Source organism: Aedes aegypti, chromosome 2, assembly GCF_002204515.2.
Source record: "Aedes aegypti strain LVP_AGWG chromosome 2, AaegL5.0 Primary Assembly, whole genome shotgun sequence".
Lineage (NCBI taxonomy): Eukaryota > Metazoa > Arthropoda > Insecta > Diptera > Culicidae > Aedes > Aedes aegypti.
The window spans coordinates 453,086,142-453,230,098 of NC_035108.1; the positions used below are offsets into that span (position 1 = coordinate 453,086,142).

General features: G+C 37.7%; 10 protein-coding genes and 3 long non-coding RNA genes across 15 annotated transcripts in view; 5 read left to right on the forward strand and 8 right to left on the reverse strand.

The window, feature by feature from the left end:
* LOC110677184 overlaps positions 1-4,832 on the reverse strand; it is a 12,529-nt gene extending 7,697 nt beyond the window's left edge. Inside the window, exon 1 of the long non-coding RNA XR_002501002.1 lies at positions 4,500-4,832. This is a non-coding gene — a long non-coding RNA (uncharacterized LOC110677184). The remainder of the gene's footprint in view (positions 1-4,499) is intronic.
* Positions 4,833-16,274: 11,442 nt separating this feature from the next.
* LOC5564939 (kynurenine formamidase) lies at positions 16,275-17,971 on the forward strand. Its single transcript, XM_001649225.2, has 3 exons — positions 16,275-16,527; positions 16,590-16,905; positions 16,966-17,971. Exons 1-3 carry the CDS (start codon positions 16,383-16,385, stop codon positions 17,420-17,422), a joined length of 918 nt encoding a protein of 305 aa, XP_001649275.2. The 5' UTR covers positions 16,275-16,382; the 3' UTR covers positions 17,423-17,971.
* A 3,170-nt stretch (positions 17,972-21,141) lies between these two features.
* Positions 21,142-23,227, forward strand: LOC5564941 (probable serine hydrolase). Its single transcript, XM_001649226.2, has 2 exons — positions 21,142-21,958; positions 22,015-23,227. Exons 1-2 carry the CDS (start codon positions 21,941-21,943, stop codon positions 22,930-22,932), a joined length of 936 nt encoding a protein of 311 aa, XP_001649276.1. The 5' UTR covers positions 21,142-21,940; the 3' UTR covers positions 22,933-23,227.
* Positions 23,228-24,893: 1,666 nt separating this feature from the next.
* On the reverse strand, positions 24,894-26,725 carry LOC5564934 (probable serine hydrolase). The gene is made up of 3 exons (XM_001649227.2): positions 26,157-26,725; positions 25,941-26,096; positions 24,894-25,846 (listed from the first exon to the last, which is right to left on the reverse strand). The coding sequence occupies exons 2-3, from the start codon at positions 26,088-26,090 to the stop codon at positions 24,932-24,934; spliced, it is 1,065 nt and encodes a 354-aa protein (XP_001649277.2). The 5' UTR covers positions 26,091-26,096; positions 26,157-26,725; the 3' UTR covers positions 24,894-24,931.
* A 3,431-nt stretch (positions 26,726-30,156) lies between these two features.
* LOC5564943 (probable serine hydrolase) lies at positions 30,157-31,524 on the forward strand. The gene is made up of 2 exons (XM_001649229.2): positions 30,157-30,369; positions 30,436-31,524. The coding sequence occupies exons 1-2, from the start codon at positions 30,274-30,276 to the stop codon at positions 31,357-31,359; spliced, it is 1,020 nt and encodes a 339-aa protein (XP_001649279.2). The 5' UTR covers positions 30,157-30,273; the 3' UTR covers positions 31,360-31,524.
* A 939-nt stretch (positions 31,525-32,463) lies between these two features.
* On the reverse strand, positions 32,464-33,817 carry LOC5564942 (probable serine hydrolase). The gene is made up of 2 exons (XM_001649231.2): positions 33,584-33,817; positions 32,464-33,508 (listed from the first exon to the last, which is right to left on the reverse strand). The coding sequence occupies exons 1-2, from the start codon at positions 33,650-33,652 to the stop codon at positions 32,588-32,590; spliced, it is 990 nt and encodes a 329-aa protein (XP_001649281.2). The 5' UTR covers positions 33,653-33,817; the 3' UTR covers positions 32,464-32,587.
* Positions 33,818-40,328: 6,511 nt separating this feature from the next.
* Positions 40,329-48,692, reverse strand: LOC5564920 (pre-rRNA-processing protein TSR1 homolog). Of its 2 annotated transcripts, none has more exons than XM_021848060.1 (4): positions 48,462-48,692; positions 48,112-48,382; positions 40,685-42,573; positions 40,329-40,624 (listed from the first exon to the last, which is right to left on the reverse strand). In XM_021848060.1, exons 1-4 carry the CDS (start codon positions 48,565-48,567, stop codon positions 40,434-40,436), a joined length of 2,457 nt encoding a protein of 818 aa, XP_021703752.1. In that variant the 5' UTR covers positions 48,568-48,692; the 3' UTR covers positions 40,329-40,433. The 2 variants fall into 2 exon arrangements, with proteins under 2 accessions (XP_021703752.1, XP_001649282.2); XM_001649232.2 differs by having other exon boundaries at positions 40,685-42,546; positions 48,462-48,691.
* A 4,274-nt stretch (positions 48,693-52,966) lies between these two features.
* LOC5564922 (stomatin-like protein 2, mitochondrial) lies at positions 52,967-55,271 on the forward strand. Its single transcript, XM_001649233.3, has 3 exons — positions 52,967-53,246; positions 53,301-53,402; positions 54,145-55,271. The coding sequence occupies exons 1-3, from the start codon at positions 53,163-53,165 to the stop codon at positions 55,078-55,080; spliced, it is 1,122 nt and encodes a 373-aa protein (XP_001649283.2). The 5' UTR covers positions 52,967-53,162; the 3' UTR covers positions 55,081-55,271.
* A 5,013-nt stretch (positions 55,272-60,284) lies between these two features.
* Positions 60,285-65,655, reverse strand: LOC110677185. The gene is made up of 6 exons (XR_002501003.1): positions 65,615-65,655; positions 65,359-65,413; positions 61,954-61,995; positions 61,687-61,742; positions 61,392-61,449; positions 60,285-61,175 (listed from the first exon to the last, which is right to left on the reverse strand). It is a non-coding gene; the product is annotated as an uncharacterized LOC110677185 (long non-coding RNA).
* A 339-nt stretch (positions 65,656-65,994) lies between these two features.
* On the reverse strand, positions 65,995-74,245 carry LOC5564921 (elongation factor 2). 2 transcript variants are annotated; one of them, XM_001649234.2, is made up of 5 exons: positions 74,093-74,245; positions 73,003-73,217; positions 68,717-70,551; positions 68,218-68,524; positions 65,995-66,926 (listed from the first exon to the last, which is right to left on the reverse strand). In XM_001649234.2, exons 1-5 carry the CDS (start codon positions 74,093-74,095, stop codon positions 66,752-66,754), a joined length of 2,535 nt encoding a protein of 844 aa, XP_001649284.1. In that variant the 5' UTR covers positions 74,096-74,245; the 3' UTR covers positions 65,995-66,751. The 2 variants fall into 2 exon arrangements, with proteins under 2 accessions (XP_001649284.1, XP_001649285.1); XM_001649235.2 differs by lacking the exon at positions 74,093-74,245 and adding an exon at positions 73,602-73,830.
* A 20,369-nt stretch (positions 74,246-94,614) lies between these two features.
* LOC110676078 lies at positions 94,615-97,527 on the reverse strand. Its single transcript, XM_021842580.1, has 2 exons — positions 97,494-97,527; positions 94,615-95,061 (listed from the first exon to the last, which is right to left on the reverse strand). The coding sequence occupies exons 1-2, from the start codon at positions 97,494-97,496 to the stop codon at positions 94,639-94,641; spliced, it is 426 nt and encodes a 141-aa protein (XP_021698272.1). The 5' UTR covers positions 97,497-97,527; the 3' UTR covers positions 94,615-94,638.
* A 6,462-nt stretch (positions 97,528-103,989) lies between these two features.
* Positions 103,990-104,552, reverse strand: LOC110676079. Its single transcript, XR_002500051.1, has 2 exons — positions 104,345-104,552; positions 103,990-104,271 (listed from the first exon to the last, which is right to left on the reverse strand). It is a non-coding gene; the product is annotated as an uncharacterized LOC110676079 (long non-coding RNA).
* Positions 104,553-110,864: 6,312 nt separating this feature from the next.
* Positions 110,865-114,016, forward strand: LOC5564918 (cyclin-dependent kinases regulatory subunit). Its single transcript, XM_001649236.2, has 2 exons — positions 110,865-111,102; positions 113,437-114,016. The coding sequence occupies exons 1-2, from the start codon at positions 111,044-111,046 to the stop codon at positions 113,606-113,608; spliced, it is 231 nt and encodes a 76-aa protein (XP_001649286.1). The 5' UTR covers positions 110,865-111,043; the 3' UTR covers positions 113,609-114,016.
* The last annotated feature ends 29,941 nt before the right edge of the window (positions 114,017-143,957 follow it).

The following is a 143,957-nucleotide window of genomic DNA, read 5'->3' on the forward strand; positions in this document are numbered from 1 at the left end:
TCCTTGTCCTATCCTTTTTCACAGTACATACTTATGATCAGCGTACCGGCCAGTGATTATCCTGTACTTTTTGTACATACAAACACGTCGGAACACTTCAGGTACATAAATGTAAGAGTTTTTTCAAAATCCGATAATCCGTTCTCAAGCCATTTCGTGACATACAAACACCATTCCATTTTTATTTATATGGATATTTCATCATTGTAGGCTGTTTCTGAAATAACAGTTCTGGACGCTATCAATATTTTATCGAGAGCCTGGGCCGTCAGCGTCAAACCACAAACTATTCGCGTCTACGAAGGTAATTGCCACAGTTGACCCTATGCGTGAAGCTCCGATTATTTTACATGGCAAAGCATAGGAAGCCAATTTTTGAATGCTTCTAAAAAATTCAAAACACTTTTAAATTAAATTCTGTTAAGTGTACGGTGTTAGACTATTGATCAACTGTAGAGTCAGCAGAATATTGAGAAAAAAATATAAAACTCAAAATTATATGCCTATAATGTAGCCCATCAAAAGTATATCAACATACACTGAAAAGATTTTAAATAACTATTGCAATTAATGTTATGTGAGCATTTGAAATGTTGCTTCCTATACCTTACCGGATAAAATTTTCGACGCTTCACGCATCGAGCAATTTTTTCCCAGATGGCAGCACCGTACCTTCGTACATTCGAATTGAAAACTGTTTCAAGAAAGCTGGAGAAGCCTCGTTGGATTTTGAAGCCTCATAATCTTTCAACGAGTATTGCGCAATATATCAAAACGTTTCCTGCGAGTTGATGACGGATGAAGATATTTTGGATAGTATTGTAGAAGTTGATGAAGCTCCGAACGAATATAATAATGAGTTGCAGATTCCGGTTGATTGAGTCGAACCTCCATTCGAAATTACACCGAAAAATCACGAATACACCTGCACCAGTCCGAAATTCCCCAATCAACTGAAAAAGTACATGATAATAAATACCATTTAATTCCACTAGAGTGTGTATCCTATGTACTAGACTCGACTTACACGATACACGTACACGACGAAAATAAGTAAATTCCCCTATTTGGAATAGGTACACATTAGACCTATTTATATTTTCAAAAATGTCGGGAAATCTGCCAGTAAACCATTATTTAGATTTTTCATATTGAAATGAACTTCTGGTCAAAATTTCAATCAATTTGGAGAAAAATTGGATGTGCTTCAAATCAATTATGTATTTTTGGGCTAATTTCAAGCTTCAAAAAATTATAACCACTGCATGAATTACCAAAAATTATTGAAAATACCTCTACACACTAGTTGATTAAATTCTACGGTGTAGTGGTTAGAACACTCGCCTCTCACGCCGAGGACCTGGAATCGAATCCCATCCCCGACATAGTCACTTATGACGTAAAAAGTTATAGTGACGACTTCCTTCGGAAGGGAAGTAAAGCCGTTGGTCCCGAGATGAACTAGCCCAGGGCTAAAAATCTCGTTAATAAAGTCAAACCAACCTAAATTCTACGAACTTTTGTCGAACACGATTTTATGATTGGAGCAAGTTTTAACATAGTTTGGTTGAGGTTTGTGCTTCGAGGTTCTTGAAAATCACTATTTTTAGGAAGTGTTCTCTCTAAAACACATACCTGTATGAAAATTTCGGGTTTTCAATTTCCAGGACATGATAACTACGCATATTTTTAAATCAATCCCGTTGTAAGTTACAAGTTATCTTGCGAAGATAAATTGTAAAAAAGAGGGAATTCTGAAGCACATATGTAAATCCGCTGTGGGGAGCAAAAAGCACCATCGTGAGCTTTGAGGAATATAAAAAATGAACACGTTAGCACTGGGCAAAGATGCCCTAACTAGAGATCAGGGAGTCGTGAGTTCGATTCTCACTGAGAAGACGTGTAACTTTTTCGCAAAACTTCACATCAATTTGTCCATTTAATCCAATTGCAAAGTATATGTAATGTTTAGCTTTTCAGTAGTTGTTAAACTTCCACTCGGCTGGTTAGCCGTAAAACCACGATTCATAATTAAAAACAAGTATTTATCGAAAAACGGACTCATGTTCCGTAACCGGTCGTTTGAGAACGTCGCGACCCATTGGAAGCCCACACAATAGAAACCTCAGCCAGCACAGTTGCTGGCTATAGTGTAGTGTGCTATTTCCATACCTAAAAAATAATGCGGTCTCGGACTAGACATTGGATATGAATAGAAAGCGTTGTGTTTGGATGGGCATCTAATTCTTTCGAAAGAGGTGCACTTTGCGAAAAAGGACGTGATTATTGAGCTGAAATCGAATTCAGGTTAACTTCTGCGTTCAAGAGTCCTCTCATAGCGTAGTGGTAACGCGCCCTAACTAGAGATCAGGGAGTCGTGAGTTCGATTCTCACTGAGAATACGTGTAACTTTTTCGCAAAACTTCACATCAATTTGTCCATTTAATCCAATTGCAAAGTATATGTAATGTTTAGCTTTACGGTAGTTGTTAATGCTAACGTGTTCAATTCAATCATTCGTCGGTACATGTGACATGCGCGATTTAACTATCATCAGGTTGCGATGCAGTGTTCGATCTTTGGGCATTTTTAATAATGTTAGCCTTTGGTAACATGTAATCTGTTAATGGTTAATGAATTTATAGCTTTACAATATTCTATTCCCTTTGACTATGCCCTGAAAAAATAATGTCAATGTGTGTTTTTTGTACCATATAAAAACTGTGATATCAGGGTACTGTGGAGAACAAATCTTGATCAATTTGATCCTATTCGTGTGTTCGACAAACTTTAACAGAATAGAATTAGCTTTCAAACAGTGGTAATAGCAAGTAGTTTTGATTTTTCAAACCTTGATATAAGCTCAGAAACACATTTTTAACTTGAAGCATATTGAAATCTTTATGAAATGAGCTGAAATTTGACGAGACATTGTTCTTAGCATGAGAATTCAGAATATTGCTTGACCGGTAGATTTCCAGACATTTTTTCAAATATGAACAAGTCTAGTACATATGCTATAGTTAGGGCCCTATTTTCTAAATGGAGTCGATCTGAGTCACATCGATTAAAACAATAAGCCTGTAAATTAGATGGAAAATCGGTCAAAGAGGTTTAAGATAACATCTTGTTATTCGATCCATAACTCATAAGATAAAAAAGTTGAGATGAAATGTAATGCCCGATGTGAAGTCATGTTATATTGGAATTTATAATTAGGAATTTTCAAGGGAATAAAAAAATCTGCGCAAGCAAGATCCTCTTAAGAATCGACAGAAGAACGATGATGAAGTGAAATTAAAATTCATCTATAATTTTGCGGTTGTCGCGCAGTATGGCACCACCAGTACCATTAAGCTTGTGTTATTATGAAAAGCGAACTTTTTCCATCAGTGTGTACAAAATACAACAGCGCGGCTACTACTGAAAACATTCTACAAGCACGATCAATGTGTTTCATATGTGAATTTCCACAAATTGTAAAACACATCAATCGATGGCGTAAAACTAATCGCTATCGGCAATAGAAATTCACATGTAAAACACGTTAATTTACAAATTTTCGAAAAGTTTGCTGTAGAATTTATTAGCGATTTCTCGATTTTATAATACCAGGCACCCATAACGGGCGCACGGTTTCCCAAAAAAATACATGTCAATAAACATGTCACGCGTGGATGGCAAATGTAAGTCCTTGTCAGGTTGGGCAAACTAGTTCTACTAGTGATAGATATCGCAATTGTAAAACACGTTGAAATTGTATGTAAAAGCCTTTGCTATCGAACCATAGTCAAACCTTAACATAATTACAAGTTTTACACGTTATTTCACCTTGCTTCACCTTTGACACGACAGATCCACGTTGAAAAGAATATGGATCAAACGTGTGGATTATTTTCAGTGTACTCAAGTGTTATAGTAACATAATAATAACAACAGACAGCCTAAGTAACGATGCACACATTTTGAAAACTCATGCAAAATTTATTCGATATGTAAACATTTATCACTGTAATGTTTGGTAAACAATGGACTTATGTGGTTTCGCAAACAAACAATTCATAAGGTGAACGCATCAATCAACAAGCAAGCACCAGCTATTATGTTCCTGAATGTGCTGAATGAAATCCTGCGCCCGCCCTCAACCCTTCAAACCCACAATTACTAAAGTTGTAATACTTTTCTTACATAATTCGGTTGATTTACGTGCACATTCGAGCCTCTATTCATTGATAGATTGTAGTTTTAGCCCGATAGATCACATTGCCCAAATGAAAAACGAAAACAACCATTAATATTAGCTGTAGCCGCAGCTCCAAGTCTGACATTTCCATTGCTCTCACTTTGCTCCGCACGCACCCACCAAAAATGACACTGGCGTTCGCCTGCAGCAGCAGCAGCAGCATCAAAGCAAGCCGAGAAGAAGTTTAAGCGCGATCATGCAAACCCACAGAAATTTATTCTTTTTCCCCCCAATCGCATTTTGCTATCTAACCTACCTCTTCGTCTGAGGAATCGAGCACGATTATCGAAGAAGGATCCATCTTGTCCAGCAAAAAATTCTCAACTCCGGAATACCAATCACATATACGCTAATACGACGCAATTCGACGACGTGTAGACATTAAAATTAACTATTTTCGAAAATCTAGCAGAATTTTTTCGGTTCTGCTTGTCTCACTAGCACAAATTTACACGATTTAAGGTGACATACACACCGCCTACTTCACCATCATCAACTAAAATTGCTGCTGCAATAATGTGTAATAACACCATAGAGAATAGCTTCCTTCCCCGTACAAAGATGCCCTGCTATATAAATGTATTTTGCTGTTTTCTTTCATTTGTATGCTGCTGAATGGATGAGTTTTGGACAGAGGCACTCACTCTGTTTTAATACGCGCTGAATAACATATACAGATAAAGAGGGAATTTTACGACAGTGACGGATTAGGCCGAGGTTAATTGCATCTGATGGGTCCACATTATATGTACGATAGTAAAGAACAAAGCAATACTTAATTCTAATTCATAAATTTACTAACCCAACCATGTCATTCAAGTCATAAATCCACGAGTCTTGTGAAAGACACGCGACATCACGATTCACGCCGTGCTATCGCCGCCGAATGGTTAGTAAACACACGGTGCCCCGCTTCACGCGTAGACGCATCGCGCGAATGATTTCCTCTCGAGTTTCTGTGCTTGCTGGGAACACTGATCGGAGAGCAAAAATGAGTGCCAAGCATTCAGAACAAAACACAAGGAAAATAGTTCTGGAACAAGTCTGCAAAAGGGCGAAAACTTAAGGTCTGTCTCAATTGCGTTGTTAAAATGAGTCCGAACTTAAATTTTACAGTTCGGAAATAATTTCCCCTCCAATTAATCAATAAACTGTCAAATTTAATTTTTGTCTGGTCCAATTCGCAATCGATGCCGATCCAGGAAACTTCAACCCCAAGTGCATGCAAGTTATTGTCGCACCGCCACCAAACCGAACTGCACACAACTCACTCACGACGCGCCTCAACTCGCCGCGCTTCGAAATATATATTTTTTTCAAGGGAGGCGCTGCATTCTTATGATTTTTATAAACACAACGCACTTATCACATATTAGTTGCGACGCTCGAACAACGGTCAGAAACAATTTTAAACATGTGTTTTCCTTGTTGTAGGAGAACGAAGATGCAAACCCGTTGACTGCATGAAAAGCGTTTTTTTTTTTGTTTTTATCATTACCTTTTTTTTCATTGTATCTCTGACCGTTGTGAAATAAACACGCCTCGGAAAACCCGGTGTTTGATTATCCTGCTTCCATTTTTTCACTGGCCTGCAACACTTGTTTCTACCGAATTCTTAATATCATCAAAATAGTTATTTGAAGTTATTTTTAGTTTTGGTTGATATTTTCACTTCTTATTCTTCTTCTTCTTGGCATTACGTGTTCACTGGGACCAGTGGCGCGGGAAGTGGGTAGGACAGGTAGGACATGTACTACGCACAAAAACACCTGGGTAGGACACTCAAAGGATTGTCCTACCCACGATTTGGCAAAAAAAAAAAAAAAAAAAACAGCAGAAAGCTTGTAAAATAAATTAAACTATGCTTCAGAGAAATTTCAGAGACTATCCAGCTTTTTACGCTAGCTATAAACCAACGGGGGGTGATTTGACTTTGACATTTCTTGCCTATCAATTTTATAGTTTAGTCTTAGTAGGCAATAATTAAAGATTGTTGATTGAAATGTCAATAGTTTTCACTGGATTTGTTTTGCTGCTGCGGGTTTTTTGTGCATATTGCAATGTCTACTCCATTTTACACAAAACTTTATTCCTTTCATTTTAGGCATCAGTAGACCACAATTTCTCATGAAAAGCGTTACTGAACCAAACAAATAGGGATGAAAAACTGAAAAGGAGAGTATTCTGTATGCCAGCATTGAACTTTTGGACAAACGCAGTGACCAATAATAACGAAACCCTGACGATTTTCAATAACCTCCCGTAACCCTTATAGAGAATGGGAAGAAATAAAAAGACATGCACATTTTCAAATATATAAAAGGTTTTCAAAGATGATCAAATATTGATCTCCGTCCAGACCTTGACGTGCATGTACAGTGAAATACACACTTTTACATGACTTTAGGCATTCTCGATCTGCGGGGTTACCGTGGAATGGGTCTAGTCACTGCATACAAAATTAACATAATATTGTACACCGTGGGATTTACAGTCCATGTGTGGGATGTAGCAAACATGACACAGGGTTGTAAAGAGTTTTTTTTTTCAAATATTATTTTACTTCCTCCGTAGTTTACTCCAACATAACAAGCAATAATGTGAAAAAGGGTCAGGAAACGAAATTATCTTCTGAAATAGTAATCACAGGCCTTTCAAGGCCTAAAGCCATCACTTTGGCATCGTCGTTTTTCTTGTAACACTCATTTGCATAGACCCAATCCCAATGATGTCTGCAAATCGTAGACCTAAAATGGCAAAACATTAGTATTGAATAGAAAATTAGGAAAATAGTTTTTTAGATTTCCATTTCCTGCAACCAAGAGATTTTATGACGTTTCTCTAAATTCAACAAGAAAAATTTTCAACATCGCAAGGTTTGCTTTGACCAAACCATAAAAATATTATAGTGTTGACAAGAAAAGTCAAAAAGGGGTGATTGAAAGTTTATAGCGAGCTAGCGTAAAAAGCTGGATAAAGGGTCCAACAGGCTCTTCATGAATTCTATCTAAGAATAGCTTCAGGAATTTTCATAGTGTTTTTATTTAGATTTTTCTAGGGTCTCTTACAGGTATCTCTTTCAAAATTGTTCTAGAGATTTATCTACTAATTTTCCCAGAAATTCTATTTTACAAAGGATGCTTAGAAGAATTTCTTCAGAATATGCTCCAGGTTTCCTTGCGACTACCTCCAGTAATTTCCTATCATTGAGTTTTCACCAGATATGTTTTTCACTATCTCTTCAACTGAGTTCTCTAGTTGTATTTCTAGGAGATCTTTCTAAGATTTCCACAGGTTTCTACAGAATTGAGGAAATCCTCAAAGGTTTTCGAATTTTTGAAAAAAAAAATCGCTGAGGGTTTTTTTGTCCAAGAAAGCCTGCAAGAAATTCTTCTGTTCATGTGGATTTCTCCAAGAATACATCCTCGATTTATCCCAGAAATCCTAAATTCGAAAAAAAAAACATTTATTTACTTAAAAATTTCTTCAGCATTTCATCCAAGTATTACTCCTGCAGTTTTTCCAAACATTTAAAAAAAAGTTTTCCCAAAAATTCTCATGCAACTTTTGAAAGTTTATTTAAGTTTTCACACCAGCTAATACTATACCAATTTTCCCAATAATTCCTCCGATCATTCCTACACAAGCTTCTATAGAGATTGTTTCCAATGTTTTTCGAGGAATTTCTTTAGAAAATCCTGCAAAGTGCTATCCCGAGACTCGATTGATTTTGTTTTTAAGTTTCTCTTAGCAAATTATCTAGGAAATCCTCTGCAACTTACTCAAGAGTTCAGGCGTTATTTCAGAGATCATTGGTGATTAATAGTGACTTTAATACTTCCACTAGTTTTATATGAGATAACTTCAAAATTTTCTTTAGAAGTTCTTCACGGATTTATTCTTCCAAAATAATTCATTGGCATTTTTCTGGAGAAAATATAAGTATGACAGGAGGAATTTCTGAAGAAACCTTAGAAGAAATCTCTGAGGGAATTGCTGAAGGTATCTTTAGAGAAATCTTATATTAACTCTCAAAGGCAGTTTTATAGGAAATCCCTAGAAAGGTTGATTAATCATTGGATAAAGTCTTAGAGGAATTGAGACTTTCTTGAAAAAATTCACAAAGAATTTCAGGAGGAATTCTGATGAGTCTCTGAAGAAATTCTGTTTCTGTGGTTTTCTTTGGGTAAATCTAGGTTGAATTCTTGAGGCATCCAAAACAAAATTACCTAGTCAAACTCTTTAGGAAATTTTCGGAGTAACATCTAAACATTTTATCTTAATAAATTGCAGATGAAATTCCTGGGTAAAATCACGTAATTCCAAAAAGATCTTGGATCTTGAAATGCCTGCTCTGATGCTATGAAGAATCAAACTCTTCAAGAAGGTACTGCCTGAACTCCTGGATTCTAATAGGTTTCGTTTTGTTTTCTTGGTTCCTGTTACGACTCTTTACAGCCTCTTTCTGAATCTTTTAAAGTCTCTTTTTTTCAGGCAATAGGTCTCTAATTTCCTATTTTAAGCCACTTGCATAGTCTGGCGTAAAAATGAGGGGGTTAGAAGCAAAGGGATGTCAGTGAAAAAAAAACTCAGTTTTGAGAAAATCTACTTCGAACTTTAACTGAAATTTTTCATTCCGTATGAGAGCCAAAAAATAAAAACAAGCCAGTTTTCTAACAATCATGTTATTTAGTCTATTGAGCGGATAAGTCACTTGAAAATATCTTTAGAACGCTTGGAAACAGAAGAATTTCCTCAACTCAAAACCGATCAAAATGTCACTTACACCCCTTTGAATTTGAGCCCTTTAAATACGGTAACTTGAAATTTCCAGTCTAGGATTCCATAGGGTTAAAATTTTTCTTAGCTTCAATGTGCACAAAATATTTTCCAACGTTTGTCCTACCCATGGTTTCGAACGTGGACGCGCCTCTGACTGGGACAGAGCTTGATTCTCAGCTTAGTGTTCTTATGAGCACTTCTACAGTTATTAACTGAGAGGCTGAGAGCTTCCTTTGCCAATGTTGCCATTTTCGCATTCGTATATCGTGTGGCAAGTACGATTATACTGTATGCCCAGAGAAGTCAAGGAAATTTCCATTATGAAAAGATGGGTTTTTCTTGAGTCGAAATGATCCATGTCAAATTGATCTATGGAAAACAACTTCTATAGAATTTCCCAATGAAATTACTGGAGAATTCATCAACAATTTTTGTTTCGAGAGGCTCCAGAAGTTATTATGGTATTATTAAAAACTTTTGAATGATTCCTAAGAGATTTTTTAAGTAATCTTTGAAGAAACCTCTGAAATTATTGAAAAAATCATCGATTCAAATTCATCATGATAAATTTCTAATGTAACTTTTGTAGTAGAATCTCCTAGAGGCATCCTTAATGTAAACTCGCGTTCAAAAGTTTAAATGTTCTGATTAAAAGCAAGTCAAATTTTCTCAGCTTTAAATCGACCAATAGCGGAATTTGGGGCAAGTGTACCACCTTGAGCAAATTGTACTCTAACTATGCCTAAAGCTTATAAAATCCAGTTAGCCTAAAGCTTATAAAATCCAGTTAGCCTCATGATGTTAGTTTCACATCTTTTCATAACCACTGTGCTATTTAAAAAGAAAATAATTTCAAAAGTATTAGTTTTGGAGCTCTCAAATACCATCCAAAATAACCAATTTTTCAACACTATGGGGCAAGCGTGCCACCCATATGGGGCAAGACGGCCACCGTATAAACATCGCATGTAATTCTACTTGTAATAAAATTTTATTTATTTCCCATTAAAATTACTTACAAAGCGATAATTTAACAAATAGTTTAAAGTTTACCGTAATAAGGGGATGCTTTAAAATAAGGTTCAAAACATGCGTAACTCCCTATTGCTCAATTCGAATAACTAAAATGATTATTTTCGTCTCCATTCAATACAATATATGTACTGCCCTTATATTACGACAAATATGTTCAAAATTAAACTAGATCAGCACTAAATAACGGTAAAATATTGATGTAGATATGTAAAACGGTACTTAATAAGCCGAGAAACATGTTATTGTTGAATATTTTGAGAAAAAATCATTTTGGGGGGGCAAAAATGTCAGTTATTCCCCTACTATACTTAAGAAACTACTACTGGTGCCTCATTTTGGTTTATTATTATGATATTGTTGATGATGTTTACATTTTTATAAATTTCACTCCAACAACTTTTGTTTACCAAATAGGTGACACTCTTGCCCCAATAAGTATACATTTCAACCAAACTGGATTTTGTATGTAAAACGAAATACTTTTTTGGTTCAAATGAAACAATAACTTACACATTTGAATAGTTCCACGATGTACAGTACGTTAGAAACATCTGTTAATAATTTACCTTTCACCATGCTATTTAGAAACAACGAAATCATATAAAAATCCACTCAAATTTGGTTGTCTTTGCACAAGTCGATGTAAATACGTGAAAAATAGAGCAATTTTCATCATATTTAATCATTGTATTATGAACTATAAGCGAACATACTGTTATGCTCAAAGAAAAAATATATATTGTAGTTTTTATAAAAAGCAGGGGTGGCACACTTGCCCCAAAGTACGCTATTTGGAATCAATGAGGCATCAGAAATTTAATCCAGAAGGGTACTTGCAAAATGTTGGAGGAAAAACCTGAAAACCACTGAAAATTAAAAAAAAAGTTATTCAAGTCATCTTGCAAATGTTTGAAGTACCCTCTATTCTTCTTCTTAGCATTTACGTCCTCACTGGGACAGAGCCTGCTTCTCAGCGTAGTGTTCTTATGAGCACTTCCACTGTTATTAACTGAGAGCTTTCTTTGCCAAAGTTGCCATTTTCGCATTCGTATATTGTGTGGCAGGTACGATGATATCCTATGTCCAGGGAAGTCAAGGATATTTTCTTTACGAAATGATCGTGGACCGACCGGGATTCGAACCCAGACACCTTCAGCATGGCTTTGCTTTGTAGCCGCGGACTCTAACCACTCGGCTAAGGAATGTCCCATATGTACCCTCTATTATTGTGTATGAAACGTAGAAAAAAAATATAAAAATAAGGGTAATGATCTTGAGAGAACAGATGAAAAACTAAAGAAGGGTTTTTCTTAGAAAATCCTGGAGAATTTTTTTTAAGGAATCCTTGCTGGAGCACCGGGAGGTATCTCTAAAGGAATATTTAAGGCAATCCTGGAAGTAATCACTGGATTGTTTCCTGAGAGTATCTCTATACGCATTTCTGTATCAATTCGTAGTCAAATTTCCATAAAAGAATTCCAAAAAGAATATTGCATAAAATCCCAGAGGTGTCGCTTGGAATATCCGAAGGTTTCCATGCTGGAACTCTGCATTTTTTTGATCAGGAGGTTCTTTAAAACTTCCTGAAGGTACCCTCCTGGAGGAAGAAATTCCAGAAATAACTCATCTAGCATTTCCAAAAATTATGCCTGAAGAAATCATGAACTTCTTCAAGAATTCCAAAAGGAACAAATTGAAAAGTTCTCAATAGAAATTTTGCAATAATTTCACTCAATTCTCACTTTTTGTGGAAATATTTAAACAAGTCCTTGGAAAATACAAAAGTGTGTTCTAGAGAAATAAAAATAAAATTGTTTGTTGATGATTTCCAGACAAATTTCCTGGAGGTATTTCAAATGTATCTTTTGGAGAAACTCCAGAAGGTAGGTTTGGCCGGAATTCACATTTTATAAACCCAAACCCTACCCGTACCCGACATATTCGTGCCTATTCTGCGCGGCGTGTGAGGTGACACGAGTCGAATGAGGTGACAATTGTCGACTCGCTCCCATTTGATTAACGTTAGTCGTCTCACGTCAATCGCGGTGAGAGCGACTCGTCTCTACTCACACGCCGCGCAGAATAAGCACGATTCTATTTTTTAAAACCCGGGTCCAACGTAAACCCGAAATAATAATTCGTTTCCAAACTCAAACCCAAAATTTTCTGTTTATAAACTCGGAAAGCAATTTTTGAGGAACTCCTTTTGAAACCCCAGTTTGAAATTACTAGTAAATTAAACTTTTCTGACATACGTTGGAGTACGCTTGAGAGTGTTTTTTTTTTCAATTCTTATTTAGCATAAAAGTTTATTGGCGATTGTTGCTCTGTTCATAATGATCACCAAAGACGACTCAAACCCGACCGAAACCTGACATTTTCCAAGTCAAACCCTGACCTAAATCTTTCAAACTCGACCCGAACCCGTCGGGTTGGAAACCCGAGATCCGACTATCTCTACCAATCCAGAAATGAATATTGGGAGATCAAGAAACTCCCAAATTATTTTTTGAAAAAACCTTCGTTGAAGTTCCTTGAATAATTCTTGAAGTCATTCCTGAAGCAATCCTAAAACGAATTACTATGTTGTTGTTTTGAGTTATCTCCAGTATAATTCCTTGTAATTTTCTTCGTGTAAAAGAGGAGATAAATTGCTTTGGCAGTCTCTATTGAATGTTCTGGAAACGCTGCTTGTGATTTTTGTGCTTATTCTGCGCGACGTGTGAGTCGAGACGAGTCGCTCTCACCGCGAGTGACGTGAGACGACTAATGTAAATCAAATGGGATCGAGTCGACAATTGTCACCTCATTCGACTCGTGTCACCTCACACGCCGCGCAGAATAGGCACGTTTGAAAGGAACCTTTACGTTTTTTCAATTGGAAAGAAAACCACTCGGTTAATAACAGTGGTAGTACTTACACTTAGCTGAGGAGCAGATTCCTGTTGTAACGTAACACTAGAAAAAAAACTCTCTGAAAAAAATATGAGGTTTATCTAGAGGAAGAAATTTTGTTTCATAGACTTTTCTAGCAAGGCACATTATGCAAAACTATGTTCTACGCGATTATAATATTCCTACACGCAAAAAAATTGTGCGGCAAAAACTACCATTTTACACACTTAGATTTCATTTCGTTGTTCGGTAAAATTTGTTACCGAAAACGAACTGTAAATGAATATTCAACTGATGTTTCGGTATTCCAAACAAGCTGTACCGAAAACACGTACACAATAAGGAAAATTCAATGAATGTTTGTTTGTTTTCGCCGAAATCGTCAATTCATTTACCGAAGAACTTGCGAACCGTTCAGAATCACCGTAGCCAGTAAAAGTTTACCGTACACTTCGGTACCTAGTGCTACAGTGCTTTACCGAACAAATGGTAATTTGAGATTTTTACACCGCCATGTTTATTTGTGCAAGCAAGAACTGCTAGAACGGAAAATGCACTGTCGGGAATCGTTCAAGGTAAAACAATCGAATAAGTGTTCCCACAGAATAATCCAAATCGTTATTTTTCTAGACGGAAGTTGACCCATCCAAGACGCAATCGGCGGCACCAACTTAGTCCACTATAATGGGCGACTAGCTGCAAACGTCCAGCTGGGATGTTTCATTAAGTGGATGTTCAATGGCGCTGAACTTGCAGCTTGCTTTTAGTTTGATGGTGGCCTCCAGTTAGTTTCACTTCATTGACATAAAAATTAAACATGTCAAACCGAATAAATAACGTTCTAGGAATAAATTAGATTATTTCATTAAACATCAGAATGAACTGTCATTCTTATTTTGTTTTTAATCATCCTATCCCATTTTGACGGCCTGCAAATATGAACAATGCGTTCGGTAATAATTTTAACAAATCGTTCGGTAACCATTCACGAACGATTTGTAATATTTTGACAGCTGCGCTTTGATTCAAATTACGGATTGTTCGGTTATTCTTAACTTTTCCGGAAGCATTACCGAGCGCTCAGCAGATTATATTTCGGTAAAAAAATTACCGGAGTCGGTGATATTTTCTAAGTGTGTAGGGGGTTAACTTAAGCGCTCGCACCGGCAATTTTCAGCAGACCAGAAATGCGCTTGATTTTACCATGTCTGTAGTTGGAATCAGATTGTTGTAAATTATTTCTGTCAAATGTACCAGTAATGCCGTTGTGGTGTACCGTAAACATAGTAAATTGGTCTGAATTTCCATGGTAGTTTCAAGAATGGACGTAGTCAGCTAAAATAGTTATTTTTACCACAGAATTTTTTCCCGTGTACATATCATATCATATGCCAGCCATAGCGGTAATTCTGCGAACCATACTGTTGATCGTGGGTTCGAATCCCGCCAATTGAAGGTCGTTTAGGGTTAGACATTTTCTCGAATTTCCACTGCATTGAGAAATTGACCTAAGACTTCACCTCGCTTGTGCTGTGTATCACGAGCGAGGTATACGAGGTTACATCACAAGTACAACATTACAACGATGCGCGTAGGGTGTGAAAAGAGGTTATCCATGAATCACGTGATTTATACAAAAACATAAAATAAAATTTGTTTGTATCGTGTTCATTGGCCACACCTCTCTTCCCCCTATATGGTTCTTCAAAAACCGACCTCTCCCCCTGTATGACTCCCTCGCCCATCTTTATGTACATCGCTTACAATATGGGTCAAGATTATTAATCCCTATATCCCACATGTAATTCAAGTATAAATGACCCATAATAGCATAATAATGCATTAAAAGTGCAACGTCATACACGAGAAATGTACAAATTGAGTTCTCGCTGCACGCGCACGCGCACCCCCCATCCGCTCTGCACCGTAGCTCAGCTACTAGTGCGAAGAATTTAAAGGGATCAGTCATAAACACACATTCGCTACTACGACAGTCATGCGGCGCAGGCATTGAATCTGTTTGCGCAACTGTTTACAAACCAAACGCCGCAGCGAAGATGACATGGCGTAAATTGCAAAGTGAACTCATTTTCCCTCCGCTTCGGCACGACCAACATCCGTCGTCACCGTCCATTTCATTCCCACGCGAAGGCAGCAATCCACGAACATACGAACGAATAGGGTAACCAGCAATTATTTGATTGATTTATTACTGTTACTTTGGCAGCTAACAAGATAATGCATATTTTGTAGAAGAACTTTTTTAAAGGAAGTTTCATTATCATATTAAATTTCATGAAAATACCTGAAAAAATGCTGATTTTTTCGTCACTTTTAGCAAACTTTTCATTATTTATGCATGTTAACCATTTCCTACAAAATTCATGTCAAAGAAGCTAAGAAAGATGAGGTCATAAGCTTTCGATTCGTGCGCAGAGATTGAATGTACGACTAATAGTTATTTAGATATGGAACGCCAAAGATGAGAAAAATGAAAAACTTTAAATTGTGATTAATTCACTTAGCAGTGACTTGCGACCCTATGTTCCTTGGGCACTTTTTCATCACTCGTGGAGATCTATCTACCCTCAAAATTCTTAAAGTCCGGAACCAAACACCCTGTATATACCATGAAGCTATCCCTTCTGTTTTTGAGTCATTTAAATTTTAAAAAAATAATTGTGAATTCACATTTGTCAAACCGTTAATGCTTTTAAGCTCGTGATTGGAAAAATCACTCAAAAAATGTTGAAATTGAAGCTATGTCTGAAGAACTGTTAAACATTCATTCAAATCGGTTCATGAATAGCCCAGATCTACCCATCGAAATCGAAAAAGTTGCAAATATTTTATCCAACACTATACCAGTTGTACTAGATTTTAACATTTTATTACTAGCAAAACGTAATAGTTGATTAGCCGCGATATTTTTAATGAAAAATATTAACATAGGTAATCATGTATTTCAGTTATGGTTATTTGTCATTTAATTTTGTTTTGTCTTTATAATTAATACCTAGATTTAGAAGATTCCAGCCTGAACAGTTGTTCAACAAATATTTTTCAGTCGTATCCGCAATTAACGAAATTTTATGTACGTTATATATAATGATAGTCACGTATTTTTGAAACACATCCTTTTGATGCCCCAAAAAACATCATATATTCTACAAGCTGATAATATGTACGGCTTCCTTCGCTGTTTTCGACAAACAACATTTGGGCCGAGGAATAGGGTAGAATTGACCATCATAAGCGCATGGACGCAACACCGGCCAACAGTCGTGTTTGTGAACCTCTCACTTCTAGTGACTAATACCTAATACCTTCATCGTTTACTAATGATAAGGTTCTGTTGGTCGCAAAGTTTCAGTGATCACTTCAAAATTGCTGCCTCCAGTGTTACACGGTCGTTCGTCAAGATTAGATGCTACTTGAAATCATAAGCGCTATGACACCAGATAGAGAACAAGTTAATCAATGGGAGAAAGCATACTCTCCGAGTGAATGGAGTACGCGATTTCCCACAGCAGTTGATGTAATTAATTACCACGTCAAATTTGTAACCGATGGTATCGTTGATACGTTCAAGTGGTGTATCGGTCCAAATTATTAATCGATCATTTTATTCCAGTGAGCGATAAAAATCGAAAGGAGCTCAAGTGCGAATTAGACGTAGAATATGGCAACGATGACAGTGAGAAATTTGATATATACGGAGGCGATCTACCGGAAGATGCCCCTTTATTCGTCTACGTGCACGGGGGCTACTGGCAAATGTTGTCCAAAAAAGAATCCGCGTATTGTGCTAAGCCCCTGGTTCAGAAAGGCTATAGAGTGATTGTTCTAGATTACGCCCTATGCCCAAAAGTAACTCTAGAAGACTTGGTTAAACAAGTGCAACGTGCTGGTGAATACATTCTTAACTATGCTGTGGAAAACCATGTCAAGTATACTGATTGGAACTTTAAAATCAATCAAAAAGCGTTAATTAACTCACTATCTTCCAGACATGTTTCATTCGCCGGGCATTCTGCTGGTGCACACCTATTAGCTGCCATGCTTGATCGGAACTTCGTTGCCACCGTGGGAGACGAAATCCACCTCATCAAGCATGTCTATCTCATATCTGGCGTGTTTCGATTGGACGAGCTGCGTTTCACCAAGGCGGTGAACGAGAACAATCTACTGTCTTTGAATGACAAAAACGTTGCGAATCTGTCGCCTCTGAATGGCGATTATCGGCACTTGTTGAGCTGCGGTATGAAGTTTCACGTGTATGTGGCGGAAAATGATAGCGCGGTATTTAAACAAATGTCCGTCGATATGCACGAGCGTTTGAAGAATGCAGGAATTGCAACCTCATTGCATATTTTATCAGATCTGGACCACTTTGATATTGTAGAGAAGCTCTCTGAAAGTAGTTATACGATTACTGAAGAAATAATTAATAATTTAAAATCATGAAAATCAAAACTGATTGAAATATCGGAGTATTTCTGGGAAATGATCTTGTTAAGATTTAACAAATAAATCCATGAAGATTTTACTTTAAAAAAAACCCTAGGAATTTCTTAAACGAAACAATTCTCTTAAAAAAACTTAAGCTGGGGCTGCAATGAAATAAGCTGTGCGGTAAAACATACTACACGTATTGGGTTAAGCACCTATTCACGGTATCTGTAAAAGTCTGCGTTAGTTATTTTATAAACATCCGTACACTTTACTCGTACCTATTAATTACATAAACACATTTTAAATTTTAAAACATTTTAAAATCTACGGTGTTGAACGCTATTTTTAGCAACCTTTCTATCAGAATTTCCATAAAAACCTCTGTCTTAACCGTTCAACATTTTTCGATTTATTCTATTACTTTTGAAAGAATCCTGGAAGAAACGTTAGACAAATTCTTAGATGTTTTCCCAGAGAAATGTATGAGGTAAGACAAAGCAGAATACCAGAGGAATATCTTAAAGAATTTCATCGGAATATAAATTCAACTAATGCAATCAGGCACTTCGTGTATTGTTCCAAATATTTTTTTCAGAAAGTCATCCAGAGTTTCTTTAATTAAAATAATGATTGTCATCAGAGATTTTCGTTTCACTAATGAAACCAGGGTGATTTCTAACAATTTTCAGGACTCAATCCTTTGAAGATTATTCGTTACATTTCTCAAGGAAGTCCTCAGTCCTCCATGAATGTATACAATGAACGATCTATGGATTTTTAGGATTACCGTAATCCGGGGGCCAATTGATCACAGGAGCGCATTTGATCAGGTCGGTTCAAAAGACATTCCCTCCTAAGGATGCTGAAGGTTTTGTTTGCACCACAGACATTCCATGTTTTCTAGTTTACAGATGTCTAATCATGATTTTGAACTATTTAATTTTTATTAGGGTCAGTTTTTCATAGCAATAATCACTTTTTTTAAGGTCTAAGCAATACGTACACACTTAATTTATTTTGCCGAGGCCGGCAAAAATAATCGCCGAGAACCCAACAGCTGAGATTTCGTCAAAAGTTCAAAGAGCCGATTGTGCTGTAAAATGTTAAATCAATCCAGCTGTCAAAATCTGACGAAGAGATCGGTAATCCATTGCCGAAATTTTCGACACACTAGTACCGAAATTCGGTAAATCATTTTTTTCTTGGTTGGAAGAAGAATAAGAAGAAGAAAAAAACTACACAAATTTCAAAAACAAAAACAAATTTATTTAACTAAATACATTATTGCATTTCAAAAAAGAAGAGCTACCGCAACTGTAAGTGTTCAATTTTTCACTGAATTTGAAAGAATATTGTGCATTTACGTTTGAAGCAAATATTAAAGCAGCACGATTATTTTTGCTTCACTTCATTGCGAGGAGTAGAAGAAGCTGTTGGGTTCTCGGCGATTATTTTTGCCGACCTCGGCAAAATAAATTAAGTGTGTAAGAGTTAGATGTTAGTCCCAAATTTCTGACGGGAAGGAGGCAACCCTCATACAATAGTCTAGGACTGTACCACCTACGAATTTGTGCGAAATTCTTAAGGTGATTATAAAACGAAGCCAGACTTTGAATTTTCAAGTGCACAAAACGAGAGAATTTGACAACAGTTCGCGTTGAAAACCAATCAAATTGCTTGCTTGCTGGTGGTGACCAATGGGATAGATTTTCAACGCGGTACGCTGTTTGGCTCTCAAGTCTTGTGCTCTTGAAAATTTGAGGTGTGACTTCGTTCTATAATCACCTTAATGCTAATGCTAATGCTTATGCTAACTCTTTAAGAAATTTCTTGAGGTTTTCAAGTAAAACCTTTAAAGGAATATCACGAAGGTTTTTTTATCGATGCTTAGAAGAGCCTCATTAGGAGTTATTCCTGGAAAACATGCTGGATGAATTTCTCCTGCATGTTTCCTTAAAGTAGGGGTTTTCAGCCATTTTGAATTTTTACACGCTTAAATTGAGTGTTGTTTGCCGTATATTTCTGTTGATTGTCTGTATCATTTTGCTGAATTTCAGCATTTTTTGCCAGCTTTCTTTGGTTTGCTGAACGCCTGAAGCGTTTTTCAGCAAAATATTGATGAATGGGTTTGTTGTGTATAATTCTACGAAAATCGTGAAGTAAAATTTATGCTGGTCAATCTAAAATTATTTTGATTTTATTTTTAAATGTAAATTCAAATTATTTGATTGGGCAAACTTTTGCAGGCATCTATATGAAACTATATTTGATTTTTTGTCAAATATTTCAAAATTCGTAGCTTGAAGTCGGCAAATTTGCTTTGATTGCGAGTTTCTGTAGCGAAATATTTTTTAAGCCTTCATTAATTTGTCTGAATGGGTTAACTACAAGTTTAACACTCTAGCATATATTCTTGATTTTGATAGAAACGCGTGAAATATTCTTAATTTTGTATCATTGTGTCAAATTTTCGTTTATTATCGAAGATTTTTTTTTCAACGAGGATAAGTATCTCCCCAACTAAACTTTCCCACCCTGAAAGTTTCAAAATATTCTGTTGGGGAAAATTCGATTTTTTTAAGCTAAGGAATTGTTTTTGCAGCTAAAACTGTCCCATACATAATGTATGGGAAAATTTTCACCGACAGAAAAATTTCACCTTCCAATGCAAAACGTTCACCATAAAAATACAGGTACATGAAATTGCAATGATCGAAATTTTGATCCCATTGGTATGAGGCTTGTAAAAATTGTGTTTCATCATGCACCATAACGTCAAAAACATCATAAGATGAAGATGAATTTAAACTACCTCAAGATCACAAATCTAGAGAACAATACAGTGCACAGTATTTCGATAGGCCAAGAAAACACCATTCCATAAAAATCACGTTTATGAGTGCTACTGTAATCACGTTTAAGAGTGCTACTGTAACATTTTGACTAGGGAAAGTTATGGTCATAGTGGTTCCTTATTTGGCCATATGTGAAATTTCGATGACTTTCACATTTTTAATCTTTTTGAATGTTTTAACATCAAGAAATATCCTATATCTTACTGCTAAAACACACAAAACTTTTCAAAATGTGGAGACATTTAAGTTATCACGTATGGCGAAATAGGGAACCACTATGTCCATAACTGGTACACCTACCCGAATTGATCAAATTTTTGGCACTGTCGATTGTTTCGTTTTTTTTTTTTTAATTTTAACTCTTGGAAATTCTAGATCTGACAATTATTTAAACTACACTTGTTTAAAAAAAAATATGGAAGGTATTATTAGGGTATGCTTAAAAAACTACTAATTGAACTTTAACACTTCACTTCACTTTTTTCAAAAAGTTTAAATATTTCAAGGCATTGGAATGTCATCAAACAATTCTTCATGCTATTTCCATTAAAAAATGACCCAAAACGTTAACCGAACCTGTTATCCCGCCCAGAGATATTGAACTTAATCGCTAAGATATCGACAAAATGATTTTCGACAAAGAAGGAAATAGATGCGCATACAAACAATCTTGATAATTCTTATTCTTCTTTCTGGATTATGTCCCAACTGGGATAGTGCCTGTTTCACAGCTTAGTGTTCTATGAGCACTTTTACAGGTATTATCTGAGAGCTATTGTTCCGATTGATCATTTTTGCATTCGTATATCGTGTGGAAAACACGAAGCTACTATATGGCTTGGGAATTCGAGAAATTTACTCTACGATGGAATTCGATGCCATGACCATCAGCTTGATCTTTCTGAATAGTTACGCGTCTACTGACGGCTATATGGGTCCTTATCCTGATAAAGAAAGGACAAATTAAAGCTGGAAGCCATAATATATTAAACACACGAATGGTGCAAGATCGGTGATTGATCAAATTTTTGTCATCTAAATCTTGGAGATTTGTTTTTTTTTTATTTTCAATGTCTGTCATCCCCGTAAATTGACAGAAGTTCCCCTAAGTGGCTTTAGTTTTTATCGAATGATTTTATTAAGCCAAGTCTGTTTAAGTTTAAGAAAATAGAGAAATTTCACACCAAATTTGCCCAATTTGAAAGGATAAAAATGACGTGTCTTATACCGATTACATGTTCACGGATCTCCGACAAAGGACAAAAATTCCAACGTTCCATAGTATTTTTGACATCAGTTTGTTTTTTCCGTACAAAACTAAAAAACAAGATTTCAACTTAATTATCACCGCACAAAATTTACGAAACACCTTCTCATTTTCACTGACTACGAAAAAGGCTGTATCAGTTGTACGATAAATTCAGCAATTAGAATCCAACTTGTAGGAAAACAATTCACAACCGAGGGTAATCAAAGTTTATGAGCAATTTTCTTCATTACGCAAAGCAGTTGAGTGCGCTGCGCTGGGAGAGACACGAATGCCAGTGAACCCTACTAGATCCGATTTCGATAATCTTTTCTCCACGGAAGTGCGCCGTGTCGTCAAATATGAATGCAACGCCATGTGAGTCAGTAGTAACATTTGAGCTTTCTGGGAGAGCTAAACTACTTGATCATGACGACCGACCGAACCGTAAGCATTTCTTATATTTACTTCAATCGAATTATTTGAGAAAAATTGTCTTACAGCAATATTATGAAGTCAACATCCCCGTTCCGTTTGGAATTATCGCTGGAAAATGGTATGGTTCTAAAGATGTGCGACCAATTCTGTTCATCCATGGATTCAACGATAATTGCGGAACCTTCGATCGCTTAATTCCTCTACTGCCATCACGTGGTAGTTACTTAGCCATTGATCTGCCAGGGTGTGGACTATCGTCTAGGACTCCTAACGGAATGATGTATCACGTGTCTGATCTGGTTCTGGTTATACTTTGGATTATGAAAACTTATCAATGGTCAAAAGTATCATTGGTAGGGCACTCCATGGGAGCTATGGCTTGCTATTGCTTCATAGGATTTTTCCCAGCAAAAGTCGATTTGTTCATTGCGATGGACGCACTGCAGCTTTCCCACTTCGAACAGATTCTAGACCAACAAGCTTACTTCTTCACTCGATCAATGCAAGCGAACGAGGATAATGTGAACAACGTTTCGACAAGTGAATACACTTACGAGCAGTTGATCGAAAAGGTCCATAACTTACCGTCCTGTACTATCCCGAAGGAGCTTTGTCCCTGTATTCTCCGGAGGAACATTAGCAAATCGAAAACGTTACCCGAGAGTTACTGTTTTCACTACGACAGCCGAACAAAGTATCCCTACATCATGGGATGGTCGAAGGAAGCAAGTGCGATGACTGCCAAACGAATCAAGTTCCCGGTGTTGATAATTAGAGCGAATGATTCCCTGTTCTACGGTGATGAAGAGGAGTTTTTCTGCTTGGTGGAAACGTTGAAGCAGAACAATACCCATACGAAGCTGGTACACACGCCAGGAGGGCATTACTTCCACCTGATAGTCGCCGAGCGGATTGCAACCGAAATCGAAATGTTCCTGGGTGAGATTGGATATTATGACAAGGCAGTTCAGAGTAAAATGTGATTTTTTTGGCGAAGTGTGAAATTTAGATATGCTGGAATTTTTATTGAAATGATCAATAAATTAACTACACCACAATATGGCCTACAATAGATCGCAAGAAATTTTTTTCAGTGTTACATTTCGTTAGGACGTGATATGTATTATGTATATCATTTATCAAAAATCCTCTTTTTATTCGAATTGGGTGCCAATTGCTACAAAGCCTGCTAGTGTTCTATGAGCTCGTTTACAGCTATGTCCATTGAGAGATTTCATTATAAAATTGGGGTTGGGGGTGTTTCCGTACAATTTCATAGTTCCAATAAAAATTTCCCTAAGAGGTTGAGTTTAAATATCTTCAGCTTTAAAGGGACACATCTTGAAATCCAAAGCCAATATTGAGCATGAGCATAGATGACCGTACAATTCGTAGTTGCTACTCCGTGATTGACCAAAGCAATCGAAGTTGCACAGAGATTTAATGAATGGGGCTTGGGATTAGCTAACCATTCTCAATGTGCACAAATCAAGAGCTCAAAATTTGAAATTCAATAAGCCAGCCACGTCCTTACGATCATCGGGGGAAGGGAAGGGATGTTAGTTAGAAAACCATTGTTACTATAGACCGAAGATCTCCACAGTTGTCATGGGGGAGGGTATTTATTGAATTTGAAGGACTGACCATCGCAAGTTTTGATAGAGGCGCAGACGAAAAATGTTTTGATTGGAAATATTATGTGTGACAATAAGAACATATTCTACAATTACTAGGGTAAAAGCACCGGTTTTGGCCAGCCTAAGAGAAAATGTCAATAAAAATTAAATGGGAAGCCGTATTTATACTACATTTATGTCAAATGTAACCTTCCAATCCATATTATGTGTGTAAAATATCAAAACTTAGCCAGTTTCGGCCAGAGATTTAACTTCGGTTCCTAAATTGGCCAATTGCATTGATTTCTCATGAGAGTGGCCAAATTAGGAGTGCCCTGGCCAAATTAGGCGTATGGGAGTTAAAATTATAAGAAAAATTAATTGTTTTTCTTATGTTTTGAAACAATTTGGACGAGTAAATGAATGTAGCTCTATCATATGAATGTGATCTAATGAACACAAGAGGTTTCATGTTGATTGGCTATGTAAAACGGTATATAATCCACTATGGCTACAACTGGCGTATGGCCAAAACCGGTGCTTCTACCCTAAACAAAAAAATCCCTGATTACGCCCGAGATTCCCTGACAATTTCAGGTTTTTTCAGCTTGAATAAAATTCCATGATAATTCCAGGTTTTACAGGTAGTAGACACCTATGCGATTTCTATGCTCATTTACCGATTTAATCGCATTATTTAGGGTCATACTGTAAACAAAAACTGTCGAGAGTTGCTCTTTAGGAGATTCTTGAGGAATTAATTTTGGTTTGGGGTCGATTAATACCTATGTTGCAAAATAATAGCATTTAAATCACAAATGTATGGATAAATCCCTAATTTCGAGGATCTAAAAGAATATCTCTTTAAATTTCAGGAGAAATTTTTGAAGGAGTTTGAATTTTTGAGAAATTCCTAAAAAGCGACACATCCTCAAAAGAACAAATAGTACTGTTTAAATGTTGTAAGTATTTTTTCACTGGACTATTAGTTTACGGATTCTTTAACATTGAAAATTAAAATTTATAAATACTGCTGATTGTGTACAGCGATTCACAAAATAAAAAATCAGTAAGAAATCATGCAAACTATGATCCGTCACCACCCCGATAATTGCGACTGGCATTATTTTTTGGAAACAAAAGTTTTTTTTCACCTCCCTAGGCTTATATGAAAAATCCTAACTACGCCAATACCAATTGTTCTTTTTTCGTATGTTATGTCGTATGGGAAAAATAGAGGTATTCCATGCTGTGGGAAGAGGGTATCAAAGGCTCTCAAATGAACGCAACATTGCATCCAAAACTATCATAATGTTAAATAACACAACTTTGAAGTTTTATTAAAAGAGATTTTTATTGAGAAAGCCTACTCCGAACCCAACGGATCGCGTTTCCAATGCTTGCACAAAAATTTCGAAATTATCGGAACAACCTTTTCCGGCTCTGTTAGGTGCATGTGATGCGTGCTGTCCACAAAGTGCAACTCAAAGAGCGGATTATTTTGCTTTACAAGCTCGACAAACTCGTCGAAATATTTCCTATCCTCGTAGTAGGACGAATGCTTCGCTTTGAGAAACAGATACGGCATCATCATCCTTTTGGCGAGCTCCAAATTCACATCCTGACCCCATCCAACTCCCACGCTGTATTTTAGTCTGCTGTCGCGGGTAAAGTAGAATTTGTCTGGATGCGTGGCGGATTTCTGTATGTTTCGGTTTAGCAGGTAAGGGGCTGCTTGCTTAGAGACAGACTTGTGTGATCCCAGATGAAGACGATTGACTAGTTCTTCGTACGGATAGCTAGGAGGTTCCGTTTTTTGACGATTCCGAATATCTGCAGTCAACATCTGTGGTATCCGTTTCTGCAAACGTGGTCCAAGCTTGTCAGGATCGCTAATGTGTGGCTTTAGGGCATCCAGACCAATGTTGAAATCTACCATATCCGGAAAAACTGACGAGAATATGAAGCTAACGAGTGATCCCATCGAGTGCGCCATAAACGAAATCTTCTTCCATTGATAATGTTGCATAACCATTTTTAGCATGTAAACGCTATCCAGCGTGTGGTAAGTCATTCCATCGGGAATTCGAGATGACAACCCATGACCGGGGAAATCCAAGGCAAGGAAGCTCATATGATGAGGCAGGAGCGGTATCAGTCTGTCGAAGGTTCCGGCATTGTCTTGCCAGCCATGCAACGAAACAATAGGACGAACGTCTTTTGGACCCCACCATTTGCCCGCAATTTCCCCATATGGTACCGGAACACGAACTTCCTCGACCTGTTATGATGATGAAATGGTATAGATATTATTTCATTGGACTTTGGACCATGACCTACAAGCAGCTCGATGTGACGTATGCATACTTACGTACCTCTCGTTTCACTATGTAACGTGATTCTTCATTGATTTTGTTATCATGCAAAAATCGCTGACTAATGATTATTCCAGCTGATCCTCGATGGGCTCTGAGCATTCGACCGAAAACGGCAACATTGGGCAGGAGAGATGAAACTTTCGTCATTTTGTTCTACGAAAGAAAATTATATACAAACGAACACTGATCTCGCGAGGAACTAACTTAACTTACCTATTATGATTCCGAAATAGTAGACGGAAGTTAGACGATAGCAGCGATTTCTTATCTTTCTTATCACTAATAAATTTCAATTACCATGTGCAAGCAGGTTGAGACTCTTTCGTGATGTGCGCACATTAATCAAATGACAAATTGTTGAATTATAACTATGCAGTTCAATGATTGGAATCGACACTTTCACAGCACTGAAATTGTCTGAGAGATATACCTACGGTCGATCTCCGTTCGGCGGTATGAGATTCGCGAAACTTTGAAAGAGCTCACAATGACGATACTCAGCGATGAGCCGTATGGTTGTATTTGACAGTTGCTCTTTAGCTCACGACGTCCAACACAATCAAAGCAAGCACGTGAATTATAAACTAGAGGCTCTTAGAAATCGTTCACGCGATGGAGTAATAGCACATTAGTGCACGACGCACCTTAAACAAAATTTATCTGTTTGTTCCAAAGTGTAATATTCGCACAAATAAAGGAAACTCACTCAAAGGGTTCAATATTAAGTTGTTTAAAATAATACGATTATTATATGAATGTATTGCGCATTTCTTTCACCACTTTTTATGCGGAAACGCTAATAAAAGTGCACAATTGCATCAATTCGGGTAGGTGTCTTCGGGGGACTTATTCTTCGTGCTCAAAGAATCAGTGCTCTAAAGACACCAACAGGATTCAATGCAATCCCGCACTTTTATTCACACTTTCGCACCTATGAGGCCGCACTTCGCAGTCCAGTAGTGAAATAAATACACAATATATTTCTTCCTCTTCTGATATTACATTCCTATTGACTTCAAAGTCTGCCTTCCAAGTGCCCTATAAACGGAACCATAACATATTGTATTATTATTATTTATCTTTGTGGAGTAAATTATACTATAAAATTTGAAAAATAAAGTACAATTTATTACATACTTACAAGATATTAGAAATCAATGCACATACCCGGCTAGCTATGAGAGACCCCTAATGGGCAAAAGAAATACGAAACAGCATGGTCGCTGAAACGTTTGTGTGTATGGGAAAATGAACTTCACATATGACTTTGACAATACGAACATGCTGAGCTGTAGTATTTATGCACATTTACAGTTGTATATGATAACAGAGACGTTATATTTATGCGATTCATGAAATACACACAGTTCGATCTCTTCATTGCTGCTTCCGAATTGAAAGAGCTGAAATAAGATTAGTTGTGGCAAATTTGCCATAAAAGATTATAGACAAGTTTTAAAAAGCAGAAAATTATACACGTTGTGTATGGCATTCCAGAAATTGATTTCCTTGAGGAACCGACGCGTGGCCATAACCCACGTAAATATCTCATGCTACAGATTTTGCCTTATGGTCGGCTACTCGCTTTTCGAAACAATACTTTGATGAGAGTCTGTTGTGAAAAACAATAAACAAATTGGTGCCACCGTTTTTAAGTTATGAGCCCTCATGTTTCTGGTACCACTCCGCTCAAAAAGTCTTGAAATCCTCAAAAACATCATATTATAGATTTGAGATTTCTTGGAACAGCTCAACCGATTTGTATGATTTTTTTCAGATCAGCTCCTTATTCCTTGACATTGCATAGCCCACATTTTTTTTTCTGATAGATTGACAGAAAACAGAATGGCGGCCAAAGAAATTTTGTATGGGATGTGTCGGTCCCCAAAGGAATATCGAAATATCTTCCAAACCAGATGACCGATGATCAATACAGATTCTGAAAATGTAAGAGTTTTTTAAGAACTGGTGTAAAAATATTAAGAAAATTATGTCACGCTTCAAGGGAGGAAGAGGGGGTCATGCCAAACGTGACAAGCCTGACAAAATGTTGAGTGTTCGCATAAAAAAAGCGTGACAAAGAGGGCAAGGGGTGAGTGGTTCAAAAAAGGTTAAATTATATGTGCACCATCCTTAAGGAACAAAAAAGGTATTCTCGATTATTTTTTTGTGATGAAGCTGCCGGTAGAGTGGTTAATCATTACTCAGAAATGTTATCGAGATGATGGATTAACGATTGATTTTAATGGGAAATCAATGTAAACCAATATTATAGGAACAGAAGTTAGCAAACACCACTATTACTAAAACATGTTCCAGTACTGGAGGAACGGTTTTTTTTTAAGATTAAGTGATTTCCGTTAACCATGGCCGTGCGGTTGGTGTTACCAAGCATTTAGCCACATCGAGTGCAGGAGTATGACTAGACGTTGCATGCTAGTCCGTTGTCTAATGTGGTGCTTCCTTCAAAGGACATAATCGTACGCTGTTGTTGACGATTTTTGATTCCCTAACTCTTTACTATTGCCTCTAACACTGGCACAGACGCCCTATCACGATGATTTATCCATTAAAATGGAAATATTTTACATTCATAGAAAAACTGATTGAAATAATCTTCAATCAATTAGTTTACTACAGTGCCTGTTCGTTGGTCCATTACAGTTGGAACGGCTTGTTTTTGGCATAAAAATGTCAAAGCTGCACAGAAAAAATATATTTAATTTTCAATGTGATGTAAACTGAAGTCTACTGTAAAAATAAATCGAATTCGTGTGTTGTTACAGCATCATGTAAATTTAAATGAATAAACATTCAATTTTCATCTAAAAATGGTTGAATATTACATGATCGTGTGAATTTAAAGTGAATTTGATTAAAAAATAATGGATTGATCGTTGAAATTTAGGTTTATTTTGATGCTCCAAATATGTCCATGAAAATAAACTTAAATTTACAACATATTTTTAGCTGTGTGGATATCGTAAGATTAATACATACAATATTGCTATTACTTTACCGTTCGATTTTAGCACGGTTCGATTTCGGCAACTGAACCGTTCGATTTTGGCAACAGTGTGGAACAGTGTTTCTTGTAAATGCATCTACTGACATATTATGATTAGTTTATTTCATTATCGAATACTCAATACAAGTAAATTTGCTTTTTGGACCACAGAAATACGGGAGCCATATAATCGAAATGACTAACATCATTATAACAGTATCTGCTTAAGTCCTTCTATGTTGTTTAAATACAAAGAAGGACTTAAGAAGAATTTCACCTTATCTTACCAAGACATTTTACGATTTCAGTACTAGCAAGTATAACCTCTGAGAACATTTCATAAAAGTCAACTACGATTCAATATGGAAAATGCCTTAAAATTTTGCCTTGAACTTTCGGCAACAATTACATTGTTATGCTACGGCATGCATGTGGAATTATAAATCCAAATTTTAAAAAAGCTACTTGACTTAAGGTGAATATGTTTCCAAACCGTACCCCAAATCTTCAAGAGCACACATCTGGAACCCAGACAACCACTCAAGCTAAAGACCTGTTGATGACCAATCATCAAGTCCCCAGCAGCTCTCCGAACCTGCGATATGCAAAATCAAAGGAGTAGCCTTGGTTAATCTGAATTTTAACTTAAAATAACAATTCTCTCAAAGTGTGTGTATCAATTCTGAATTCTATGCACAAGTCAAACCATCACATGCTGTATAATCAATAGGCCAGGAGAAGTGGATGGTCTTGTCATTCAGTTTTCTGTCAAATCTCATACAAAATCTACTTTTTCTCTGACAGAAATTCACTCTAGGTGAACCACTTCCCCTGGCCTATTGTACCACATTCTAGACAAATGTCAATATTACGCAGAGACCCTCGCTTACGTTTCATAACATAAAACTAGCTAGGTACCGATCAAAATTCCGCTTTCTTCGAAAGATACCCAAATAGATGCTTGACAAAATCTAACAGTATTCAAGCAATTCATCCCAATTGATTCACACCACATTAATTTTGTTACGTTTTAGTGTCGTCCTAAATAGTTAATCATTCATTATTCAGGATTAAATTACTGAATAATCACAAACGCTCTGCAACATCAATACAAAATGTCCAGATATTTTTTCGAAGACCCTGAACGTTAAATCCCTACATTCAAACTTGCACAGTATGACGAATGCTTGTTCATTGCCATTGGCAATCATCATGCTTTAGTGTGAAATCAAGAGCAGAGTACGCAGCAGGAACTTACATCCGTTCCCACTCGTAGGATAAGATTTTTGAAACATTGGGTTATAGTAATCACCTTCGAGAGTAATGAGCAGTTCAACAGTCATGTCAGAGGCTGAACTTCGTACACCGGATCTCCACCCCATGATAAGATACATTGAGCTGCATGATAGAAAAAATAATGTAAGTCTATAGTTCATTCGCAGGACTGTTTCCCAATGATTATTGTTAACCTACTGAATTCCAAAGGTAACCGAGGTGGAAATTCCTATTCCTTACGGCAAAATCGCTGGCAAATGGTTTGGACCAAAGAACGTTCAGCCGATACTGTGCCTTCACGGGTGGTTGGACAACTGTGGAACTTTTGATAGGCTCATTCCATTGTTGCCAGCAGATGTGAGCTTTCTTGCGATCGATTTCCCCGGACATGGCCACTCTTCGTGGGTTCCCGATGGTATGGCATATCACCAGTTGGATAGCGTCGTTCTTATATTGCAAATCATGAAGGAATATAAGTGGGATAAAGTGGCTATAATGGCACATTCCATGGGAGCCATCATCGGGTTCATGTTCACAGCTATGTTTCCAGAAAAAGTTGAATTTCTCATAGGCATAGATGCTCTGAAGCCCCACAGTTACTACCCTGGAAAGTTCCTTATGATTGCTGCACCATTGCTATCCAAGTTCATCGAGGCTGACCAGAGGAATCGTGAAAAGTCGGAACCTCCCGCATATACCTACGAAGAGATGGTGGATAAAATGTATGATGCAACATTCGAGTCTGTGACCAAAGAAACGGCACCTTTCTTGCTACAGCGGAACATCAAGCCCTCAAAAAAGTTTCCCGGGAAGTACTACTTTGATCGCGACAACAAAGTCAAGTACAACAATATTCCCGGCTGGTCGGATGAGGTGAACTGGGATTTGGGCAAGCGAGTGAAGGTTCCACAGTTGACGATCAAGGCGAAAGATTCCCCGTACCCGGGATCCTGGCAGGGATTCAAACCAATGGTAGAAGTGCTAAAGGAGCACAATCCTCATTTTCAGCTGGAGTTCGTGAAAGCATCACACCATGTGCACTTAACAGATCCGGAGCTCATCGCTCCCATAATAACGGAATTTCTGCGAAAGTATTGGATCAAGCGTCAGGATAGCTTAGTTAGTAAACTGTGATAAGGGATATGGGGATTATTTCCATGGGGTATAACGAATTTTTAAGGAACTAGTCTCGGGTGGATGATTTGAAAATGTATAATTGTTACATTATAGGTATTAGGGTGCCGGTGCCATTAGTGGACTACCTAAGCTATAAAAAATCATAACAAAATAACGAAAAGCCTTAACAGAGATCTTTTGGCGTCAACAGAAAGATTTCAACCTCTACTATATGGGAAAAATATAAAAAGAGTGATTAAACTAATTTTTCAACATAAAATCGCTTGAGCCACTATTGGTACACGTGTTCCAGTAGTTGCGCTAGTGCTCCAGTAGTAGACGTTCGGGAATGGTACAAGGAATTTTGAACAAAATGGTAAATTTTTACATAGGTTTAACATTTTTCCCTCGGAACAGCAATTAATATCTTTCGAATGAAGCATAAAGATCATCTCTGGAACTTTTCTCCATTTGTATACATCCATTTTTAAAACTGCTTCCATCCGTTGATCCACTATTGGAACACGACGGCAACTACTGGTGCAAGGGAGCAAATTTTTTGCATAAACTTAATTATTTATATGACTTTTTGATAAAATAAAAAGCTGAAATTTGGCAAATCGACTAAACCAGAGGCGATCTATCCACCAAAAATAGCACATGTCATTTTTATCGAAAAATGTTCGTTTAATTTCATAGTCCAATCTACTGGTACATTACAACCATTGGTACCGGCACCCTACATATGCATTATAGGTATTACATAAGCACGAAAAGGTAAATAAAGTTAATTCAGATTGAGCTCAAGCGATTACGTATACATCACTATAAAATACTTCTGTGGGATAAAAATCTAGACAGATAAGAGAATAAACTGAGGAATAATTTGATAAGTATGGACATTTTCCTTAGGAAAACTGTATGTAAAATAAGGCTTGAAATAAAAATCACAGTCAATTTCTATAACTCACTTTTGAAGGGACCTCCAAACAATGAAACAAAAAACATTGCTACTGCAGCTAAATGATCCCTAGAGGTAGCCATGAAAACCAACTTTTACCACGGTTCTATAACTGGATATGGATATGTTTTTCGAAAAGCAATGTCGAATAACGCAAATGATCAATAGTTTGATCCAATATATATTTTACAGATTTAACTTTCCCAATATCCCAAATGTATAAAATCACCTCGATAAAATTCGCATAACTGTCTTACATAACTAAAAATCCACCATCCGAAAATGTCACAGCTTGCTGACAACGTCCTCGTCCTTACTCCAGTACTTGCTGAGGAATGCCGTGACGATGGGCGCCACCTGTTCCGGATTCGTCAGATGTACGTGATGCCGGCCCTCAACTACACACTGCTCGAAGTAGGGATTGTTTGCCTTCAGCAAGTCAAGCACCTGTTCGTAGTACTTTTTCTCCTCGAAATAGGGCGACTGTTTGGCTTTGATGAACAGAAAGGGCATTTTGATCTGCTTTGCCAGGTCCAGAATAACCTCGTGCGAAAAATTCATTCCCATCGAGTACTTCAGTCGGGAGTCTCGCGTGAAATAATATTTTTCGGGATATTTCAAGCTTTTCTTGATGTTTCGATGCAGCAAATAAGGACACGTTTCTCGACTAATAGAGTTGTAGGTTGCTTCGTGCAATTTGTCTACCATTTCAGAATAGGTGTAGGATGGAGGTTCAGACTTTTGCTGATTGCGAAGATCAGCCACCATGAGCTGGGGAATGGAGTTTGTCAATCGGTAGATTATATTTTCCGGCGAAGAAACTTGCGGCTTTAAGGAATCTAGGGAGATCATCAGATCCACTTTATCGGGAAAAACTGCCGCAAAAATGTACTGTAACACGGCGCCCATGGAGTGACTCAAAAATGACACCTTTTTCCAACCGTACTCGTTCATGATAGCAAGCAGTAGATTTAGTGAGTTAATCCCCTGATAGGACAGTCCATCGGGAATACGCGACGAGTACCCATGTCCGGGGAAATCGATCGCTAGAAAGCTCACATTCTTCGGCAACAGTGGTATCAGCGTATCGAAGGTTCCCGCGTTATCCTGCCAACCATGGAGGCACAAAATTGGTCGAATATTTTGAGGTCCCCACCATTTGCCGGCAATTTCACCATACGGAACCGAAATGCGAACTTCTTGAACCTTGAACCACAGAAAAATGGCAGCGTAAATTATATATCATTAGGACTTATGAATTCCAAACTGTTGCATTCTTACTCCATGATCACGGTCGTGCTGATCGACTAGATTGATCAATGATGATGGTGAAGTGGGCTGGCCACTCATTTTGACTTTTGACTTCGACGCTGGCTAAAATATCACTAAGTGAGTTAGCAAAACGACACACAGGGCTTATCGGTTTTTATCAGCAATAAAAACACTTTTGCAGATAGCTTTTCCCGAATTGTGTTGGTTCTGTTTGTTTGTTATGTTCAGTGGGTATGATGATTATACTAATACTAATTGAACTGTTTCAAAGCGTAAATTCATTCAATGAAAGAATGAACATTTTTGTCTTCATCGTATTGCCTTTTTATATTTGTAGCTGAGAGCAGGCTACAGAATCGTTCCGATAATATGGAGCCTTGTATACTGATGATCGATTTAACTATGCAAGGTCCTGTGGTGCCTTTAATAAAATTATGAAAAAAACATTATTATTATGAATTATGATCACCTTCAATGATTATGCAGTTACTCATTGAGGCAAATGTGGCAGATGGTGTCTGAATACGGTTTCCCAGCAAAACTGATGATTGATACTGATGAGTGCTGGACAGTTCGACATCAAGTGTGTAGCTTTAAAACAATGTGTTAACTTTTGTACAACTTCTTCAAAGTTTGAATAAAAACCAAGTAATTCATTCAACTGGTGCATAGATTGAATATCGAAAATCTTTGGCATCGTAACACAGTAGCCATAACTCGCATGCTTTTTCAGGGTGTCCATTCAAAATCAGTTTTCAAATTCCCGGATTTTTCCCGGATGCCCAAAAATTTAAAACCGGATGACATCATGGTCCTTGTGACTGATGACTCAGACATTTGTATAGAAGGTTGTGATATTTGTTTAGACCTTCAAAATATTTGTTTTCAAACATCAAATGCATAATATTTTTGTTTTCACTTTAAAAAAAACTTTATGCAGTTAGATCATATCAGACACCATTGCATTGGTCAATATGTAGATTGTCCAGTATATAGATTGTCGAATAATGGAGAGTTCTGTTTGATCTTTCGACCTTGACACTTGCTTTTCCCGGGGCAAGCGACGAGGGCAGGATCAAACATGTCGCGCGTCGGTCTCGTAAGTGAAAAAGTGGCGTGATCGGTGAGTTCGATTGAAGAAAGTGAAAAAGTGCCGCGATCGGTTAGTTTGATTCTTCGACCTTGACGCTTGCTCCTGGGCAGTGCGTCAAGAAAGCCCGAACAGTTTTTTTTTTATTCTTTTTGGGTCGCGCGCTTATTTTTTTTTTTCCTGAGTGCTTTTTTATAGCCGAGCAAACGAGTGAAGTCGAAAGTGGATTGTGGCTGCTCAGTCAAGGATAACGGATCAATTGGTGAGCTCGTTTCATGCTACTATTTCTAATCTATAAAATATGTATGACTGCACATTCAATCGTTAAAATGGTGGGATGTAAATATGATTTTTCAACAAACTATGGATGGTTCGTCACTGTGAGTGTCGACACAAACTCTGATTCATAATTTATTTATGTTTAACATTTTTGTTTTCAGAACACCTCTTTTTACCTTTATTTTTGTAATTAAAAAAAACTTTGAATGGTTCGACACTACAAGTGTAGACTTGCGAAAGGTTCACTTTATTCAAAAAACTTTGGATGATTCGCCACTGTAAGTGTCGGCATAAGAATAAGAGTGTTCTATGATGTCCCAACCAATCGAGGTTTTTGTTTCTTTTCAATTGAGTAGGAATGTTACATTTAGGTATTTATTCAACAAACTTTGAATGGTTCGTCACCTCTAGTGTCGGCATAATTTTCCTCTACATAGAAATTGTTCATATCAAATGAAAATATTATATTTACGTATAAGCATGTATATATCTCACAAATCATTGTTTATCATGGTCTAATCGCTTATCAAAGTGAATCCTATGACCCAACGATCCTCCCCATTAACAAACATCCCTCCCAGTAACCTTTGTGGAGATGCAGAGGCAAACACGGTCTCCAAAAAGCAAAGGTTACACACTAACATTCCTTCCCCCAATCCCACCTGACTGCAAGGACGTGGCCGGCGCCGTTATTGACCCTGTATAAATAGAGGCACTGAATTATGCACACTGAAGAAGATTATGGCCAATCCCAGTCGAACTTCTAGTTGATTCTTTGTGCATTTTCACTGACTTCGGTCAATCACGGAATAGCAACCATTGATATGTGTAGTCAGTCTAAGCTAAGCTAAGCAATATAGATTGTCGAATAATGGAAAATATTAACAAGTTCCTGAAATATTTACTATAAAAATGTAACTGCAGTTTCATAAATATTGTAACAAATAGATTAGAGGATTATGTAAACCTATTTCTCTTAGAAGGGATTTACGAATTCTCCAGCTGCTTTCTATTGGATGATAAATATTGAGTATAACGAATCGATCAAAACATTTGCAAATCTCCAATTTTTTCGTACAAACTGGTCAAATTTGGAATATTTAGGAGTTTTTTAAAGTCCTCAAAATTCTGTGGTTTGTAAACTGACAGCTTCAATTTCCAAACAGTTTTGGACAAACAGATATACTGTTGATTGAAAAATATAATAGACAAAGTAAAGATTTTTAGCAAACTTTACAGAACTGAAAATTTGTTGAAGTTCAACTTGCACCAGGTCTTAGATTTTTTAGAAAGCATCAATTAACTTTTCTTACAAAAAGATCTCTAGTATATTTAAAAAGCCTTGAAAAAAATGTTTGGCACAGTAAAAATAACCTTTCAATACTTACAGTACTTTCATTCGAAAGGGTGAAGAATACCGTGCATAAATTAAAAATCATAGGTGACATTTAAAAATAATATGAAAAAAAGTTAATTATTTCTACAAAACGACGAAATTTGACATGATCTCGTTTTTGAGTTATGGCATAACTTTAAAATGATATCATGCCATAAAAAAACTTTAATGGCTTGCTTGCTAAAAAGACGTAAATCCAAACAAGCATCTTAGCAGAAATTCATCAACGATTTTTCGAAGAATGTCGTCAAGAACAAAACAAAAATCTGCCCTTTGAATTCATACTGGATCTTGCAAGCTATTCGTTACCAAGATCAGTAAGAATTGAGTAAATCTACAGAAAACCATAAGAAATCTCGTCAGGGACCTCATAAAGACTGTAGATTAATTAAGCAATAGGATGTCCCAGAAAGTATGGGCACGACTTCACCATGCTGCCATTTCAAGACTAGTGAAAATGAAAATCTTATTGTTACACATTTGATTACTGTACCCAACAACAGTAGATTGCGATTTTTTAATGTTCAATTTATTTGTTAATGTGTTGACTTTGCAACATTTATTTCAAGTATCTTCTACCAGTCTTGCACGAATCGCGTTATTTTTGAGCGACTTACAAAATTTGTTCTATTTCAAAAATAGCGAAAAAAAAATATTTGCAACGATATGATAATTGATCGGATTATCATTTATTCAAATTGAAATTTTAAACTTAAGCATAACAAAGCCAAAAAAAATTTCAAACAAAAAATTAAGTAAAACATCCTTGAAACAATGTACTTGAAAAAACCACGGCGATAGATTTTGATAATAACATATTTTACTAGTTTTTAAAAAAACAAAATATAGGGTCTGTGCTGACCAGATAAGAATTGATTTTCTAAAATCAAAAATACAAAAACATAAAAACATTTGATTGTTTGGAAAAGTACTATGATTTTCATTATCAAAGTCGTGCCCATACATTCTGGGACACCCTATAGTAATCCAAACAAGGCTTCACCAAAAATCAGTAATAGCGTCTCTAGGAATCCACCAGGAAGTCCAGGATTTCAGTAAGAAACCACTCAGATTTCCTAATTTCTCCTAATCCTAATTTCACAAAAAAATATTTTTTTATCAACTGCTAGGAAATTTTTAAAAAAAATTTTGAAGAATTTCCAAAAAGTCTTTTATGAAATTCGCAAAATATTCGCTCCGATTTCCGTTAGGATTCTTACAAAGATATTATCATTTTTATGACCCTTAATGGAAATTTGTTAAGCATTTTCCTATGATTTCCTATGATTCAATTCAATTCAATGAATAATATTTTCAAAGCTGAACGATCACTTCGACATCGGGTGGTTAGAAGGAGAACCGTCATAAAATAGGTTGAGTTGAGAACGCACCGTGTGCAGCATAGGAAGGAGCACACATATTACACTTTTTCTCGAAATAGTTATGTTGTAGACGATCAGAGAGCATTGAAAAACATGATAAACATTTCCAAATCCTTCCAAAATGTACAGATCCGGTCAGTGCTCATGTACGATTTGTGGGATAAAATTGGAAAATTGGTGTTTGGCTACATAGGTTATAAACTTCCGGATTCGTTGTTTGTGGCTAAATTTGTTGTGAAATCATGCGTATCGCAAGAATAAAGGGTCAAAATGATTATACCAATGGAAAATAGTTTAATAATTAATTGATTATGAGTTAATTTTTGGGTCGAAAAATTTAATTTTGGACGTAAACAAACATTTTCAATGACATTTCTCTCCTTCTTACCTAGCGACCTCTATGCTGGTGGCGCATTAAATTTGCCTATTCAATGTCTTCAGCCAGAAATTCACAAAAGATCTAAAAAGGAACCGGTGAAAAATGTGAGAAAAAATTTCCCAGATATCTTCTGAAAACCAATGACTTTTTTACAGGATTTTGCTAGAAAAACTAACTCCATCAACTCACAAAAAGTCATAATGTCAGTTTTGATACAAAGTGTTAATTGTTAAGCAGTCGTGTCCCCCTTACAAAATTTTCTAGTTTCGCCCGTATTGCTTTTCCCGGTGTGTTCGACAATTTCCCGGGTATTTCCCGTATTTTTCCCGGTCATTTGGAATTCCCTGGTTTTTCCCGCTTTTCCCGGATTTCCCGGATGGATGGACACCCTGCTTTTTGCTTTATATGCAGTAATGTAACCTGTTTAGAGGAAAAATTGACAGTATTCAAGATTATTCATGTGCATATAATTTAAAACTCATAGAACATAGAGAGATGTCAGATTTGAAAATAATCTTCGATAAGGATGTAAATGATAAGAAGTCTAGGTCAGAAATTTAGCAAAAGATCTATTGACATAGTATCAAACCATGTGTAACGAAAGTCAATTTAGAAAAATATATTCAAATAAATTATTAAAATAAACTTAGTTGGAAATGTTATCAGTTTGTATTATGGAGTATCAAACCATGTGTAACGAAAGTCAATTTAGAAAAATATATTCAAATAAATTATTAAAATAAACTTAGTTGGAAATGTTATCAGTTTGTATCATGGAGAAATACTTCAAAGAGTGCAACCAAATACGAATAGACACATACCCCATCAGTGCACCAGATTCATCTCATTTAAGGGAATTTAGGTGTTCAAATGTTTATTATAAAACAACTCCAAGTATAGGTAATCAGCGGCAAAATAAAAATAATTTGAAAAACATTCATAAAAAGTATTTAATTGCATTTGTTACTGCATCTATGTGTTCGTATTTCCGCTCGCGGTAAAGACATTTCGTATTTGAAACGAATATCACATACAAACTTCGAATTGAATGCGCCATCTGGTGGAGCAACCAATTCAGTTGAAATTTTGAGAAAGCTTTTTTCTTATATTAACGGTCAGTCTTGTGTATCAGTATTCGCCATACTAAGAAAAAAAATCTTCTACATAAATCTTTTTTTTTTTATAAAAAAAAATCAAAAGATCAGGGGCTGATCAGGGGATGGAAAAAGAACTGTAGCAAACATTTACCACCTCGACATTCACATTTTTCTACACGACCATCAAAATCCAAAGCAAACCATGACCGTTCAAAACAAAAAATGTCACAGCTCTTCAAAACTGTAATCTTCTTCTTCCCAACGTTTTTTCAAACCCGAATGCAAAATGACTCGAGCACAGTGGTGACACGATTTTTCCGGTTTTCTGGGTTTTGCATTTTTGCTCGATAAAGGCAGCATGAAATTGAACTTGTTTATAGGGTTTCGTTCTACTTCGTCGTAAGAGCTACTATTCGTCGTATCAAACTTAAAATATTCCACTACGGCGGTTATTCCTTTTCCAAATGTAATTTTGTGAAAGCTTTTAAGATTCGTCTACCTGTACACCAAAAATGCAATGAAACTACTGTATTTCGATAAATAACTTCAGTTCAATTATCCACTTTACACTTTTTCACCGAAATCGCATGGACGAACACGATTTGAAAGAAATGCTTAGCGATCGACATCAGTCACACCACTTTGCAACACAAGTTTCTTCCCGCCCTCCTGTGTGACTTACATCGCCGGGCACTTATTTTCACTATGGAAAACCTTCGTACTTCTTCACTGAAGGATTTCATTCCAATCACACGTCACAGAGCGGTGCGGAGTTAAAACGATATTTTGAACCACCCCAATGACATCCGAAATCGAATAGAATTGACTTTAGTCGGCTCAAAGATTCTAGCGCTAACTCGTTCATACATTATCTATAGGAATTTCCTTGTAAATATTCCGATAGATACCAATTTTCAAAAGTGATGAGCAAAAAAAGAACCTACCGAACGAAAATCACAAAAAGGGTATCGACGGCAAATTAAAAAACTCACATTCACCACACAACCACCACACCCATTCACAACTGCCTGCATAAGACAAACAAATTATCCAAGACATTATGAAGAAGAGATGGTAGCAACTTATTCGGGATTTTCGTTCAAATTCTTGGCACACACAATACATAATATCTACTTTTGGTTATAACTCCTGTTATAGTATATAGAATGCAACAAAACTCTGCGCTTCCAATGCTACATCTCCCAACACATAACTTACCTTTACCACGTCACCACTCTACTCTTGCATTTCCTCGTCCTCCTTCAGGCTGGTTATGGAACCCGTATTACTACTGTGACCAGCAGCACACGAGACAATGCAGTCCTCGTACGTCCACTTGGGATACACTCGCTTGTACAGATACAGTAGAACCGTATCGTGTGATTTCAACTGTGTATCGAAGATGCACTTCATATGACCGTGAGTTCCTGCAGAGAAATAAAAATCATTAGAAATGGAGCTTCATTGTTCAAAACCCAAACACTTACCCAGCGATTCCTTGATATGACCCAATCGGCCCAACTTGGTGCGCAGCTTGCATGGTTTGAAATACTCGATGTCCTCCGGATTGAAGAACATATACCGAATCACGGCCGATTTGCGATGTATCTTGAACGGATGTCCGCTGATGACGGCACGCTTCAGCACCACCCTGTCCGGATTGCAGTCGATCACGCTACCCGAGGCCACCATTCCGAGAGACGTGTCTGGGTTGGTTCGGAAGCACACTACCGGCGCCGGAGGAAACTGTATAGGAGCGAAGAAAGTGGCCACCACAGTCATTCCCGGTCGGAAGTACCGCTCATACTTGTGCTTGTCGCCGTTGGTATGCTGGCTGAATATTGGGTTCACAATAAACCGCCGGAAGCCACACTGAACGATAAGACGTTCCTTGGACTTGATGGGGATGGTAGAGTTAGAAGTCCTCTTCAAACACACGTTCATGACGGACATTTGATGTTCATGAGGTAACAAGCCGTACACTACAACCTGTTCGCCATTTCCTGCCGAGAGATAAGCATTCCACGCATCTTGAGGAACGTTTTTCACGAGAATTTGGATGTACCAGCCAGGCATAACTCCATCATCCACTTCTTGAGCATCTTTGATGATCCGTCGCTTCGTGCGATCGAAATTCTTGAACTGATAGATTTTAGCGTAATCCAGTGGCAGATTTTCCTTCACATCCCAGGGAGACGTTCGGAACGATTCCAAGCCACGATATTTCCTAAACCGTTCTCTGGCAGGAATGTTTGCCGGAGTGTCGATTTCATCGGGGAAAATTTCGTCATCCTTGGCTGCTTGTAGATTCGCAAGTGTGCGTTTCTCTTCTTCCATGTCCATTTGTTTGTCGTACCTTTCAGCCGAAACAGGGCCATCCGAAACGCTCACTTCCTCATATTCTTCATCATCCTCTTCGGTTTCCTCTTGCTCTGCTGCCTTGCTTTCCGTATCTGATTCACAAGACATGTAATCTTCCTCCTCTTCGTCGTCATCGTCTTCATCATCCTCATCGTCATCGTCATTCTCGGACACTTCTTCAATATCTGGAATCCAGGCAGCTTGGTAGTCGCTCATACCTTTAGGAATCCTCTTGATCAGCTTTTTCTTGTTCTCATTTTTCGAAGCTTCAATTTCTTCCTCTGTTGGCCACGTTTGCTCAGCATCCATCTCATCAGGGATGTTCTCCTTCTGTAGGCTTGTTTGCTTCTGCTCATCGGCCTTGGCCAACAGCTTGCACTCTCCTGACGACATTTCCTCGTCTCCTTTTCGCAATTTGTACGGATCCTCAGGGGCGTAGATTTCCGACATTTGGAAGTCACCTAGACCAGGAATGTGCACCAGCTGATTGACCGACAAGGGAACTCCACGCAGAAAACCAGTAACCTTCAGAGTTCCTACACTTCCTTCGCCCATCTCCGGTACATACTCAACCTTCTCTCCGAACAAATGCGGACGATTGGCTTTATTGTGGAGGACCTTTCGTTTTTGACCACCAACTCGACGCAACAAGTTCAATCCATCGGTGTTGGAATCCAAAGTCATGATCTTTTCATCCGGCAGAACGTCGGAGATTGCCTTTTGAATTGCGCTTTTCACCTGTCCGCGCTTCTTCGGGGCAATAGATTCCATATCCATGACAAACACCATTGGCGTAGGAAGACCTTGACTAAGAGCCATGTTTAAGATTTTGGCACCATTTTTATCAATGATATCATCTTCCACTTCGGTGGCGGAGAGAAGCAAAATGGTTGAATCGCACACTTTGAGCGCATCCAGAACTGAAAGCTCATGACCGTGTCCAACCTCGGGGGTGATGAATGAGAACCTCTGACGGAATCGGGGAACGCTAAGTAATGAAGAGAGGATAGAAATACTGATTCACAAATACAGGGTTGTTACAAAAATTACAAAATTGTGTCTTCGAAAATCACGACGTTGAAAATTTGAAATCCAATAATTCAATAATGACATCGAGAAAACCTTATTCAATAATACTACTAGAAACTTTAAATTTATTTGTCATTAACTATCAAGTATAATTTTTGTAGAAAATCATGAAATTTAATATAATTTATAACTGTATAGGGTGGCTGATCCAGTGGTAGTGTGTGTACCAATAGTAGTGGTAGTGCGGTTTCAAGCGTGTTATAGGCAATTTTTATTTTTATGTGTATTTTTCTAACATGGCCCTTGTTAAATTGATATGAATGTGTATAAAATTTGTTTGGAAAATAGGAAGGAAATAGTAGAAAACAATTAAAAACCTTAACTTTTTTACTCCTTTGCACCAGTAATAGTGGGACGTTTCTATAATAGTGGGTTTCAATGGGAAATCAATGTAAACCACTATAATAGGAACAGACGTTAGAAAATACCACTATTACTGGAAAATGTTCCAGTAATGGAGGAAATGCTTTTTTGAAAGATTCAATGATTTTATCATTCTAAAATTATTTTTTACGAAAAATAGAATAGAAAAGCTTTCGTATGACGTATTCAGATATGAAAAACGAGCTTCCGTTATTTTCAGGCGATTTTTTATTCCTCAACCCGTTACTATTGTCACTATCACTGGTACAGACGCCCTACAATTGTTGTTCAATATTGCGCTTGAAGGTGTTATGCGGAGAGCCGGACTTAACAGTCGAGGCACGATTTTCACGAAATCCGGACAATTTGTTTGCTTCGCGGACGACATAATATCCATGTCGATGGGGATGAATTTGAAACGGTGGCAGATTTGTACACCCGCCTAAAACGCGAAGCAAAAAGAGTCGGGTTAATAGTGAATGCGTCGAAAACAAAGTACATGCTGGTTGGCGGAACTGAGCGCGACAGGACCCGCCTAGGAAGCAGTGTTACTATAGACGGAGATACCTTCGAGGTGGTGGACGAGTTCGTCTACCTCGGATCCTTGTTACGAAGGCGCTTCATCAGCGGAAGTCGTGCCTACTATGGGCTCCAGAAGAAACTACGGTCAAGAAAGATTCACCCCCGCACCAAATGTACGATGTACAAAACGCTCATAAGACCGGTAGTCCTCTATGGGCACGAGGCGTGGACTATGCTCGAGGAGGAATTACAAGCTCTTGGGGTTTTCGAACGCCGAATGCTAAGGACGATCTTCGGCGGCGTACAGGAGAACGGCGTGTGGCGGCGAAGGATGAACCACGAGCTCGCTACGGCAAACCCAGTATCGTGAACGTAGCTAAAGCTGGAAGGATACGCTGGGCAGGACATGTTGCAAGAATGCCGGACAACAACCCAGTAAAGATGGTGTTCGCTACGAATCCGGTCGGAACAAGAAGGCGTAGGACGCAGCGAGCTAGGTGGATTGACCAGGTGCACCAGGACCTGGAGAGCGTGGGTCACAGTTGAGGATGGAGAGAAGCGGCCATGAACCGAGTGAATTGGCGAATTATTGTTGGCGAGGCTTTATCAAGATAATTGATGTAAAGCCAAATAAGTAAGTAAGTGTATGCAATTGGAGTAGAGGCTGAGTTTGCCACTATAGTTAACGCAATTCGATATGGTATTTGTTTACGATAGGTACTACAAACCATGTCAAGTTGAATACTTCAAAATATCGTAAACAAGTTCCTTGGAGAATGCGCAAACAGAATTATCAGGAGAATAGGAGACTGTTTATTTTGTTCTTAATCGCTAACAACAACAACCTTTCGAACATTCAGTTTCTCTTACCGGCCGCCGAGCGGCGACACTGATGTTTGTATTCCACTCACTGATCGCGCTACGCTGGATTCTCAAATTTTTCAAACTTTTAACACAAGCGCATGGAAGAATGGTAGTCGGAGAACTGTCAAAACGTATGAAAAATAATAAAAAACGTAAATTGCTTACAATAAGGAAACTGGTTTAAAAAAGTAGTGATTAGAAATCAAGTGTAAAGTGAATACATAACTTTTTGTGACGGAGCCGAGCTCATTTGAAATTTTATTACAATTACGGTCTGAACGAGGATAGGGATAACATATGTTTAAGGTAAGAATGGTGAGAATTTCTCTAGAAGATCCAAAGCTAATATTTCCAGTTATTTTCCTACGTATTGCTCCAAAAATGTGTCCATGGTTTATCCCAAGAATTATTCTAGGATATCTAATTAGATCTCTTTGAGATAATTCTAAAAGATGAACAAGTACAGTGGGGATTCGCTCGTTGGAGTTCCGCTACATGGAATGACTCGGTGGTTGGATGTTCGCTGGTTGGAAAACATTCCAACTAAGAAGCACTCGAATGTCAAGAGTACACTGAGAACAGCGTTGCAGTTGAAAATACTATATTAGGGGTTTAAATTAAATACACAACGCCACTTGATTTGTGCAGACTAAATTTGCATTTATTTCAAATATTTTGTGCATTCAATTTCACCATGGTACCATTTCGACAGTAAAAATTACTATATCATGGTTAAAAACTTGCAGCAAGCCAGAATCGAACCGAGGATCTTACGATTGTCAAGCGCGAACGCTTACCGCTCGGCTATCGATGCGGTTGGATTGAGAGTGACCATAACGTAAATAAAAAGCGTTCTTGATAGCTCAATCGTGATTGGAATAGTAACTTTAAAAACTTGTTCATGGTGCTCATTACTTCAACGCTTGTTTCAGTGTAGATGTCAAACCGACTTTGACGTCTGAGCACCGTCTTATTGAAGTATTATATAGAACAAAATGTGCATGTATACAGTTGTGTTCAGAATAATAGTAGTGAAAGCCGATTTTCATACAAAATGCTCAACTTTGGCATGCTGTAACTTTGGTTCCTTATGAGCAATCGGCATGAAGTTTTGGCAGTGAACTACAAATATACTTAATTTCATTATCACAAAATTTGAAAAATTTCACACTACCGGCTGAAAAGTTAAGCACTAGGTGAAATCGCTTAAAATAATAGTAGTTTTTCTTTTGTAAATTTTTGTTCAGCAACAATTTTATAAAAAATTGGCTTGTTTATACATTTATACCTTCGGTGGAAATAGTTGAAACGATGAATAAAGAAAAATTCAAAAACTCAAAATACAGCAGATATTTAAATTATTAAAACTACTATTATTTTGAGCGATTTCACCTGGTGCTTAACTTTTTAGCCGGTAGTGTGATTTTTTTCAAATTTTGTGATAATGAAATTGAGTATATTTGTAGTTCACTGCCAAAACTTCATGCCGATTGCTCATAAGAAAACAAAGTTGAGCATTTTGTATGAAAATCGGCTTTCACTACTATTATTCTGAACACAACTGTATGTGTGAATCGTGAGGATTTGCTCTCCAGCTGCGTGAGTCTAGAGCATTTTCACTAGCTTTCAGGTTTTCCAACAAACGGGTCGGATTCGCTAGATGGAATGCAGTCGTGTTCCAACCAGCGAATCCCCGCTGTATTCCTTATTGAGTTACTCCATAAATTTCTATAAGAATTTCTCCAGCAATTCATCAAGATATTGTTATAACATGCCTCGTGTAATTTCTCGAGTAGAATAATGTCATAGATTCTTCAAAATTAAATTGAAGTTATCACTCAAGCAAATACTACAGTAATTATTCCAGTGATTCTCCAGACCATTCCTTCATGAATTTCTTTAGGGATTCTGTTGGATATTATCCAAGGATTCGATTGGTTCTTTCAATATCATAATAATATCTTTGCAAATATCCAGCAGTTCTTCATGAGATTCTTGCGGGAGATCATCGGGAATTTCTGCAGAAGTTTCATTCGAGATTACCACAAAATTTGTTTTATTTTGTTTCAGGAATTTTCGAAATAATTTCTATGAAATATCCCTAAGAATGTTCTGGAGACATCTCTGAGAAATAATCCTTGAGATCTTCCTTGGAAAGTTTCTCGAAGAATTTCTGTAGGACTTCCTGGAGAAATCTCTGGAGTTATCCCTGAAGGTATCCACTATCCCGAGATAAATTCCTGAATGACAATTTAAGAGTGAATCGTTCGAAATCAGTAGAGGCATCTGCTTGAATTCCTTAAGATGTCCCTCACAGAAATCTTGTACGAAATTTTAGCAAAACCGATTGAAGAACCACTGGATAGATTCCTGAAGGACTTTCTTGAGAAATTTGAGAAAAAATCTCTAGGGATAAGTGATTTCATGAGTTATCCTTAGAAAATGTCCAAGTTGAATTCTTGAAAATATCGTAAACAGAGTTCTTGGACAAGTTCCTTAGAGAATACGCAAACAGAAATACCACGAGAATTCCTAAAAGTAATATCTGAAGTAAGGTACCGTGGGGAAAGTGGGTAATGCAAATCGTACAGTTGAGATTCTTCAAACTTTAAAGACTTTAAATTAAAATTAATGAGGTCGTGTATATTTTTTAGCTTGATTCCCACCAAATATAAGCAGTATGCGGAAATTGATTTTTATGTAAAATAAAAGAATACAAAGCCCCACAAGTGGGGCAAGTGGAAAGTTTGTGTTGTTTTTAACAATAAATTTAAAAAATAAATATTTCTAAGACATTTTTTTAGGAAATTCCTTGTGATGTTACGACAAGTGTCATTGCTCGCAATACTGTAGGTATTTCTCATGATTTCCTCGGGGTATTTCATCGGAAATCAATTCAGGTATTTACCAAAAAATTAAGATATTACTTCGAAGACTTCTTCAAGAGTCCATTTAGTGATAATTTCTGAAGGAATTCTTTCAAGAATATCCTCAATTAATTCTTCCAAGAATTTTCACGAAGAATTCCTTTACGAATTCTGTTTTAGATAGCTCAAGAATTCAACCTTATTTTTTCCAGACCCCAGATTAAGATTTCAACTAGGATTTTTTGTAAGAATACCTTCAGGAATTACTTCAGAGACGCTTCCTAACATTTTTTTTTTTCGTCAAGGAAATTTTCCTTAATTTATTGGAGAAAGTTCTCAAGTAACCAGGAGTAATCATTGAATAAAATGCTAGAAAAGTTCCTAGAAACAAATAGACTTTATGACGAATCCCAGATCGAATTTATTGTGGAATTCTCGGAAGATTTCTCCGTAAATTTCTCATAATAACCCCTCGAGGAGTAATTGTGGATATGAAAAAGCATAGAAATTCTTGTAGTTTCTTTAAAAAAAATCTCTCATCGAATTACCTATTTTAAAACCTTTGGACTTGCAGAAATTTCTCTAGGAGTCTTTGGCAGATCTCATATGTTTTCAACTAATTGAAATCTATTAGCGCTAACAGAAAGAGCACAATCATTCCGTTGCGATACATATAAACAAGTTCAATTTTATGCCGCTTTTACCGTGCAAAAAGTCAAAACTTCGAAAACCGGAAAAATCGAAAAAAAATAGACATCAAATCTCTAAAAAGAAATTTGCTACCAACCCTGTAAACTCACGACCGTAGCACCAGCCCAGAAAATAGTGCAAATAAAACGAATCCTTACTTCATGTATCGAATCCTGTTGGAAACTCTGAACACGGTGGCCTCCTCGTCACATCCCTCCACAATGGCCAGAGCCGAATTGGGGTCCACATTGGCGTGCAACGGAAGAATACAGGTCAAAAACGGTGCCGTCGTTGCTCCTCCGATAGCTCTCTTCAGCGCAATCGCTTCCTGGCGCTTATTTTTGCGAATTTGGTTCGCTTGCCGGCGACGATCTTCCCGGCCGAGCTCTCGGTGCGACTTTTTAGTGGCGGATTTCAAGTTTGTCTTTCCTGCAATAAACGCGAAATCAAAGTCAAATCAAATCCGTTCCCACCACGATTCCTTTCGGCTGCAGAAACAATAACAAACCTTTAGCGACTCTATCGAGCGATCGCTTAGATGCATGTTTTCCATGTTTATGCGCCTTGTTGGTTTGCTTCAGCGCACCAGCCTTATGGATGGTATCTATGGCCATGATTTGCGTAGATTTCCAAGATTTTTGCTAATGATTTTCACCAGAAAAACTTCGATTTTTCACCGCACTCAGAAACTGGCCGAGCCGCACATGGCTTTTGACATGTTTACAAGACCGTGCGCGAGAAGAGTGAGGTTAGAGCAGGTGCATCATGCGTGTTTACATCTGAGGGCCCAGTGAAAAAAATAAACGAGATGCATTTTTGGTATAACACGAAAAGTTGTTTTATTCAAAAATGGTTTATTTATTATTGTCGGTTTTACTTTAACATTATTAAGGACAAGGTTGCCATAGCACAAAGATGAATATCGCAATGGCTGACTGGTTTTCAAGTTGAATTTTGAAACTTTGGGTTCTGGTACAATTTTTTTACTCTGGAATTAAAATACACACAAAAAAACGTTGCGGTCGAAATTACTATTTTAGAGGGTTAAGTTAAACGCAAAGCACCAGCAATTTTCTGCAGACTATAGAACGATTCTACAACAAACCTAAAAGTTGACGATTTTACTATATCATAATACATGCAGAAGCCGGTATTTTTGAGCTTCCATCTCAGGCACTGTCTAGAATATGCATTTTACATTAGAATTGTTTTTATTTGAGGAAATTAGTCGAGGCCATACTCACGAAATGTAAAAAAAAGCACAGAATTATCCGGATGAAAATATTGTTCTGCAAGCATTCCGGATAGTGGATTTCTTTCACAAGAGACATAGTGGGAACGTAGATTAATTTGTATAATCGTTTTAATTATACGAACACCCATCTTTTCTTCAAAATATAATGTATTAAGCCAGCACTTTGTTACACTTATCACGAATATATAAACTCAACTAAACGAGTTGCGTTTTGCTCAAAATATGATATCAACAAAATGGCGCATTGCCGTATTGAGTTGATTAAAAATTACTACGCTTATAGTAATTTCTATCGCAGAATATAGCCAGCTGAAAATTATCGGTACTACACGCTTGATTCAACCATGTACATGGTAATTATCACCGCATATGAAGTATATATTGAAAACAAAAGTGTTATATGAATAACTGCACAAAATTGTAATTTTTTCTATTGGATACTCCACTGGAGCATAGTATTTTTTACTGCTTTTTGGTTAAATTGACATTCATTTTCGTTATTTACAATATTTTAAGCCATGGTAAATTTAAGCATTGATTTATTGTGATTTGTACAACAGTATTATTTTGTGTGTATGTACTGGATACCTCTAATGCGGTATTTATAAATTACATAATGTTGTAGGAGTAAGGGGAGAATGAAGTATCAACGTTGCAGTTGAAAATACTATATTGGAGGGTTAAATTAAATACACAACGCCACTTGATGTGTGCAGATTAAATTTGCATTTATTTCAGATATTTTGTGCATTCAATTTTACCATGGTACCATTTCGACAGTGAAAATTACTATATCATGGTTAAAAACTTGCAGCAAGCCAGAATCGAACCGAGGATCTTGCGATTGTCAAGCGCGAACGCTTACCGCTCTACTATCGATGCGATTGGATTGAGAGGCACCAAAACGCAAATAAAAAGCGTTCTTGATAGCTCAATCATGATTGGAATAGTAAATTTAAAAACTTGTTCATGGTTCTCATTACTTCAACGGTTGTTTCAGTGTAGTGCAAAAGGTACCCAAGTTTGACAGATTGCAGTACACTTTTCACGGCATTCTAGATTACCTTATGAGCCATAAAATTTTGGGCAACTGCAAGGGACATGGAGGTCTTTAATGTGTCTTTGATACAACTGCCAACCCAAAATCTCTCGATATTCTTTTTACTTACACGGAGAAGCGAAATAACTCAAATTTGAGATAAAAAGTACTCAAAACTTGTCGAACACTGCCTATTTGGATATTATTTTGTACTGAGTGTTGAATGCTTTTAACTCAATCTTGAGGTACATCGAAAAATACTCAATTTTGTGTTATTTGAAAGTTGACGTTTTATTTAATATCTGTACAACTTTATAACTTTTGTTTTTCAGAGATTGGTAAAAATTCGACTCAAGTTTTGATGGGATCTCCCGAAAGAAAAAAACATCGGAACCATCAATTATTTTTGCCATGGATTGGTAAGTTTTAATCATTAAATAATTGTTTGGGCAATGAGGTGCTTCCCGACGAGTTAAAACCAGAGTTCCGAAAGGTGAGCGGAAGCACCGTTTGGAAAATCGGATACCCGATAGAGTTGTGGACATTCATCAAACGAAGGAAAATATATGTGTTTTTTTTCTGTTCGGAACATAAACCACTGCGACCAATAGTTGATCTATTGTAGTATATCCCGTGTCCTTTGTGTAGTGCATGTCGTTTTACTTTGTCACTATCGAGAAGTGATAAAGCATTCGGTTTTATTACAGTTGTAATTCCTAACTTGATCACAGGAAAGGATTCTAACTGAAAGGTTCCTACCCTTCGAAGAGTGTGGAGCATGCACTCTCCACAGGCGCGCCCCTTTATCAGGCAAAATCGGATCCCTCGATAAAGCCAAGAAATTACACCGATATTGTCCATGCATCAGAATCCTAGTCCTTACTTCTTCAAACTAGAGAACGAAATAAATAAAAGATTAGAAAACAAATTGTTGAATTCGACTCATTTTTTTTCCTTGTTTCAAGATCATTCTCGGCAACTGGGAAAACCGAGACTTGTCACTTTCAACAAGGTTTTTTAAAATGTAACAAGGACTGAAAGTGTTCCTTTGATTACTATAACATCCTGTTCTCTTCGTTTGAAGCAGTCAGGACTAGGGTTCACCAGAGTCTATGAATGGAGAGTTGCGCGAAGCGACTTCTTTGAATAGTTGTTCTTCTTCGTCTTCGAAAATAGCCCCTATCTGTTTTGCTGGTCTGCTCGATAGGTAGACGGTTTGACAGTTCGATAGGTAGATTTGGTTTCACTCTTCGCGCAACTCTCCATTCATAAACTCTGGGGTTCACTGGTAGATCTTTACCCCATAACGCACCACGAAAAGGTGATCTACCCGCGTTATGAGTTAAATGGGAAATATATGTGTTATTATCGTGTGAATAGGGTCCTAAAGCCCTGTCCCGATTTTAGTGCCAAACGCTTAAGTTTAAGCCAAAAACACAAGTTTACTCAATTTTCTAATGTTTTCCGTTGGTTTAAGTCAAAAAATCATTGTTTTAGATTTTGTCACACCCCTTGGCTTAAACTCAAATTTTGGGTGTATTTCGTTTTCCGTGTCCCTTCCGAAATGTCAGATAGGAACAACCCCAGTGTTGAAACTAAAACCCCTGTGGTGTTTTTGTCGACTAAGCGAACGTCAAACATGATCTCAAGTGTCAAGGTTCATTTATGGACCCAATTTTTAAATTAATGTTTTAATATGATATAGCCGTTATTTGAGCGGGAAAAAATGCTAAAGTAGTTGAAGTATCATGCTCTTTCGGGTTGTTAAATAAAAACAAGATTTTATTAAAAATTTTAGGACCCAATTATGTTATGCTGTTTTGTGGAATATTCGTGAGAAATAATAAAATAATTTTAATATCATGAAACTTTTGAAAACAGTTATTTTTTGAGAAATCAGCCCCAGTATAAAGCTAAGTATGCTGTTTCGCTCAAGAAAAGTAAAAAATTTCCTTGACTGAATGGGTCAAGAAATTTCCTACAGAGAGCTCCATTTGAAATGACATTTCTTCTCAATTGCTTACTGCGATCAAAGAAAAGTGATTTTCTTTATCATTTCTTGTTAGAAATTCCCCACGCATCGAAATAGGCGATTACTTTTCTTGTCAGCAGCAAATCGGCCTTAACACTCAATTTTAAGTAGTTTCAATCCAAAAGCGAATCAAAACGAAGTTTTCCAGGACTGTCTCAAAATTGAATACCTTTCAAATAACTCAATTTTGAATCATTCCACTTAGCTGTCAAGGGATCATGCACAAATTACGTCACGCTCCAAGGGGGGGGGGAGGTGGTCAAGCCAAACGTGACAAGCCTTACACAATTTTCGAAGGACTTATACAAAAAACGGTACAAAGGGGGGGAGGGGGTTGACAAATTTAGCGTGACATAATTTGTGTACCATCCCCAAGTTGAGTGAAAAATACTGAATTTTGAGTTGTTTCGCCTCTCCGTGTACCCACGAATGTTTTCAGAAAAAGACTGCATAACTGCATTTACCCAATGGGGGTACTTTGGCCTAATATAAGCCAAATTTGGGCAAATGCAACTTTTTTAAAAGAAAATTTGTAAGAACTCAAAATTGCGTTGAAACAACCCAAAATTGAGTTGAATCCCGTCTCCGTCTACACACATTTTGCCCTTAATTTTGTGAGACTTTGTTTCAACGTGCATCAAATGCACCTCTTGAAAGTGCAAGGTGCATCAGCTCGCTTCCGAACCGAAACAGCGGAAAACGTCAAAATCTGAAAGTTACACGATTGCTGCTGTGCACTCTTCTGCGATAAAAGTTGTTTCGCAAGATCGAAGTTTTCACAATAATTTTCGGAATTTCAAACGCATTTACCTTATTTAGCTGACCCGGGACCTACTCGCCCTGGTAGTGCAAAGTTTGTCTCTGAGCCGTTACTGACGAAAAAATGATCCGCGCAGTGTCTCAAACAATTCGACAGCCGCTAAGGCGATGGAGTGCCAGCACTGGCGTAACCGGTCAACATGGAGCCGTGAGTATAATGTGGAGTTTACTATTGTTTGGAATAATATATCCTTTGTTTCAGAATCTGCTGCACCAATCCTACAACGAAAGACTGTCCGAGGTTCAGGTCCGGTACAAATCGACACCTATCAATACGGTTATCATGTTTGTTCCCCAGCAAGAGGTATGTTTCCCATTTACTGCACAATGTTAAAGACCACCTTACTAAAAATTTTCTCAATCGCTGAACTGCTGTTCTACTATTCATTTTACAAATATCCTTGGCTTGAACAAAAGTTTCTGTAAACAACAAATTATCGCACAGAATGACCAACAATGAAATACAAATAAAACACTTGCAGAATTTTTTTTTTCTTTTTACATAAGTCGAGTCTAGTACACGAAACTGAAGACGGCCTTAAAGTTGAGGTCGAAACACGCGTAGCTGTCAAATAATACAAACTTTAGTGGAATTAAATGGTATAGTACCTAATTAAGTTTTTCGTTTACTTATAGGTATTTCACTAAACAGCTCGAAGATTTATTATCATTCTGATTTGAGTTTGATAAACAAAAGTAATGTAATATACATTGTAATATATGTCAACATGTAATATACATACATGTTTTTATGATGAAAAAATAAGACCCTTCATATGAATTTTGGGATCAAATTCATTAACTCATTTTGCAATAGTGGTCTTATGTTGCGCAATTTTTAAGCTATTACTATTCCTGCTAGATATTTTTGCTCTTGCTTTGTTATTAAAATGCGTTTTATATAAAATTGAATAGTCAGATGAAACTGTAAATGCATAAAAGAAATATGTTAAAAATACATAAATTCAGCGAATATGTAATATTTAATGAGGTGATCTCTAGGTCTTGTCCATCACTGTATACAAACGATAATCTTCGATTCGTAGGCATGGATTGTCGAACGGATGGGTAAATTTCACCGAATCCTGGAGCCCGGTTTAAACGTGTTACTGCCGATAGTAGACCGCGTCAAATACGTCCAAAGTTTGAAGGAAATTGCCATCGATGTTCCGAAACAGTCTGCAATTACCTCAGATAACGTAACTCTTAGTATCGACGGCGTCCTGTACTTGCGGATTCTCAATCCTTATCATGCATCGTATGGGGTTGAAGATCCCGAATTTGCCATCACTCAGCTGGCCCAGACAACGATGAGATCCGAGTTAGGCAAGATGTCCTTGGATAAAATCTTCCGGGAACGTGAATCGCTCAACATAAGCATCGTGGATTCGATCAACAAGGCCTCGGAAGCTTGGGGCATTTCCTGCCTTCGGTACGAAATTCGTGACATAAAACTGCCAAGCCGTGTCCACGAAGCTATGCAAATGCAAGTGGAAGCAGAGCGTAGGAAACGTGCTGCCATTCTAGAGTCTGAAGGTGTTAGAGCCGCCGAAATCAACGTCGCTGAGGGTAAACGCCAGTCTCGCATTCTTGCCTCTGAGGCCCAAAAGCAAGAAGAGATCAATCGCGCCAATGGTGAGGCAGCGGCGCTTATTGCTGTGGCGGACGCCCGTGCCAAGGGTCTGAGGGTAGTCGCAGAATCCTTGCTGTCCAAGCATGGCAGAGATGCGGCATCGTTGGCCGTGGCGGAAAAATATGTCAATGCATTCGAGAACCTCGCCAAGGAGAACAACACGCTTATCGTCCCGTCGAATGCAGCGGACATTTCCGCCATGGTTGGTCAGGCCATGCAAATCTATAAGAGCCTCTCGAGACCCCCGGCGAAGCAGATAGAGCCTGAAAGTGAACCTCCGATGGAAAGTACAATGTATGAAGCTGATGATGTTGCTGCTAAGAGAGATACCTCTAAATTTACAGAATAATCTCATTCGGAGACCAAGGCGAGGGTTTTGAAAAATAATATGCTTAACAGATCAAGATTTTAATTGGCGCTCTAGGAAAAGTGAAATCGTTATGATACGCAAGTTGGTTTGGCACCTGAGAGGAGACACTACAGGAGAAGTATTTTGGAAGACCCACTTAAATGGTTGATGTAAATAAAGTTTAAGGTAAACTTCTGTTTCAAATATTTATACTTCGAAATTTTCCGTTAGAATGAAGATTCAATGCAAGTCACAACTAAACTATTGTTGAAAATATGACTATTTATTGCATCAACTCTTTATTTGACTTAAATTTTGGTTCTTGCAATTTATCCTTCCGCAATTCTCATTAAGTAATAAACTCCCTGAAGTACAAGGCTGTTACAAAAACTTCAAAATCTTATCAGCGAAAACCGCGACTTATTAAACTCGACCGGCGCCAAAAACAAAATTTTTCAATGACCTAATTTAGAGTTTGCTCATTGGGTTTATTCTACGACTGGCGTAAGGACCAGATTGGTCCTCCATACCTTAGTATGGATAGCGCCACGCTTGTCAGGAGCTTGCGTTTGCTGGCAATTACAGCAGAGCTGTTAGACATCATCCTCGATAACGCCGCTATACCCGTAGATGTCCTTTTTCAAGCATATTCAACGTGGCTAACGAAACTGACAAGATGCCAAACGATCCCTTAGTCGTTTGGACTCTATGGTGCAATCACCTACCGAGATAAGCGCCTGTTGCTCTCGGACTTGCATTGACCACCACCTCCTCAGTCTTGTGACGGGCCAGTCCTAGTTTCCATGACTTCATCCATTCCTCAACTATGGAAATAGAGTGCGCTGCTGTCGACTCTTCTTCCTCCATCGATTCACCATAGACCACTAGGGTGATATCGTCTGCGAAGCCAACAGCCTTAATACCCGTCGTTGGAGCCCAGATAGCCGTAGCGGTAAACGCGCAGCTATTCAGCAAGACCATGCTGAGGGTCGTGGGTTCGAATCCCACCGGTCGAGGATCTTTTCGGGTTGGAAATTTTTTCGACTCCCCAGGGCGTAGAGTATCTTCGCACCTGCCACACGATATACGCATGCAAAAATGGTCATAGACACAGTAAGCTCTCAGTTAATAACTGTGGAAGTGCTCATAAGAACACTAAGCTGAGTAGCAGGCTCTGTCCAGTGGGGACGTAATGCCAGAAAGAAGGAGAAGAAGGGGCAGCTTCAGTACGTCATCGTACATCGCATTCCATAACAGCATGGCCCGTTGTCTAATCTGTCGACACATATTTGGCACTTAGCGATTTGCTTACAATCGCTTGCCCTATGGTCTTCGGTGCCACATGGTCTGCACATTTAAGGTGAAGATGAATCGAAGCCAAGCTTCAAATTTTCGAGAGCACGGATCTGGAGAACCAAACTTCCGTTTAAGCTGAAAACTTAATCGATTGGTCACTAGCTGGTGGTGACCAATCGATTAGGTTCTCAGCTCAAACGGATGTTTTGTTCTCCAGATCCGTGCTCTCGAAAATTTGAACTTTGGCTTCGATTCATCTTCACCTTAACTTCTGTCGGGACCATTGTAGCCCATTCACAAATTTCATAACGCTTCATAAGGGTTCATTCAAATATTACGTAACGCAAAATTAGGCAATTTTAGACCCCCTCCCTCCCCACGTAACAGCTTTTGTATGGAAAATTTTAAATTTTTGTATGGACCGTAACACTATGTGAGACCCCTTCCCTCCCCCTGTTGCGTTACGTAATATTTGAACGATCCCTAACGCGGTGGTTGAGTGTCTCTAAAATGTTACAGCTCATTCTTCTTCTTCTGTCAGGTGTGAGATCACTGCGTCCGATCTTTTGTAAATGGTATCTGCTGGGGCAGTGTCCAGTTATTAGACCGGTGTAGGTGCTGAGGTCCCTTTTGATAAGACCAATTAGTTTTTGTATTTGTTTCGAATTAATTGAGACGAATCTTTTGGGCTGATTTGCATTGGAAACTGTTTTCCAAATGGATATAATTTGACAACCAGCTGTTAAGTTTAATATTTAGTGAACAATTTGATATGCCAAAAAATGGCTCATGACCAATGAATGTATTGGCCGATCCATTCCTGGCTAGCTCATCGGCAATTTCATTACCCTCTAGACCCGTATGCCTCGGGATCCAATATAGTTTAACTCGATTGCGGATGGCTAGGGTTTTTAGAACAGGAACACATTCCCACACTAATGTTGAGTTAAAAGTGTAAGCTTTTAGAGCATGAAGAGCTGCTTGGCTGTCGGAGAAAATATATATTGTGGCATTTCTGTAATTCCTCTTTACGCTGCGCTGCGCACATTCAATGATAGTATACACTACTTCAGCCTGAAAAACTGTAGGCCACTGTCCGAGAGGGACAGAGATTTCAGTCTTGGTCCGTGCACTCCAGATTCAAGAAGGATTGTTAATTCTCGATCCATCAGTGTAGAATTTGAATGAGCCTGCACGCACGCAGCGCGTTGCATTTTGTTCAGCTTGGCTCTAGTCGTAACCTCGCTTGTTTTTGGCCACCAAACAAGGGAAGCGTAGGCTATTCTAGGCCAAACGATGGTTTTATATATCCACATAATCATATTAGATTTTAGGCCCCACTTCTTTCCACAGGTGTTTGAGCAGACCCACAGAGAATTGAGACATTTATTTACCATGTTTTGAAGATGTGTGTTCCAATTGAGTTTAGCATCAAGCGAAATGCCAAGGTATTTGACTTCATTTGAGTAAACCAATTGTGTTTGATTAAGGAAAAGAGGTTGCAGCTGTACCTTTCTGCGCTTTGTGAAAGGAACAACCGTAGTAAGGGACCGTGGGGCAAGTGGGTAATGGATTTCGCATAGGTGGGATTCTTTAAATTCTAGAGACTTCAAATTAAAACAAATGGAGCTATGTATATTTTGTAGCTTGACTCCCACCAAATATAAGCAGTATGCTGAAATTGATTTTTGTGTAAAATTGAAGAAAACAGAACAGAAAAAGTTTTGGAAAAACGTCTCTTTACTTTTCACTTGGCTCACAAGTGGGGCAAGTGAAAAGTTTATCGTTTTGAGCAATAAATTCAAAAACTAACAGTTATATTCACGATTCCTATAACCTTTAACATTTGTTAAGGCGTCCCAATAAACAATAACATAAATAACATGTAAACAAAGAACATTTTATTCTTGTGACTTGAAGTTTCTTCTGTTCACTTATGTTTGTTGAAATGGTTCGACAACATTATAACTGCAACATTTCCAATACTAGTTCTTACATCATGCTCTGTAGAATTTTCACCGCTCGTTATTTGTTTTTATGAAAATCGAATTTGGCGTCGGATAACTCTTCGGGAGAAATCAATTCCGTTTCTCCAATAAAGTATTTCGAAACTTATACCCCAATTCTTATGTTGTGAACTAGCTTTACATAGACATTCCACGAGATTTCCGTGCGTTCTTTTATATTGGAACTTTTCAATCAACGTCTTCCTTTTAATCGGCTGTCCGAAGTACACATATTCACCCTCATTCTTGTTTACGGCGGATCCAACTTTCGATCGAATCCATGGCCCATTTGATTCTGCTGGCTTAAACGAGAATGCGTTAAACGAAAGCGCATTCGAACGTTAACAAGAATAGGGGTGATTAATATCGTAATATTTGGCAACCTTTTTTTTAGAAAAATGCCATGATAATAGCTTTTAACGCTTTGAGTATAGTGTTTCTTGAATTATCAGCACGTTCTGTTATTCAATGATAATTGTGCTCCTTATATACTTATAGCTACCTGAAGAGAAAACACAAATTCAATCTCTAATGAGAAACTTTTCATTTACCCCACGTGATTAGAAAATTGACGGTGTTTCAATTCAGTTATTTAGGTCTATGTCGAATTACTTCTAAAACTTTTTTCATTGCAGTTTAAAATTGTCAGAGGGGACAACTTAGTAGTGGTACAGAAATTGTTTTTCCGCAACTTTTTTACCGCTGAAAATACTGAAATAAGATTGCACGCTGCCAACTTGTTACGGAGTTATATTTAACAGGTTAACAATCTTTCGCTCTATTATGCAATAATTTGAAAAATCTCAGGAATTTCTTACCTATTGTAATGTTCTGAATGGCCTCGAAGATTTACGCATGAGTTTAAAACGTTAAATCACATATTTAGTAAAATATGCAAATTATTTTCACTTGCCCCGCGGTACCTTATTTGAAGGATTTGCTAGCATAGCATGTACCCAGGTAGCAATGCATGGGTCAACTTTTCTCCTATGCATTGCTGACACTATAGACGAATAGGAAGCGTTATCGAATGCACCCTTAATGTCAAGAAATGCCAAGATGGCGTTTTCCTTTGCATGAAAAGTTTTCTTCGATCTTGTTGACTAGCATGTGTAGTGCTGAGATCGTAGATTTTCCACTTTGGTAAGCGAATTTGTTTTTGGAAAGAGTTATTGCTTCCATATATTTTGAATAAGACCTAAGACCTTTTCCATTATTTTAAGCATCACTGACGACGGACTTATCGATCTGTAAGCTTTGGGATTGGTTTTGACAACTCGAATTTGACGCGTCATCTGGAATAGGTCCAAAGACTAAACTGGCCTTAAAAATCTCTGTCATGGGAGGAATAAGCGTTTGCTCCTCTTTCTGGATAAGCGCTGGGAAAATTTCATCCATGCCTGCAGATTTAAATGGCTCCAAGGATCTCACTGCCCTTTCGCTCGCTTTGTTGGCCTCTGCAACCGGTAGCCTGATCGCCGCCACCTGGGTGCCCTGCGGGTTCTTTCTAAGGTAGATGGCCTTACTGGCTACGTCGATGTCACACTGCTCTTTAAGGGCAGCCGAGACCTCCGTTGCATCGGTGACCTCATCCAGATTTGTACACTGGAGAGTCGCTTCTGCAGTCAGGGATCTTACATCAACCTCGTCACCAAGTACTTCTTGTGCCAGTTGCTTATAGACTGCACCCTTTTGCTTGGCGTCCTTCTCTAGGACTAGGATCATTTCACCAAAACTTTTCTGTGCTTCGCATCGCGTTCAGAACTCTGGTTTAACGATTTCCTTGGCTAAGACAACACGATGCGCTAGAGCATGTGGTCGAACTCTTTTGAATTTGAATGTTCTGTTCAAGCCTGCGCATGACACAAGGGGTTTTTCGGATTTAAAAAAAGCACTAACTAGCAGGATATTTTTTAATGTTTATTGGTATGATTCAGAATCAAGTCGCATACTTCTAACAATCGATTAGACTTAAAGGTGTTAAACTATTTCTGGAACAGCGAGTACGGGCCACATAGCATGTGCGTTTTTGCAACAATAAGCTTAATCATCTCAGATGAACGATTTTCAGGAGTAGAATGTGACGATTGCGACAAGTATGCGACTATAATACGGAACACAACGTTCGAATGCATTGAACTCAATCGGTTTTCATTTGTTTGTCAATAACTGTAGTGCAGCATGCTAGAAAGAATTTTGTTTCAAATCGTGTAGCGAAGGTACCTTCTGCGAACTATTTCTTCAGACACTTGATCGTGCTCGATCCAATGTCATTCTGATTACATTTGAGAGGTTTCCCCTTTTGGGTTAGGATAGGTAATGTATAGTGGACTGTATGCGATTTCATGCAATGGCAGGCAAATAAACCCTAAAACATGAACCTTAAGTCCGTTGACACTAAGTGTTAATTTGGACAAATTGTGATGCAATATTATGAAAAAGATTGAAAACGCAATGATGCATTTCAATCCCAATACTCATTAGTTCGCTGATTAAGGCGCGTTACGCTACACAATCGGGAACGATATGACAGCGCTGCCGACCAACCTGAAATCGAAGTCTATCATGACTCAACGTTCTCTTTCACAACTTTGCGTCTCCTTCGGTTCTCAGATGTTCAATACAACAGCACCTTAGTGTGCCTACGAATAGCAATTGAAACTTTCGCGAAACAGGAACTGTAGATTGTTATTCTTCTTGCCAGAACAAAAGACACAGGCCATTATCGTTTGTAATGACGATTCGGAAGAAACCCTAAGACCTAACAAATCCCTTCAAAGAATTGAATATAACCTGTAATGAGAAAAAAAAGAAATGCACTTATTAGTGACCCGTTCAAAAGTAGATTTCTGCATACAGTTTCTGGTAGGTTTGCCAATTGTGCTCAGAAAATTCAACTCGGTCACGGTATATACGTACAGGTCCGTGAATATAAATTTCATCACGATAATCAACAAACATCTAACAGAAACTAACAAGATCTGTTTGCCTTTTTTATTCGAAACTTACCTTGCTAGACATACAACGGTGGCGAAAGATTTCACAGGCGGACCAAAGACCAAAATACCTGTAATTGAACAAAAAGAGACAACAAACTGTTAGTTTTGGATTCGTAAAGCTTTTGTGTATAAGTGTGTTTTTTTGTGAACAACAACGTCAGAAGAGGTGTCAGAAATGCAATCGTTTTTCAACACAGAAGGTTTCAGAACAGGTCCATGATTGTTTGGCATCATTCGTGTATGTTTCGTCAGATTAGATTAGATGTATGAATCTCAAAATTTAAATTGTTGCTAAGTATGCTCACCTCTGCAAATCCAATGTCACGGCAATCGATCCATGAAGCGCAATGGAAACAACGACCTGCAACGTAAGATAAGAACACTCGTTAGTAGTGGGCCAGAATCGTTTTGGGTTGCTGATGAATGAGCTTGGCGTGTCGTCATTGTCAGAAGAGGTGTCAGAAGCAATCGTTTTTTCGTTTCATGGTTGATTCAGAACAGGTCCATGATTTTTAGCATCATTCAATGAGTTGTGTATGGGGGAATAAAACAAAAGAGATTAGAATGCTTACCTTAGAAAGAAATACAACGCCGTGCATCAGTGAAACGAGAATCTGCAACAATGAGAGAAATTTATGATTAACAAATGATTGATTAGAAGACGATTCTGTCAACAAGTCGGAACAAAGCATCTCAAAGGTTGTATTTAAAATTATTTCTACTTTTTGTGACCATATGAACATTACAGTACTGAAGATTTTTTAAAATGCTTTACTAAAATTCAGACCTGTTGAGCTTGAAAAAATGTCTTAATCATTAAGTCATTTAGGATGTTGAATCATCACGTGTTACAAGCAGTGTTGGGAAACTCGTGCTCGCAAGTAAAAAAATACTCACTCTCGTACTCGTTTGCGAGTAATACTCACGCTGTGAGTCACTCATTCCTTACTCTAACTCACGCGAGAGTATGACGTCATAACTCACTGCGAGTATTACTCACGTAAAGAGTAATACTCGCAGCGAGTATGACGTCATTACTCTCGGTGAGTGAGCAAGCTACTCTTTGTGAGTATGGTGAGTAACCAATTTCCATAGCAAAATAAAATTGTACATTAGTATGTTCTATACTAGGTGGAAGACTGTAAATGTAAATAATTCAAAGGGTTTACAGCTGCTGTCGACTTCAGTGTGTATTGTGATATGCAGTTTTATAGTATGGTTGTTTAAACTTTACCGAATTCAGAGCCAGTTTTTCAAAATGGATAAACAAGTTATAATGGCGAAAGTCCGGTTGTGTTCAAATACTTTCCAGACCAATTTATTTCGTTTAGGGCCAATTTCTTCACCTTCGTTTAAGCCGTAAACCACGTTTACCCATACGATTAAACCAGGTTTAAGGCCTAAGCGGTGGTGAAGAAACCCCTTATTAATGGCATAAAATAAATACTGTAACTTTATCTGAACGCGTTTATGTTATTAATATTCAAAGTTGAATTGAAATATTAGAAAAAATGGAATAAGGTACCGTGGGGCAAGTGGGTAATGGAAATCGTATAGTTGAGATTCTTCAAATCATAAAGACTTTAAATTGAAATAAATGAGGTCGTCTTTCTTTTTTAACTTGACTAAACAGTATGCTAAAATTGATTTTTATGTAAAAATGAAAAAAAAAATACAGAAAAAGTTTTTGCAAAATGTCACTTTACACTTGCTTCACAAGTTTTTGAGCAATAAATTGAAATTTAGTTGTATTCACGATTTCTATTAACTTCAACATTAGTTAAGGCGTCCTGTTCCTTAGGTAAAAAACATGTAAACAAAGAAAATTTTATTCTTGTCAATTCAATTTTCTTCTGTTCAGTTTCGGCTTTGTAGAATTTTCACCGGTCGTTATTTATTTCTAAGAAAGTCGGATAAGACATAAGATAACTCTTCGGGAGAAATTATTTTTTGGAACGGAATCCTTCAATAGTATTCGGATTCTTTTTTGTGTGGATAGACCCATACCCCATTTTTATGTTTTGGACTAGCTTTACATTTACATTCCATGAGATTCCCTTGCGTTCTCTTATTTTGCAACTTTTCAATCAACGTTTTCCTTTCAATCGGCTGTCCGAAGTAGACACATAAGTATCGTCTGGTAATCTCTTTTAGAGAAGTTCCATTATTAGTAATAGCTTTTATCGCTTTGAGTAGTGTGTTTCTTGAATTTGAAGCACGTTCCGATTTTCTATGATAATTGCGAACCTTGTTTACTAATAGCTACCTAAAAAGAAAACACAAATTAAATCTCTAATGAGAAACTTTTTACTTGCCCCACGTGATTAGAAAATTGATGGTGTTTTAATTTAGTTATTTTTATGTCTAGGTCGAATTAATCCCAAAACTTTTATGTTCAGTTTAAAACTGTCAGAGAGTACAATTTAGATGTGGTACAGAGAATTATTTTTTGCAACTTTTTTCTACTGAACATATCAATACAAGATTGCACGCCGCCAACTTGTAACGGAGTAATAGGTGACAGGTAGACAATCTTTCACTCTATTATGCAATAATGGTTGAAAAATCGCAGGAATCTCTTATCTATCGTAATGCTCTGAATGGCCTCAAAGGTTTACGCATGAGTTTGAAACGTGAATACATATATTCAGTAAAATATACAAATTATTTTCACTTACCCCATTTACCCACTTGCCCCGCGGTACCTCACATAAATTTGGTTTGCGATTGGTATCTTGCCCATTTCATATGTAATTTCGCTTTTGAATATTTTCAGCAATCCTAATGTAATTTGCAAGTTTGTTCTAGAAAACTTGTATGCAAAGTTGCCGAATAAAGATTTCTGATCAGAAAAATGTTCGGAATTTATTATATTTTGCTTGGTTTCTATATAGATATACAAATATACTGAATGATAAGTTTATCCTCATTAAACCATTATACGGGCCACTGATTATTGTTTGGTCATTACTGTTATGTGGTAATAGCAAGTTTGCATAAGTTTTCAATAAAGAATTTTTAATAGCGCTGTTTAAGGAACAGACATTTAAAATTGTATCATTTTCAAAGCTTAATCTAGTCCCATAATAAATAAATACTAAATTAAAAATAATTTTCTGAAACATTTTTTTAACTTCTTTTGTTCGATTCTATCTAAGACATGTGGCACCTGACTTATTGTTAGATTTCTGCTCCTCTTTTATGATCTTTGTGTTGTCAGAAAACCGAAAAAAAAATGAAAATTGAAAAGCTTGTGCTGAAGTTGTCGCACAAAATATTGCTGGCAACGCTGTTTGGCAGACCAATCAGCGGCTTATTAGTTTTGGCACGAAACTCAGATACGTTTTGTCGAGTCTCTGTTTCAGGTTTTTATTATTGCAGTAGTGCTGCATATCGTTAAGTAGAGAATAAAAAAAATAGTCAATTGGCAAATAAATAAAGCTTATAGCTGATAAATGTGGAAATGCTCATATCATAAGTACATTTAGATAAAAAGCAGAATCTGGCCCAGTAGAGGTGTAACGTCAGAAGAAAAGAGCATTTACGATGCAACATGCGCAGCGAAACACCAAACATAAATTACAGCTTGTGTTAAGAATGCATATTATAATAACGTTTTGCGTGTATCAAATAGTTTTCAGAATAAAATTTTCATGTTATCATTTGAATAAGGTCACCCCAAGAATAGCCTTACTTATTACTTATTATTTATTTGAGCCATTCGCAAGCTTTCAGAATATTTACAATATTTCAAGTGAGTAAAATTACTCACGAGTGAGTAAATGTTAGTCGAAAACTCACTCACGAGTATGAGCTGTACAACTGAAACTCATGACTGAGTATACTCACGCAAGAGTTCAAGCTGTACAACTCATACTCGCGAGTGAGTTTGCAGTTTTCAGTGAGTACTCACGAGTTTCCCAACACTGGTTACAAGATGAGTATTACTTTTCTTTATGTATTTCCAAGACACTTACCGGAATATTCGATCTCCAATAAGGAAGCAATCAGAAACGTAGCAACAGAAACGTCCTGCAATTACAATTAAAAATAAAATCATTAGTTCAACGCTCATGTGAAACGCCATTTCGTATTGAATGAGCTCGTTGATAAGTCGTCAGAAGAGGTGTCAGAAAAATCAATTTTTCAATTCATGGTTGATCAGAACAGGTCCATGATTCTTAGCATCATTCTATGATGGGGGTATTTCATTATGATTTTTCCAATGCTTACCTAAAGAAAAAGATTTATGACCCCTTGAAACATCTGAAACAAAATTAGAACAAAAATATGATTAGAATACATACAAATTAACGCTTTATGGATAGGAAATTGTTCAACAGTCAGACCTGTTGAGCTTGAATAGATTGTTATAATCATTAAGTAATCATAAGAAAGTTGAATCATCATTTTAAAGAGACAGAAATAAACTTGAAACGTATATTTACCTCAACAACAAGTCTCCCAAGGTTCGTCCACGATTCCATCAGCCACGGATCGACGGTCAGCGGAACATCTATCGAAGAGTGCCCGGGGACAGCAATTCAAGTAATACTACACTGAATAGAGGAATGTTGGCTGTAATCATGTGGAATGATAACACGACTCGTTCATACCATTTTTTTATGTAAAATAAACGTTATTTTGTAATGATTATCATTGTCCAATTATTTTATAGCAAAATAATAATAGATGAAAATAATAATAACCGGTTTCTTGTGTTTCTTCGATCATCCGAAAAACGGAAGTTGACAACAACAAAATGCAAGCCTTCCTTCCTCTACCGAATGAGTATGAATTAAGTTAAACTAAAGGTAGCAAAGTCTCGTCTAAACCACATAAGTTTGATCCACATCTACGCCAAAAACTAAGAATAAGTAAAACTACACGCGTTTCCTTTTCAGTTTTTTCTTTCAACATGATTTCTCATCTTCTGTATTCTCTTGTGTTTGTGTATATCACTGTTTCATTCTCATTATTGGGGTGGTAAATGATTCTTTTCCATTTCTTTAGTGTTTGCTTGCATTTTCTCAGTTTGGGGGGATTGGAGTTCTCGTTCATCCCTTGTGTTAAGCTTCTCTCATAGTGTTTTGTGTCACGACGGTTGTTGCGGATGCGATTTCTCTGGAGCTCGAGGACGATGACGCAGGATACGAAGCAAGCGAATGGGAATAGTGCGCTATCTGATGGAAAATTGGGTGCCTCTTCTCCGCTCAGACGTTTTGGCTGACGAATGTGTCAAGTATTGTGGATTTGTTGTAAACATTTATAAATTACGCTTTTCTTTAAATTAGTTTGATTGGAGCTGGATACGCTTCATTCTTCTAATGTGTTTTTAATCGTAAGAAGTATATTGTAATTAGAAAGTGTTTACAATTTGTCCAAGTACTGTGACAGATCTGGGAGACCTTCCTTCAGACCCTTACGCTTACGGATGTCCTGGACGACGGAGTACGGCTTGGTTCCAGGCTCAGCTGGGTCTCCTGGCAGGATCTGCCAGTGATCGAACACGCACTGCGGGAAGGCCTGTCCTCCGGTGTTGGATCTAAAGGGAGTGAGGGGTGGAAATTTTTACATTAATTGAGTCGTCAAGGCATTACGATGAACATAAAGGTACCGTAAACGGGGTGAATAAGCAAATTCGCAAAAACGACTCACGGTGAGAAATATTACTATGTTACTATTTTAAAACCGTCATGACATTTTTATGAAAAGAAGCCATATTGAGCATAAGAATTCACCGTACAACTCTTAGTCACCACTCCGCTACTAACCAGAATTGCACAATGTACCAACCTCTTGGTAAGAGATTCAACTTTAAACTTAATCCTGTAGTACGTCGACATTTATAATGTCGAACTATTCAAAGGTTGTTATTAGTAATGACGAAAAATAGAAAGGTATGCGAGTGTATGTTAAAGCTATATAAATCAGAAATAAGGGTTTATGCCGACTCTTGTAGTGACGAACCATACATAGTTTGTTTGAAAAATACATAAAAAAATAACGTTGCCACTATGAAAATATGTTATAATGAGCATGGAACGAGCTCATCAATTGGTAATCCATTCTCGACTGAACTCGCACTCGCACAACGCGAACCGGACAGGATTGGTCTTGATACCGTCACTCGCCCCACAGGAGCATACAACAGTAACAAAGTCTCAAACACTACTCGGCTAAAGTTCTACCCATCCAAATATGTCGGAAAGTGTTTCTGTTGGTCCCATTTTACCGTAACGTTGAATGCCAATGTCTTGCAAGTCAGGTATTGTAAATTCTATGAGAAGAAAAAACAATGTTTTCGAACAATATTTTACTCTGGCAAACCTTGTACTGCCAACCGCCATCGAAGGGCATGTTGGCTAATGAGACAAGATTTGCTCTAACCCTGACCTCTGTTTCATTAGACGTTTATAAGAAAATGTAAGCGTGTAGTACGTCGACATTCTTAATCACGAATAATTGGAAGGCTATTTTAAGAAATGACGTAAAAAAAAAATCACGCGTTGGTAATTCATTCTCGACCAGACACGAATATGTTTTCGCACTCGCACAACGCGAACCGGACACGATTGATCTCGGTTAAACTTCTACCCATTCAAATATGTAGGGAAGTGTCTCTATTCACCCCATTTTACGGTAACATTGAATGCTAATGTCTTGTAAGTCAGGTATTGTAAATTCTACGAGAAGAAAAAACAATGTTTTCGAACAATATTTTACTCTGGCAAACCTTGTACTGCCAACCGCCACCGAAGGGCATGTTAGCTCATGAGACAAAATTTGCTCTAACCCTGAAACATATAAATAGACCAAAAAATATTCATAATTACCTCAGATCAGCAGTGAAGCCGAACGACTCGTTGACGGGCAGGTAGGCCTTGACGACGAACATCGGGGTTCCGGCGACCTGGGCTTCCTCGAAGACGTGTCCACGACGACGATTGAGCACACCGTAGATACCTCCAACGGCGACCTCGGGGCACTGGATTTCACACAGGTAGACGGGTTCCATGATGCGTGGCGCGGCGGTAATGTACGAAGCGTACAGGACACGACGGGCAGTTGGGATGATCTGGCCACCACCACGATGGATAGCGTCAGCATGCAGGGTCACATCATAGATGTTGAAACGGACAGCTGTCGGGGGAGCGAAATATTTGTGATTAATAACGAACTCTGGCGAAATCTGCAATATGCAAGCGGAAACTTGGTTTGGTCAGACCTGTTGAGCTTGAAATATGTTTTATCCATCAAATTTGTTTTCGTGGATCGAAGATAATCATCATTTTAAACATCTATCAGTTTTGTAAAACGACCTGGGAAACTTACCTCGCATGTTTTCTTCAGCCAGCACACCTTCCTTGGAGGCCCACTGGAAGCCAGCAACGACGGAGTCCTTGATTTCGTTCAGGTACTGCACACCCTTGGTGCAATCGACGACGATGTTCGGGCCAGTACCGTCCGGACCGAAGCACCAGATCTTACGGGCTTCAGTGACATCGTAGTCGTACTTCTCGGCCAGATAACGGGCACGGACCTTGAAGTCGTCACGCGAGTTGACGTCACCGTTGTCAATATCCTCAGCCAGACCATCAGGCATGGGAACGGCCTTCATGAACAGACGGTTGTGCTTGTTGGGTGACTTGGACAGACACATCTGGTCGGATTCGTCCGAAACGGTTTCACGGTAGGATACAACGGGGTCGGACTTCTTCAGTGGGATACAGGCGTGATCTTCCTCCAAATCCTTCAGACAGATTTCCAGATGCAGTTCACCAGCACCAGCAATGATGTGTTCACCGGATTCTTCAATGATACACTGCACCATAGGATCGGACTTGGCCAGACGCTTCAGACCTTCGACCAGCTTGGGCAGATCAGCAGGGTTCTTGGGTTCAACGGCCACACGCACGACAGGCGACACGGAGAACTTCATGACCTTCATGTTGTGAGCATCCTTGAAGGTGGAGATGGTACCAGTCTTGACCAGGAACTGATCAACACCGACCAGACCGCAAATGTTACCGCATGGAACATCTTCGATGGCTTCAACATAACGTCCCATCATCAGAATGGTACGCTGGATGGCCTTCTCGTACAGATCCTCCTTCTTTCCTGGAGTGTAGTTGGGGCCCATGATACGGCACTTCTGTCCAGTGGCGACCTTACCGGCAAACACACGACCGAAAGCGTAGAAACGACCCTTATCGGAGGTCGGTACCATCTTCGATACGTACATCATGAGTGGACCCTCAGGGTCGCAGTTCTTGACAGCAACAGCGGCTTCATCATCATGAGGACCTTCGTACAACATCTCCATACGGTACTTCTGGGCGACGACCGGGGATGGCAGATGGATGGCAATCATCTGAAGTAGAGCTTCTCCAGCTGGCAACCAGGAACGCATAACAACCTTCAACAGGTTCTTGCCGTCCTTGTCCTTGTCTTCGTGCTTCAGGGTGACCTTAATCTTCTCAAGCAGTTTTGGGATCTCATCGGTCTTGTAGTTCATGATGGCATCGAACACCTTGTAGATGGGGTCCAACACGTACATGACGAAGGAACGCTTGTTGTCGTCATCCTTGGTCTTGGCCCACTTCTTGGTCTTGGGGTTGAAGAAGTTCTCTCCCCACAGACGGTTCATGAGCTTGACGACATCGATCTTGAACATAGCGGCGTACATCTCAGCGAACTGCTTGAGAGTGAAGGCCCATCCGTGCAGACCGGAACCGAAACCGACGGAACCCTTGGATGGATCGACACGGACTTCTCCCATTGGGCCGCCATCGTCGTTGTAGGTGGCAATGATGACGTTGACGTTTTCAACGATACGCTGGAAGGTCTGGTACAGATCTTCAGCATCCAGCTGCAGCTCCAGCAGAGCACGGTCCATCTTGTTCATGAACAGCACCGGCTTGATACGTTCGGCAATGGCCTGACGCAGCACGGTTTCGGTCTGTACGCACACACCGGAAACGCAATCGACGACGACCAAGGCACCGTCAGTGACACGCAGCGCGGCAGTTACTTCCGAGGAGAAATCAACGTGCCCGGGCGAATCGATCAGATTGATCAAGAAGCCCTTGCAGTCCTTGTCGCGCTGGTCAGGGTTGGTGATGAACACCAGATCCTGGTCTTCCAACTCGAAGTACATCGAGATGGCGCTGGGGAGAGGGGAAAGATCATCATCAATAAAATGGAAAAGCGCTTGCATGGAATAATTTGAAATTAAGAAGTTTTATTAAACTAACATCGGATTCTTGTAAGGTCTTATATTGGAACTGAATACTTTTAAATGCTATATTTCATCGATATTGTATTTTGTACACTGAAAAATGCTATTGTTTGCAAGCTTTTCAGCATTTATACATTCCGTACGGAGTGAAAACTTTCAGGATAATTTCAAAGCCGTTATAGTCACAAGGTTGATCGCGGCTAAATGTCTCAAAAATAGTAACTTTAGAGACCATATGTCATAAAAAAATACCTGAAGACTTCTTCAGGAGTCGATGAAGGTCGCTTGGATCTTTCTAAAGAATTTTTCCATTAATTCCGTTGACGATAATTTCAAGAATTTAAACAGTTTTTTTAAGGATAATTTTTGAAAATATTTCACAGATTCCTCCAAGTACCTATTTATTTGCCAAGAGATTTTTTTTTTCGGAAATTTCATAAAAAAGTCCCAACTTTTCCTATGATTTTTTTTTTTTGGATTTCCTCCAAAAGTGTCGATATTGTAACCAGGAGTTTCTCTGAAGATACCTGTAGTAGTTTCTCCCGAAAATCTTTGATAAATTTTGTTTTGATAAATGAAGTTCTTAAAGAATTTAACAAGAAATATTTCTCCAAGGATGAGCCAAGGGAATAATCAACGCAATTCCGTTAAAAGAACAGGGAGCTATTTGTAAAGAAAATCCTAAAGAAATCGCTGATGAAACTTTTTTTTTACATCGTAATGAACTCCTTCAAGCATGTTGGCAAACAATCTTGGTCTTTTGAGGATTGTCTAATTCAATTGCAAAGATAATTATATATAAACAAACAAAAAAAAAACTCTGAACATTGAACTCTCGATAGCTGGATGATTTACTGCAGAATTTTCTAACATGGTTATCAGCTAATATCAACGCATCTTCGTGATTTTCTGTAGAATATGCTGAAGATTTACTGGAAAACATTTGAGGGATATTATATTATTTGTTTCGCTTGGGTTAAAGTTGTAAATACATTTTTGAAAGACCACAAGGATGTCACTTGAAAAATAACTTGACAAATGTTTGGAAGAACTGCAGATGTAATTCTTAAATGAAATGCTGGATAAATTCCTAGAGAAATTTGCGAAGATGCTCCATTACCATTACCTTGCCAAGTTATTGAAGATTTTTTGGAAAAGTCATGGAATAATTCCTGGAAATGGTGGACTTCTTTGAAGGAATTCATCGAATAATGACAGAAAGAATAACATAAAAAATCTTTTAACGAATTTCTTTGAAAACACAAATAACCGTTGTGAATTTTCTTGTGCAAATTTCTTAAGGAATCTTCGGAATAACAGCTAGAGTAACAACTAAAAAAATTTTCCAGAGTAATATTTGTGAGAATTACTAGAGATACCCAGCTTCTTTTAAGCAAGCTCAAGGATTTCCTGGATAAATTCTTTTTTTTCGAAGAATGCCTTAAAAACAACTGGATTTTGCGGACTAGAATTTTAAGGTGAAGCATGTCGGAATCCAAACGTGGCTGGCACAAGGGAACGTACTCTCGCTTGAACTATTCTCAATAACAATATATTAGCATTATTTGCTATAACGTTTGAACTTGTTTATTTGATTAAGCATCTGTATCAAAATAGCGTCGAAAAAGAATTGAAACTTTAAGTAATGTTGAGTAACTTTACGCGGAGCACCGTGATTTTCTTTTAATGATGTTTGACCAACCATGCTGTTTAAGGCTCAAGAATCCATCATTCTATCAGTAGCAATCATCAAAAATTCAAAACCAGTTTTTTCGTTCAAATTCAAATGATGTCTCATGAAAATCTATCATTGCGTTACATATAGCAAGTGGAATGCAGTGATAGATTTTCTTGGACATTACTTCGATTTTGAGCAAAAAAAAACTGGTTTTGAAAATTTGTATAACGATGATGGGTATTTTACTCTTAACAACAAGCTCCACACTTGTTTACCAATGGCTTTAAGTGCGAAATCATACGTTAGACGAGAATTGTACGGTCTTCACAGGAGCTTATGAAATCCGCAGGTTCAAAAATTTTGTCAATCAGGGTGAAGTTGGCTGGGTTGTTTTGTCGATCATGTTGCAAAAACTTACATGACTCACGCTACTCTGGGGAAAAAAAAATAAACATCACTAGATGGACAACGTTTGAAATTTCCATACAAATCAAAACTTTTTCGTAAATAACCGCGAGAGGTGTATTCTCAAAAACAACTATATTCTGCAGTGCCTGGGAGGTAATTTTGTTTTGTACAGCGTCACCATGATTTTTATCATATTTTATTCTGAAAAATGACTCTTAGTTGATCCATAACAGTGAAGGGACTGTAATAAGTAAAATAATATTGTCAACAACCGAAACCGAAATAGGTACTTACGTCGACTTGATGGTAATGCACCGTTCCTGCTCGTCCTTGCGGGTGTCGGTGAAACGGGTTTCGCCGGCCTTGGCCCCGGCAATGATACCGGCCTTCGAGACCAACGAATCCGTGAGCGTGGACTTGCCGTGGTCGACGTGGGCAATGACGGACATGTTACGGATGTTCCGCTTCCTGTCCATCATGGAGCGGATTTCGTCAACGGTAAAGTTAACCTAGGTTATGGGGGGAAAAGCGAGAAGAGAAAGAAAAATAATCAATAACCATGCGCCTGGGAAAATGCAGCTCATTGCAAGCTGCTGCAGGGAGAAAAATCAATTTTTCCTCCATTCACGTCGTCTGCATTCTCGATGCGTAACGGTGCACTTTTTTGCTGTCTTTGTTTCCAATATACTGGGAAGGGAAACACATTACACGTCATTCGGTGAGGTATTCCTGTCCATGTCCCTCCATTTCCATGACCCCTTCTCTCCCCTGCAGAATAATTTCACAATCAGCTGAAACTCGCCCTACGACGTCATAACCACTACCCAACAGGACAATTTTGTTGAACATAACGTGTCCCTTTTGAATGCACTTATCAAAACTACAAATCCTACCATTTTGATGCGCTCAGTCGATCCGATTTCACTTGCCAAAACCCAATTTAAAACTTTCCAACTTTTACTGCGCCCGTGTCGCAAAAAGCAGCAACAGAAAAACGTGTTTTTCTCTTCTTAGCACTTGTGAACTGTTCTCTTCTCGGTCGATTCAATGTATGAATGTAAAAAATTTCACTACACGACGACCACAACAGAACCGCTGCTGTTTGAACCACAAAGAGAGCGCTCCATCTGTTCCATGATCTGTGGCCGGAAAAAGAAAGAGACCGGCAGAGACGTTCACCTTCTTCTCTCTCCCTCACTCTCACGCCGAACGATCATCCGACATTTTGATTTGGCAACGAGGAATTCCACCACGATGAGAACTACGATTTCACCGAAATCCATTTTTCACACCAAGTACACCGAATCACAGCAAAACTTCACCATTCCCGTGCAGGGCGCACCGTTCGCCATCGAATGCATCGTGAAAAAGTCACGAAACTCACCATTTTCGATGTTTTCTGCTAGGATTTCTGCACGACACCAAAAATCGACTTACACGCCGTTTGCGTGCACAGAAGCGAAAGAGACCGACGTTGCCAAAATTGCACAGATGTTGGCTCTGACGAGCGGAGCGTGGCGCAAACTAGGTTCAGCAACGTGAACACTGGGACCCGTATGAAACTTGGCGTCTCGTCGAGTTCCCTGTGGGTGTTGTTAAAAACGGTTGAATTTGTTTCGTATAAACATTTGAAAATGACTTAATTCCATTTCTATGAACAAAGAAAGTAGCTGATGTTTTAAGGGCTTGTTCGCAAATTTCATAACGCCGAAAATGGCCATTTTTGACACCCACCCCCTCGTAACACTTCTTGTATGAATATTTTGGAAATTTTGTATGAGCTGTAACATTTTGTGGATACCCAACCATTCCCTAGAAGCCGTCGATTAATTATGTAATGGGTATTGGGGGATGGAGATTTTCGAGGTTCCATACAATTTATTTTTAATCTTCATACATAAAATCTTACCATAAGGGGAGAGGGGTTGAAGAACATGGAGTGAAATTATCGGTCACGGTTATAATCATAAGCCTATCGCTCAAGCCGATTTTCCGGAGGAAAGAGACGTGCGAAAATATCAACCCAGTCCACATGTGTGTTCAACGTGTAGATTTTTATCAGTCTGCATTATGTGTGAGACAATTCATCAGCGTTCATTTAATAATATGTTGAAATGAAGTATCAGTACACATTTCCTTTATCAATTACAACCATTAAGTTTATTCATTTTCATTTTCATTTTCATTTTGCAGCGTTTGGTGGGGCAATGAGAGCGCAAGTCAGTCCAAAGCCGGGGGAAGGGAGAGGTAATGGCCGTAATAGTCTATGCGGACCACTTGAACACCATCGGAAATGATAGGAAGGGTTGGGGTAGGGTATAGGAAATTGGAGAAGACTTGACACAGTAATGCGATTAATGCTGCAAAATGTAAATGTGCTGAGAGCAATTTAATTTGAGTTTTGGAGTTTGGTTTGATTTATTAAAATTCGAAACCATTGTACAAGTAAGAAAGAATTAGCTGATCGCTCTATAGAAAATTATAACAATATGAGAGTGATGCTAAGAACTGCTGATGGCACGATGCGACGCTTTAGAAGCTTTTGCTAATGATTGAACATTACTAAAAAGAACGCAATTCAATCGATGTACAAGTAAGACAACTTTACAAACTTTATCTGTTTTTATCATGTACAGATATAAAATTATAATTCAATTCACTGATTGGCGGTGCTGATTTATATAAAAGTATTTGATATTATTAAAATGAAATGTGCTACTTACTCATGATGTTTATACTTCCCTGACCAGAATTATTCTGTTTTGAGCACCCTTTTCGAAGCTATTCTATCCAGTTATCCATTGACTGCTTACAATTCTGAAATTATTCTTATTGTGCATGCTCATGCATTATATTAGTAATGATCATAATCATGCAACAGATAAGAAGGTGAGAAAGAGAGAATATAGGAACAGTGATTAGTAATGAGTAATTATGTAGTTTTGTTAGAATAATAAACAATTAAACAGCAGTAATGAATAGCTTAAAAAATGACATTACAGCATAGCTGAGCCTTTCGGATCATAAGACCGATGTATAAAAATAATTTGTTTCGAAATTGTCCGCGTGGTCTTCTAGTGCTCCTATTAGATAAGAATCAATCATAGACATTAGACCTATTCATGTTTTCAAAAATGTCTGGAAACTCCCTAGTCAACCAATACTTTGATTTTTCATTGCGAAATGAACTTCTGGCCAAAATTTCACTCAATTTGGAGTAAATTTGGGTGTGCTTCAAATCAATTACGTGTTTTAGGCTATTTTCAAGCTTTAAAAATTAGTTATGAATTTTTAAAGCTTGAAAATAGCCTAAAACACGTAATTGATTTGAAGCACACCCAAATTTACTCCAAATTGAGTGAAATTTTGGCCAGAAGTTCATTTCGCAATGAAAAATCAAAGTATTGGTTGACTAGGGAGTTCAATCAAAACATCAAAATTTATCGGAAATACATCTACATAGTAGTTTATCCAATTCTACGAACTTTTGCCGAACACGATTTCAAGATTGGAGCAAGTTTTAACATAGTTTGGTTGAGGTTTATATCTCAAGGTTCTTGAAAATCTCTTTTTTCGGGAAGTGTTTTCACTGAAAAGCATGCCTGCATGAAAATTTCAGATTTTAAATTTCCAAACATGATTAATATACATATCCTAAAGACAATCCCGTTCAAAGTTACCATTTAACTTACGAAAATAAATTGTAAGAAATAAGTAATCATGAAGCACACTTCTAAATCCACTGTGGGTGAGCCAAGAGAACCTCCGTGATCTTCAAAGAATACAAAAAATGAACACGTTAGCACTGCCTTTTCTTAGTCGATGACGATGATTGTTTTCAAATCGTTCTAAATGATCAGTGAAATGCGATCAAAATAATCATCACTCTGAAAGAAAAAGCAATGCTAACTTGTTCAATTCATTCGTTTTCGGTACATGTGTCATGCATGATTTAACTTTCATCAGGTTGTGATGCAGTGTTCGATCTTTGGGCATTTATTGTAATTTATTGCCTTAAGCAACATGTAAGCTGTTGATGGTCAATGAATTCATAAATGTGTTATGTTTGATTCCCGTTGACTAGGGCATGAAAAAGAAATGTTAATGAGTGTTTTATATACCATGTATATTGAGAAAACTGTAATTTTTGGATACTGTGAAGAACAAATTTGGATCAAACAATGTTAAAACTCAATTTAATCGTATTAGCGTATTCAACAAACTTCAACAGAATAGAATTAGCTTTCAAATGGTGGTAATAGCAAGTGGTTTTGATTTTCCACATGCTAGTTATGATTCTTGAAATAAGCCCAAAAAGACATTTTCAACTTGAAGCATACTGAAATCTTTATCAAATGAGCTGAAAATTTGACCAGACATTATTCTTGGCATGAGAATTCCGAATATTGCTTGACCGGTAGATTTCCAGACATTTTTCAAAATATGAACAGGTCTAATAGACATACATACCGAATGCTCGTCATGACCCTATGACCAACATTTGTATATGTATAGCCTTAGCTGATGTGGCTTTTCTAATAGGTAGTTCTTTCACTCATTGATTGTCTTCAAAACCTTGTCAAGTATAGAAGATTGATTTTATTTCGTTTATTACTACAGTATTAGGTATTATTTTATGTTTTTATCACTATGGATATTATCAAGGCCAGAATTCCCAGTGAGTGAAGAATGTTATAGTACTAGAACACCATAGAAGATCGCTAAACATTACCTAATCATGGAACGGCTTTTTGCTCTATTATTTTAGGTAGATGCTATTGATCTCCCTTTGCTCCTATCCGCAACCCGGTGCACGCGCCCTGTTGGTTTTCGAAAACCTCGTAGAAGATTACAAACCGTGAATGGCATTCCCAATTACTACCCCACATTGCACATTCAAGGGTCTGATTGTGCTCCTAACCCACCCTCAGTCTGTAATCTTCTCGCCAGTTTGAAATTATATTTTCCCGAAGTGAAAGTAATTTTGATGAGTGATAGCGTAGTGCAGCCCAACTGCATAGTACAGTAGTTTAACCAGAATCTTTAGGTCAGAAGATAAAATCTAAATTTTGTAATAAAGAGGTTGCCATTGCTTTGAAATTCACCCAACATCTAATCAAAACTACTAACAACAGCGATCAATTATCAAAATTCATCGCTCCCTGGAAAATATAATTCCAAGCCCAGGGAACTTTATCAATTACAACCATTAAGTTTATGAAGTATTATTATTATTTATCTTTATTAGGGAGATTTTCAGCCCTTGGCTGGTTCATCTCTGAATTTATGAAGTAAATTCATCAATAAAATTATGAATTTGAACCGAATATCTAATATGATTGAAATTTACTTAGCTTAATCAATGCTAAAACGAATAGTGAGATCATTTTCAATGTTTCATTTCTATGTTTGTAACAATTGAACTGTTTGTTTTTTCAACACATTTCATTTTCGCTACAATATTTATATCCAACTAATGCACCATGGAATGGCATAATTTAGGCACGCACCTTTATTTTTTGGACAGATACATGGTATATATACCATGGTATAAGTCGTGGAGAAAATTATCCCAAATCTATCTTGAATGAAGACAAATATCGGTATGGAACCTTTTTCAAGATAATAGACCATTTCCGTCAAAAAATTGTATTTGCTCATGAGCTTTCTTTCAATTTACTGGACAAACTTCCCTGAGGAACCCATACGTTTTGAAGCTCCTAACTATTGAAAAACAATGAAAAACTGGAGACGACAGTTCACCCCACGGTCCTTTACATTTTGTTTCTCTCAGATTTTTATCAGGCCCCTTTTTCCGCTATGATTTTATCTCCACGTTGTGGTGAATTTTGGTCAGCTAATCTTATGCGGTTTCCACAATAATTTTGGTCCAAAGGATTTCTCATGTTTTTTACGTCGTTCTTGTAGTTTTTTGTTGATTGTTTTACTCCAGGTTGGGCTGCCTGAGAAATCAGCCTCAGCACTCACGAGTCGGAAACGGACGAGAAGATTTGAACAGTGAGTTCCTCCCGTGATGAGAAATACGTGAGTGGTGTTTTTGTGGTTTTTCGGTAGAACGACGGTAGCACCAGTTTTCCCTTCAGTACCGCTTGGAACATTTTTCAGCCGCACTCGATAGGTGGTCAGAATCGTTCCGATATTAGCTAACAACATAAAACCCGCCCTGAGGTTGGGTTTCTGCCGAGCAAACTAAACTTGACGCACTCAATTAGGGTTGTCATGTCTATTACGGCTTAACCAGCCGACGGTGTTTTGAAAATACCTGAAGGTCGTAGACACAAAAGTCAATTTGGACAAATTGAGATGTAAGATTGTGAAAAATAATAGAATCGTTCTGGTGGGCTTGACGGACATTCCTCTTTGATGTGGCGCTTAAGCTGTCCGTTTTTTCGAGCTAGACCACGTGTAGAGAACAAGCGGAGCGTAACTGAATTTAGCGTGCTACAATGGATATCCGGGAATAAAAATGATATGCTTTCACGCAGTAAAATCTTCGTTGCCAGTTTGCCGCCGGCCACAAAACCACAAGAGAACAGGTACCTATCGAGGATCATCCGGCGCACGACAGCAGCTAAAGGCAATGAGATGAATGGGTTATTTGGAATGGGGTTCATTCACAAATTTCATAACGCCAAAAATGGCTATTTTTGATACCCACCCACCCCTTCGTAACGCGTTTTGTATGAAAATTTTACAAATTTTGTAAGGGCTGTAACACTTTAAGGACACCCACCCACCCCCTCCAGCGTTATGAAATTTATGAACAGGCCCAATGGGATTTCCAAGTTGAAGAAGATCAAAATATTACAGCTACAACGACGGTCATTTTTCGTGGAGTTCTTGTGATTTCGGTGGCTGTTTGAGGGCATAGAAGCAGCACGCTAAACTAGATTCACGCATCGCATGTGTTCGATCAACACAAAATAAGGCAACGAATGCAAAAATGTCTGAATAAGTGAAAAATCTGTGCAATTCGCACTCATCTTATACGTATACGTGTTGGCCATTGGCTATATGCAGATCAGATGAGCTGTCAGATTCGTGGAATGTTCGTTGCCACCGCACCAAGAATGAATCAAAAATTAATAAATTATAATTTTATCGACATCTAGTCTATCAATTGTGAAAATAAGTTTGTGCTTTTAGTAGTTCATCTTCTACATAATATTCTGGATGATATATTACACAATAGTGACCATCAAATGAGATCTCATGGATTTGTACCATCAGCAAAAGTCGTTCTCTGGTCAGAGAAGCTTGATAGCTACAGAGAAGGTAAGCCGTTTTTCAGATCAAATTTTAAAGCATACGGTATCAAATTCTTTACTTTCTTTTCATACAAACCTAGGAAACCTTATTCATCATTCCATGAGGCGATGCTGAGAAGGAAAGATTTCCATTTGCAATTGTATTCAATGGCTAACGACTACAACAGTGGCGCAACCAAGGGGGGGTTTTGGGGGTCAAACCCCCCCCCAGAGCCGAAAAAATATAAGGCTTATCTTGTATATTTCTGTAGTTCATTAACATTCTACAATTATGGATCAGTAATTTAGGCTCGTAATACACTCTGAGTTTCAGTGGTTTTAACAGTAACATTTTTATTCTATGTTTTCTTTAAATTCTTAGACCCCTGAAGAGGTTTTTTTTTTTCTATCTTTATTAACGAGATTTTTAGCCCTGGGCTAGTTCATCTCGGGACCAACGGCTTTACTTCCCTTCCGAAGGAAGTCGCCACTATAACTTTTTGTCATAAGTGACTATCTCGGGGATGTGATTCGATCCCAGGTCCTCGGCGTGAGAGGCGTGTATTCTAACCACTACACCAGGTCCGTCCCGCCCCCTGAAGAGGTTAATAAAACAAAAATATTTGCAAACTTGAACTATAATATAGTACTGAACAAAATATAGTACAAGTTGGTCGTTTTATCAAAACAAAATGGTCGAGTTTGGAGGATTGGATCTCGGCTTCTAGTACTTGGATTGACTTAAAATTTACATCCTAATTTGGAAATACATAGGTTAGCCGGAAAATCGCAGCTTTAAAAAATCAATCTTTTTAGTAATAATAAATCTAACAAATTTAACAAAAACACAAAAATAAAACTGTTCATTCCACTATTTTGCGAAATTGATCAATAATTCAAACTTGCTTTTAGAACTATATTATTTAGTAAAAAATTTGTATTCAAATAAAATCAAAGTGAAAGTTAAGACATTTTTCACACGATGAGAAACATACGATGACAAAAAAGTTTGTGTTTGAAATATCATGAATTTTCTGCTGAGTGAAATTATGTGAAGTGAGTGAAAGCTTGTTTATGAATTTCAGTGCAAATTACAAAAAGCCCACTAGAAGCCAAGACCCAGGTCTCCAAGTTTGATCTTTTAATATGAAAAGCGACCCGTGGGCAATTTATTCTGTTCAGTGCTGTCAGGCTATAATATTGTTTTGCCTTTTCTGAAAACTTAACTGAAGCATTTGTGTCAGAAGTTGGTCATCCATTCTCAAATATATTGAGAAAAAGGTCCCATCCGCAGCATAAATAATCTTTCAATTTGCTTATTACATTGCAAACTTTCCCGACCTTCAGAGCATATGAATTTCCGGAGAAACGTTTCTTCAGTTTTAAAAAATTACGCAGATAATGTTTTCTTCTTTTGCATATCGAATACTGTAACATGGGACGACAACGAATGCTATGGTAAATATTCAACGAACACAGATAAGTAAATGCTGATTGAGCATTATCACGCGTTATGTATTATAATCTTGTTTAATGAGTTTAACCGAGTATGCATATTCAAAACAAAATGTACTAAAACTCTACACTGAAATAAGCTTGATGGTGAAAATTACTACAATGGGGGTTAGTATTGACAGAGTCGCACCAACGATTTTCAACCGAAGTGATTTCATGATCAACATAAAAACAAGTATTGTATTTTTTACCACTATGGCAGGGGGTTTTCAAGGTTGTTGCCTCTACTAACGAATCTACTATTGAGTAGTTAAATTTACTAGAAAATTGTTATTTTCAAATTTATTGTATTAACAGGTACATCGAAACGACATAGTATCAAAAACGTCATATGTCGGAAACTATACGTGTTGCGTAGTTGGTCCTCACCCTTTGGTCGATAGCTCTCGGTGACCAACTTCAACACGATGTATCGCCTGGAGGAATGGTGCGGGTGATGGGCGACTGAGTTGACGGCCTGGTGGCTCAGTATCGTGGAATAGGACGGATTGGATACCAATCCCAGTGTCCTGAAGATCCTGGTAATCCGGTGATTTCTGGGGTTGGTATATCTTCTCACTTGGAACACAAAACACACGCGGTTGGAGGGAAACACAAACTTTAATCACACAATTTATTCCTTAACACTAACACACATTATCTTAAAACTAACATATTAAAAATCGCGGTACATCGACCGACCCGTTTGACGCTCAATCCAGACTAATCCTAACAAATAAATATTGGTCATCGACAAACCTAAGGGTCACTCACAATCTGCCTAAGAACAGGAGATCTGAGCAACATCTCTGTACTCTCCTGCACTCTGCTGCTCTAGGTAGCTCTACGTCGCACATCTCGGACATCGGGTGACCCATACGCATGCGAACAGCTGCTATCGTTGCTGGGATGAAATGTGGGTCAAACTAGGCGACCATCGTCCGCACGCCGGACGGTAAGTGTATTGAGCCGGCTATTCCAATTATCGGTGGGTTTGTTTTGGTCATCTCTATCGTCGCAATTTGTTGAACAGCAAATAATCTGTTGTTATTCTGGGTAGAGCTATCGTACATTCTCACCCACCCAGAAATTTGCTGAATTTCTGAAAGAAAATAAGAAAACCTCTTCTACGGGATGGGAGTTGGAAAGGATTTGGAGCTAGTTTCGTGACGAATTTGCATCAGATTCATCGAGTTCATCAACATTTGGCATTGGCAAAATACATATCTTCTCTACTGGACGTTTCAGTTCACCTGTGGCTGTTTTTAAGGTCACGACTCTCACAACATTGTCGTCACCAGGGTGTACAGCAACTATTCTGCCCATCTTCCATCTGATGGGAGGAACTTTGTCATCTTTGATCACAACAAGTCTACCCTTTTCTACGACTATCGCAGGCTTCCAGCGTTTTGTTCTCGCCTGCAGGAGATTGAGGTATTCTCGGCGCCAACGACTCCAAAATAGCTGTAACTTCTGTTGAATCAACTGGAACCGATTTAATCGATTTGATGGGAAATCTTCTACTTCAATATCTGGCAGAGCCTGTAATGATGAGCCAATTAGGAAATGCGATGGAGTTAATGGTTCCAAGTCGTCTGGATCATAGGACATTGGAGTCATAGGGCGGGAATTCAGACAAGCTTCGACCTGCACAAGAAGTGTAGAGAAATCCTCCGCTGAAACTACTGACTCTCCAATCACCTTCAATAAATGATTCTTGGACGATCGTACTGCTGCCTCCCAGAGTCCTCCGAAGTGTGGTGCACTGGGAGGATTGAAATGCCATTGAATAGCGTTCTGTCCAAGTTCAGATGTGATTCTTTCATGGTGTTCCCGATTTTTGAGCAAGCTGAGAAGTTCAGTTAATTTGTTTTTAGCGCCGACGAAATTGGTGCCATTATCGGAATACATATCGGACGGCTTTCCACGGCGGGCCACAAATCGTCGTAGGAATAGTAGGAAACACTCAGTCGAAAGGTCGGTGACAAGCTCCAAGTGTACCGCCTTGGTACAGAAACAAACAAAAACCGCTACATAAGCCTTCACGGCGGTGCGCCTCGGAGCCAGTCGGATGTAGACAGGTCCAAAGTAATCTACTCCTGTTTTAGTGAATGGTCGGGAAATGGTTACTCGTGAGGACGGTAGTTCACCCATAAACTGCTGGATTGTCGTTGGTTTTGCTCGATAGCACTTCATGCATTGATGTACTATTTGCCTAGCAACATTTCTGCCACCAAGAGGCCAGAACTGTAGTCGGACTACTCCCAATAGTAGTTGTGGGCCAGCATGTAGAAGCGTCTCGTGGAAATGCTTCATAATCATTTTGGTTAAACGATGACGAGCGGGTATTACCGCAGGATGTTTGGTGCCTTCAAGTTCGGACGAATTCTTCAATCTTCCGCCCACTCTGATAAGCCCTTCTTCATCGATGTACGGGTTGAACCATCTCAATGGTGACTTGCTCGAAACTGCTTGTCCATCCATTAACGCTTTTCTCTCCTGGGTGAAAGCTTCTCGTTGAACGTTCCGAATTATTACGTGCTGAGATGTCCTTAACTCTGCTGTAGTCAGAAAAACGCCTTCAAAACGATTTTCCTTCGGATTTTGAAGATATTTCATGAGTCGCAGCCAGTATGCTGTTCTTCGGATAAGCTCCGTAAATGATCCAAATTTACTGAGGTAAAACTCGTTGAATTCGGTAACGGGTGACATCGTACAGGCAATCGTCGTACGACGCCTCTCTTCCTCTCCTACTATGCGATCTTCTGTGGTTCCGTTGGGCCACGCTTCTTGTCCCTGCTTCAGCCAATGTGGGCCTCCCCACCAGAGTTCATTATGGACAATATCCTCTGCAGATATTCCCCGAGATACAAGGTCCGCTGGATTGTCTACTCCAGCTACGTGTCTCCAATTCCATCCATTTGTTATTGCTTGGATCTTTGCCACTCTATTGGCCACAAATGTAGTCCAAGTATTGGGAGGTGCGGCTATCCATCGTATTACACAAGTTGAATCGGTCCAAAAGTGCGTTTCAACTGACAATCTCGTAGAATTCCGGACCTTTTCAAATAGTTGTGACACCAGAAGGGCACCGCAAAGCTCAAGTCGTGGGATTGACTGATTTTGGAGAGGGGCTACCTTGGATCTGGACGACAATAGTCTTACCAAGACTGTTCCTTCCAAATCCTGACTTCTCACGTAGATGCAGCCACCATAAGCCCTTTCTGATGCATCCGAGAAGCAGTGTAACTCCACCGAAACAGCATTGGGAATGATAACACAACGATTGACGCGGACTTCATTCAAAAGTGGAAGTTTCTCGTGGAATTTCCGCCAAGCCTCACCCACCATTTGAGGTACCGGGCTATCCCACTCCAATCGGTTGCCGTTTTCGTCTTGCAGCGTCCAGAGTTGCTGCATGAAAATCTTGGCAGACACAGTTGTGGCTCCAATTAATCCAAGGGGATCGAACAATGTAGCGATGAGTGATAAAATACGACGTTTAGTGAATGGAACATCCTGTTCTGGTGGAGGAATGTCAAACTGAAATCGGAGGGTGTCGGTCATGGGCATCCAAGTCAGCCCTAAGGTTTTGACGGCTTGATCGGGATCCAAGTTGACTCCGGTATTGTCCCGAATCGCTAGGTTTTCAGCGGGTAATCCATGCAAAACTGCTGGAATGTTACAGGACCACTTTCTTAACATAAAGCCACCACGTTCCATCATTGCCGAAAGTTGGTTTCTTAGACAAATGGCAGTATCAACGTCGTCCGTGCCGGTGATAACGTCATCCATATAGACGTCTTCACGAATTGCTCTTGACGCAAGAGGAAAATTGAGCTCTTCGTCAGTTGCCAACTGTTGAAGAGTCCGGGTTGCCAGAAAGGGTGCGGGCTTGGTTCCGTAAGTCACGGTATTCAACTCAAACACCGTAACTTCCTCGTTCGGTGAAAAACGATATAGTATTGACTGCAGGTGTCGGTCCTCTGGTGTAGTTAGGATCTGTCGAAACATTTTCTCCACGTCTGATACAAGGAGAATCTGTTTTGTCCGACTTCGGAGAATGATGGATCGCAAATCTTCCTGCCCAACTGGTCCTACCAGTAGTGCATCGTTGAGGGATACTCCAGTTGATGTTCTGCAGGAAGCGTCGAAGACTACTCTGACCTTAGTGGTGGTACTAGCTTCCTTAACCACCGGGTGATGGGGTAGAAAACACCGTTTCACGGTTTCCTCTTCATTGCTTCCGACCTTCCGCATGTGTCCCAATGTTAGGTATTCGTTCATAAATGCAACGTACTGTTCCCGTAGTTTATCGTCCCTTGCCAATCTTCTCTCGGTCCCGAGAAGACGTCGATAGGCGATATTCCGTGATTCACCCAGATTTTGGATAATATCTTCATTTTTGGGTAATGGAACAGTGTACCGACCATCTGAACCTCGCTGAACTCCACGTTGGAATATATCTTCACACAATTTCTCTTCCGGGGAATAGGAATTTGAGAATTCCACTTCTTCGCATGACCAGAACCTTTCCATCAACCTTTCCAGTTCCGTGGTTGCTGAGAAATTACAGTTGATTTGTTGGGATACCTTCGAAGTTGAGCAGCCACCGCAGACTACCCAACCGAATACCGATTCCGTGAGGGTTGGTAGGTGATTCCCGATTGGAATTCTTCTTCCTGTCTCGAAAAACTCAAAGAAAGCCTCGATGCCAAGAACAATGTCGACTTCCTTGGATTGGAAAAAGGCTGGGTCCGCCAATTGGATTCCGTCTGGTATTTTCCACCCTTCCGAATTGATTGAGGTTGTGGGTAGATTGGTAGTTACCTTGGGTAATACCAGAAAAGCCATTTCTCGCGAGAAATCCGAAACTCGCGACCGTAGAACCATTTGCACCGAATGTTTCACCTTGGTGGTTCCCTGCCCTATGCCGAGAACCGAAACGTCGACCTTATTCCTGGAGACTTTCATCCGTTGGGTTAATCGTTCCGCCACAAAGTTTCTCTCCGACCCGGAGTCCAATAGGGCTCGAGCATTGAACCTGACGCCAATGTCATCCTCGACAATGACTACCGCTGTTGCTAGCAAAACCGTTGATGAAACCTGTTGAGCAACATTGCATGCCGAAACGTCCGTGGCCGCCATATTGGCCACATGGGTAGAATTGGGACCCATAGAGCCATGGGAATCTTGGGAGGTTGAAGGGTGATTGCCTCCAGCAACCGATACTACCGTTGTAGCATTGTCCTTCTCCGCTCTGAAGCATAACAGAGTGTGGTGACGCTTTCTGCAAATCCGACAAGAGAACTTGGATTGACAATCTCTTGCCTGATGTCCAAAGCGAAAGCAATTTCGGCAAAGTCCATTTGATTTCAGCAGTGAATCTCTGTCCGCCACGGGTAATTGTTGGAATGCGGAACATTGGTATAGAAGGTGGCTATCCTTGCAAGCCACACATCTTCCTGGGATTGATTGGACCGAATTATAGCTGGTTTTCACTGCTGGCGGTTTGGGTTTTGACGAGGGTGGTTGTTGGTGAAACTTTGGGTCCGCCGGCCTTGGCGGAAGGGATTCCAGAACTTGAATTCGCTTTCGAAGGAATTCGGTAATATCCTCCAGAGTATCCTGGTCCTTGGAAGCTGCACATTCTTCCCAAGCACGACGGGTGTATGGATCTAGTCGCATTGTAAGGAGATTTACCAGCAAAAGGTTTTTATAATCCGCTGGTTCCACAATTTGATCGAGCGTTTGGACGATTCGATCGAAACCTTCCACTAAAGTTCGTAATTCGGCCACGGATTCCTTGGTTAGGGTCGGAAGCTTGAATAAGGATTGAACCTGCTTCTTCTTCAGCAATTTATTGTTGTTATACCGCTTGCACAGAGTGTCCCAAGCGATTTGGTAATTGGCCTTCGTGATCTTCAACGAGTCGATTACACTTTTGGGCTCGCCTTGAAGACAACCCTTTAAATAATGGAACTTCTCCACCTCTGGCAAGTCGGTTCTCCAATGAATCAAAGAGGTGAACAAGTCCCGGAAGCTCAACCAGTCATCGATTTCACCACAAAACGTTTGCAGTTTGATTTGCGGTAACCGAACATGGTCGAGAACACCCAACATTGAAGGTTCACGGACTGACTGCTCCAAATCCGTTGGTTCATGGAGTGATTTGGCCTTGTCCTTAAGAAAGGACTTCCCATCATAATACTGTTCGCTGATATTCATTCGTAATTTCTGGTAATACTTCTCCTCATCTTCAAAATCCTCATGAGATTTCAGTTCAACTAATGTCTCACTGAATTTCTCCCACAAATCATCAATTTTCTCCAATCGAACTTCGACTTGAGAAGCGGTAGTATGCTCGTCGAACCTCTGGATAAAAACCGCGATGTCTTCAAAGGAAGCCGTAACTTCCTCCAGCTGAGTCCTCAACTGCCTCAGGGTGGATCCCTTTCTGGTAATGGGTGGCATGATGTGATGTCGATTGGCGGTAGGGAAAAACAGAGATGTAGTATGCCGCGTGTAGTTTTGCTTCGGCGGACATATACTGTCCTATTTCACTGACCTGACAGAACAGGTGGCTGTTCTAAAAAATGTTCCAAAATTCAGCGAATTGTCTCGAAAGCACAATGACGTCACATCAAACTATCATCAGCGGCGGCTCAGTTTCAGATTTTGCGAGAGAAGAGGAGAAGTTGGGGTGTAATATCCACAAAACCTTGGCTTCGGCTTGGCATATACTGCGGCAACCTACCTGGAGGTACCAACAGCGGTACTAATTCCAAAACACGAAATGCCAATCAGCGATGGGTTCCAATCATTGATCGTCACAAACTTGGGCTCCAAACGTGGGTAGTGTACAGTAGCAATTGAAGAGGAAATTGAAGTGTGTAATATCCGTAGGTCTTGCTTCGGTAGGACATATACCGTAAAACTAACCTGGAGGACTAACAACTCCACCAACCGTGTCCAAAAGAGGAGGATGAAATTTGGGAATATTCCAGCAGACTTGCTCTAACGAGCAGTTCTCTTGCAGGGATTGCGCAGTAATAAATGAAGAGGATACAGGAATTCAAATTACCACAGTGTATTTCTGCACGCCTTGCTTCGGCGGTACATATACAATAAAGTGCACTCACCTACGAGGGAGTATTTCGACGCTCCCTCTTCTACTGCTATCCGCCGCAATCGTTCGTCGTTCCGTTTCGTCCTCAGAACATCAAGCGGATGAAATAAATGCTCGATGATAACCTTCCAGTTCCTCGGATGAATGATCAACACCAGCGGATTGCCGGTTTCCTCAGCGCATGCAAATGAGATGTGTCGAAATGATGGCGTTAGTGTCATGCAAGGTTGCTTCGGCCAGACATATACCGAACTTATTTATAGTTACCTGACAAAGCAGTGATTCCGGCCAGTTCGGTATTCCTGGGCAATCCTGGTATCGAGCGATGTAATCCGGGTGTAATCGTTGCATGCACTAATTCTCCAATCGTCTCAATATGGTGCGCCTTTACTGTGGCTTGGGTATTGGATCCTATCGTGATGGCGAATATTGGCGAGAATTCTTCATCGAATGGTTCGGAATGGCACGTCTCCAACAAAGCAATTGGTTACAATGTCGAAGTCCAATAGAGCAATTGTGTTCCCTTCTCGATGGCGCCCTTGCACGGTTTCAATGGCGACGATATGGCTTCAGTGGCTTCAACAAGGCGATAATCCTACTTCCAACCGGACTGGGCAAGCAAATCCGGTTCGAAGGACCAAATGTTGCGTAGTTGGTCCTCACCCTTTGGTCGATAGCTCTCGGTGACCAACTTCAACACGATGTATCGCCTGGAGGAATGGTGCGGGTGATGGGCGACTGAGTTGACGGCCTGGTGGCTCAGTATCGTGGAATAGGACGGATTGGATATCAATCCCAGTGTCCTGAAGATCCTGGTAATCCGGTGATTTCTGGGGTTGGTATATCTTCTCACTTGGAACACAAAACACACGCGGTTGGAGGGAAACACAAACTTTAATCACACAATTTATTCCTTAACACTAACACACATTATCTTAAAACTAACATATTAAAAATCGCGGTACATCGACCGACCCGTTTGACGCTCAATCCAGACTAATCCTAACAAATAAATATTGGTCATCGACAAACCTAAGGGTCACTCACAATCTGCCTAAGAACAGGAGATCTGAGCAACATCTCTGTACTCTCCTGCACTCTGCTGCTCTAGGTAGCTCTACGTCGCACATCTCGGACATCGGGTGACCCATACGCATGCGAACAGCTGCTATCGTTGCTGGGATGAAATGTGGGTCAAACTAGGCGACCATCGTCCGCACGCCGGACGGTAAGTGTATTGAGCCGGCTATTCCAATTATCGGTGGGTTTGTTTTGGTCATCTCTATCGTCGCAATTTGTTGAACAGCAAATAATCTGTTGTTATTCTGGGTAGAGCTATCGTACAATACGCATATTTGATTTGGGGCATAGGCGTTCTGCTGGTAGGTGAGTTCGATCGATTGGGCACCATGAAAATACTTCTCGACGATTGATAAGTGTCTGACGAGGAATTAACAAATCCATGCACAACGGAAAAAAATAAAAAATAGCACTGAAAGAGCGACCATAAAATATGCAAACGGATACTATTTTACCATTAACATCTTTTTCATCAGCAAAAATTGTAAGTGGTACCAGATGATCTTGTTTATCTATCTGTTACGAATAAATTTCCAACTGAGTCAGGAAGTAGGCTTTATTTGCTGGAAGGAAAAAATCGCCAAATGGGCTCTGAATTGAAACACATTTAATAGTTTAACTTCATGATGTATTCGTACGTTATGTTCACTTACCACCAATAAATTTCTCTACTTCCCGGCCAACGCTACTCAGTTAAACAAATTCTAGTGTTTTTGAACATTATTTAAAACAGAAAACTTCAAAACTTTGCCGGCGTTTCAACATTTGCACAACCAGATCAAGAATAAAATGGAAGCCAGTGTGTTTATAAACACGGTTGGAAAATAAACATCGATGTTGAAGATTTAAACATGAATACTGTCTAATTGAGAATAACATGATATTATAGACAACGGAAATAGTTGATTGAGCTATAAATTGTTGAAATTTGTATAAGCTATTTAAAGACTTTGTGTTGTTAAATTTACTATGAAAGGATGATTATAAAAATTGTGAAAATAATAAAATGTGGATAATTTTAACTGATTTTATAGTAATTTTGCAAACATTTGGCCATAGTGCATTTTACTATTTGGTGGTCGTTCGTTTGACGATGCAATTTGTTTCAGTGTACAACCCATTTTTTTGTTGAAATATAGGGTGCAGAACCATTAGGGCACTTCCCTGATTCATTTTGGCATGCGGGGTTTTTCTCGGTAGAATTGTCTGAAACTTTGGTGTAAGAAGCGCATCAGTACGATGCATATTGTGGCCAAATATGAGCGATCTAGCTTTTAAAAAACCCCACTGCCGAAGTGAGCCAAGAATGGGGTCTGGCTTCCTACTTTCCCAAAAATTATTACCTTCAAGATATCAAAACACCCCCCAGAACTAAATCCTGGTTGCGCTACTGGACTACAACATTGAGAAGGAATCAATGGTGGACTCAAGACCCTCAAGACGACAAAGATCTGGTTCAAGATTTGGATGATTTAAACTCAACTGCGCTTCGTCAGCCTACTTGGATAGTTGATGTCTGAAAATGTCCGCAGATGGTGCGTTTGATTTGCGCTGTTGGCGCAGAATAGTTTCCAGTTACCAGATTCTGTAGAAATGTGTATTCATAGTCAAAACAATACCTCGATATAACGTAACCTCTTTATAACGTAACTCGATATAACGTAATTTTTACCTCGATATAACGTAACTTGTTTTTTGACTCCCATTTATTTTTCCATTTTCATCAAAACATAAATTATAAAGTACAATAAACATTCTCCAAGATTCAAACACCAACCAATATTAAATCAGAGCAATTCAAGCACTGAATACAGTCGTACATCGATATCGAGTGAGATATAAGCTCAATGTGGAAACCAACATTTTGTCATTGCTGTACATTTGTATACATCATTCTTCTCTATTTTTGTTGCATTTACGCTCCCACTAGAACCAAGCCTGCTACATATTTCAATTTTCTATGTAAACTTTGATAATTATTCATTTAGACTTTGCATTCAAAAAGACTAAATCAAACTCGAATTGGACTTGTGTGTTGATGGGCCACGCTGCCATCGCCAAACCATTTAACGTATATTTGATATATTCTTTTTTTTTTTTCTAAAAATGCGTTAGGAAATATTTAGCTAGTGCTTTAGGAGTTCCTACACATATTCTTTAAATGATTTCTTTAAAAATGAGGTTTCTCCTGGAATTTCGTCACGGATTTTAACTAGAATCATTCCGAGAATGTCTCCAGAGATTCCTCGAATAATTTCTCCACGGACTCATCTTAAACCCTTCTAATAGTCATGTATCAAACTTGAAACATTTTGCTTTAATTATTCCGATAGGGATCCCCAAAAATTCCACCAGTTTGCCTCCTGATATCCATGTATAAATACTTCTGAGTTTTTCTTCAGAAGTTATTCCAGGGATTCTACCAGATGTTTTTTTTAAGGGACTTCAGGGATTCCTCCAAGAGTTTTTAGGGACATTTAATCAGTAATGACTTAACGAAAAATCAGAAAAATCTCATTGAATTCCACCAGTAAATTGTTCAAATATTCCTCCAGAAATTTATATAGAATATGTCCAAGGAATTGTGATCATTTTGAATTTAATCAAGAATTTCACCAAATAATTTCTCCATGATATAAAGTGGATTTAACTATGAATTTCTCAAAACATTCCACCTACGATACTTTTTTCCTCCGGAGTCTAGAGCTTCATAAATTATTCCAGCAATTTTTCATCATTTTTTCCAGCGGCCCTTTTGAAGGACAATCCAATAATATTCTTGGAATGCTTTAAAAATACTCCAAATAATCGTAAAGGTTTTCGTCTAAAAACCTGAAAAACAATCTTCTCGAAATATCTCGAGCAATTTCATTATGAGTTTCTGCAGATTTTTTAAAATTTTTATACAAGAACCATTTTATGTACCACTTGAGTTTCTTCAAGGATTCTAAGTGGAACGAAATTCTTCATTGATTCTATCAGGAATATCTTAAGAAAGATCTCAGTTTTTTAGTAGGTTCTCTAAGTAATTCTTAAAGTATTCGTCTAGGATTTTTTCTATGGATTTTTTTATTTCAAAAATATATTCTGGAATTCGTTCAAAAACTTATCAAATTCCCCAGATTCACAACAAAGTTCTTCTAGAATACTGCCGATATTCTCACCATCTGTATTGGTTCAGAAACTTTTCATGGAAAATCCCTCAAGAATAGTTCTTGTTTTAATGGAGTTTTCTAATGTTCTCTTCATGAAATCTCTTCTTCGTTTAGGAAATTTGTTCTAGAGTTCTGTCAAGAAATTATGATATGATTTGTTTTAAGAGTTTTACCACGAGTTCCACATTCCATTCCACCATTTCACATCCAGCTTTGCTGCATCGTCTGGAGTTCCCCAAGGAAGCCATTTGGGACCGTTATTATTCATCCTCTATCTGAACGATGTAAATAAGCTTTTGGAAGGACTTCGCCTATCATACGCAGACGACTTCAAAATTTTCTTGAAAATTGCTAAACCAAACGATGCGAGTTTTTTACAAAAGCAGTTACTCATATTTGCAAATTGGTGTCTGAATCTGAATAGGATGGTTTTGAATGCTAAGAAATGCGCTGTAGTTTCCTTCTCTAGAAGTCAGAACCCAGTGTTCTACGATTACAGTATGTCTGGCGAAAGGTTAAGCAGAGAAAGCTGTATGAAAGATCTTGGTGTGATACTGGACTCCAAAATGACTTTCAGGCAACATGTATCCTACACAACTGAGAAGGCGTCAAGGAATCTTGGACTCATCTTTCGGATAGGGAAGGAATTTAGAGACGTGTATTGCCTGAAATCCCTGTATTGTGCCCTAGTCCGTTCAGTGCTAGAATACGGATCAGCTGTTTGGAACCCTTGCTATCTGAACGGATCTGATAGGATTGAAAGAGTTCAACGCAGATTTATTCGTTGGGCTTTGCGGAATCTACCGTGGCAAAACCGTTTTGAACTCCCACCCTACGAAGATCGTTGCCAGTTAATTGGATTGGACACTTTAAGCTGCCGAAGAAGCGTTACGTGTGCTCTGTGTATTTCTGATGTATTGTCGGCGCGTATAGACTGTCCTGCTATTCTGAGATATCTACCGTTTCAAGCGAGAATCTGAAATTTGCGAAACAATTCACTTTTTAGGATTCAGTTCCGCCGCACAAACTACAGTTTAAATTGTGGAATCACCGGTCTGCTGAGAATTTTCAACCGCGTAGCATCCATTTACGATTTCCACTATTCTAGAGCTACTTTAAAGCAATTATTTGTCACGACGTTTAAACGATTTATGTAAACCTAGATTATGTTTCATCATTGGGACTACCATAAGGTCTGTTGATAATAAATAAATAAATTACACCACAAAATATTTTTAGAGATTTCAAAAAGATTTCAATCATGAATTTCATTTAAGGATTCAGAGTGTTCAAGGATTCCTCCAAAGATTTTTCTGGACTACATTTTTTTAAAGGATTACTGCAATAGAGACGCAAAAAAAATGAAAATAAGAAGAAAAAAATAAACACGGAAAAATATCGAAAAATGTAAGAGAGAGTGAAAATGCCTGCTAGGTCAATAACACCAATTTTAGATCCATTTTCTCATCAAACAATGCATGTTGAACAAAATTTAGAAAAGAAAATATTTTGCTTCGATATAACGTAACCTCGATATAACGTAACGAAAATAAAAATCGAGTTACGTTTTATCGAGGTATCACTGTACCATAAACAAAGTGTCCACTTTATAAAATGAACAGTCCTTAAGAACCACTTCAATACGATGCAAATTGTGACCAAATATGAGCAAAGTGGGTTTCAAAAAAACCCCCTGCCGAAGTAAACCAAAAGTTCCAAGAATAGGATCCAGTATGAATATTATTGAATAATCGAGTCTGTGCGAGTTGCAAGTCGAAGATGTAGCAAATAGAATAAAACAAAACTATTCCTTAATTACCTTTTTTGTATAGAACTCCAGTATTTTCTGAGGTACGGCGGCCGCCATCTCGCAGCTGAAGTTTGACGTTTCGGCGATGTTTTGGGTATCCATTTTTTTGAAAAAATGTTTCATTCCCTTCTCTTTCAGCGTTTTTGCAATTAATTTCATAATCGCTCGTTCACCCGCTAGGAAATGGAACTTTTGTGGATCGTAGGCGAATTTATGGAAACATTCGTCCAGCTCTTCTGATACTCCACACAAACATTTCCGCATGTCCGCCTCGATCAGAGAAATTTGATCGTCGTCTAGCTCCGCCAGGGCCCCGTTTACGTAGTTTGTCCAGTTCAAGATGAACTTAATGTTCTTGGGAACATACCCAACTTCTCTTTCAACTAACGTCCAGAAATGGGCATATCCAGCTGCAGCCTAAAACGTATGAATTACAACGCATATTACAAAAACTGAAAGAAATAAATATCTACTATACTGCCCATAACTGCATATTTGTAACATTCGACAAAAGTAGGCATTGAGTAAATGGAATACCAAGTGTGCATTTTACGGCAGTATGGGAGGAAACTAAAATTTCTAAAAATTACCAGGAATTCGAAAGTGCTTATTTCAGGCTGATAATTTGTACAACTCATATTGCAAACTAGGTGAATTGTCAGAAAATAATTCTGACAGAAATTTCATTGCTATCACATTACGTGGCCCATTTATAATCTCAATGTGACTGTTATGCGGTTATAATTACCAGTGTGACAAAACAACTTGGTATTTTTTTCGAATTTTCTAGAACAATCTCACAGATTTCAGTAAGTTGATCGAAAGTATTTATCATTTGATGACTCTCCATGGTATCAAATCCATTTTGTCAAAAATGTCGAATGTGACTGTTTTGCAGTTATGGGCAGTATAGGGTGTCTACTTATTTACATAAATAGAATTCCCTGATATTTCCAGGTTTTTACAGGTTTAAACAAATAATTCCAGGTTCAAAACATTCTTCATTGTACATAAATTATTCACGAATAGTTAATTTTAGATGATCTATAGATTATGTTCAAGGATAGGTCCGCCTCGTTTCCCATGGAACCGTTTTGTTGTATCGTTACAGGTCGTTTAAGTCCGCTCCATGATTGACAAACAGCATCATATCGCCACTTTGCTGCTAACTGTGATCAATCAAACCTTCAAATCCTATTCTTATTTAAAGATAATTGTATTCCCTCAACTCGACCAAATCGCGAGTTTTACAGTTCCCCAAAACTAACATAGATGTTTAAGAAGAAAACAAGATTTTGTAAACCAAATCAAATGAACTCTGCTCCGTTATGCGCCGTCAGGCACTTGAGCCTACCAAATAAACAAATAAGTAAAAAAAATGTTCGATTTTGGCACGGTTCGATTTAGTCAACATGAATATTTTGGGCATGTTGCCAACATCGAATGAGCAATGTATGTCTTGATGAATTCCTACGATGATCTTTGAAAGAACTCCTCGAATCTTGATGAAATATTTCCTAGGATTTTTTAGATAAATTTCCAAGATAACTGGAAACAAACCACTCGAATATCTGAATAAGATCCTACAAGACTTTATAAATTCCTTTAAAAAAATCCGACAGAATATTTTGACGAAATGCTGGAGAAATTCTGAGGGAAATTTCTGGAGGAACTTAAAGAGGAATCCCAGGTTGAATTTATTGAGGATTTTTTTTCTAAAAGTATATGAAAGATTTCATCGAATAAAGCCTAAAGGATTTTTTGGATCTATATGTGTGAATAACCGTGGATGAATTTTTAAAAGATTCCTTATGAAATATGACAAAAATCGACGTGGGAATTATTATATCTGTAATTAACCTGGGAAAACTCCTGTAAGATCTGTGATAAATCCACTAGAAGTAACAACTGGACAAAATCGGTGAAAGAATCAGTTGATAAGGGGCTGTCCATTAATTACGTAAGGGTTTATGAGGGGAGGGGGGGGGTCTGAGATTTCTTACGCGCCATACAATTTATTTTTGATTTTCATACAAAAAATCTTACCATGGGGGGAGGGGGGTTGAAAAACCCCGAAATTTGTCTTACGTAATTAATGGACCGCCCCTAAACATCTGGAGGAAATTCTGGGATATTCACTAGATTTTTTTAAGTGTTTTATGTGAAAATGCACTAATTTTCGACTCATAAAAATTATGTACGAATTTTGTAGCATTTTATTAACAAACTTCTGAAGAAATTCATCACAACATTACTTGAAAAATTGGAAGGAGTTCCTGAAAGTATTCCAGAAGGAATCACAGAAATTTCTGAAGAACTCCTTGGGATCTGAAAAAATATCAATAATAATTTGTGAGATTGTCGCGTAATAGTCTCAGAAGGTTACTCTGGAGGCTCTAAAATTTTGCACCAGGATTTACAGGAAGCAGATCATAAGCTGCCATAGCAAAACAATGAGTTTAGAGAACGTTTTGATTGAAATAGAGGCGTATCCGAATGTATTTTATTCGATTGAATTGAAAATATTCTACCATGTATTATTCGCACAGTTGAAAACCGGAATTTTCGACACGCGAAAAACGGATTTTCTCCTAACCCATGCGTCGGAGCTACGTCGGACAAGGTGCGCTGTGTAGGACACCAGATCCGCTGCCCAGCGCACTATGCCTGACGTTAGGTTCAGAGAAAAATCGGTTTTTGCGTGTAGATAATTCCGACTTTCAGCCGGAGACGCGATTTTACTGATTCAAAATTATTTCCCTGGTTGTTGCCCTGAGAATTCCGTTTTGGATCAAATTTTCTGATAATTCCGAGGATTTTTCAGGTAGTAGACACCCTTTACTACTTACCATTTTGTTTTTACTTTTTCGGTGCAAACTTTTATTAAATAATAATAGAAAGATTCGCGAATCAGGCGAAACTGACAAAATATACACAATTTAAGAAACTATAGCGTTGAAATTGTAGCTTGACTGTCTATTCACTGCACTTGAACTTTTCCCCTATCGATAATTTAACTATTCAAAAAAAGGAAATTTGTAGAAGACGAAACTTCACCTCATGCCAAACCACACACTTTATTGATTACGCCTGTGTTTTTGTTTATCAAAGTGATGGGCGCATCTGAAATCGAAATCAAAACACGGCGAGAGTAAACGGCGACACTGCAAACAAAAAATAAACAAGGCGTACATGGCGGGCTTAATTGAAACCAGAATGTAAACACGGCGCAAAAGTAATAGGCGACACTGAAAATAATATCGATTACAGGCTCATAACATTGGGCGATACTGGCATTCTTGGGTGCGTTTAAGGCGAAACCTTATAATATTTTTGTTATTACGAAATAGCTAGGGAAATTGTAGGAGATGTGTGTGGTATTGATGAGGATTTTGAAACTAGGTTTATGAAATGTGTATTAAAGTGAAAAGGTTAAAGTTTGAGTATATTTTCTCCAATTGGGATTAAAAATTGCGCATGAAAATTTCATTGGTTATTTTCTCATTGTTATTGATTTGTCAGATAGGCCCTTATCGCGAATCCCTCTCGAATTTTACTTTTAACCACTTTTAACCTTGCGTTAAACTCAAACTCACTTTGATTTCGCAAAAGCGACGCAAACATTAACACGTTGCGAATTGTCTCGCATAACATTCGAAAACAGGTTAAGCATTTTCTGTAAAAAATCTACAGTGGCCCAATTTCATATTCGTACAGGATACTGTTTCCACATCAAGTTAGTAAAAAACTATTAAATGAAGTATTGAGCTACACATACTTTATCCACATTGAAGGTAACAGGTGTTATCTATTGTTTGCCAATCACAAAATGTTTCCATTTACATTCATCTTTGGATTAATAGAAAAGTATTGAATTGATGTCTAAAATTCACCCAATTCCATATTCATACACCTACCAAAATTCATACGCACAACGTTCAAAACTAAATTTAGAAGCTCTATTTGATTACTGAAATGCTTTATTATGATGTTCAGATGTAGTGAAATACATTTGGACAATTTATTAGTGGACATATATGAAATTTAGGTAAAGTTATGAGAAATGCCAGTTTTCCAATGAATTTGGTTTTAAATCCTATAATTCGAACAATAACGTTTATTTTTGTCATTAGGTCATATGAATAAAACCGAGTACTTGCTCATGCTCAAGCCGCTTTGAGTAAAGTAAAGTCTTTGAGCATTTACTCAAAACCATATGAATAAAACGATACTTTACTCAAAGTAAGTTCGAATTTCGAACTGAGCATTTACTCTGTCAAAAATGTTGTTTTTGTTTTGGCTATCTGATTTTTGCGAAAAAGAAGGAAGTCAGTGGTGCAAACAATCTTTGCGGATCCATCTGGCTTTTGCCGTAAAAAAATAGTTTGACCCGTGCCGTTTGTTATCGGCTGCCACACACCCCGGTGAAAATCGACTGCCAACATTACGTAACTCGTAACTGGCCCGTCTTCAACGGTAAGTGTATTGCACTTGTGCTATTCTTCAATTTATTTATTATTTCTGTCCCTTCCCTTCTAAATAGTCCTCATCGGTGTGTAGTCGCCTACCGAGATAGAAGATGATCATGTCCCCCAGCAGAATCGTTGACCTTATTAGAGCGTGGGCGATTACCATATGAGACCAGCAACAGTGCCAGCGGAATCAGAACCGGCAGCAAGAAACTCATCAGCTGCGCAAGGAACTTTAATTCCGATCAAAGCCGTGCCTGTCTGTTTCTTTGTGCTCGGTGTTGGCGATTGAAAGAAAAAATGATCCACCGCACATTGCAGCTACCCTTTACACACCGGATAAGGAAACCGGTGAAAACTCTTGCAGACTATTGGTTCACGATGCCATCAAGGATTTGCAAATAAGTGGACGAGGAGCCGAACGGAGAGACTGTCCGCATTCCAAGGCAGTCGACATTCTCATCGGGCTGCATTGGCGTAAGGACAGGATCAAAGCTGATGGTGCTGAAGGAATATTTTCATGAGGATTTCTTGACAAAATCTCTGAAGCAATGCATGGGACAATTTTCAATAAATGTATCAAATAACTTCTAAAAAAATTCTACAAACATCAAAATTCCACCGAATTTTCCGCTTTTAAAACTTTTATGAAAATAGGTGCAGAGCTAGTTGGGCACTTCCATATTTCACTTTGGCATCAGGGGTTTTTCTTGACCGAATCGTCTGAAACTAAGAAGCACTTAAATACGCCGCATATTGTAGCCAAATATGAGCTCAGTAGTTTTCAAAAAACAACCCACTGCCGAAGTGAATTAAAAGTGCCAAGAATACGATCTAGCTCCCTACCAAAAAAGAAAACTATCACAAATTGCTCCTGAAATTAGATTGATTTTGTGAAGTATTTATCATGAAGTTTTTGGACATCTACCAGACATTTCTACAGAGGATCTATCTTTAAATTTTATCCAAATATGGCCTGACTTATCCAGTAATACAGAGCAATACTTCATCGGAATAATTAAACACATCTACAGTCACTTTCATAATAGGATATTTTTCTGGTTCTCCTTCAGTGTCCTCCAAATATTAAATTTCTCCAGGTTTCCTGGAGGAACCCCTTGAAAAATTTATGAAGGGGTATTTTTTGGATTTCATTAAGGAATCCCAGCAGGAATTCCGGGGAGAAGTCCTGGTTAAATACCTGAAGAAGTTCTCGCATGACTCTCTGGAGGGATAGCCGAAAGGAGGGAGGAATGCGGTCAAAAATTCTAATTTGTCAGCGATAAAACATCCTGTTAGGCAAAAAAAATATGATTTATGAGTGATTCTAATTAATTATATTTCCAAATTTCAATCAAATAATTTGGCCATAACGGAAGTGTGGGAGGCCTAAATATCCGTTGCAATAAAGGCGTAACTATTCCACAAAACCATTATTTTGATATCCCTCAGAGTATCTTCGTATCTGCCACATGATATTCACATGTAAAATAATCAATTGGCAAAGAATACTCTTAGTAAATAACTGTAAAAGTGCTCATAAGAACACTAAGCTGAGATGCTGGTTCTTTTCCGGTTGGGACGTAACGCCAGAAATAAGATGAAGAATTTTATGTTTAGTATTTCGCAATGTGTCTATTTAGGTCTGAATGAAAAATTATGACTTTTGAACTGTCGCATGATGGATCTATATGATGGTCTGAAAATGTTCTCATCACACCCTGTCGGAATCGGTTTCGGAATGTTCCGGCCAAATACGGCCAAAGAAAAATGCAGATCTAATTCCACTTGATGCTCTTCAAATCGGAATGAAAAATCGTGAAATTTGAACCGTCGCACCATGCTTATGAACTTCTAAATATGATAAGCTCTAGTTCCTTCCGACATAGGTTCCAGGTGCCCTTGTGTCCAAAATGGCCATACTTACAAAAATTATCCAGGGTTTCATATCTTTCATATAAAGATAATCGAACGAAAATCGATTCAAAAATTGATTTTTGGGAGGGTTCCATGTCAGTTACTTTCTGAGATATCGATAAAATGATGAAAGCGTCCGAGTTTCTTCATTATTTTTTACCATTTTAAACATAACATTCGCGCTTTTTCCATCTGAGCATGGTCAGTAGGTGACTCGGGATTTTTTGAGCATTTACTCAGCTTTTACTGCTTTATTCATACGAATCATAATGTTCGAAAAGTAAATGCTCAAGTTCTCAGTTTTATCATACCAACTTGAGTAAATGCTCAAGAAAATGATCTGACAGGTGAATCTGAGTAAAGTAAAAGCTTTTGCTCAGTTTATTCATACGACCTATTGGATCCAATCTATAGATTATACTCGTAAGCTCTGATAGAAATTTAGTTGAAATATATATAGTTTACAGAAATCATAAACAGTTTTTATCCCTTTTGAGTTCAGAAAATTGTTGTGCCGTAAGTTCAAAACTCTTCTAAAATGATATTTTTAATCAATGTAAACCAAATTTTCATTCTAAACAACAGGTAAATGTTAATTTTGAATTTGTCTGTAAAAATAGTTTGAACTACTAACTTCGTTTTACAATAAAGTACCCTAAACTACGCTGTACATACCTCCACATAATTGATGTCATCGTAATATTCAATTATCTTTGAAATAATATTCAAATTATATTCAAAATAGCCCCCTAATTTTGCAATTTATTGATTTTATAAGAAAAATACAAAATAACTTGAATGAGCAGAGAGCATTGATATACTATTTGAAAGAATATATCCTGTTGTTTTCATCATTTTAAAAAACGTTTGTGTTGCGGTTATGGCAATAATATTTATTCTTTAAATCTCTACAATCATGTTTGGTAGTAAAATGTAAATTAAAAATGATAATTACGCAATGTTTTGATAGGAACATTAACTATGGATTATGTACATACATTTAGGAGCCAAACATAAAGAAATTGACTAAAATTTTTGGTTTTGGATTTGTTATAAATGTTTTACTACCTAAGATTCAAAAGTATAAGTTGTCGATATCCACTCCTAGCTACTCTAAAACTGATTATAATTTTTTGAAACTTGTGCAATATTCGCAGTTATCATTCTTAAGGAAGTGATGTTGAAAAAAATGCAATTTATTGTTCGACTTACCGAATATTTTAGCAAAAAACATGGGAAAACTGGTATTTTTCTTAAATTTACTTTCAAATATGTCCGCTTTTAAATTTTCCAAATGTATTCTACTGCATCTGAACAACACAACGAAGAGCTTAAGTAATCATTTAGTCCATTAAAAATTAGTTTTGAACGCTGTATATTTCTTTTTTGTTAGGTGTACGAATATGGAATTGGATCAATTATAGACACAATCTCAATACTTTTCCATTATTCCAAAGATTTAAGGAAATGAATACAGTTTGTCATTGCCAAACAATGGACTGATGCGCGAGTTCACTAATTTGACGTTTGAGCGGTGCCGTATTCACTCGTTGTCATGGTCACGTAAATAACACGGCACCGCTCAAACGTCAAATAGTGAACTCGTGCATCGGTCCATAGAGGACACCTATAACCTTCATTATTGATAAAGTATATCGAAGTCCATGCACCATTTAATAGATTTATACCAACTTGATATAAAAACAGTGCCTCGTACGAAAATGAGATTGAGTCACTGTATTTTGACTTTTCCATGCGGATGAATATTGTACTCATTTTTTTGGAACAGTAGAGTTCAAAGCAATCTGATACAAACAAAAAAAAATCAATAAAAATAGGGTCCTAAAATTTTTAATGAAATCTTGTTTATTCAAAGAAAGAGCACCTTACTGCAACTACTTTAGCAATTTTTTCCGCCTAAATAACGGCTATATCATGTTTAAACTTTAATTTAAAAATTGGGTCATGAACCTTAATACTTAAGATCATGTTTGACATTCGCTTAGTCCACAAAAACACCACAGGGGTTTTAGTTTTAACACTGGGATTGTTCCTATCTGACATTTCGGAAGGGACACGGAAAACAAAATACACCCAAAATTTGAGTTTAAGCCAAGGGGTGTGACAAAATCTAAAAAAAATGTTTTTCGGGCTCAAACCAACGGAAAACATTAGAAATCCTTTATAAGAGAGATTCGCGAAAGCTGACATTTCTGTCAAAGTGTGAGCCAATCGAGCAGCGAGAGCTGTCAAAGTGTGAGCCAAACGAACATGCGTTATGTTTGTTTTGAACTTTTCTTGAGGAGTAATGTTATCTACTTGAAATTATTTCGGTAAAAGTAATTTTGCATGAAGCAAAATAAATGAAATATTTTTCTTTTTTAATTTTTTTTCAATGCGATTTTTAGTTGTTGATTTTTTGGGCTGTTTATTAGTTTGAATGTGTAGCTCAAAGATCTATAACGAAACAAAATAATATTTTTAGCGATGAGGAAGTCATGTCCGTGTTACAATATTGTTCTCGACGCCGAGAAAAATCTGACTGCTGGTCTGTTGCCAAATATTTCCATTTTACTTCCGCGTATCTCTCTATATAGGATCACTAGAAAACATTATAAAATTGAGTAAACATGTGTTATTGGCCTAAATTTAAGCGTTCGGCACTAAAATTGAGACAGGGCTTTAGGATCCTATTGGCTTGTGTAGGAGCATGGAATATACACTCTGAAAAAATCTAAACTAGATAGTTTAAATCACTCACTAAAATTCTATTCGCCTGGTTGACCCCAGACTAAGTTTAGGTGCCGACTAGACAAACCTAGTATTAGTCGAACTAATTGGTAGGCTGGTCTAGCTTTTGAATATATTGGCAAAGATTACTCTGGATCCGTTGCACCTTGGCTCCCCAGAATTGTTCGAGTTCTTTCTTGTTTACATTTTCTAATGAGAGAAAAAATAATTGAAACGCATTCAATTCGAATTTATTGATTCCAAGGCCTGCAACTTTACATTAAGTAGTTTTTCGTACAGATTCATAATATCACTTTACAGAAACATCTCTTAGATACTGGTCCATCATCTCTGGAATGGAAATGGGTTAGCGCCCCTCGAAAATAATCCACTGGCCACCGTTGTAAATGTTGCCTGCTCAGATTATTCTCACGAAAACTACACGTAAACACTTGTTGGTCTCACGCCTTCATTGCCTTGGTTCCGAAGGATCTGAGGAATGGTTTGTTGCCTGAAATAGATAAACGAAGGATCATCAGATCGGAACAAAATTAATTTGTGAAATTAAGGGCTTATTACGTTACCTGCACCACAAGCTGCAACGGTTTTTGTGGGAGAAAATGGTTGGAAATGATATTCGACTATTTCATACATATTTAATTTCACTTAACACTCCAGAATTCACGAAAAAGGTGGCACGTTTACCGAACGTTCACAAAGAAAAGGAACATCTGTCATGGCGGACGGGACACGGATGATTCTTGTTTACTATGAAAACACTGGTCAAAGTTGTCCCGCATAACTCAAGGTTAGTTTAATATAATAAGTTTCGTTTGATTTCTTTCTCAACTGGACTATGTTTAAATAACGATAAAGACATAAAAAGATAGGATTTAAACTTTTTCTGATTTGTTCTGATCCTGAGTGTAGGATAAACTCATGTTCGGCATTGTAATAGGTTTATCAACAAAAAGCTCATGGACACTTTTCATATGTTATACGAAAAACGACAGGACACTGATTTTGACATTTGTCAGATCGCGGAATAAATATCCGTTTCTAAGCATTTCTAACCGGATTTAAGATGCATAAGATCAGCCAACACGGAAAAACTGCTCTAAGCTCGATAAATATCGATCAAGTAAATTGGTTCCGCCCAAAACCGTTGTAAGATTTCCAATGGTGGAGAGAGGCATTCCCCTTGGTAAGTATATATCATAAGTATTAGAATGATAATTCTTTAACACGTCTGAAATGGTCCTCCTTCGGATAAAAAAGGATTAGTTTTTTAACATCTGCTGATTGATTACTTCCATGTGTTTTTAAAGAATTCTTCAATCTTAAATACAAAGAAATATGTAGCTGCAAACTTTCGACACAGCTTCTTCCCGAATAAAAAATACAATACAAAAACAATATAACGTATTGTAACAGTACCATTCAATATATTGGAAATACAATAGACCATTTCCGTCATTTTTTTTATTGGCTTATAAGCTTCCTCTCATTTTACTGAACAAACTTTCCTTAGAAACCAATGTGTTTTGAAGCCTCTAACTATTGGAAAACAATGAAAAACTGGCGGCACGTAAGTTCTCCCCTCGGTCCCCTACAATTTATTTCACCACGAAAAAACGCAGACCCCTTTTTACCCTAGGATTTTGCCAGCACGTTGTGGTGAGTTTTTAATCAGCTGGCATGACAGATGATTTTTATTTATGTTTTCATTCATCATAATGGGCTTCGTAGATTTCGTTACCGAGTCACATAAATCTCCGCGGAAACTGTCTCCACGGCTTCCAAACGTCGATTATGATGTCGCCAGATTCCTGTCCATCTTCACCCGCACCCAGCGAGCGCTCCGCCGACTTCTACATTGTGGTTACTGTTGAGCAACGGAAGGAGTGAGCTGCTCAAAACAGAACAGATGCCTGATCTCTTTCTGTTTCATTTCCACGAGATAAAGTGATCCGGAAGATTTTCGATTTGAGACAGCAACAGCCGTGCAACATGAACATTTCCGACTGCTGCTGCCTCAAGGCGCAAATCTACCGGATCGTCAGCCAATAGTTTGGTCAGATATTTGTCAGCATGAGTAGTTAAAATTGAGCTTGAGCTTGAGCTTGATTGGCCGCCCGTGGATGCACTCTAGTATCGCCAGATCAGCTGCACTTACACAAGGAACCAACCGAATGACTGCTTGGGACTAACAGGCATCCTCAGTGTATAAGTGCTGGTGATCTTCTATTTTTAGGCAACAATGGCACCTGCCACGTCAGAATGCAGACCAATGAGGGGAAGGGGGAGGAATTGATGATGCATTGAACTGACTCCCACGTAGACCGTATATTCCACTGCATCCACGTCAGTTCATGCGGGAGTGTGTGGATTGGGGGAAAGGCATGGCAGAGAGGTTTGCTTTTGTGGTTAGCAGACTGCCTATGTATCAGGCGTAAGATAGGCGTGCGCGTGGAAGTAGGAAGCGTTAGGGAAACGGTTTCATGTCCGTCTCTGGATCTAGCGTTTGCTATGAACGAATAGTTTGAGTGTGATATATTTAGAATGGAAGATAGAAGCAAGTGAGAGATATACAACTACAAAGAACGAGGAAAGGGACGGGCCTGGGATTGAACCCATGACCTTCTGCATATGAAGCAGAAGCGGTAGCCATCAGACCACCAACCCCGTCTTAGCATGAGTAGTTAAAATTGATGTAACATAAAGTCATTCCTAATTAAAACTAGTGGTACCGTAACTATTGGGTGGATGAGAGTTTGTTGTTTGGAGTTGTTTTGAATTTTGAATCTGTGGAGAGAAATATTATATTTTTCCGCTGGAAAACTGTTAGCAATGCTATAACTAAGTAGAAAGGGTGGGTGAATCCATTCTTAATGTTTTACAACTGCTTGTTTTCCATATTTTTCCACTGCTTTCAGAAAAACTAAGATCCGGCCGGTGGGAATTCTAGGTTGAGATCTGCAAACTAAGTTATTTGAGGTTAGTTTCGTTGGCGCTCCTGTCCTGGGCGCGCTAACCGGCATCTCAGTCAGTCTGAGCGCGGACCTGAATTGACGTTTCCAAATGTAAATAAGCATCCCACTGCAGGGGTGGGTTCCAAAATTACCACGATGTATTCCCATAGGGTTGAACAAACTGTGCCGCAACTCGAACTATTTTTCAAAATGTGGTGAGTATCCATGTTTTCAAAAATTTGTACGAAAATCAGTAGTGCATATAAACAAAATCTGAAAGCGTTAATATTCATTAAAAATTATTGTCTTTCTAAGAAAAATACAAAAACTGGGGGTTAGATCTGACGGAAATGGTCTATACAGTATATGTAAAATGACAATACAATTACAGTACAATATATTGTTTTGAACAGTTCACTGTATGGTATATGAGATTTTTGCAATATAATGTATGGGTGGTTAAGTATCGTAACAATACAAAAATAGATATTTTCTCATACAAACATTTTGAAAATACAATACGATATAATGTTCATGTATTGTCTTGATTAACAATTCGTGTATTGTTGTACAATACAAAAACAATTCAACGAACTGTATCATGGTTGCATTCGTCGTTACAGCTAATGTCAAGTGACTTCTAAAAACCTACTTATTTAAAGTTTTTGAATATTTTTCACCCACCATTTCTTGCTTTCTGAACTTGTTTTGTTTATTTCTTTCAGCAAAGTTACAAAGAAAAAAGCAACAGTTGTCCCAACTAACAATTCAGAGCCACAAACAAGCATGAATGTTTAATTATTGTTCAATAATGGTAATGCCAGCTGAATAAAAATTTTGCTCTATAAAGAGCTGAGAAGGTGCTTTTTTAACACAAACTTAGGTCAATGTTCAACGTTATGCATTAGAATGAACAAAAGTTGAATCGCCACTCATTGAACGTTTCCAAGGATTCTCATTCGACTAGTCAAGATTGTTTTACTAATGAGCTGAACAAGACATGTTTCACCCAATTAAAAAGCCAATATTCCACTAAACAAATGTATATGTATAAAAAATATTCAGAAGACGAACTAACGTTTTACTTGCGTCGCACTTCAGCTATTTCCACATGTTTAACATAAGCATGAATAGGAGCTGAATAAGTATCTTACAAAATCCTAATTCAGCTTCAGTATATTTATTATAAGAACAGTTGATCCAATAGAGGCCAAAATGACGATTAACAAACACATTGTTCAGCAATAAATAAGCCTTGTAAAAGCGATCACACTATAGCTAAATTTCATAAAATGGACATAATATCCGAAATTCGTTTTGAGCTCCGAATGCATTTCAAAGCTTATAACTTATGCTTTATCAAAACTTTTTGAATAGCTGTTCAGAAAATAAACATGGTCAGCCTCCAGAAATGATGGGTTATTTTGAAAAAACAAAATCAAACATTTGAGCTAAGTGTTCATTTTAGGAGCGAAGTACTGATAAACAAAGCGTGATATTGACTTGATTGACATAAAAAATCTGAAGACAACATCAAAATTTGGTTTGTTTTTTGTATGTAGTTAATTTTAGATATTATTTCCAGATCTTTTATATATTATATCTATCAAGTTAATATCACTTTTAGCTATCCATATTATAATTTGCTATTGCTAAGCTTTTTCGCCTGCTCGGGATGTTGTTCCGTACAAGAAAAGTGGAAATTTCTTTGACAGAATTGATTAAATAAATTTCTATAGCGAGCTACTTTTGAAATGACATTTCTTCACAATTGAATAGTGCGATCTAAGAAAAATGATTAACTTGACCATTTATGAAAAAAAATCCAACACTTCAAATGATTTAAATATATTCATACAGAGTTTAATGCATAATAGGTTCATGAAAAATACAAATCAATAATATAATTAATGAATACAAATGTAATTTATAAAATAAATTAATTTCAATTTAAGTTAATGAATCATTCAAATTGAAGTTTTGAACAAACTAAAACTTATTATGAAATTAGATTAAGGTGAAGATGCATCGAAGTCAAACCTCAAATTTTCAAGAACACAAATCTAGAGAACTAAACATCCGTTCAAGCTGAAAACTTAATCGAATGGTCACCACCAGCGTGTAACCAATCGATTAGGCTTTCAGCTCGAACCGCTGCGCTGTCTGGTTCTCTAGATGTGTGCTCTTGAAAATTTAAGGCTTGGCTCCGATGCATATTTACCTAATCATTTCAGACTGATTTCACTTTGTGTAAATAAACATTATTTTTGACCATCATTGCCATAAATTTTCTCACTGTGCGCTAAAAATAGCCGACTGAACTCAGCTTGGATCAGCACTAAACAGCAGCTGAATAATATGCTTGTTCAGTTTTTGATTAGCGTACCATGTGTTGATTAGACAATGCCGAATAGAGGCTCAAACATGATCAATATTCAGCTATGAGAGGTTTATATTTTGCACTGGACGATTTATTCATCAATTCTAGGATGGCGTAGATGGTAAGGCATACCGCTGACGATTGGAAGGTCTCGAGTTCGAATCCAGTTTCCAGCCGATTTTAAATATGGTTGTTGCATCATGATAATTGTGTACACCACATTTAATGCGTCAAGAAAAATATTTTTTCTGTTTTTTATTTGTTTTTAATTATTTTTGGACCAGTCGTATAAAAGCTGAACTAAATGCTTGTAAAACGTTTTAAAAGCTGATAAATAAAGTTGGAATTCAACAACATGCTTTAAAGTTTCTCCAAATTTGTGTGAACAACGCCTGAACAAAGGTTGGCCATGAAAATTATTAAAATGTTATTAAACATGATGCTGAATAAAACTACCATAATGGTGTTTGTTAAATGAGTGAATGTTAGTTGGGGTTTTACGCGAAAATAGGAATTTGACCAAAATTGTAAGGTATAAAACCAATTAAAAACAATACAATGTTCTGTTACAATATATTATATTGTTTTTGAATTGTATATCCAAACAAGAATAATATTGCTTCGACATTCAATTACAATACGCTGTATTGCATCCAATACGTTATATTGTACATTAATGGTTTATTCCATTCACTGAATGATACGTTTTTATCCGGGTTGTTCTTTCATATTCCGAATGAGCATCAAACTTTTGCGAACGTTTGTGACGCATATCTATAAACCGAAACATTTGGTCAAGTGGTTTCTTTTAAGCTAAGTATGCTGTTTCGCTCAAGAAAAGTAAAAATTTCTGCGGAAGAAATGGTCAAGAAATTTTCTACAGTGAGCTCCATTTGATATGACATTTCTTTTCAACTGCGTACTGCGATCAAAGAAAAATGCTTTTCTTGACCATTTCTTGCAAGAAATTTTCCACGCAACGAGATAGGGGATTACTTTTCTATTGAAGTGCATACTTCGCTTTAGTCGATAAATTAATTAAACCTACCGAAAAACATGTGAAGAGCTAACTTTCTGTTCTGTTTTGCACCTCTGATATGTTATAGAAATGTACTGTACTGAGAACAGTTCAAACAGTATTCTAATCATTGTTCTTGTTGTCACCAATTTATCGAATGGTGTATTTGATATGGTAGAATCGTAATGTAAGTAATACGTATTGCGGTTACAATAATAGGTGTTGTCCATTTATTTTTCTAAATGTTCGCACTGCGTGGAGGTATTATCGAAATCGAAACTCAATTAAGCTCTCGCCGAGCGGTGTCACAAACACATGCGCAAATTTGCTGGTTGAAAATACTGTCGTTTGATTTTGCTGGGAACAGCTGATGTTTGTTTATATTTTCAAACAGCACTCTTCAAGTAGTGTTGGTGACATGTAACGTGTATGTACACGAGCGCAGAAACCACTATAGAACCATAAGTATTGATGTTCCTCAACGACGGCAAAAATCAATATCTTCGCATGAAATGTTTAATTCCCTTTTTCCTAATGTGATTAAAACCAATCAATTTTTGTTCTCGAACATATTTATGGAAGCGGAGTTTTATTTTTGTTCGTGGAGAGCTTTTCAAACGTTCATCCATATTTTTGAACACCCAGCTTATTTTAGTGACCTTGCGCTCAATGTGATTCAAATGTCAAAATTTAAAACGCTCTCATCGTTGCGTTTTTGTGTGACCAGCGCTGAACATAATCAACCGCCACCGACGATCGAAAGGACATTCAGAAAACAAAGCAACAAGCAGGACGGAATCTTTGTGCGAGTATCCTGGAAGTTCGTGATTTATCGGTGGTGTTTTAATTAAAGCATTAAAAGCTGTAATATTGTTAGTCTTGGTTATCGTAGTGCTAATTATAATTTCTTACAATGAGTGTTAAAGACATCTATTATTCGGACAAATATTACGACGACGAGTACGAGTACAGGTAAGATAGATGTACCGGCTTTTAACCTTCCGTCAATGGCGTGGATGTCCTTCATACTTCATGATTCGCAGGGCTGGTAGCAGGTCTTTTTTAAAAACTTTGTTTCGACTATTATGCTACTATATTTTACAAATTCTTCGTGAATTTCTGCTGAGATACCTCGAGGAAAAGCTTTGGGAGATTTCTAGTGATTTCTTCTGACATATAGGAACTCCTCCATAGAGCTCTCCAGAAATTCATGTAGTAATTCCTCAACCAATCCTTTCGGCAATGTTTCAAAGAGCTTAGAGAAATTTCTTCAGAATTTGTTCAAGGAAACAACAGTTCTATTTCTAGTAATTTCACAGACAAAACAGACTTTAAAAGGGGATCTTCAAATGATTCCTACGGCTCTTCTAAGAAAATTCACACTGAAATGTTTTTGAAGCCATTCGTTTATAGATTCTTCCAGGAATATCTAAAGAAGTCCTACACCAATGTTTCTCATTATCCTTCAAGGCAATTTCTACATTTATTCCAGAAATTCCTACAAAAATCCTATAGGACATATTCGAAGACATATTTTAAGTACTCTTGCATTAGTTCCTCAATATTTTTGGATTGCGATTTCATTCAAAGGTTTCTCATGCAGTTCTCACAAACAATTTCTCGAATGATTCCTCAAGTAAAATCTTCATGGATTCTTCAGAAGTTCATTCATGGTTTCACATCTGCTAATAGGGCCGGATCCTATTCTTGGCACTTTTAATTCACTTCGGCAGTGGGGTTTTTTGAAAGCTACTGAGCTCATATTTGGCCACAATATGTTTCAGACAATTCGGCTTTGAAAAACCCCCCATTGCCAAAGTAAATCATGGAAGTGCCCAAGTAGCTCTGCACCCTACTCATTAAGAATTCCAGTCCGATCATCCCTACACTAATTTTGCAGAGATTTAGTTCGATAATTTTTAAGAAATTCCTTGAAAATATTAGCCAGAGTTTTCATTGATTTTGTTTTCAATTATCTTAAACCTAGGATTTATTTTAGAGTTTTTGAAAAAAATTGTTAATGGTTCTCTCAGGCCCCCCCAGAAAAAAACATCAAAGAGCATCGATTATTTTTAAATATTCCTTGAACCAAATTTGACGAAATTTGTGAAGGCTCGATCGATTGAGGAATCACTAGGGGAAAAGCACTAATTTTCGACCTACAAGAATTCTGTGCCAATTTTTGGATTTCCATACAAAGTAGGCCAAAGTTAAATCGTATGGATGGGTCGAAAATTAGTGCTTTTCCCCTACTGAATTAACTCCTGATTTTTCTTGGGAAATTTGTGTTTTTTTATTTAATTTTGTTCGTACAAATTTGTCTAGAAAAAGATGTATGGAGTTTTTCAGAGATCGTCGCCAGAGTTCATATAAAATTTCTACAGAAATTACTATAGGATTTGTTAAGCGATATTCAAAGATTTGTTTGCAAGGATTTCTCTATTAATTACTTAAGAAATTTCATTGACAATTCCCTGGAAAAAATCCTGGTTATTTTTTTTTGAGAACTTGTGAAAATTCCTCAAAGAATTTCTGATGGACTTTCTGAAATAATAGGGGGAATCACTGGAATCACTTCTGAAGGTTTTCTTAGAGACATCTTGGTTGAAATGTTTGAAAACTGAACGACAATTCGGGAGAAAATCCTAAGAAATCAGTGGAGACATCTCTTGAGATTTCTTGGATATGTCCCTAGCGGAAATCTTGGCCGAAATCCTAGCGAAATCAATTGAAGAATCACTGGATTAACTCCTGATTTTTTTGGGGAATTTGTTAATTGATCTTCGGAGGAATTCCTAAAAAAAAAGATGACGGACTGTAGTAATTTCTGGAGTTATCCTTAAAACATCTAGGTTGAATTCTTTAAGGTATCTTGAAATAATTTCATGAAGGTATTTCTTAAAAATGCCGTTAAAGAATCAATAATTGAATTCTTGAATATGCAGATAAAGCTACTGAGCTCATATTTGTCCACATTAAAATGTTTTTTATTTCAGTTTTAGAGATCTCGGCCAAAAAAGTACACATGCCAAAGTGAACCATGGAAGTGCCAAAGTAGTCCCAATTCATACAAAAATTGCCTGATGGATTTTCTGAAAAATTCTTATCAAAAATTTCATCTCATGATTCCTGTTCGGCTTATTATTGTTCGTTTTTTGATTCCTGTATGATCTTTTATTGGCTCTCGATACCTTTTTGGTCCCTATGTTAAAGCATAAGGTCTCCAAAGTTTCTATTTTAAAGACACTCAGTCACTACCAGCACGCCCAGTAACCTAATAATACTAAGCGTCTTCAATTCTTCTAGGCATGTCGTCCTCCCCAAAGATATTGCAAAACTGGTACCCAAAACTCACCTAATGACGGAAAACGAATGGCGATCGATTGGAGTGCAGCAATCCCGCGGCTGGATACACTACATGATCCATCAACCGGAACCCCATATTCTGCTGTTCCGACGGCCAAAGACGACGGCATAATTAAGAACCAACAACATTCCGAAGTATCGCTTCTCGTGCGCTGCTATCATGATCTATAGTTTTAGTGTTCCATCAAATCTCGCCCCTAGAACATTCTGGAAATATTCTACGATTATGATCTTGTACAAATGGAATCTGCTAGGGTAAAAATCGCTTTCGTCTCCGTAGGACCAAACGGCGATCAAAAGTAATTAGGAATAACTGTACAGATAGATTTTCCCACTGGCTCGTTCCACAGTCAAAAGCAACCACCTAAGAAGAGAGTGTGAGTGTGTGCCTTTTTTTGTCCGGAAACTCAGAGGAAACAAAAACACAAACTATATACTAAGTTACTTTTAATAAACGTATATTTGTAAACTGATGTATGACGATGTTCTGAAACTACAATAAAACGGAAAGAAATCATTATCTTTACGCTTCAGCTTTAAACCAGACTTTAACTTTAAATCGTTTCATTCAACGGTGGCATCTCCTGATGCTTTGGGGTCGATCGTTTAAAATTTAAATCTATTCAAAGTAGAAAATCTCGTTAGTATGTATCGAACCAAACGTTGAAACTTTGTCCTATCGTCAAAATGCAATAGTTACAGTCTGCAGGAATTGTCCATAACTGGTACACCTACCCTATATCGATTATTCTTTCAACCCAAAATCTCTCGGTATTCTCTTCCTTGTTCACGTATACGTATACATATATGTTGTCAAAATAGGGAGAGCTGTATTTACCCAAAGAGGGTGGATTGGCCCAATGAACCAAATTTGAGTAAATGCAACTTTTCTTTATTTTTAAGAACTCAATTTTACGTAAAATCAACAAAATTGGAGTAAATTTTTCTAGTGGAATTAAAAGCAAACAACCTAGTGGGGAGCTCGCAAATTTAGCCAAAAATTGAGTAATTGAGCTCAACTACGGAATTGCGTTCAAACAACCCAAAATTGAGTTGAACCGCATCTCCGTGTATTTGCAAAGTAATACCGAAAATACCTACATAGGGGTAGGCGGGGCACGTTGAGCATCCGCGCAGGATGAGCACCGTTTATTGTGACGTTCTTCCCGAATAATAATCAATAAATTATGTGGGATATTAATAAATAACAATAAATTGATATGATGGCCAAAACTTCTTACTAAAATATCAACATTAGTACGTTAATATTGTCAAATGTGCATTGTGATACAATTTTTTTTCCATATAAGATTTAATAATTTGAAAGTGATATTTATGTTGCGTAAACGAATTCATTCATACTTTTTCGGCCGTATAGTTTAAGGAGAATCTTTCTGTTGATAATCTGAAGCAAAATTAATTGTTATCAAATTTGAAAATTATTTCAATTGTTTTGAGTACATTAGGGTTCATTCAAATATTACGTAACGCAAAATTTGCCAATTTTGGACCCCCTCCCTCCCCCACGTAACAGTTTTCTATATGGAAATTTTTAAATTTTTGTATGAACCGTAACACTATGTCAGACCCCCTCCCTCCCCCTGTTGCGTTACGTAATATTTGAACAATCCCTTAAAGGCTGTGAACCGTGTCACCAATTCGTTTAACTATTAATTAAATTTTGACATTTCGATAGTTACTGGTGGCTCTTTATTGCTACCCCAACATGTCGCTGGTTCTAAAATGTAAACAACCATACAAAATAACGACCACACAATGGTGGAGGCGTAATCAATTTTCTCGAAAACATCTATTTTGGGAATTTAGAGGAATTTTCTGATTAAATTGTCAACAGCGCACTGCAGTAGCACGTAGCAAATAACTGCTTGCAAACAATTTCTTTCAAGCGCATTGGTTACCTGTAATTCAGCGAATAATGATTTTTACTTTTCCTTGTTAAGCCTTAAACTGATTCTGGACTTAGGTTGGCGGCTTTTCAATTTTACTCCCAGTTGACAGCCGCCGTCCACCCTTGATATTCCCCTCAAATGGTTAAAATTAACTTCGCGGTAATTAGTTGTTCTCAAATTCACGGGAGCAGAAAATAACTTTCGAACTGTCATGTTTAACCATGCTCCAGAGCAGGGTTATTTCTTACCGGAGGGGAAATAACTATCGAGCTGTCAAATTTTAACTAAAAGTTAAACGAATCGGTGAAACGGTTCACAGCCTAAGTGTGCACACGTGAAGCAAGATGAGCACCATGTTAAAAAATAGGGAAACGTGTGCAATTATAGTAAAATAGGATATCTTCGAAAACTTTGATGGGTAATTTTGATAGTGGGGACTCACAAAATACTAAACGAAATAACGTAATTTCAAATCAGTTAAACAAAATAAATACAAAAGTAAAGCGTATTTGAGTTGGAAACTGATGGGATTTCAGCATATTGGAACTTGCACAAACAATCTGTTCTACGATCATTATTTAATGAATTTTTAAAGAATTCGGTCGCAAATCTTTTAGCGTACATAAGTTTATTAAATTTGGGCTGTTTTTGTAATCGAAGTCAGAAATTTCCATATAATATTAAACACCTAAAGGGGATGGTACACAAATTATGTCACGCTAAATTTCAACTTTTTCGACCCCCTCCCCCCCCTTTGTCACACTTTTTGTATGATTCATCCAAAAATTTTGTAAGGCTTGTCACGCTTGGCTCGACCCACTCCCCCCCTCCCCTTGGAGCGTGACGTAATTTGTGCATGATCCCAAGGTATCCAACGCTATATATATGGTTCATATATGAGCAATTCTCGCTGAAACCAGACCGCCATCGGCACCCATCGTTAGAATTCAAATTTTATGTCACTGTTCGCTAGTTTTCGATAAAACTTAAGGGTGGTCCTTTCGGTTTTCTGAAATTGGTAGACCCCTCGTAAGCCAGCTAGCTAAACAGTTTGCGAAAGAGTCCATTTTTTTTTTATAAATCTTGGGTATTTCTTCACGTGATATGTCTCACACTTCCCTTGGAACACATAGCAAACTTAGTAGCATCGATATAGCGTTCACTTGAAGTTAAAAAAAAAAATTGCTCTTCAATAGAAGGAAAAATGACTTGCTCAACTCATTAGTAAAACAATCTTGACAAGTCGATAGAGAATCTTTGGCAAGGTTTACAAAAGGATGATTCTACTATTATTCATTCCTATGAAAAATGTTGAACATTGACTTATATTTGGATCTAAATAGCATCTTCTCAGCTCTTTGTAGGACATTTTTCCAGCTGTCACCATTTTTCAACAATAAATAAATAGTGTATATTTGTGACTCTGGATTGTTAGTTGGGTAAACGCTTTTATGCAATTATTGTAATGTTATGATTAGTAATCAATAACGTCGTAGTAGATGATTACCACATTTGGAAAATTTAAATTATAATCTTTAATTCAATGGGATTCGAATTATACCCTCGTTGTCCCATGTAGGCGACATGTTTTGGATTTGGTTTGAAAAACATTTGAAATATTTTAAAATAACATAAAAGACGTAACATGTTTTGCTTCAATAAAAGCATACTAATATCTGTTATTACACGCAAAAAAAATTATGCGGTAAAAACTACCATTTTAGGGGGTTAACTTAAGCGCTCGCACCGGCAATTTTCAGCAGACCAGAAATGCGCTTGATTTTACCATGTCTGTAGTTGAAATCAGATTGTTGTAAATTATTTCTGCCAAATATACCAGTAATGCGGTGGGGTGTACCGTTAACATAGTAAATTGGTCTGAATTTCCATGGTAGTTTTAAGAATGGGCATAGTCAGCTAAAATAGTTATTTTTACCACAGAAGTTTTTCCCGTGTAACATTGTTTTTTTTTAGTTTTACTTATCATGCTGGTCAACATTTTAAGTATAAGACACTGAAACTTTGAACGATTTGATGTTAATCAAATATTCAATAGTCTACTACACTACAACCTATAGGAGCTTTTAATCAGTCAATTGTTAAACTTCTTATACTGCCGTGAATCGCAAGTCAGTCCCAACTGCATTTTCGTCAAAATTGAGTTGAGTTCAGTTTTCACCATATCTTCCAATGCTCTTTCAGCTACACTAATGAGATAACATGATTGGATGAAAAAAAACAGCAAGTCAAATTGTCCCATAATGAAAAATAACCGCATGTCAGTCCCACTACAGATTTCCGCGATGTGTAACACCAAAATGAACCCTATTATGATCATCTTTATATTTTTCTTGGATAGATATCGTAGTGAAAAGCAAATTGTAAAAGTTTCATTAAGATTTGAACATAATCCAATCCTCAGGAATTTTTTGAATATTTGCATGGAAAACGAGTTTGGAAACTTCAAATCCCATTTTCTCAATGCCTACTTTTTACAGATGGGACTGCCTTGCTATTCACGGCAGTAGGGGAAAAGCACCAATTTTCGACCCTGTACTAGTTTTCGACCCATTCATACGATTTTGGCCTACTTTGTATGAAAATCCGAAAATTGGCACAGAATTCTTGTAGGTCGAAAATTAGTGCTTTCCCCCTATATGTTGTAGCAAAAAAGCTACAATTTTTGCATTTTCGGAGGTTTATTCAGCTCTTTCTAAAAACACAAACTTCATGTGGAATAATAGATTTTTAATAGGCGGAAGTTAATTTCGTTCAATTAATGATTCTACTAAAAATATATTCAGCTATGGTAGCTTTTATGCAGCTTGTATTAAACACATAAATATTTATAATGGCGTTTGTACATCTTGCACCACCTAATCTTTCGCCTATCAATTTAAAAAAAGGCTCTTTTTTATGGTGCGTTAATAATATGTTGTTAGACATGTTTACCTTATATGAAAGCTTATCTTATCAATCCATGTACAAAACTCGACTTTATATCAAACTTTTCGTTAGTGATGAATTGAAGCCAAAAATTGCTGTGATTTGCGGGCTGGACTAACTTTTTCCTTCACCAGTATCAAAACTTAAAAAAAAAATAAATAAATTTTTATATAATTTTGTCTCAAATTCCAAACAAGGCCCTCATTTTATAGTGATTTTTCAAGAAAACAATTCGTATTTCGTCACAGGATGACCAATCCTTCTTTAATCCATGTCCTCTACATTTGAAAGCCGTGAGAATATCAATTTTTACCTTAGAAATCACCACTGTTTCGAATATGAGTCATATTCGGAATTTGAGTTACCTCAGAATATTTTTTCCAACGGTGGTTGCAACCATGGTGCGCAAATTTTTATGTCGAAAAAGAGCTTGGGCAGGCTTGATTTACACCGTCTTGAGTCAAAGACTGCACTGCACGAACACTAACATTAAGCAACAGCCCAGTGATTTTTCATGTGACGAAAAGTTTCCATCGACTGTAACGGGAATCGAACCCACGCTTTGTTAACACGCTTTACAGTTGGTCGGTGTTCTGCTAAAGCGTACCAAGTGCCATTTTTTTTTCCCAAATTGAGTTTTTCACACCAGAGGACTCAAATAATCTACCATAAAAATATCGAATAAATTGAACAGTCCCTTGTAATCTTAGATCACAAATTTTCTTTGGAATTCCTTAAGGACATGTAAAACTGTAATTTTGTTCAGCCAGAGTGAACCATTAACGATCAACGCTCCGTCATCGTAATCATCGCCATCATCAAAACTTTAAAAGCAGTTTTTATGTTCAAAACTGAAAATTATTCGATGGAAATGTGTTCACCGTGTTTCGGTCGGAGAATAGAATACAGTGAACATATTTTCCCGTAAATTTTCTTGATTTTGAACGAAAAAACTGCTTTTGAAAATACCGAAATCAATGACGGATCCTGCCCCCTTAACCAACACACGTTATCAGAGGGAATCCATTTTTCTGATATAATGCTAGGTTTTTCAATTTCCTTCTATATCCTTACAACTTATCCATTCTAAGTAACTCATAGGAACAGAGGCCAGTGAAATTGGACAGCAATTGAAAAATTAAAATTAATTATTGTTTCGGTGGTGTTGATCTATTTTCTTTGAAATTTAATCCAGCCACACCGCACTATGTACTGTTTATCTGAAAATCACATTTTGAAATGAAATAAAGACATTGACATGCAATAAATACCGTAATCTGGGGGCAAATTGATCACTTTTTCACAACTTTTTGCCATAATTCCCTTTGGATTTTTTTTTGCCAAAATTTTTTTTCGGTAAAACCAGTACTTTATTGATCTCTATCAGTTAGTGTAATCGATTTTTTATGAAATAAAATTTAGCATTTCATAACATTAGTTTTAATATCAAAAATTGAAAATGACTCATTGGGGCGAAATTGATCACTATATAATAAAGCATATTTTAGTATGTAAAATTACCCTATCTACTAAATTTGGGTCTCCTGAATCTGAAAATGATGTCATAATTCTTGCAACTAGTGTATATCATAATTTTATTGCAAAATTAAACTTTGTAAATCTGCCTAATACGCCTAAATGTATGCAATTTCCCTTGAAATAAGCACGTTATTCAACAATAAACGGTTATACAAGCAAAAAACTATTCTTGTAATGCTGTACGATTTCAAAAATGAGTTCAGTAGTTCACACTGAAGCTAACACTATATTTTTAATACCCAAAGTTTACATGCAGGCTTAGCACCAGCGGATTGTTTAGTACCGACTTTTCCAACAGTATTGCTAACACCTTCAAAAACTGTGAATATTTCTATGCAAAACTGACCGTAATAAAAATGAAATAGTTTAAAACCATCATAAGACATCTATAAACTAGAAAGCATGGAATGTCTGTGATGATAACGAAATATTAGGCATCCTTGAGAGGAAATGCTATTTGGTACCGACCTGATCAAATTCACCCCAGTGATCAATTTGCCCCCGGATTACGGTACTTACATTCGGGGTGGACTTGGTGCGCTTGAGTTGTTCAGAAAATAGCGTTTTCGCCATCAAACCCCGTCAGACAAAGTGCACATGACTTGTTCCATTCTAGAAGTGAAATAGATCGAGTGGTAGCACACTAGATTATCACTCAGAAGGCACGAGTTCGAATCCCGATAAAACTTTTTTTTTCTGTTGTTCTATCCGATGGTAATGGAAATCAATCAACTTTCTGATTATGTGGTTATTTTTATATTGCAGTAAACATCAACAGGTTAACATACAGCTGAAACGATGGTCATTCATGGTGTCCATTTCACCCATTGAACTGTGAACATGTTCAGCAAAAGTGCACCAAATGGGAGCAACTTGGTGCGCTTTGGCAGAGCAAATTCATGGTTTTCTTAGATCATCACAATTTTGAAACACATCACTGTTGTCTCATTGGAATCTATATATGAACCTGTGAGGACCTTGGTTCAATACATATTTATAAGTTATGTGAAGATGGATTACTCGCTTAATAAAAGATATATGGAAAGCGTAGGAGAGCCGTTGCATTAATTGTCCACATAGATCCACTACACAATAGCATGTCCAGACCTATTAATAACAATGAATCCAGCCCAATCATAGTGCATATTTATACATTTGTGACATGGATTCCCACATCTATGGTAATGATAAACATCATTTGTCTACAATGTTTTTTTTTCTCTGTTCGGATGCGCTACTGCGACCAGTATTTATATCTATTGTGGCATTACCCGTATCCTTAGTGTATAGAGCATGTCGCATTTCCATTGATAGGTAATGAAGCATCGATTTCTGTACAGTTCTTGTTTTGATTCATCAGATATTGATAAAAATCGACTATGATGAAAAGGTCCCGCTATTTACACCCTTCATAGAAATTTACATCTCAGCGAAAGCGTGTTCCTTAGCAAACATAATCGATTAAATTTCTGAGGAACCCAATCGGTACAACTGATATTTGACCATGCAACGGAACTCTAGTCACTTCCTTGTTTCGCTTTTAGTTTAGTCCCAGAAAAATACTAGAAAAAAAAGGGGCTTTATGCTAGCAGCAAAACCGAATCAAGCTAGAAAATTTGTTTAGTACCGTCGATGGGTCTGGGGGGTGAGATTGGGTTAAAACGGAAAAATATGATTTATGAAATATTTCAGCTAATAACGCTGATACCACTTAAATTTTTAATTGATATGTTAGGGAACATATTATTACACATAAATAATCACAATAAAAATTTTTAGAAGTAGTAGTTTTTGTTTAATATATCAATAAACCTGTATGTTGAAACTAGACAAAATTTACAACATTAAATTTCTCATGTGCCAAGTATAACGCATGTACTTCAATCTCTATTGTTATATTAGTAGAAGGTTAAAAGTCTTTTCAATACACTTCGCACGTATTTTCCGGAATGTTTTTGATTTTCCTCAAAACTTTCATTTTTTCGGTACGGTGTCTAAAACATTAAAAATGGGGGTGAGATTGGGTCAAGGAAGAACGATGGTGAATGAAATCACAACTCTACTTTTTTGTCGTTTTACGGTGCCATGTGTACTCTTTCGTCATTAAGATGTGTTTATTCTTTCTAAATACAGCATCGCTAAAATATCAATCAAGTCTAGTTGAGGATTCCATGCATTGAATTACAATGCAACGCATTTTGACAACTTCTCAAACCAGCAACTGTTAACATCGTAATATTTTACCAAACGTATTTTTTTTTATTTAATTATTTATCAATGTTTTCATATAATAGACACATCTCAAAGAAGTACAAATGAGTTGGATCGGGATTATGACGTCAATATCTACCTAAAATGTATTGATTGTGGAATATCGCACCGAAATTTAACTATTTGCGAAGGTTTAAAATAATCACTGTTTCTGTAAACCTTTGGGGAAACTGAATAGGCTTTATGGCAATTGACATGAGATTTTGAAGACAATTTGAGAAAAAAAAAAAACAAAATTTGTGTAAACTGGACGATAAATTCTGGGTTTACATATTTTTTCTCATAGCTCTTCAATTTTTTGCTAAAATCGTTTTTTTAAGTGGGTTTATTATACTTGTGAAGCAATGGAAATTTCCTTGATTTCCCTAGGCATAGAGTATAATCGTACTTGCCAAACGATATACGAATGTGAAAATGGCAGCTTTGGCAAAGAAAGCTCTCAGTTAATAACTGTGGAAGTGCTCATTAAACACTAAGCTGAGAAGCAGGTTCTGTCCCAGTGAGCACGTAATGCCAAGAAGAGGAAGAACAGTTCTTGTTCAGTTAATACTCATGATTGTTATCCTGGCTTCAAGTGTAGTCTCGGGACTGACAAACTCCGAGTCTTTAACCATGTGCTAGGTAAAATAGATTCAATTTCAGAAACTGTTGCCAGTAACAAGGACTTTGTACCGCGAATTCTTGAATTACCAGAACATATTAAACTAGCCCGACAAACAAGATGAGACTAGAGTTCGCATTGGTAGATCTTATCCCGTAACGCTACCCGCGTTACGGGTTGTCACCAATGTTACTTGTGTTGTTGAAAACTACGAAACATATTCAACCATACCGAACCAAGAACCATGTTTTTCAATTTTTGTTCAGCTAGAGTGAACTGAGTTATATATATATATATATATATATATATATATATATATATATATATATATATATATATATATTTATATATATATATATATATATATATATATATATATATATATATATATATATATATATATATATATATATATATATATATATATATATATATATATATATATATATATATATATATATATATATATATATATATATATATATATATATATATATATATATATATATATATATATATATATATATATATATATATATATATATATATATATATATATATATATATATATATATATATATATATATATATATATATATATATATATATATATATATATATATATATATATATATATATATATATATATATATATATATATATATATATATATATATATATATATATATATATATATATATATATATATATATATATATATATTTATATATATATATATTATTTTTTTTAAATAAAATCCAATAACATCGATAATTTATGATGATTTACTTGTATATTTAATCTCGGGTTACTTATTTACTGTTAATCGCATGTGCGCGATAAAAATTTATAATCGTCCGCGGTAAACTAGTACACGATTAGACTTTAAAGTATAATATCTCGGAATAAAGTTTTTGCCCTCCCCACGGATATGCAATCTTGACGCGATGGGAGGGCTTACCCCATTAGCACTTATATGGGAACCAAAGACATGTCCATTAGTGGTGGTATCACATCAGGATAGGTTTGTTCAATGCCGCGTCATAAATCATCTGGCATAGACGCATGAATTTCACGGATGTGAACCAACAGATATGCTGTTACCGGCCACGCTTCAATTCAATTATTGTAGGTATATAAGACAAATCATAAAAACACAACAATCCAGATGAATGACTAAGGATTCACCTAGTAAAACCTGACACTTTTTTTTTTTTTAGCTCCCACTGTAGACCTATAACACAATCACAAGAAAAATTCAATTGTCACTGAAAAGGGAATCCACAGTAACTAATACAATAATTTAAATAGGACGATCTTAACTAGAATATAGTAATTATTAGCAATAACTAAATGGTAGACAAATGAAGAAACGAACAGATAGCAAATACAAAGAAAGAAGACATATTATGGACGAAGGAAGCCCACGTAAGCATATACCTAAGAGAGGAGCTGTGACAATTACAGGGATATAAGTTAACGTTTAAGACACTAGCCGGACAGAAAATAACACAAGGACTTAGGGACAACTAAAAACGGTAATGACTCCCGATGTCGTTAGACCACATTGAGTGGTTTAACGTTATTAATCCAAAATCTTGTTAATCCTTAAAACTAATATTTTTCTTTCTCTCCCTACTTCCGCATGTAAATCAACGCGACTTTGAGATAAACATTTGCATCTGTATACTAACCCGGGACACGGATATTTACGAAACTGAAAAGTGCAACTGCAAGTCGTATGTTACATATTGATCGAAAAGCAGTGGTAAGTGGTGGCGAATCGAACTAAATCGGACCGGCAGGATTGATACTAAGGTAATGCATGCTCAATAATAATATAAACTCTTTTTAATCAGCTCTGAAACGCTTTTGCTAAATCTATATAAATAAAAATGGAATGGTGTTTGTATGTCACGAAATGGCTTGAGAACGGGCTATCAGAGCTTGAAAATTCTCCCGTAGTTATGTTCCATAAGTGTTCCGACGTGTTTGTGCATATAAAAGGCACAGGATATTGAGTGGGAAAGACGAAAAACCGGGAGTGAACGGAACTGTCATTTTGGATGGGACTTCTTATGGGAGTTTTGCATCAGCCTACTTGATGGCAAGACAAAGTTTGCCGGGACCACTAGTATACAATAAAATAGTCATTCGAGTTATACATTTCTGAACTAACAACATTATTTAGGGTAGCAGTAAAATAACATCAGTATTCGGTAAGCAATAGCAGTGATAAAATGGAACACATGTACTACGAAGGAGGAGCTGTGATGGTGAAGAAAATTCCTGGAGATGGACATTGCTTATTCTCAGCAATAATACATCAATTTTACCGAGATGACATTGAAAGCGATGCGCACAAACAAAAAATCACGGAGTTAAGAAGACAAGTTGTTGTACATATAAAAGACAACTACGAGGAGTATCACGCTTCGCTAATGGACACTGTAACCGATCTAGATCACTTGGGTCCTATGGAGAACGAAATGCGGATCACCGAGTTCTTGCAACGGCTGGAGATTACAAATGAATGGGGCGGACAGGAAACAATCGCAGCATCGGCGGTGCTGTTTAACAGACGAATCGATATATACTACGAGGATGGCCCCATTGTAGCATTCAACCGCTCAGCTGCACCATCAGGTGTCATACGTTTAGCCTATCGTTCTTCCAGAGCCTTGAGAAATCGGTGCAGAACTCATTATGATTCAATACTGCACACGCTGCAGACATTTGACAGAGCGCATGAAAACGGCAGGGACAACGACTTAATACAACCCGTTCCAAGGATAACTAATCTGCAAAGAAATATTCGAACAAACGCATCACAGCTCAGTAATATAACCGACACAGCATCAGCTATTTCAGAATCCCCGATGATACAAGCCGAGGACAGATATCCGATTATGTCATGGAATGTGCGAGGATGTTCGGAACCTCAGAAACGAGAAGTTATGGATCAGCTTTTCAAAGAAAATGGATACCGTATAGTGGCTTTACAAGAAACAAGGTTGGCAGAATGCACGATGGAAACAATGAATTATTTTTGGTTCAATGTGAATAACGGAACAAAACGCGACAGAATAGGTGGAGGGACTGCAATTTTGGTTGCGAAAGCGGAATGTAAGGACAACCGGTTCAAAAGGATAACTTCCAATTCCTGCTCTTATCTAGCTGATATGTTTGGAGACAAGGTCCTAGTAGTATCGACTTACATAAGAACGGAACGACAAACAGAGAGTGGAGAATTTCAAAAACTGTTCCGCTATATAGTCAATCTTCCGCAAAGCATCAAAGACAAAATTATCATAGTGGGGGACTTTAACGCACATTTAGGAAAAATGGATCTGACACCAGAGGACAGAGCTGTTCTTTGTAACAACATCTACCATGACTATTGCAACGAAAATGGAACGGGTCTTAAGAACTTCCTACACGGCCTAAATCTGAAGAATTATATGACTTTTAGCTCATCAAAATCAGTAGCCACCACATGGACAAATGGGAAATCTATTTCTCAAATAGATCACATTGTCATGTCAAAGATGAATATTATGAAGATACCGAAAATATGTGCGTATTACAACCTAAATCTCAAAAGCGACCACAAGATGATTGAATGCATACTTAAAATGCATAAAAGACCACTGACCGACCAACCGAGAACTGTATCGAATACTGGACCGAAGCGCATGAGGTTTGACCTGGAATTATTAAAAAGTAATGAAGAGAAAAACAAATTCCAGGAGAGAGTCAACTGTATCCTCGAAAAGCGACCGACCACTGCAACGGCGACTGTCGAGGAAAAATGGTTCAATATCCAGGACTCTATTATCAACGCTGCAAAAAGTGTTCTTCAAAAACCCGGATCGCCACCAACCCCGCGGAGGATGAATGCTTCAAAAAATTACTTCATTGCACATCAAAGACAGCTAGCGGATAGATCTAACCAGACGTTGAAGGCAGAAGCGAAGTAAGCGAGAAAGGAGAAGAAACATGCGTATATCGATCATTTTAATGATAAAGTTGAGACATTCTTACGGGAAATCGAAAATGAAAACCCATTGTCACAAATGACTAAAACATATAAATTTATAAAAAGCCATAAAAGAACAACAACTGCAGGAAACCGCCGATACATTCCGATCCAACGTTGGAATGCGAAACTGCAAGAATCGGCATCAAATGAGCAAAACCAAGAATTCGAAATATTCCCTGAAGACGATGGCAGAGACGCCGGAGAGGAACCAACCAAGGAAGAGATACGATCGATTATATGGGATAGCAGGAATAATTGCGCACCAGGTTTGGATAACGTGCATAATGAGTTTCTTAAATACGGATCGGAAGAGCTGTTAGATACGATTACGGATCTTATTCGTGAGGTATTTAGAACGAATACAGTACCAAACTCCTGGAGGGAAACTGTACAAATACCTATCCCGAAAATTCACAACGCACAAAACATCGATGACTACCGATGCATCACGCTCTGCCCTAGCATCTACAAAATATATTCTAAGATTCTCTTAGACCGCTTGCGTAATCAGATAGATCCGATACCAGCATACCAGATGGCATTCCAAGCCAAAAGAAGCGCAGCGGACCAAATATTCGTGCTTCGCAGAATTCTCGATGAAAGATGGAGAAAAGGCTGCAAAACCATAATCGTCTCTTTAGACATAAAGCAAGCTTTTGACCGTTTGGATATATCAAAAGCAGGCCAAATACTTCTTGACATGGGAGTGTCAAAAGCATTGGTTAATAGAATAATCAATGCCTGTCTTCAAGAGAAAACTTCCTTGCAATGGTATGGCCAGAGAACGAGATCAATCAAGAAGATGAAAGGAGTGAAGCAAGGCTGTCCCTTGAGTCCACAGTTGTTTATCCTAATGTTGCACCATGTATTGATGTCTGTCCAACAATTCATCCCTGAGCTGAAGTTAACACATGAGGGACCAATAAAACCACCGTGTATCTTGGGATATGCGGACGACGTTACTTTCATATGCCGATCCGAAGAGGAAGTAGAAAAGCTGCTAGATATCCTTGAACCATTGTTACATTAGGTTGGTTTGGAAATAAATGTCAAAAAAACAAAAGTGCTGTACAGAGATCCAGAATTGACAAACAATGTAGCTCCGGAGAAAATGGGAAAGTTTGGAAAATATGAACTCTAGCAGCTTAACACGAGGCGCAACGACGGCAGATCGCATACGAAAAGCCCAGAAAGCGTTCCATCATCTCTGTAGTTTTTTGAAGCAACACCCTCTAAAATTGGCGGTAATACTGAAACTGTACCACTGACTAATAACTCCAGTTGTGACGTATTCGATGGAAGTCTCAACCATAATTAAACGCAATAGAGATGCTCTTCGAAAAATGGAAAATGAGATGCTAAAAACACTAAAAGGATTAAGTGCGGAAGAAAAGGACAAGGAACGTAATCATGAGAATATGGAGACATCAAATCCCAGAGACTCATCGGATGACCAGTCTGATATCGAAAATGATGACAACGACACATTTCAGCAAGAAGCCCCTGAACTGCTGAAAGGGTACACCATCAACAACAAAATAAGGGTAGCTAGACTCAACTATTACGGGCACATAATTAGGAGCGAACATGGCGGAATCCTAAAGTCAGCACTAGAGTACAAGATCGACAAACCAAAGAAAATCGGAAGACCGGCTTATACATGGAGGACCTGTATTCGACAAGACGTAGAAAGAACTGGTATATCCCTACCCCACTGGCAAGATGTAGCTTTAGATCGTTCAAAAATCAAAGAACAGACGAAAAAGCTCTACGATACACTGGTCGAGTCGGAGTACGGAGAAGACAGCGGATCAGATTGGGACAGTGATGATAGTTCGTTGACACCCTCGGTATTTTATGGATTCAGCGAAGAAGAAATATCATACGAAGGAGAGGATGAGAACTAAACTACTACACAACTAATCAATATAAACCGCATCTAACAATCCAACACCCAAGAGAGTATATGAAATTAATTTAAGGTAAGAAAACAATGAGATTATCATTTATTTATTTTCTGGATTTCAATTTTATTTTCAGATAAGCTTAATTCGTTTCTTCTAAACAATATTCAAATACACTTTTCAACTCAATTAGCAATAGTAATTTCTGATTAGCAACGGTTATTTTTTCAACTCAACATTATTTGTCCATCGCGGCTTGGTTAATACAACAGAAACTCTCAAAGGTTCATATAGACACTTGCCCTCCCCTTGGTTATGCGACCTTGCCCATTAGCCCATAAGATGGAAACCAAAGGCGTAACCTGTAGTGGTGGTATCACATTTTGGCATTTTTTGCTTAAAGCCGCGTCATAATTCATATGGCATAGACGCAATAATATCTCGGATGTGATCCAACGGACATTCTGCGTCATTGATAGAATTGATGCCCATTTCAAATAATTAATCTATTCGAAGTGGACATTAATACTATTGGTGACGTTCAGTTTGCCTTTGCTAACCAGAATGATCCGTAGCCACTCTGACTATTAGCTAGCTAGATACATCGTTATCATATACGACGTAGGGAATACTTAGGAACTCTTAGGAAAATGACTAGTAGATTCACTGAGTAGAAATAAGTGGCGACAATCTTATTTTAATATGGTTTTTACATTGCCATAATAAGAAATACCTCTTTTGTAACAGCGGTATAAATAATCTAATTCCAGCTTCATTTTCGCAAAATTTACAGTAGAAAGTAGGCGTTGTGAAGCATTGCATTTGCCACCGAAAAGTGAATCTTGTAGGAGACTGTAATAGAAGCCTAAGGTAACTTTACTCCTCAATATTCACTATAAAAATGACTATGGAAAGTAAGACGCTGAGATCAATCATTAGGGTACACTTGCTAGTTTCGAAAAATTGTTTAACAGACAAGGAAAGCGACTTTTTTTTCTTTAAGGATATATGAACGTAATGACCAATAAATACTTTTAACAACAAAACATGAAATTAACTAGAACTCTTACTAAACAGCCTAATTTTGTTAAGACTTGACGACAATTGACATTTAAGACTCTAATCTTACGTAAAAGACAGGAGTAATTAGAATAGCACTTGAATGACAAATTATTTAAAACCATTTCGACTAGACAGCATTAGTAATGACACTACTACACTACTATTTCAAACAAATTCTGATGGAGCTGCTGATTTTCACAATGCTTCCCTTTCTCAGATGCAAGCACGGAGACGGAATTCAACTCAATTTTGGGTTGTTTCAACGCAATTCCGTAGTTGAGCCCAATAACTCAATTTTGGCTAAATTTCCAAGGTCCCCACTAGGTAGTTTGGCTTTAGTTCCATTAGAAAAATATACTCAATTTTGGGTTGATTTAACGCAAAATTATGTTCTTTCGACCCAAACATAAGAAAAGTTGCATTTACCCAAATTTGGCTTATTGGGCCAAAGGGGGTACTTTGGGTAGATGCAGCTCTCTCTATTTTTGACAACATTCGTGTGGGAGAAGGAGAAAACCGAGAGATTTTGGGTTGAAACTATAATCGATATACTTAATTTTGGGTAAAGTAAACTCAAAAATTAGGTAAAAATATTTCTCCGTGAGGGAATATGGGTACTTTTCAAAAACTACCACGTCACAATACTAATAAAAAAACAGTGTTCATGTGGGCGCCATTGCCTAGTCCGTCTGAGTATTGGTCCTGGTAGAGGGGAAACTTGGCAAAAGCCAGACCGAGGGTTCAGCCTTGACAAGTTAAGCTGTCAGGCAGCTCCAACTGAATACCACACAAAAAAAAAAAAATTATCTCGGAATAAAGTTTTTGGTACTTGGTGCGGTTTAGCAAAACCTCGACGCTAATCGCATGGCCACCGAGCCCTCAATGTTCAATGCCAACCTGGCTTTTACCAATTTTGCTTCATTTATTTCTTTTTCTTCTGCATTACGTCCAAACTAAGACAGAACCTTTTCTTTCTACAACATTGTTGAATTCTCCATACAAAAAGTTTGCCATAGTGAAGTACTATCATTCTATCATCGGATTGCAGATCGAATTGCCAGATTGATTTGCAGCCGCCATTTTCAGCGTTCAAAAGATGTAGATTTTTCATCGATCTTTCTTCAGGTGAAGATGCATCGAAGCCAAACCACAGATTTTCAAAAGCATAAATCTAGAGATCCTGACAACCTTTGCACTGTAAATTTAATTGATTGGTCACCTCCAGTGAGTTAAATTTTCAGTACAAACGGTTGTCTTGTTCTCCATATTTGGGCTCTTAAAAATTCGAGGTTTGGCTTCGATGCATCTTCACCTTCAACTAAGGTAGTATTAACTATCTGAAAATATACTTTGAACAAATCAATGAAGGATAATTTGATTGACGTTAAGATTAATGTTACAGCTATTAGTTTATATTAAAATAAATTTCATGTATTATGCAGTATTGAGTTTATTATATTTTGGAAGGTTACTGCGACTTGTTAAAAAAATTGAATATGGTTGAAATGTTTGCTAGACTTTATAAAATCAGTTGTGCTTCTCCAAGACTACAAGAGCAAAACATAATAGTTTACGTTTCAAACAACAAGTAACAGATCTCTCAATTTCCAAACTATCAAACTAATTGATATTGATTGCCATCATATCAAATCAATTAGATACTCATAAATATTTCTCTCAATCAACATTGCAAGAACCGAAAAAGTCCACCGCCTACGAATATTATTTTATTGCATAAAATAGCGCCCAAAACCGGCGAAAACAAGATGTCATTTGCCGAAACGATATATAGAATGACCCACCACTTCAAAACAGGGTTTGCAATTGATGATGTGCTCCGCTGTTATAGAATTTAGAAATAAATTGATTTAAATGGGCGGATGTGAACTTGTATGCGATATCAACTGACACGGTGGTTATATTTTGATATGATGCAGGGAAAACGCTGTGGGTATGAAATTGAAACCCCCTCTTTGAGTTATGAGATATGTGCCCGGTTTGTGCGGATGAGTATGATCATTGGGTGGCACTCAACTGGGGAGCCATACCGCTACTGTGTGTCCTCTTTGAGGATTGAGTATAATGTGCCGCCGTATTTCGCGGAATACATGTAATATCAAAAATTGGTTCACTAAGGGGCAAGGCGTGCGAGCACACACGTTTCACCATTCACCATATCGGAAAGTGTAAATTAATCGCACGGTCGAGTCAATTCCGCGCATGTTCATAATATTGGACACATCAATTAACGAACAGAATTAATCTACATATGAGTAGTTCTATTAATTGTTCACACTGTCCGCGACGGGAAATTGTGACATCGGTCTACTCTAAATGGTTGTTTTTTATTTGAATCGTTTATCATGAGTATCGCATCTCTCGAAACATCTGTTTGGTGAAGGGAAATACCAGTAGTTGAACTAACATTTGAATTGATCTATATGGATCTTAATTGGTGTGAAGTATGCAAATTTAGCGGTTGTTAAAGTTTAATTGGTACATTATGTCCAGCACAAAGGGGTTATCAACTCTAATCAGTTTAATGGCTAAAGCGAGAGAGCGCCATAAAAAATTACAACTCTTGTATACTCTTCGCAAAAACAAAATGAAAATTCCATTGAAGTCTATGCATTTTCAAAATTCTTCAGTTTCAGTGTTTGATCTGGTCTAAAGCTTTATTCTTTCGAGCACAAAGTTGAGCAGCAGCCATCAGAATCCATCACCTTATTTCTTAGTCTCCGTTATTAGACAAACGAGATAAAGTGAACTGAAATGAGTTGCGTAATGATTATTTTTGCAATTTATCATCGTAATAGGCTGTTTTCCATCACGCTAATCTGTCATGAAACGGCCTACTTTCCTGCACTGAAGTATACAGTGCGGGAATAGTCATTACCTAACTGAAACCAGTGCTGTAATGATTCATTACGCAACGCTTTCTCATTACGCAACTGTTTTGAGTTGCGTAATGAATCATAACACAACAATTTCTAAGAAATTGTAAAATAATGGTGAATGCATTCCGATATAATTTCCGATACCCTCAAGTGGTCTTCTACGAAATTGCAAAAAATGTTGTACGTAACTCGTTGCAGAACTCGATTTTTACAGCACTCGTGGTAATTATCCTACTCGGCAAGCCTCGTAGGATAAATTTACGACTCGTGCTGTAAAAATCATCATTCTGCAACTTGTTCCGTAAACTACTATTACGCAACGATTGTGTCATCACGTAACTCATTAAGGTTGTGTAGAGAATCACAACGATTTTCAGAAGTTGTAAAAAGAGTTTGATTCTAAATTTTATTTCTAATATCCTCTAGTAGGAGATGGTACACAAATCCTCCCCTTTGTCACGTGTTTTGTATGGGTTCTCCGATTTTTTTGTAAGGTTTGTCTCACTTGGGTTGACCCCTCCCAACTAACATTTAGTGCAAATGTAATGCTTCTATGCGATCCTTTTACCAACAAATCTGGCGAATCTACTCAGCTACTTTTAAGCTGTGTTGGCAGCTCTTATTCATACCGATCATTGCTCTATCTCGACAGTTATACGATAAGTAGCTGTGTAACATCTTCGGAAGGCGCTTTCTCAACTATTTCGCAACTGTTGAATAATTATTATATAGCTTCGCTGTATTATCGATTAAATATTATTTTCAAGCTGTTTCACAGCTTCCGGAATTCATTTCATAAGTATCTGAATTTAATGTTCCCAACGTTACCCGCCACCGTTTGGAATCGAACTCACGATCTCTGTATCCACAAGTCTCGACGCTGTCCTTGTTGCCACCACAGTCTATATCGAAAGGCAGAGAAAACACACCGTTTTGTTCTACATCGAAAACGGTTCACACAATATTTTATAATGATCGTAAAAGATGCCATAGCCGCGCTTACACCACTTCATCAGGCTGTAAAAGGGTGCGAAACGTCAAACGCAATGTTTACATCCAACAAGCTGAGTAGATGCGCCACAAGTTGTTGTTTTACAGCATACTGCTGTATGCTCGCTGTATAACTAACGACAAATCGCTTCTTAAAAATATATTGAGCAGCATAACAAATCATATTGTATAGAAGCAGCCGGATTGATGATGGGGAGTTTTATTCCACATCATTAGGTTGCTATCTTTTACGGTGTTGAGTTACAGCTTAGTGAAAGCAGCAAAACGTTTGCGTTACAGCTGTATTAACGCTAATCGTTCTATTTTTGACAGCTTTCATTTTTTGCTGCGTTCGCTGCTTAAATTCAACTGTTATACAGCACAAAGCAAATAATCTTGGCTTATAGCGCTAAAATTGTTAGTTGCGAGCTCCCCCATCGGAGCGTGACGTAATTTGTGCATGACCCCTAGTAGTCAACGAAATTGCAAATATTACGTATCGTAAAATAGGGTGATGTTGATCACTTTTGAGCGATTCTGTTGCATGAAATCTAGTAGGATGCATGTATATTATTTAAAAATCAGATGACTATTTTTTAAAGTAAGTACTGGTGTCATGTTTATCGAATAACAAAATGAAAATTTTGAAACAAAGTTGTAACAATTTAAAAAAGGTGAATTTTGCACTCCGGAGTGGAGCTGATCAATTACTGTGATGATCATTAAACCTTGTTACCAAAGCTTATAAGTGAACAAGTTGATGAACGAATAAATCAATTTTGAGACATTTTGTTCAAGGTTTTTGCAGAAGTTAACTAGATTATACTATCACACAGTGCTAAAAAAGCTCTCGTCAGCTTTTTGTTTTCTTTATGATTTTAATAATAAGTTTTGACTCAGAGTAGTGTTTGGTCTATTGTTTGTGTCGTTTGCTCCAGCGAGAGTGAGCGATGGGACCTGAAGCACATTCGTTTGGCATGCAATGTGAAGTCGGGAATCCAGTTAGTCGTGATTATATCAGGAATCACATAGCCTCCTAATCCTTTCCATAACAACTGTGGAGATGCAGATATATATCCGGTCTCAAGTAACAATGGTTGTCTAACTTACATTCTTTGCCTTTTCCTGATGACCGAATTAGACTGTCTAATGTAGACATGGCCGTCGTCGTTATTGACTTTTAAACTTTGAACCCTCGATTTGTGCACTTTGAGAATGGTTAGCCAATTCCAAGCCCCATTATTTAAATCTCTGTGCAACTTTGATTGTTCTATACAGTCGACTCTCCATAACTCGATATTCAAAGATTTTTTTTTTCAAAATGCTATCAACAAAATGTTGCAGAAGTGATCATGAAAATATTAGAAAAATACACACTTAGAAGATATCACCGACGCCGGTAATTTTTTTACCGAAATATAAACCGCTGATCGTTCGGTAATGCTTCCGGTAAAGTTAAGAATAACCGAACAATCCATAATTTGAGTCAAAACGCAGCTGTCAAAATATTACAAATCGTTCGTGAATGATTACCGAAGGATTTGTGAAATTAATTACCGAACGCATTGGGCGGCATCCATTCTATTACGTAACGCTAAAATTGGAAATTTTTGACCCCCTCCCCCCCCTCCGTAACGCTTTTTGTATGAAAAATTTCAAATTTTTGTATGAGCCGTAACGCTTAAGCCTACTCCCCCCCTCCCCCTAGAGCGTTACGTAATTTGTGGATGCCGCCTTGTACATGTTTGCAGGCAGTCAGAATTGGATAGGATGATAAAAAAAATATGATGGTAATTCATTCTGATAATAACATAATCTAATTTATTCCGAGATCGTTTATTTGATTTAACATATTTAATTTTTTATCTATATAATTTCACTGTTAGTGCTTCTCAGACTAATTTCACTGTTAGTCAATTTTAAAGCAAGCTGCAAATTCACCGCCATAATTATCCACTCTGAAACATTCCTGGCGGGACGTTTGCAGTTGTTCACCCCTTCTAGTGAACAACACTGGTGCCGATTCCGTCTTGGATGGGGTCAGTCTAGAAAAATAACAATTTAGATAATTTTGCGGTTACATTTAGGTACATATTCGATTTATTTACCTCGAACGATGCCCGACAGTGTATTTTTCTTTTTCACAGTTCATGCTTGCTCAAATAAACATGGCGGTCTGAAAAGCTAAAATTACCATTTGTTCGGTAAAGCACTGTAGCACTACGTACCGAAATACGGTAAACTTTTGCTGGCTACGGTGGATCTAAACAATTTACAAGCTTTTCGGTACATGAAATGACGACTTCGGTGAAAACGAACAAATATCCTTTGAGTTTTCCCAATTGTGTACGGTTTTTCGGTAAAGCTTGTTTGGAATACCGAAACATCAGTTGAATATTTATTTACAGTACGTTTTCGGTAACAAAATTTACCGAACAACGAAATAATATCTAAGTGTGTATGTCTCATATTTCTAATTATGTTTGTTATTTAGAAAATTTATTATAAGGTTAATAGTAAACTGTTTCGGTTTTTCTATAACGGAAAAGGGGCGAAATAAGTTTTCATCTCGTTTCAGAGAGCGAGTAAAGGCGCTTAAGCCAAGGCTCTAGAGCCAGGACTAGAGGAGGAAATACCTGTGTCACATCCCAGGAGAAGCACAACAATGGAGTGTGCATTAACTTTTTTAGTAACGCCACTCCCAACGATCTTACCTATACCCTGAATCGAAACTATTGGTACGGTTGTCCCCGTTTCTTCCTTATTTAAAATGAAAAAAATTTGGCCTATCATGTTATTCATTCGGGTGGGGTTGTTTCGAAAAAGGGTTTTCTTATGTATGGCGGTCAAAAATTTATTTTTCTTCTCAAGACCCCTAATGTTCCTAGAAATAATTTCTGGCTACGCCACTGCATCATATTAATTAAACAATTAAAACAGATTTTAATTTTTCTTTTAGTGATTCGATTATCCGGAGGATTCGATTATCCTAAGTGAACAAAAAAACGATACTCCGGATAATCGTCATCATTGGAGCACCTTTGAATGATTACCGAATAGGCTGAAACGGATTTTAATTTTTCTTTTAGTGATTCGATTATCCGGAGGATTCGATTATCCTGAGTGAACAAAAAAACGATACTCCGGATAATCGTCATCATTGGAGCACCTTTGAATAATTACCGAATAGGCTGAAACGGATTTTAATTTTTCTTTTAGTGATTCGATTATCCGGAGGATTCGATTATCCGGAGTGAACAAAAAAACGATACTCCGGATAATCGTCATCATTGGAGCACCTTTGAATGATTACCGAATAGGCTGAAACGGATTTTAATTTTTCTTTTAGTGATTCGATTATCCGGAGTGAACAAAAAAACGATACTCCGGATAATCGTCATCATTGGAGCACCGTTGAATGATTACCGAATAGGCTGAAAGTTTAATATATCTGAATTTTCATCATAATGATTGTTCAGCATAAATCTTATGGGAGAATCAAAAGTAGATTTTAGTACTTAGTACTATTCAATTCCACCTATAATACTTAGTTTCGAGTTCGTTCTGTGTTCGAGTGAAAAAAGATTAGTTTTTTACGCCAACTTCAACCACCAAATTCCCCTGGCGGCTGGGGCAGAATTCAGTTCAAGTATCATCGTCCCCCTGGTTTGTGGACTGAATTGATCCTATCCGGTGGATTTTGATAGGGTTCAATTTAGATGCTGCATCAGCAAAAATAGAATGGAATCCTGGACTGCGCGTATTATCGTCATTATTTTTGTGTTTATGCTGATACCGCCTCGATTGCTAGTATGTTGCATTGGCGGTGGAGAAAGCAAACTCGTTGGAAGTGATATGTGAAAATTCACCCCAATTCTGGTGCGGGATAGTTATAGACGGGCCTTAGCTAAGCGGTGAGGTCCGTTTTCGGCCAAATGGAACGTTGTACACTTATGATAAACGCGTTCCATGGGGACGCACGTCACGCTGCTCTCGGTACATATCTACTGAAACGCGTTGCAAGTGGTCGTATGATGTGATCTGAGAGAATATGCCATAAATTATCCCGCATCTATAAATATGGTACAAATGATGTCAAATGACACTGAGGTGATGTTAAGGAAGCGATTTGAATTGCGTTATGGATTAATTTAGCAGGCTGAACGTTTGAAATTGCACTAAGCTAAAACACTTCGTACCTCGTATCTATAGATGAGAGCGAGGCTGAACATTTCCCTAATAAATTGTGTAAAAGCCAAAGGAAAGGCTCTACAACAAATGTGCGTCAACGCACATTAGTTTATTTGATTAAAATCAATTCTGTGAAAAGTGGTTCAAGAGGCCCTCAAACCGACATGAAATTTCCTGTGGCAGGAGATTGAACATATTCCGTCCGACTGATTGGTGTGGGTAAATTAAAGTTTCCATTTCCAAAACCTTGATGATGTCCGTTGAAATAGTTGGCACATGTATGATAAACGACCTCCAGACCATTACTAATCAAATTTTGATGAGCTGTGAATAAGATTTGCCAAAGCCGCATTGCAAATTGACGCTAATGCGCTGAAACATTATGAATGAAATTGCAATTTATATTAAGAAAATGTGTCACAGAGTTAAACAAACTGGCAGATCAGCTATAGAACAAATCAGTGTAAAATTATGAACAAATTTCACATGCATGCTTTCCAGCAATTCTATGTCTAATCATCTGAAAACGGATGGTTACCTAAAGTACGTCCCTTAAAAACGTAAAAAATAAACGAACTCGTCAAACAAATGATATTTTTACTACAGTGGGATTCCGTTTATGGCATGCTTTATTTTTGGCACCTCCGATTTTTTCAACAAAAAGTAGGGAGCCGGATCCTATTCTTGGCACTTTTGATTCATTTCGACAGTGGGGTTTTTTGAAACCTACAGAGCTCGTATTTTGCCATAACATGCGTCGTACTCGTCGGTCGAGAAACCCCCCCCCCCTTCATGCCAAAGTGAATCATGGAAGTGCCCAAGTGGTTCTGCATCCTATACGGTTTTGGCAACATAATTGAGTACGTACCATTCAAAATGTGATTTTTTTGTAAATATCACAGCCAATCAGCTTCATACTGACCGCATTCCAGAGCTCCATATTCTCTCAGATTACCCCAACTTATAGGGCTCCCGTACAAGCCTTTTCACTTCGGGATGGTTGTGTATTCGTAACGTTCCATTAAGTCATTAATCTATAATAATTACCTATTACAATTTGCATAGGAAACTGGATTCTCCACTTATTCGTCATTTCATGCTGAATAAATGCGGAGAAGACACTAGATCGGTTTGAAGTACTCCCGCACTTTTATTCGCAATCTCGCACTAACGGCACTTACAATGTGCGCAACGCGGTATATCTCAACTTGATTTCCTACATCTTTGCTATATGACCAGCCCACTTGTGTCTGCCTGTTGGTGATACACTAATAAAAAAACAATAGCAACAAAAATATATGACTCGCACAGAATTTTAAACAGAAACTGGATTCAATAAGATAGTGTGAGCGTGCGATGAATACAATTAAACACTCTCAAATGTTTTTCTGAGGTGTGAGTATGTATGTTGGTCCATCTACGTTGTAATCAAGTACACTGTCCATACTCGCATAACAATACTATATTCTATGGGATTTCCTATATAAATGGGACTGTTATGCGAGTATGGGCAGTACACAGGCCGCACAAAAAAAAAAAACAAATGTTTCTCATGAAATCCTGGGAATCCTTAGCTGGAATTAATAGTTTCTTAACTAGATAGTGGAGAATACTTGCAGGATCCTAGGTTTTTCTAGTGGGCTTTTGAGAATTTTAGACAAATTCTTGAGGATACTGAGTGTCATCTGGAAGATTCCTAGCGGACATTAGGAGTTTCTTGCAGGATCCTGAGAATGTATAATTAGTTATTGAGAATGCAATGCAAAATCTGGCGATTCCCAGTAGATTGCTAATATTTCTGAGGCGTCCCACACTGGCGGGCCTTCATACAAAGGTCGGACAAAACCTCAAATACGTTTCAAATTGCTGGATAATGGTTATCTATTAACTATCTAGGATACCTGATATCATCCCGTTGGAAATAACTGCCAAATTGAAAATTCGATTTTCTAGTGAAATTAGTCCAAATAAAGTTTTGTCATCCAATCGAATAAATAGGCTATTATTAAAAAAAAAAAATAGTTGTAATGCAGAAACTTGTGTATGGACCTAAACTAGAGATACATATTTATGTTCCTTATAGTAATTTCAGTATAGTTTCAAACGAGTTATGACACATTATACAGATTAAAAATGAAAATGGAATTGCATTTCAGTAAGTATGGATAATTTGCTACTTCATAGTGAGTGACTCATTTTCTCGAAACACTTCACATAAAACGGACGAAGTTTTGAAAATTTATCAAAATTTTAGAGAAGGATTACAAAAAAGATTTTTTGCTACAGCTCACAACTTAATGTGTTAAAATTTATGTTATTAGAACCAAATCAAAAGCTTAAGACTACGCTTTTAAATGAAGCCTATTGAGCTTAAATCGGTTATGATTTCGTTGAGATACAGCTGTTTTGAGTGTGATATGTGAACCATAGTTGATAAATTTCAAGCAGTGCAATTTTGCTGACATTCGCGCACTTGCGATGCTGCCAAAAATCCAAAACAAAACAGATCAATCTCAAATTTTGGGAAATCGTCACTCAACAGTAAAGAAGTCTATAGAAAATATTACCAAACGATTTTGAGAACATGAATTTTTGAGGTTTTGTCCTGCCATGCGCCACTGTGAATTGCTTGCAGGATGCTATGGATTTGTAGGGGTACTCTAATATGTTGCTTATCTTGACAGATTGGCCTATTTCGTCTGCAACATATTAGAGTTTGAAGGTATTTGCTCGCCTTACTAGTGATTTTAGTATATTATTTTTTGCAAAAAGTGAAGTGTTAAAGTTCAATTAGTAAATAATAGATTGGTAAACCGTTTTTGAAAATTAGGAAGATTTAGAGTATCCAGTTACGGGTTTTTATTCAATTTTGTCGGAAATCATTCAGATGGAAGTTCCACTCTTGCGGAGACGTCGTAGGAATGGGTCAAACAATCCTGTTTGGATTAATCAGTCAAATAAAATAACTGAAAAATCGTAAGCAAAAGGCTGATAAAATTTACAAACAACAAAAAACTCAAGAAAGTTTAGACAATTTTTTGTATATTGTCAATCAACTTAATCAAGCCATATCCGCTGCACTTGAAAAGTACAACACAAAAATTGAAAATGATTCAAAATATTGCCCTTAGAATTTCTTCAATTCACACAAATTCGTAGGAGGTACAGTCCTATACCACTGTATGAGGGTTGCTTCTATCCCGTCCGATACCATAGCCAGATATTTGGGATTAATCACAGGCTCTTAGACGAGATTGGCGCATCCTCCAACAGTCGAGGGCTGTCCTAGCCACGTCCTTGCGAAAGCTGAGGGATGGGTAGGGATGGTTTGTTGACCACCTACTTGTGAAAGATGAAGAGAACTCTACGACCTCTCATAGGTGTTACGGGATGTTGTGGAATTTTAATGGAAAGGGTGGCAACATGGGATACGTCTGGTCAAAGTTTTGGCAATTACATATATCGATGCTGCCGTCATTGGTCGTCCCGAGGTAATGATTGATCGTCCGCTACGTTTCTGAAACAACAAGAATTTCTTCAATTATGCTAAAACTAAGATGAAGTCTTATAACTTTCCATCTAAATTGAAAATGGATTATTAGCAGATAATGACCGTGATTTTGAACACTCTTCTTGTTTTTCTGATTTTACAACCGATGTCGGTGTTAGTCAAATATAGGAACAGGACTGAAGAATTTAGATTCCACCAAAGGATCAGGGCCAGATGGAATCCCACCTGTTTTACTGAAAAACTTAGCCAAACAGCACCATTATTTTGGCTGTTCAACATGTCTTTTGAAAAGGGCAGATTTTCAAAATAATGGAAAAGGTCTTTTCTCATACCCATTCACAAGTCTGATAAAAAATCTAATACAGCGGGGATTCGCTGGTTGGAACACGATTGCCTTCCAGCTAGCGAATCCGACTCGTTAGTTGGAACGACTGACAGCTGATAAAAATGCTGCAAACTCACGCATCTCGAGAGCAAATCGTCACAAAACGCACATATACATGCACATTTATTCTATATATGGAGACTTCAATGCGACGGTGCTCAGACGTCAGTCAGTTTAACATCTACTCTTGACATTCAAGTGCTTTTTAGTTGGATATTTTCCAACCAGCGAACTTCCAACAATCAAGTCATTCCATGTAGCAGACCCGCACTGTATACGAAATTATCGTGGTATTGCTATTATTTCATCCATTCCAAAACTATTTAAATAAATCATGAATAAAAATGTATTTAGCGAAATAGAACATGGAATAACGAATGTACAACATGGTTTCTTTAAAGGTCGTTCTACTACTACGTACCTTCAGGAATTTGTAAATTACACTTTAAATGCAATGGATAGATGTTGTCTTCTTCTTCTTCTTATTCTTCTTAAGAGGTCTTCTTGGCATTAACGTCCCCACTGGGACAGAGCCGGCTACTCAGCGTAGTGTTCTAAGAGCACTTCAACAGTTATTAACTAAGAGCTTTCTTTGCCTAAGTTGCGATTTTCGCATTCGTCCATTACCTTCCCAACTAACATTCAGTGCAAATGTAAACATTTTCTAAGCCCTCTTTATACGGCTTCATGCTGAGTAAAGGCGCTGTACATACGAACGAAAGCTTCTATGCGATCCTTTTACCAACAAATCTGGCGAATCTACTCAGCTATTTTAAAGCTATGTAGGCAGCTCTTATTCATACCGATCATTGCTCTAACTCGACAGTTTTACGACATGTAGCTGTGTATACATCTTCGGAAGGCGCTTTCTCAATTATTTCGCAACTGTTGAATAATTTTTATACAGCTTCGCTGTATTATCGACTAAATATTATTTCCAAGCTGTTTCACAGCTTCCTGAATTTATATCATAAGTATCTGAACGTTACACAATTAAAGTATCTGCCACCGCCTGGAATCGAACTCACGATCTCTGCATCCACAAGTCTCGACGTTGTCCTTGCTGCCACCACAGTATATATCGAAGGCAAAGAAAACACACTGTTTTGTTCTACATCGAAAACGGTTCATATAATATTCTATAATGACGGTAAAGGATGTTATAGCCACGCTTACACCACTTCATCAGGCTGTAAAAAGGTGTGAAATGTCAAACGCAATGTTTACATCCAACAGGCTGTGTAGATTTGTGATAGAGTGAAACTGCTGCTGAAATAAGAGTGCGCGATGATTTTCAGTGATTATCCGGCGGAGTACAACCCGAAGATCCACGGACCTTACCTTAGTAACGGATCCTGTCCGTTACTAAGGCAAGCCGGATACGCCAGGTGAAGTTGATCGAATTGGGTGCTTGGTTTGGCCACCGTGACAAGAACCCAAGGCTGCTGCTGGAGTCGTGAGCCGTGTCTTTTGGAGATGGCAACACAAGTACTGAAAACCCAAACGGATGGGAATTGCCACGTTTTTCCAGGTCAACGTCGGCGGAATGGTGTTATTCTATGCCAAAATGAAGTAGCGCAGGAACTACAAGTACCACTATACGAAGGCCCCTGGAAGCAGGGCAGTGAGAAGCGTATGAAAGTGAGATCCGCGGAGAATAATTTTGGCAGGATCTGGAGGGTGGTTCCGGCTTGTGGAAGATAGCAATTCGGCATGTATTGACAGACGGATGCTGGCATATAGTGAAAATCTGCTTGTTCGGAGAGTAAATTACATAAATTGCGAAAAATAAAACGTGAAAATATAGCGCAAATTTCGTTTTTCTGTTAAATGATGGTCACTCCTCCTGTGTTGATTCTTCGAAAATTAAGTATGAGGTTAATGGAATTGCAATAGATGCGTCACAAGTTGTTGTTTTACAGCTTACAGCTGTATATTCGCTGTATAACTAAGGATAAAGCACTTCTTAATTATATATTGAGTAGCATAACAAATCATATTGTATAGAAGCAGCCGGAATAATAATGGGAACATTTATTTCACACCATTTGGTTGCTACTTTTTACGGTGTTGAGTTATAGCTTAGTGAAAGCAGCAAAAGCGATAACTGATGAAGTCTATTCAGCTAATATTTGTAGCTACAAATCGTTTGCGATACAGCTGTATTAACGCTAATAGTTCTATTTTTGACAGCTTTCAATTTTTGCTGCGT

Bases quoted from the DNA above. Each gene is read 5' to 3' on its own strand.
- LOC5564939 (XM_001649225.2), top strand. From the start codon at position 16,383: ATGCTACTTGAAATCATAAGCGCTATGACACCAGATAGAGAACAAGTT. The intron at 16,528-16,589 runs GTATCGTTGATA...ATTTTATTCCAG, and splicing joins CGTCAAATTTGTAACCGATG to TGAGCGATAAAAATCGAAAG. The intron at 16,906-16,965 runs GTATACTGATTG...ACTATCTTCCAG, and splicing joins GCTGTGGAAAACCATGTCAA to ACATGTTTCATTCGCCGGGC.
- LOC5564934 (XM_001649227.2), bottom strand. From the start codon at position 26,090: ATGACGAAAGTTTCATCTCTCCTGCCCAATGTTGCCGTTTTCGGTCGA. The intron at 25,847-25,940 runs GTACGTAAGTAT...TCATCATAACAG, and splicing joins GTTACATAGTGAAACGAGAG to GTCGAGGAAGTTCGTGTTCC.
- LOC5564943 (XM_001649229.2), top strand. From the start codon at position 30,274: ATGAGCAGTTCAACAGTCATGTCAGAGGCTGAACTTCGTACACCGGAT. The intron at 30,370-30,435 runs GTAAGTCTATAG...TGAATTCCAAAG, and splicing joins TGCATGATAGAAAAAATAAT to GTAACCGAGGTGGAAATTCC.
- LOC5564942 (XM_001649231.2), bottom strand. From the start codon at position 33,652: ATGAGTGGCCAGCCCACTTCACCATCATCATTGATCAATCTAGTCGAT. The intron at 33,509-33,583 runs GTAAGAATGCAA...CTGTGGTTCAAG, and splicing joins AGCACGACCGTGATCATGGA to GTTCAAGAAGTTCGCATTTC.
- LOC5564920 (XM_021848060.1), bottom strand. From the start codon at position 48,567: ATGGCCATAGATACCATCCATAAGGCTGGTGCGCTGAAGCAAACCAAC. The intron at 48,383-48,461 runs GTTTGTTATTGT...CGTTTATTGCAG, and splicing joins GCTCGATAGAGTCGCTAAAG to GAAAGACAAACTTGAAATCC. The intron at 42,574-48,111 runs GTAAGGATTCGT...TTTGTGAATCAG, and splicing joins AACAGGATTCGATACATGAA to TATTTCTATCCTCTCTTCAT.
- LOC5564922 (XM_001649233.3), top strand. From the start codon at position 53,163: ATGATCCGCGCAGTGTCTCAAACAATTCGACAGCCGCTAAGGCGATGG. The intron at 53,247-53,300 runs GTGAGTATAATG...CCTTTGTTTCAG, and splicing joins TAACCGGTCAACATGGAGCC to AATCTGCTGCACCAATCCTA. The intron at 53,403-54,144 runs GTATGTTTCCCA...TTCGATTCGTAG, and splicing joins TGTTTGTTCCCCAGCAAGAG to GCATGGATTGTCGAACGGAT.
- LOC5564921 (XM_001649234.2), bottom strand. The intron at 68,525-68,716 runs GTAAGTTTCCCA...CTCCCCCGACAG, and splicing joins GGCTGAAGAAAACATGCGAG to CTGTCCGTTTCAACATCTAT. The intron at 66,927-68,217 runs GTAATTATGAAT...CACTCCCTTTAG, and splicing joins GGCTTCACTGCTGATCTGAG to ATCCAACACCGGAGGACAGG.
- LOC5564918 (XM_001649236.2), top strand. From the start codon at position 111,044: ATGAGTGTTAAAGACATCTATTATTCGGACAAATATTACGACGACGAG. The intron at 111,103-113,436 runs GTAAGATAGATG...CAATTCTTCTAG, and splicing joins GACGACGAGTACGAGTACAG to GCATGTCGTCCTCCCCAAAG.